The sequence below is a fragment of the Plecotus auritus genome, assembly GCF_963455305.1.
Source record: "Plecotus auritus genome assembly, chromosome: 8".
In the NCBI taxonomy this organism is placed as follows: domain Eukaryota; kingdom Metazoa; phylum Chordata; class Mammalia; order Chiroptera; family Vespertilionidae; genus Plecotus; species Plecotus auritus.
The window spans coordinates 90,852,104-90,988,554 of NC_137782.1; the positions used below are offsets into that span (position 1 = coordinate 90,852,104).

General features: G+C 46.7%; 1 protein-coding gene and 1 long non-coding RNA gene across 3 annotated transcripts; one reads left to right on the forward strand and one right to left on the reverse strand.

Annotated features, from left to right (window-relative positions):
* Positions 1-20,586: 20,586 nt before the first annotated feature.
* Positions 20,587-99,302, reverse strand: BCAS1 (brain enriched myelin associated protein 1). 2 transcript variants are annotated; one of them, XM_080686952.1, is made up of 14 exons: positions 99,155-99,302; positions 87,453-87,529; positions 84,930-85,008; positions 77,567-78,147; positions 58,151-58,306; positions 57,472-57,516; positions 54,439-54,573; positions 49,856-50,032; positions 43,942-43,983; positions 39,070-39,243; positions 32,020-32,085; positions 29,194-29,469; positions 26,357-26,427; positions 20,587-23,490 (listed from the first exon to the last, which is right to left on the reverse strand). In XM_080686952.1, exons 2-14 carry the CDS (start codon positions 87,522-87,524, stop codon positions 23,421-23,423), a joined length of 1,944 nt encoding a protein of 647 aa, XP_080543078.1. In that variant the 5' UTR covers positions 87,525-87,529; positions 99,155-99,302; the 3' UTR covers positions 20,587-23,420. The 2 variants fall into 2 exon arrangements, with proteins under 2 accessions (XP_080543078.1, XP_080543079.1); XM_080686953.1 differs by lacking the exons at positions 20,587-23,490; positions 54,439-54,573 and having other exon boundaries at positions 25,353-26,427.
* A 28,506-nt stretch (positions 99,303-127,808) lies between these two features.
* Positions 127,809-133,916, forward strand: LOC308257434. Its single transcript, XR_013961583.1, has 4 exons — positions 127,809-128,001; positions 129,240-129,691; positions 131,740-131,808; positions 132,812-133,916. It is a non-coding gene; the product is annotated as an uncharacterized lncRNA (long non-coding RNA).
* Positions 133,917-136,451: the final 2,535 nt, after the last annotated feature.

The window sequence follows — 136,451 nt, forward strand, 5'->3', positions numbered from 1 at the left end:
ATCTATCCATCTATCTATTATCTATCTATCTATCTATCTATCTATCTACCTACCTACCTACCTACCTACCTATCTCCTGTCCCTGACTTTGAACTTAGCAGGTCTGTGTTGTTTCCGTACAGTGACCTTATTTATCACCCAATCTAGGTGGCACCTTTAGCGCCGGCACTGCCCCAAGCACCCTGGGAGCGTGGGGTGGGGTGGCCAGGTATTTTTCTCCCTAAAGTTGTGCTGAGTGGTTTATCAACAGTCTCAGAAGAGGTGGTCAGCAAAGCTTGTTTGCTTTATTCAGAGAGAAGCTGAATCACAAAGCGATGACTTACCAAGTCCCAGAGAGGAAGTCACAGGTGAGGTGGGGCCAAACCTCTCCATCAAGCATTTGTGTGCAGAAGCTAAGCTCCAGGCCTGCTGAGAGGAGGTCATGGCAAAGAAATAATAAAATAGTAACACTCGGTGTTCACCGAACCCATACCACGTGCCTTCGCTATTTATTGCCTGGACTTATTTACTCCAGAGGAAGGTGCGATTATTACAGAAAAGAAAACATGGTTCAGCGGACAAATGTCCCACTCAGTCCAGCTGCCAGGGCCCAGGGGACCTGCTGCTCTCCTCCTGAAAGGTGCATGTTTGCAGTTTACAAGCCCCTCCAAAGTGTTCTGGCATCTTCCCAAGAGCAGCGAACATCCATGATGCCCTCAATGTGTGCCATGACGCCAAACAGGCAAACCAGGCAGCCCCGCTCAGAGCTGGCCTCGTGCCTCGCCCTTAGATTCATAGGACAGAGCACAAGTCCGCTCACTAGTCAATCAGCCACTCGGGGAGCTGGGCAGGAGTCCAGTCAGGGGGACTGCGCCCCTCCCTGGGGGAGGGGAAGGCTCCTCGGAGGACAGGCCTGGAGAAGGAGGCGGGGAGTGGAGAGAGAGAAAAGGAGGGAGTAGACAGAGAGAACAGAGACAGAGAGACAGATTGAGAAGGTGGGAGAAAGGATAAGAGAGAGAGAGAATTAGGGAGACACACACACAGAGAAGGAATGGGGAGAGGGGAGACAGGAAATAGAATGGAGCACTGAGGAGGGGTGAGAGAGAGAATCGGAAAGAGAAATGGAGGAGGGGGAGGGGAGAGCGATTGAGAAAGTCTGAGGGAGCAGGAGAGAACAGAGATTGAGAGAACGGAGAAAAAGAGAAAGCTTGAGAGAGAAAGAGTACATAGATAGATGGATGGACAAATAGATAGATGATAGTGAATGTGGACTGACATGGTGGGAGGCAGCCCAACAGGTTGAACAAAAGCCCCCTGAGGTCCCCGCCGCCACCCTGCAGGGCCACCACCATTTTGTTGCCTGGCCCGGGAGTGACATGCTGGGCTGTTCTGGGAGCCCCACAAGGGGGTGCCAGTCCCAGGGGGTGCAGCCCAGGGGCAGCGCCTCGCCCCCCAGGCCTCACCACTGGACTACATGGACATCTGTCCCAGTTTAGACCTCACTTCTCAGGTTCTGCAAAATGGTGTCTGCCAGGTCCCCCTGCAGGCTGTGTCCCTGAGCCCAGGTGTCCCCACCGAGCGTCTGCGGCCTCCACGGCTCTCATCTCCCAGGTTCGACCACAGGACCTTCAGTGACCTCTGTTATCTGGTACCTCAGATTGCTGCTCACAAAAAAGTGTCACTGAAGAAAAAAAAATCCCTAATGATCCTGTAAATATTCTTCACCCAGAATATTAGACTTGGATGCCCTCTGCTGGGCGAGATGGGCAGGGGCGGAGGCCAGGGCGGCGCTGGTGGCTGGGGGCCAGTGGCTGGGGACTGGGAGCCCCAGGTAAGGAGCCCCGGATGGAGGCTGTGCTGGGAGCTCAGAGGAAAAGCCACAGCGGGCCTGTCCCCCTCTTCCATGAACCGGGCAACTTTCAAAGCAAAAGGGCCCATCTGAGCTCTTTCCAGCAAGGGGAAATGATAAAACAAACCCGAAGCAGCTCACAGGTTAATCATGCATTTGGGAGAACTGAAAATGCCTTTACCTGCTTTTTTTTGCTTCTGTTCCTGACATTGTTAAATTTGGCCGGCGGGAAAGAAGCAGGAAAAAAGGACAGGGGCTCTGCTGACACTTTCAACGTTTTCATCAAGACAGAACTTTTGGGTCTCAGGGAAGTTGTGGCAAAGACGGGTGGCTCGTGGGGTTGCATAGAGACGGTGGTCAAGTTCATTTTCATTATTGTTCGGTTTCCCAACCAGGACGTGACGAGAGTGAAAGAGGGTGCCATTCATAATTATACCAGGTCAGTGTGATCTAGGATGTCCCAGGCCAGTCACACAGTCTAGTCAGATAGTCGCAAAAGAACTTTTCCACTATGATAAAAATATTCTAGATTTGTGCCATCTAATATGGCAACCGCTAGCAGTCATGTGACTACCGAGCATTTGAGATGTGGCTATGAAAACTGAGATGCATTGGTAGCTTCCTTTCATGTTTGTTCATCTAAGTTTAAATGGAAATACTTGCGTGTGTGTAGGGCTAGCGCATGAGTAGAACCCTCTCGCCACATTATTCCTGGGAGGAGATCACAACCCTGGATGGCGGCAGCGAAGCCCCAGACATAGGACTTGCTGAGAGAGGCCCTCAATGAGAATTTGTTGAACAAATAAAAAATCAATAATCAAAACTCACTGTGGTCTGTCTCCACAGTGGCAGGAGTTCAGACCACTTCTCAGAGACTTCCAGGAACTTCGAGAGGCCTTGTTTTGCCTGGGAGAGCCAGGAGCCCCACGACATTTCCCATCAAACATCTGAGCCTAACCCCAGGTCTGGAGGGTTACGACGCGGCCCTGGGACCAGCCGTTGGAAAGATTATTTGCCACTTCTTTCCAGCCCTTTCCTGCTAGTGTCCTGAAAGCCAGTGGAGTTTCTGTCTGGCCAGAAAAGACCTCTTTCTTTGACAAATTTTCTAAATTTCTCCTGGTGTCTCAGGTTTGGAAAGAGCATGTTTGTTTCTAATTAGATATTCCTGGGTGATGTCATTCAGCCCCAACACCCAGTGGGGCTATGCTGACGAGTGGGGAGACGATATGCTAACAAGCTATCTCAGGATGTCAGAAAGGAATGATGAGAAACAGTCCAGTTTGGGGAAATGTTTTCCAGCCTGCTTTCTGGTTTTAGCAACTGCCTTGGAGGAGATAAGATACACATGGCTTTTATGGAGGCAGCAGGATCTCCAGGGGACATGAGGCAGGAGAAAAGAATCAGGCTGAAACATGCAATCATCACAGATTCACTGAGAAGCAGATTACAGTACAGCAGAGGAAGCTCTCTAAGGAGGGGCTCCTGCAGGGACCGTGGGGGCAAAGATTCCGTGGGCTCTGGGACAACTTGACTTCAACTCAATGGTATTTGAATAATGTGCCAGAGAGAAAACAGATATAGCACACACTGTCACATTTAGCGTCGAAACTCTCGGTTTGATTATGAGTAATGTTCAGCTGTGCCCAGAGGTCAGGTCTACACTCACTCAGAAACAAGTGGGGAATTGAAGCAGTTATTCAAATAGCTGCAAACACAGCTACTGGCCAGGGTTGCAGCCCCAATTTAGCCCAGAAACAGTAATCCTATTATAAGCTGATTGCAATTTGTGGCGCTATCTTGAATTTCTTAAGGAGGGGAGATTACGGAAAAATCCAGAATGGCACTGGAAGTGTGTTCAGGTTGAGTCACACAATCAGAGTAAAGTGAGAAATTGGGAGCCTTTCAGCATTTAGCTTTCAGCCAAAATGGAATTAAAGATTTGGATTTAAATTTTTCAGATGGCTCAGGCCTCCGCATCACTGTTTATTACATGCACAGTTGATAAATTTAATGTTGGATTGCATTTGGGCCAAAAGGCAGAAGATGTTGAAATAGCACATGAGGAATTTTGAGATACTATGAATAAAGTAATAGTATTTACAGCTGTCCCTTAATTAGTCTTTCCCTGTGATTTATGGTGGGCAGCCAAAGGGGGACATGTCCTCCCAACCCCGTTGTTTAGAGTAGCTTGGAATAGAATACAACTTATCTGCATATAAGAGAAAACCAAATAGCAGCAGTTTAAATAAGTTATTTCCCCCTATTCAGTAAGAATCCAGAGATAGATGGTTGCTGGTGTTGGTGTGGTATGGACTTTAAGGCCAGATGTTTTGGCCTTTTTCTCATAGTCACATGGCCTTTCTGGTAGCAGAAAAGGAGAAGGGAAAAGGCGATCACCTGAGTGTTCACCTGCCCCCCACTGCCTCTAATGAGCTTTTTGGGAAGTCCACCCAATGACTTCTGACAGCTCATTGGTCAGACCCATTTAAATGGCTACGTATAGCTGCAAAGGATTCTGGGAAGTGTAGTTTTCAAAGCGGATAGTCTTAAAGCTACTGCACCCCCCATTAAAGTTGTGTTCTGTTGATAAACATCAAACAGACTTTACCACTTTAAAGAATCTTAAAACAAAATAAATTTAAAAAATTTTAATCTAGTTTTGCAAAAATAAGCCTAACTCAATAGTCTTCATGAACAACTAATCACCATGTAATAAAACAACGATCATTTATATTATTAAATTTGTAAAGAAAGAAAACCAGTTAGTTCAGAGGTATGTGTCTGTGTGTGTTCTCCATGAACGTGAGCTGCACTCTTACTGAAGGATCTTCAGTATATTTCTCCTGGGGGTTTCGATGAATTAGGGGTGACTTTGACCGTCGGCAGCGCAGTCTCCTTCTGTTAGAATCTGACATGAGAGGATACTCCTGAGAACTAAATAAAGAGCTCCAGTAGGAGTTTCTTCAACCTGAAACGCACTGTCTAGAGCAAGTTCGACTTCATTAGTGATTTGAAGAGAGATTTATTGAGCCAAAGGGAAGACCTCTCTGAACGGAGTGTGTCTGCCTTGATTTAAGTAACTAAAACAGTCATGGCATTTGAGTGGTTCAAGTCTGAAACAATTTCTTGGAGAGTCAGCCAGTGTTAGTGATGGAAAAAAGGAAGGGGTGAGGGGAAGGGCTGTGAGTTAAGGCTGGGGGTGGAAGTGTCAGGGCCATATCACACAGGGTCTTAAGTGCACATTAACAGAATGGATTTTAGCTCGTGGTTCAGAGGTTGCAACCCCCTTTAGGACCAGTAACATGGGTGCATGAGGCTGACTGAGGTAAGGAAATAGGAAAGGGAGCAAAGCGTCTGACTTCTCAAAGCCATGGTCACTCGTGGGCTCAGGCCAATTGAGTCCATATAACAGCTTTTGTTTACAACTAATTACCATGTAATAAAACAATGATCATGCATGTTGTCAAACATGCAGACCCAGGGCTGTCAGTCAGTCAGATCTTTCAGGAAATATCTGAATCCAGTATCTGAATATTTATGTGAAACCTGATTTGACAATGTTGGGTCAAATTTTATATTGCTGGGCCAAGTGCTGATCAAATGTGGCCGCCATTGGCAACTTTCTTTATGGGGGATATGGCGACAGGAAGGCTGTCTGAGCAGAGGAGGGACCTGGACACTTGCCCCGCCTTCTCCTCCTCCTTCTCTCTCTCCATCAGCCATGGAGGGTATGTTCTAGAATAGAGAGGAGGGTAGAGCATAGGAGGGAGGGGTGCAGGGTGGTATCAGCTGGTGGCAGGATGCTCTAGTCACAGCCAGGATTCGACTTGGTGAGCATTGGGATGAAGGTAACGGCAGTGAGGAGGGAAGGGTGGGCTGAATCCCGGAACAATTTTTGAGGTGGAATCAGGAGGTGAGTGACTGGTTGGGTAAGAGACAGAGCCAGTTTAGAAAAAGGGGAGTTTGAGGAAGGGAGTGGCTTTGTTTGAGGTAGAAGTTCCAATCTGACATCTTGGCAGCTGAATCAGCCTCATAGGTGTGTTTTATGGACCACATGGGATTAAAATTCCTTTCAACTCTTAAAAACTGTGAGCATTTACATACATATCTAGAATTCTAGCTCCTTTTGTAAAAAAAAATCTGAGAGTAGTAGGCACAAAAATGCAAGAACAGCTGGAGGTGGGGATGGCAGGGCTTGGTGGTGGGGGACCCGTGGAATTTTTTTACCCTCTGGGCTCCTATAAGCATTTGAGTCTGTGACCCCTGCAGGAGCTGTTGTGCCAACCACAGGAGTATATGTGGTCACCCAGTTAGAGCAAGACAGGAATTCCCAGCTCCAACCACAGTTCAGGACACTCAGGGAACATTGCAAAGGAGATTTACAGACTGTGGACGAAAAGGGGCCACGTGCTAACCTGACTAGCTCAGGGAGGCCTGCGTGGCAGCCTTGCAAACTCAGAGACCTAAAGTCACCACAAAGGATGGTCTGAAATGAAAACTTTGTAAACTAAAAAGCAGTTAATGGTGGGTAGTCAAATCCTAGGCCGGTATCTTCCCTGACAAAGGTCAATCTTTACCTTAACTAAGCCTGTGTATTGTCTTTTTGCATCTACGATAACATATCATTGGGATGTCAAGGTAGTTTTCCTTTTCAGGACCCTCAAAGCACAGGCACAAATCCCCTCATTGTTATTGAGTTAATTGTTGACTGTTAACTATCCTGCACCCACCAAAAATGTCTATCATTTTACTTTTTATCCAATCACTGATGTCCCCCCCTCTCCCACCACACCCCTTTTGCTTTCTCCCTCCTTTCTAATCTATCACCAACGGATTTCATGTAACCCACTTGCGTCTTCTCTTTTGATTGTAATGTATAAAATAAGGCGCGAATCTGCCATTTTCCAGAACATTATCTCAAACTGTCGACTTTCTGTGTCTGGGCAATTGTTGGCATTTTGGATCAAATCAACTCACAGAAATTCTTCACAGGTTTGAATGTTTCTCACGTTGACAAAACGATAGTCTGGGAGAATGAAAAAGCAACAGGAAGAAGTGGAGGAGGAAGCCTCAGTGGCCGCCTGCTGCCTGCTGCTCCTGGAGAGCTCAGGAGTTGAAGGGTGAGATGGGGTGTTCACGTCGATCCTGCAGCCCTCCTGGAGGCCTGGTTCATCAACGCCTATTAACCACAAGAGGAAAACGTGGTGCTTACTGTCCTGGAGGCCCAGCGCTCTGTAGCCGCCCTAGAGGAGTGAAATTCCCACGGACCACATGGAGAGACAGGTAGAGTGCTCCTTCTCTGTGTAGAGATGAATTAGAAAGGCTCTAAATGCCCATCAGTAGAGTCCCAGGTAAATAAACAACAGTCCATGCTACATCTGTGCTGTGGAGACCCAAGGATTAGTGAAAAAGATAAGATACACGGAAAAACTTCCAAACAATACATAGCAGTATAGCAGTATTCTTATATTCCTCTCTCTCTCTCTCTCTCTCTCTCCCTCCCCCCCCCTCTCTCTCTCCTTCTCTTAGACCTGAGGACCCGCCACCACACTTAGAATGCTAGATGTCCTTGTTGAAGGAGAAAGTGTCCAAGACCAGGAATAAGTGGTTAAAAGGGAATCTACCTTTATCTTAAAGTTGTTAATTATTTTACTGGGAAAATGCATTTCTGTATCACTTGTGCAGTAAAACATTAACTGAAAGCATAGAACACTGTACTTGGCAGTTTGCAAGGTCTGCCTCAGTGAAGTAGTGGGATGAAGAGGGTTGACAACATCCTGGGTAAATGGCAGGTAAGGAGTGGGAATCCAGGCTAAGGGAAAGAGGAACACAGGCTATAGGCTGAGTGGGGGGTGGGGAGACAGTCAGGGAAAGTTCTCTGTGGATTTTTTTTTTTTTTTTTATAGAGGAAGGGAGAGGGAGAGAGAGAGAGAGAGAAAAACATTGATAGGCTGTCTCTTGCACATCCCCAGTGGGGACTGAGCCCACAACCTGGGTATGTGCCTTGACTGGGTATGGAACCTGCAACCCTTGGGTGCACGGGTGGTGCCCAACCAATTGAACCACACCAACCAGGGCTGGTTTGCTTTCAACTGGGTAACAGAAAACTCAATGTAAGGGCATTTTGGCTTCTCCTACAGGGCATTGCTTTTACAGTAGAGCATGGGTTTGCTTCTGAGCCAAGATCGCATCTATAATTTTCATCTCAACTCTTCTGATGTAGAAAAATCTGGAAGGATTTTGATGGGAAATTAAAAGTGTTCAATTGGGCCCTAGCCGGTTATGGTCAGCGGTTAGAGTGTCGGACGGCAGACTGAAGGGTCCCGGGTTTGATTCCGGTCAAGGGCACATACCTTGGTTGCAAGCTTCATCCCTGGCCCTAGTCAGGCGCGTGTAGGAGGTAACCAATCGATGTGTCTCTCTCACATCAATGTTTCTTTCTGTCTCTCCTCCCTTCCACTCTTTCTAAAAATCAATGGAAAAATATCCTGGGGTGAGGATTAACAAGAACAACAAAAAAAGTGTTTGATTGGTGAGATAGGACCCCAATACCGGTGTAAAGGTGAAACATTCATATGGGGACAATGTGGCTTGAAATAGAATACAAAGGAATGTCCACCAATGGAAAAATGATTAGATATGTTTTAATAACCACTGGGGTAGACCATTAGGTAGTTATTTTAAAAATCACATTTTCCAAATCTTAAAGTTTAAAACATAGAGAAATGCTTATGTATGAGGTTTGATTAAAAATCGCATGCTAGGAGAGTTTTTATGCAGTCGAGTCCAATTGCACTTACAAAATTAAGTATCTATGCCTAAGGAAAATAGAAAGAAAAGCCCTCAATTATTAACAGTGCTTCTCTCTGGATGATGGGGAAACTGGTGATTTTTTTTTTGATGCATTTCTGTTGACACAACCATTTTCTAGCGAAAACATGATCGCTTTTATAATTCCCCAAAGGAACTGTTTTTAAAACTGCAGTTTGGGAATCATTTCCAAGGGAAGGTAGCCAAGGAAGGATTCCTGTTTGGCAAGGAATCGGGCAGGCAGGCCCCAGGCAGCCTTGTGGAGACTTTTCCCAAATGTCAATGCCGGGCTCCCATACAGCTAAGAGGATCTAGAACTGTTATCAACTCCCCAAACACTGGGCGACAGATGCTCACCCTCACCCCTCCCAAGCAGGGGCTGCTGTGTGTTCTTACACTTATAAGAGAAAATGCAGCTGTTGCAGAGGTGTGGCCCCGCTGCCCAGGCTGCCCCTGAAAGTGTCTGTGACTTGCAGAGAAGCGAAGGCCGGCCTTTTCCTCACGGGATGCCCTCCTTCCCACCAACATGGCAGGCAGCTCGTGATGAAGCCTACAAACTCTGGAATCAAACAAACCCTTGGAATCCTTGCCCTTTTACTTCACAAATCTGTGGCTTCCAGCGAATTCTGTAACTTCTTTGTACTTGAGTTTCTCATGTGTAGAAAGGGGGTGAAGATCCCTGCTTCATTGGGTCCCTTTGACGATGAATGAATGAAATAAAATACATAGAGTGGGCCTGTGGCAGTCATCGAATGGGTGGTATTACTCTCGGGTGGAATCTCATTTTATTTTCTGCTCACTCCACCTTATGGCTGAAATAAGCAAGGGCGGTTTGGAGAGAAAGACAGTCTTGTTAACCTGCAGGTTTTCCTGTGAAAAGCAAAGGCACCCAATTCCACCTCGGTACCCATTTGCTGAGCGCTGCGACTTTCCAGGCGGCATGCTTATGCTCCCTTCAGGTGCATGTGTGGGTTGCACACATAGACTACATTATTCAAACCAATCCTGAAAACAGGTGCTTCCCGCCACCTCTTAAGCACCCACACTAATCTAAGTTACCACCCTCTCTGAAGAAGTGATCACAATAGCCTTGTCCTGGGCTATTCTTCCTGGTGAAGTTTTGAATAAACCAAAATAAGAGAAGAACCGATCTGGACAGAGGAGCTTTATGTGTGGGAGCCCAGGAAGTTTGGCAAAGCCGCTCTTCACACCTATGGCTGACGGCCTCCAAGGCCCCACTCTGGATCAGCAGGCTTGCAGCCATCATGGTTGCTGTGAGAAGCGAGCATCGATGTGCAACGAGCTGTCTCACTCCTGTGCACTGGCTGTACTCAGCTTCCTCTTGCTTTCCCAGGACCAGGAGGGAGGAATTTATCCACCCAGCACATCCTAAGATTTTGGGGGTGCTGCTTCAAGAAACATAATACGTAGCTGAAAAATTTTATTTGCAGCTTTTTAAAGCCAGTCTTTGAATTAATCAGGTCTGATGAGATCCTACATATATACTCAGGGTGGATTTGTTGGTTTTGTTCATGAAAATATCAACATACTCATATCTTTTATTGATCTGTGTTGGGAATTTATGAATTCTACTACATTTTTCTTTTGAAAAAGTAAAAAGCAAAGCTTCAAATGTAAATAGGATCACCTCATAATCTCATCATCTTGTGGACTTTATGTTGTTACAACCCAGTCTTATGGAAGGAACTCCATTTTGGTTTCAACTTTTTTGGAATCCCTTCCATCTAACTTAAAGGGAAAAGAGAAGTGGCTTAGCCAAGGTTTGTAGAGTGACACAACACGATATCCTGGAGCTATAAGAATTATAATCACGTAGCTTATAAAAAAAATCAGAGGAATGTACATACTATAATTATAATATAATATAGTATTATATCATATACTAGATTTGTACACCAGTGAGGTGCCTTGGCCTGGCCTGCACCCTCTCACAATCTGTGATCTCTCGGGGGATGTTGGGCTGTTGGTTTCAGCCCGATCCCCAAAGGCCAAGCTGAGGGACCCCACTGGTGCACGAATCCATGCACCGGGCCTCTAGTATGCATATACGATCTTTGGTTAATCTCTTCCCACTCTTCCCCCTCCCCGCTTTCCTCTGAGATTCATCAGTCTATTCCATGTTTCCATGCCTGTGTGTTGAGCATCTGCCCCCTGGTGGTCAGTGCGTGTCATAGCTACTGGTCAAATGGTTGGATGGTTGGGCGGTCACTTAGGCTTTTATATATATATAATCCTATATAATAAAAGGCTAGTATGCAAATTGTCCTCTCTGGAGTTCGACCGACCGGGAGTTCGACTGCTCACTATGACATGCGCTGACCACCAGGGGGCGATGCACAATGAAGGAAGGCCTCGGCTAGCATCTGGCAGCCAGGGGAAAGAAGGCCCCAATCAGCCCTGATCGCTGGCCAGGCCTAGGGACCCTACCTGGGCACGAATTTCGTGCACTGGGCCTCTAGTATAATGATAATTAATGTACAAAGAACATAAAACAAAATAGTTCACATTGAATTGGACAATTAGGCAGTAAGTATGCATTTTATTGAGCACCTGTTATATGCCTGCTTTTATGAAAGGTCAATATAAAAAATATTTGAAAGGACTATTTAAAAATAAGATTGACTCAGGGAGATGGGATTATAATGGTCTGTTTTACCTTTATTCTCCCCTAAGATTAAAAAATATTATGTTGAGACAACATGGAGGGACCTACAGAGTATTTGCGAATTGAAACAAATCAGTCAGAGAAAGACAAGTATCACATTATTTCACTTATATGTGGAATCTATTGAACAAAATAAACTGATGAACAAAAGAGATCCAGAGACATAGAAGCATGGAACAGACTGTGGAATCTCAGAAGGAAGGCGGGGGAGGGTGGATGGATGGGAAGAGGTCAACCAAAAAATTTGCATGCATATATGCATAACTCAGGGACACAGACAATAGGGTGGTGAAGGCCTGGGGTGGGGGATGGGGCAGGCTAGAAGAGGTCAATGAGGGGAAAAGGGATATATGTAATACTTTCAACAATAAAGATAAAAAATATGGTGTTAGCCCAGCTAGTGTGGCTCTGTGGTTGAGTGTTGACTTATGAACCAGGGGGTCACAGTTCATTCTAATCACAGTCAGGGCACATGCCTGAGTTGCTGGCTCAATCCCCAGTAGGGGGCGTGCAGGAGGCAGCCCATCAGTGATTGTCATCATTGATGTTTTTTTCTTTCTCTCTTCCTCTCGCTTTCTCTCTGAAATCAATAAAAATACATTTTTTAAAATATTATGGTTTTATAATAAAAAAGGAAAGAAATATTAGAAACAGCACAATGATAAAAGTTGCACATGCTAATTCTGTGCTGACTTAATTCCAGGCACTGCTTTGAGTAGTCTGTGTATATTATCTGATTTACTTTATAATGATGATGGTCTCAGTTCCGTCAGCCCATTTTACAGTGAAGAAACTGAGATGTGCTATTTCTTATCAAGTCCAGTGTCTCAGAGCTAGTTCGTAGAACTGAGTTCCAGAATGTTCTTAGCTGCTACTGCAAACACATCACACAAGGGCACATAACCCAATGATGCATGTGAGATTTCCCCCATGTTTCCTTGTTATATGGCCTTTGGAATGGATGCTTCCTTAGCTATACTGGAGTATTCTCTGCTTTTCTTGCTTATCACTCTCCCAGACCCAGACTCACAGCTGATAGTCAGTCGATGAATCAACCAATCCCACTCTGATAAAAGAGGCCAGGAATTGGGTTGATACTTCATTTTTTGAGAAGTGCCTGTAACTTTGTGGGACATTCATAGAGTTCTTTGCTGTGTGCCCACCATTCCAAATTGGAACAGATGGTGCCAGCCCAGTTCACAAGACAAGCAAACACTTAGGCTGAGAAAACTGATTAAAACAGGAAATTATTTCACCCTGGGGATATTCCGGAAACCAAGTCTGAAAAATTGCTTCATGTTCAGTTGGACATAGGTTCATTCCCAGGTTGACTCACACATATAAATAGTCCTGACTACCTTATGACTGTCACACATGCACGCATGCATGCACACACACATACACACATACGTACACACACCTATCTTTTCAAAATGCTAACATGAATCCGTCACTCCTTTTTTTTTTACCATTAAAAAAAAAAAGATATTTTATTGATTTTCAGAGAGAGTGAGAGGAAGGGAGAGGGAGAGGGAGAAACATTGATGTGAGACCGAAACATCAATCAGCTGCCTCCTGCATGTCCCCTATTGGAAATCGAGCCTGCAACCCCAGGCATGTGCTCTGACAGGGAATTGAACTGGCAACCTTTTGGTGCACAGGATGACACCTAACCAACCGAGCCACACTGGCCAGGGCACAAGTCAGTCACTCGTGGCTTCATAGAACTGAATCCTTCGTCATGAACATTGACTTTTTTCTTTCATACTCATATCCAATCCAATAGCAAACCCTGTCCACACCCTTTCCTAAATTTGAGATGTATTCTATAGGTTAACACATGTTGATTTTTGGGAAATGTCCCTTATGCCCTTGAAGAAGAAGATACACTCTGCAGTTTTTGGTTGCTTTGTTCTATAAATGTCAATTAGGTTAAATGTATTGGTCAAAATTTTTCTATTCCTACTGATGTATTTTTATTGGTTAGTTTATTAATTACTGATAAAGGAATGTTAAAGACTGTCACTATGATTGTAGGGTTTCTTTACTTATTTTAGATCTGGTAGTTTCTGTTTTACTAGTACATATATGGAGGCTACATTAGCAGGTATTTGTAGATTTAGAAGTTTTCTATCTTTCTGTTGGGTCTCCCTTGTATTGTATTGCTTCTAACCTTAAAATCTACTTTAATAACTAATCAGCTTGCTTTTGGTTGGTGTGTGTAGACAATACCTTTTTACATCCCGTTTATTTTCATCCTTTCTGTGTAGGGAGCAGTTATAGGGTTAAGCCTAGGACTGACCTGCTGGCAAAGCCACCGCAAACAAGTCCCAGCTTGGAGGGCACAGCCCGCTCAGCATAATTAAGCTTGATCTTATGACTGCTCCCTAGATCTTTCCTGGGTAGCTAATGGGCTGTGGGAGGTACAGCAAATGCTGCCAAAATAAGTGAAACTTAAAAGAACATTGTAAATTACCTTGTTTACCTCTGACTATAAAATAAAGGCTCAGCTTGCAGTCTGGATCTGTTCTGTGGTCTCAGCCAGGCACAGAAGATCCACCTAGATCAGTGGTCGGCAAACTGTGGCTCACGAGCCACATGTGGCTCTTTGGCCCCTTGAGTGTGGCTCTTTGGCCCCTTGAGTGTGGCTCTTCCACATGCAGGTGTGCACGTACAGTGCAATTGAAACTTCGTGGCCCATGCACAGAAGTCGGTTTTCGGCTCTCAAAAGAAATTTCAATTGTTGTACTATTGATATTTGGCTCTGTTGACTAATGAGTTTGCCGACCACTGACGTAGACCCAGTTTATTCTCTTTGTCTTTTCTTCATCCTTCGCCGGCCCTCCCTCAGGCTCGCCAAACCCTTGGCTGTGCTGGCACAGCACATTTCTGTATATTTAAGGTTTGTCTCTTGTAAGCAGAATATAGTTTGTTTTTTTTTTAATTTAGTATGACAATGTCTTTTAATTGGAGTATTTAGTTCATTTACATTTAATGCAATTGTTAATATATTATTAACACAATACTAATATATTATTAGCTATTTTCAATTAGTTCCATCTGTTATGTGTTTATTTTTTTCTCTTTTATGACCCTTTTCATTGCCCTAGCTAGTGTGGCTCTACATTAATGAGGTCTTATTTTTTTAGATCATTCTATTTTTCCTCTCTATTAGCTTGTTATTTTCATATTTTCTTTTCTTTTTATTATTACCCTACAGAGCACAAGTGTGATCCTTGTTTTAATAGAGTCTAATAAAATTAGTGCTTTTACTACTTCTCAGGCAATGCAAGGAATTTAGGACATGTTTAATTCCCTGTTCTTTCTTGCCTACCTTTTATTGCTGTAATATATTTTAAGTCTACATATATTTAAAACCCCATGAGACATTATCATTATGTTTTAATACAGTCAATATTTATTTAGACTTATTAATACATGTATCTTTCTGTTGCTCTTTATTCTTTCCTAAATTTTTATTCTTGTATCTGAGATAATGATCTTTCTCCCTAAAAAAACTTTATTTAGTCTTTGTTAAGAGTCTGTTGGTAATGTATTCACTCAGTTTTTGTTCGTCTGAAAATGTATTTATTTCATCTTAAATTTTGATGTATTTTTTTTAGCTGGGTGTAGAATTATAGATGGGCAGTTATTTTCTTCCAGCCCTTAATTTTTTTCCTAAAGAATTCTAGAAGAGTCGGGCCAGTCTCCTTGTCCTCTCCAGGGAGGTGGGCATTGTGTCTCTGTGCTCGGTGCCTTCACAACAATTATTTTTTTGTTGTTTAGCTTTTCTAATTGTGCTCAGTAGGTGAGATAGTCTGCAACTAGTTATCTGGCCAATTTTCCAGGGAGACCTTTTATATATTAAACTAGAGGCCTGGTGCACGAAATTTGTGCACGGGGGTGTGTGTCCCTCAGCCCAGCCTGCACCCTCCTCAATCTGGGACCCCTCAAGGGATGTCCGACTGCCCGTTTAGGCCTGATCCCAACAGCCCTTCCCTGCAGGCCCGGTAGCCCCCAACTTCCCTTCTCTGCCAGCCTGGTCACCCCTAACTGCCCTCCCCTGCAGGCTTGATCACCCCCAACTGCCCCCCCTTGCAGGCCTGGTCCCTCCCAACTGCCCTCCCCTGCTGGCCATCTTGTGGTGGCCATCTTGTGCCCACATGGGGGCATCCATCTTTGACCACATGGGGACAGCCATCTTGTGTGTTGGAGTGACAGTCAATTTGCATATTACTCTTTTATTAGATAGGATAGAGTCCTGGTGCACGGGTGGTGGCCAGCTGGTTTGCCCTGAAGTGTGTCCCGGATCAGGGTGGGGGTTCCCTTGGGTCATGGGGCTGCCTGGGCGAGGGGCCTGTGGTGGTTTGCAGGCCAGCCATGCCCCCCGGCGACCCAAGCGGAGGCCAGGGCTGGCTGGAAGCAGGTATCTGGGATTTATTTATCTTCTATAATTGAAACTTTGTAGCCTTGAGCGGAGGCCAGGGCAGGCCAGGGTGGGCGGGAAGCTTGGCTTCCTCCATTGCTGGGGGCAACCCAAGCTTCCTGCTTGCTCCAGCTCTGTGGCTGCCGCCATCTTAGTTGGGTTAATTTGCATACTCGCTCTGATTGGTTGGTGGGCGTAGCGGAGGTACGGTCAATTTGCATGTTTCTCTTTTATTAGATAGGATGGCTTGGGTTTCCCTCAAAAGATTAGCAGTAGTCTGGAGGCAAAGGAAAGATATAGGGGACAGAATGGCACTTTCTGAAAATAGATGGCCCCAGAACCTCAGAGATGGTGATATCCAATATCACATCTTATAGTTGTCTTTATTGTGTTACTAGAGGCCTGGTGCACAAATTCGTGTATGGCCGGCCAGCCCCACCCCCATTGGGCCTGTTGGCCTGCCACATTGCTTGTCATAGCAACTGGTCATTCTGGTTGTTCCGGTCACTTGGCTTTTATATATACAGATACTTCCCTGAAGTAACTGAGATCCAGGGGGGTAAGTGAACTTGCCCAATCTCACACAGTTAGTACACCTACTGAGATTCAAACCCATGCCAGTAGACTCCAGAGCCCACACTTTTAACCACTAAACTATACTAAAGGCCAGAGACTTTTAAACTTTTCTGATTAGAAACCATAGTAAGAAATAGATATTGGATCTATATATACATATTCATAATTAAAAATATCTGACCCTTCACTAATCACTATTACCTAGCCTATCTAATAAAAGAGTAATATGCAAATTAACCATAACTCCGCTACACCCACAAGCCATGCCCACCAGCCAATCAGGAGCGAATATGCAAATAAACCCAACCAAGATGGCTATGGCCACAGAGAGGAGGAGGGAGGCTTGGGTTTCCCCAGCAATGGAGGAAGCCAAGCTTTCCGCCTGCCCTTGCCGGCCTAGGCCTCTACTCAAGGCTACAAAGTTTCAGTGATAGAAGATACATAAACCTAAACAGAAATGGTGGCAGCCACGGAGCTGGAAAGAGCAGGAGGCTAGGGTTGCCCCTGGCGATGGAGGAAGCCAAGCTTTCCACACACCCTGGCCAGCCCAGGCCTCCGCTTAAGGCTACAAAGTTTCAATTATAGAAGATAAATAAACCCCAGATACCAGGGCCTCTGCTTGGGTCGCCGGGGGGCGTGGCCGGCCTGCAAGCCACCACAGGCCTCTCGCCCAGGCCACCCCATGCCCCAAGGGAACCCCCATCCTGATCCGGGACACCCTTCAGGGCAAACCAGCTGGCCCCCACCCATGCACCAGACCTCTATCCTATCTAATAAAAGAGTAATATGCAGATTGACCATCACTCCCACACACAAGATGGCTTCCCCCATGTGGTCAAAGATCCTGCCCCCATGTGGGCACAAGATGGCCACCACAAGATGGCCAGCAGGGGAGGGCAGTTGGGAGGGACCAGGCCTGCAAGGGAGGGCAGTTGGGGGTGATCAAGCCTGCAGGGGAGGGCAGTTAGGGGTGACCCAGCCGGCAGAGGAGGAAGTTGGGAATGACTGGGTCTGCAGGGGAGGGCAGTTAGGGGTGACCAGGCCTGCAGGGGAAGGCAGTTAGGGGCAAACAGGCTGGCAGGGGAGCAGTTAGGCATCAATCAGGCTGGCAGGGGAGTGGTTAGGGGGTGATCAAGCTGGCAGGCAGAAGCAGTTAGGAGCAATCAGGAAGGCAGGAAGGTGAGCAGTTGGGAGCCAGCAGTCCTGGATTGCGAGAGGGATGTCCGATTGCCCGTTTAGGCCCAATCCTTCCTGGATCGGGCCTAAACAGGCAGTTGGACATCCCTCGAGGGGTCCCATATTGGAGAGGGTGCAGGCTGGGCTGAGGGACACACACCCCCGTGCATGAATTTCGTGCATCGGGCCTCTAGTATTACCTATAATTAGACATGAAATGTTCTATCCCATCCCATCCCATCCCATCCCATCCCATATGCTGGCTCAACATTAATGGGTTGGTCCCCAGTTGCAGATAAAAATCACAGGTAAAACAGTGCCTTCCCTTATGGATTAATAAAGCACATAGCTCTGATTTGCCAGGGAAAGCTCAGAAAGGAAAAGTGATTGTCTTCCAGGGATTTTAATGACACAACAGCTTTGGATCACCCACTGCAGGTTCTGGTAGTAGGCAGTCTCCTGGAGGCCCTTGAACTTTCACCTGGCATGAGGGGGTGGGGGGGAAGTTACTCTGCCTGTTGGACAATCCCCGCCCCCTCCATAGTCCTCTCTGCACAGCACTGGGGACAGTGAGCACTCAACAAACGTTTGCTGCCTGAGTCAACTAAAGGGTCGGATGAATCTTCGCTGCTCCAATACTCTCTATGAAGCCCCTGAATGAAGAAGGCCACATATTTCCCTCTGGGTGAGCATCAACAGCAAAAGAATATGCTAGAATGGTCATTTTGCCCAGAGCTGCTGTCTTAGGCTGCTGTGGCTCTCACTGAGGGATTAAAGAAAAATGCTCCCCTCATTCCAGAATTTCCTGTCCTGTCTTGTGGTTGACGTAAAGCATTTTCAGCTCCCGCCTCCCTCTTTCTCACGTCTCTTTTCCATTCCAGAGTCAAAGAGGTTGTACATTTGCAAAGGAAGTGATTAAGCAGACCAGGAGATCTTGGCGAGGGGACCTGGTTTTTCAAGGCCCTAGGTTCTGAGAGCTGGAGCAATCTGCCTGATGAAGGGTTTGCATACAATCTTGCCCTAGTCAGGGCTGTGCATAATTTCCTGTTTTGTATCCTCAAAACTGCTAAGCTACTTGTGAACAACTGGCCGGGAGAGGGCGGGGGGTGGGGCGGTGGCCAGGGGACTCAGCCAAGGAGGGAGGAGAAGGCTGTTTCTCCCTCAGTTCTGGCAGAACTTCTGTGAGAGAGGGAAATATTTTTTTAAAAAGGCAATGAAGTAGAGACGAGAGGCAGGTTCTAGACATTGACATTGGGGGTTTGGGTGGCAAAGAGCAGAAACAAGGTTGAGCAGGAATTCTAATGGGCTGCCAGATATCCAGAGAGCAGCTAAGTCTCCAGATGTTCTGATAAGCATAAGCACTTATTAGGCACTCACTGTGTGCCGGGCACAGTGCTAACTGTTTCCCCTGGAGAATATCATTCAATCCCCATGGCAATGCCACAGTGGATTCTGCTTTCACCTCTTTCCATGGCTGTGAAAGTGAGGCTTGAAGACGGTGAGTGATTTGGGATTCCAACCAGGGCCTTTGGACCAGGAGCTTGCTGGCTAACCATTACCAGGATCTGAATATAAAGGAAGTGGCAGGGCCGTCCCTGCAGCCATAATCTCCATGGTCACTCTCCTCTCCAGACTAGGGAGTGGGGCCCTAGCCAAGGTGGTGCCCTGGTTTCCGTCTTCCCTCAAAGCAAGGCTTCCGAGTGTGCCTGGCATTTGCCTATTCGCTCTTAGCCCCTCTTGCCATGTTGCCCTTCAAACTGCTCTGCGCAGGTTCCACTGCCAACTGGCACCCTCTCATCATCATCAGGCCAGGCTTCTGGAGAGCCCTCTAGCCCCGGCTACCCTCCCCCACTCCCACATGGTGCTCCGTTTCTCTTCCGGCCCAGGTTCCCTGGCTCCGGGCACATCACTTCTTTTTGGCTGCCTGGTCTAATGTAGTTGCCGCTCCCTTCTCCGTCTAATGTCTCCTTGTCACAGGCTTGCCTGCTCCATTCTCCCAGCACCTTTCCAACTGGTGCTCATGTGGGTTTCCCTCCATGGAACCCCCCTTGGCACCAGCTAGGTTTTCCAGACAGGACCCTACGTGAGACACTGACATGTGTGCCTTAGACACAGGCCCTGAGACAAGAACATGGATGCAGGCAGTTTATTTGGGAAGTGATCCCAGGACGTACATATGGAGGTGGGGTGTTCATGAGTATGTTACTGGTGGGGGCAGCTAGGGTTCTGTCTTGCTGGGGACCCTTTTGGGAACATGGGTAAGAGACCTCCAAATTGTCCCACTGAGAGATGGGGAGCTGAGATATTTGTCTGCTATCTTCCATGCCGCATTGGTTGAGGGATGCCCCGGGGCATGAAACCTCAGGCATTCCCACAATGCCCTGCAACATGGGCTGAACAAATCCCCAGCACCCTTGGACAAAGCCACTCAGAAGGACAGCAAATAAGGGAGGGCTCTTTGAGGTGGGAGGCTGTCCTTGCTGCAGGTGGACTCAGAGGTGGGCTGGAGAGATGCTGCCATGGCAACCTGGCTAATATTATAGATACATGCAACCCAGGAAAGCCAAGGGCAGTCCCCTTCCCCCAAATGGGACTTTACTTTAGAACAAGTTGGACACCAAGGAAAATCAACATTTTTTTCCCTTCTCTCCTCCCTTTCTCTTGCTTTGGATAAGCCAGCCAGCCAACTCTTACCTGGGTGGGGAGAGACTGGGACACACTTTAAGGGTGTCCCAAAGATTCGGTGGTCTCTCAGCCTGAGCCAGAGAACACATACATTCTACGGTGGGCAGATGTCGTCAGTAATGCTGGGTGAGCACTTACACTCACCAGCAATGTGGATGCTTGCTCTAAATGCATCGTCTCCTTCCTCTTCCTGCTAACTCTCTGGGGTAAGGACCATTGTTACTCCCATTCTACGAGGGACAAAACTCAGGCTCTCAGAAGTGAAGTCACTTGATCAAGATCTCACAGCCTCGGGTCATAGGTGGGGAACATCTGAGTGGTTGGGGCCAAATTCCAGATTCACACCTATGACCCTGGGAAATAAGCATTTAAGCATCCACTTAAGGACCAAAGCCATTTAGAGGTTTTATGTAAGTGGGAATTTATTATTATTATTATTTTAATCCTCACCCAAGGACATACTTAGAGAGAAGGGAGGGAGAGAGAAAGAGAGAGAAACATCGATGTGAAAGAGAAACATTGATCAGTTGCTTTCTGTATGCTCCCTGACTGGGGATCAAACCCACACCCCAGGTATGTGCCCTGATAGGGAATTGAACCAGCAACCTTCCAGTGCACAGGATGACACTCAACTAACTGAGTCACTCCGGCGGGGCAAAGTGGAAATTCCTTATACTCTTTAGAAAGGCTTAAAAAGAAAACAATTACGCATTATTTCTAGTATACAGTTCCGGTCACTCAATGAATATTAGTTCTGTTGACTTGGCATTGGATCCTACCTGCAACCAAAACACAAATCTGAGTAAGTCGGATCTCTCCACGGCTCTCTATTGCCCTTGGGAGAGAGTTTAAACTTACTATGGGCTCCTTTCCACATGTCCTGGTGATCAGGTCTGAGCCTCCTCTCCAGCCCCAGCATCTTAACCCGCAGCCTCATTCCAGTCACGCTGAGCTACTTGCTTTTGCATTCCTCTTCAGCTGAGAACCCCTGTGGCTCTTATCTGTGCCTTCCTGAGTCCCACAGCACCTGCATCTCTCTCTCTTACATTACATTATTACCGTCTTTTGCTCGCCCGTCTCTCCCACAAACATGAAAACATGCCTTTAAGGGCTTAGGTTAAGTTTCCACCTGGCATAGACTCAGACCCAATGTTAGCTGCTATCTTTGCATCTTCAGGGCTGTTTTTCTAAAGTTGATGTTCAGTGAAGTGGTAGTTCTACCCTGATCAGTGATTTTCAAATTTTCTTGTGCATCAGAACCACCTGGGTCCCATCCCCAGAGGTTTTGATCTAGCAGGCCTGGAGTGGAGTCCAGTAATTTGCATCTTTACCTAGTTCTTAGGGGATGCTGCTCATTTTGGGACCACACTTTGAGAACCACTGGGCTGGCCACCTGGGGAGGGTGGATGTCTGGTTAGAGTGACCAAACACTTGGAGCTAAAATCAACTCATACTAGAGGCAACTCAATTTCCAGTGGATGTGGCCATAGGATACTGATCTACCGATTTATCCATTCAGCCGATATTTATGGAGAACCTACTATGTCTAGGTCTCCTGTGATTCCCAGCCCAAAGATAAAGTTGGTTGGTTTGTTTTTCCATCCCCATCAGCTCAGTCTTGGAAGAAATGAAAGGAAGGGCAGTGTGATTGCAAACATTGAAGTCATCCTCATCAGCCTTACCTCCCACACTCAGCTGGAGGGCGAGACACCTACCCTCTAGTTCCCTTCCTGAGCAACGGGGTACCAGTGGTGCCTACTTGGCGGAGCTGAGCACGAAGGGAGATGGAGCATGCCCAGTTTGGCCCCTCGTTTTAATTCTCTTCATTCAACTTGACTGCTCTCTAGAAGTCAATCAACAAACACATTCTTAAGAGCTGCTTCGCCCCAACCTCCATTTAGGTGATCAGGGAAAAGAGTCTGGCTAGAGATTCCAGACCCCCGGTCCTGGAACTCCCCCGTGTGGTCAGATTTAAAGAAAACGTCCTTCTGGAGAGTACTAAATTACGTAAGCAAGGTGCTCCTTCCATGGCCACCATTGTCAGCAATGCAGCTGGGGGCCATTTTGTCAAGAAGTGATCCTTTGGTGGGGAGGAGGCAGTGGGGAAGGGGAGCGTGAGCCATACAGGTGCACGGCAGTCCCCTCATAATGAAATGTAACAAAGGAACAATTGAGTTCAATGAGGGGCGTGCAGCTTTAAATTAGAGAATGCATCCAAAATCCATTCTACAAACTGTGAAATGTGGTAACCTAAGGTATTACTATGACTTCCCTTATTTCGGTGAAATTGCTTTGGCTGCTATGGCTAGTTAAAGGGTAGGGGGATGGAGAGGCTCCAAGAGTAGCTTTCTGGAGAAGGGAAACAGAAGCGAAAGGGTTAAACTCCCCAGAAAACCAATTATGCAAAGGGCTGGATGCTGACCGGCCTCCAGGCCAGTGCTAAAGATCTGAATTACAAATGTACCGACTTTGCTGCTCAGTCAGGAATTTCTGCTCTTCCTAATGGAGCCCGTCCTTTCTGTTGTCCCCACTGAGAGCGTGAACGAGATCTAGACCACAGAGGAGCCTGATTCTACTCACCTGGGAACTGCCTGTGACAAAGCCTTAAAAGGCACGTTGGGGGGATGGTTAGAACCAACCCTTCCCATCTCCGTTTCTGCGACCATGCTCTGCGCTTGCTCTGTGGGTGAATCAGTGCAATCGCTTTCCTGCTCTTTAAGGAAGGTGGGCTAGCCGACTGCTTTTTTTTTTAAAGCTGAAGATCAATTTGGGAGGCTGACATAAGAAATGACGTTTGTCAGGTTCTGTGGGTGGGAATCTGCTCTCTCTCTGAGAAGGAGCCAGCTGGGCTTGTAACAGAGGCTGCGGCCTCCGGCCTCCTGGAATCTAATAGGAATCTGGGCTGTTTGCAAACAAACTAGGACAATCAGCTACCGTGTCTGTGTGTTTAAATCCCTGATAATTTGTTTAAAGAGGGGAGGGGTGTGGAAGGGGGTGACAACAAAAACAAAAGAACTTCACTTTCTTTCCCCTTTTCCTCCCTGTGGGTATTTTTGGGGTATGTGTTCCCTTCCCCTAAAGGATAGCGTCATGAGGGCACGAAGGCCGCTGAGAACAGCTGTGCTGTGAATGGGTTAACATGTGGGCATCAGTCAAGTCACCGGCAGCTGGGCCCGGGAGCCTGCCCGGGAGCGGAGTTTTCCTGTGTTTTGTTTTCCCCAGCGGCAGCCATTTCAGCTCAATAGCTCAGTTCTTGGGAAAGGCCACTTCTTGACTTTGGAGAAGACACACTTCCCTGTGCACCTAAAATAAATAAGCAAACAAGTAAATGAGAGCACAGACTGTAACAAGGCCCCGCGCCCCGCCCCAGGCCATGTCTCTCACTTTCGGGTGTTGGAAGGCTTTGCTGAGGCAGTTTGCTGCCTGAGTGGCTTAGTTTGAGGAACATCAGCCCCTCTTCGTGTTTATTGTAAATGCTCAGGAATAGGCTCTCAACTAAAACACACACACACAACCAAAACCAAAACCAAAACCAAAACAACCCTCCTCCCCATAAAACAAAATCCACACAACACTCAGACGTGGAGTTGAACTTGCTTCCTAGCACTATATTAACAATTCAATATAGCGCTCCCTACATAAGTCAGCTGGCTTCAATGTTCATGCCTTAGAAAGCAAGCCATTTCATTAAAAGATTCCTTTCCTTCTTGGCCAGGAGGATGGGAAACCAGTTATAGAAACTGTTGGCATGATCTGCAGGGGGATTCTCAGCAAAGGACCTCTTTAAAGATTTTACATTTTGCGGGGGGAGGCGGGGAGATGGCAGATGGGAGGGCTCCTTCTGCATATGACTCAGTTCCTCCTGGGTATTCTCATCAGGCCCAAAGCCCCAGCATCCAGTGAGGCGAAACGTGCAAATGAAACTGTCGCCTTTCCTAGTGGACTGGTGTGGCCCGCAAACCCCCCGCTGGTGTGCTGACACAAAGGAATCCCCAGCTGCCTGGCTCCCTGCCCTCTTCCCATGCTCTATGATCCTGGGCTGGGGAGCGTCACCCCCAGCAAGGGCTTCCCCAGAGGGTTTTCCCCTGATTTGTGCCAAGTGAAGCTTTGGGTCATGAGGTGCCATGAGGTCATTTTCAAAGTAATCCCCAGGCTCGGGCAGGCAGTCTGAGGAAGTCACTCAGCCGCATGGGAGACACCTGGGTCTTTATTTGAAACCGAGCACCCAGCAGGCCCAGCAGCAAAGGGCCCCTTAATCTGTTTTCTTAGAGATACCGTTTTTCTTCTCCTCCCAAACACACTTTCTAAACACCTTGTTGCCCAATCCATGGTTTTATTTGGCTAAAGTGCAGTCTTAGAATATATTCAATTGATTTCCAATCAATGTGTGATGGGTCACATATGTGATGGATTTGTATGGGCAAGTGTGTGTGTGTATCTGTGTTAGTTACATGCACCTATTTGTATGTGTGTTGAATATGAATGTATTTATCGATTCCTGTATGCACTTATGTTCATATGTATAAACATGTGCATGCATTTATTTCTGTATGCAGTGTATGTATGTATGTATAAACACATGCATTTATGCTCAGAGGTGTGAATGTGAATCCCCGTGCGTGTATCTGTGAGCGGACACTGCCCATGCAGATGTCCTCTAGCTGCTCAGGGAGCCCCGCTTCTCAGCGCAATGGAAGCAGCTTGCCCTTCCTGCCTAGAAGGGTGGCCCTTGGCTCCAGGAAGCACCTGCTGTGAGGTGCACTTCATGCCGCAGCGCCCCCTGGGCATCGTGCAGCCCAGCTCCAGCTGAGTCCAGGCTTTGCTCAGCTCCTTCCCAGCCCTGCTCTCTTGCCCCCTTTCTGAAGGGAGTCCTCCCTCAGTATTTCACATGCATCGGGATGAGTCCCGTCTCAGGCTCAGCTCTAGGCAGCCTGGCCCAACGCAGCACTTTTATATACAGTAGGTGCATGTGCATATGCAAACGTACATGCGCACATGGTGGTCTTCCTGTGTGCCCCCACACAGGAAACCTGGGAGGGGCTGGGAGAGAGGCAAGCTGGCGGAAGAGCACTAATTTTATTTAGTTTTCACTAGGGAAGGTAAAGGCGTCTCAGACATAGGGTGTGAGAGACCTGCTTTAAAAGTGGAAAATTAAAAGATGCTTTAGATGTCAATGTATTTTTTTTATTAAATCAGAGAAAGAAAGATACAGTACATGATATCAGCCAATCATATGCGACTTTTGAATTACATTTTAATAGACTCATGGTCCTATTTACTCCTCTGTACAAGTATTAAAAAAAACTCATATGTGAATAATCTTCTGTAACTTTTTATTAAGGGGGGTTACGGGGAGGGTTTTATCAGAGCACGTCCGAGAACATTAGGAAATTACAGACAGACTGGAGACAAGTGCCAGACAGAGCAGATGAAGCAAGCCCCTCAGCTAGCTGAGAAACATGAATAACACAGGGACACAGGATGCAGGATTCACACGGAGCCCTGGGCGCCCCCTTGTGTTGCAAAATAAACTAGCAACTTCATTTGTTTTTTTGTGATTTGTTTTTTAAGTTGTAATCCTCGCCCTTGTCACTGAGCTTCAAAAAAGCAATTGTTTACTCAAACCGTTTCAAGCCCTCTCCAGTCAATCTGGCCCCTCTCATCAATAACGTTCAAGGACCCTGTGTAAAAAACAACTCTTATTCATTCCTTTTTTCACTCCCCACACATGCCACTCCAGGAAATTGGCAACCTCCCAATACAGAGCCCATGTCCTCCCTCCTTGAAACGTGAACTTAAACAAACAGATTTTCCTCTCTTCTTGGGTGAGCCCATTTACGACAAACCATTTCTTTCCTGCAACTTGTCGCTGCCATACTTCATAGTTTAACCAGAAGGATTCCTCCACCCCACCCCACCATCCACTCTTCTGACCTGACGAGTTAACCTGCTAAGTCATCCTTACGATTATTTACCAGCAAAGTTCGGACCAGAGATGTAAATAATGCACCTCAATATACAAAGCTCAGGCTTGGTGTGTAGGCAGCATTTCATTTGATGGCCATCAGAAGAAAAAATATATACATGGAGTGGGTTGGGGAGGAGATGGATAGGGAGGAGGCATCTTGGTGGCAGGAGGACGTGGTGGGAACTGTGGCGATTTGTTTACTTGGATTTGCCAACTGGTCCAATGGATACGGGGTCTGTTTGCACTTGAGCATCCAACATCCGCTTTGGTCCCTGGAGAAAAATATCAGAAAGTATGTCCTAATGAGGATCTGTAATATCAATAGCAACAACTGCCATTTATTTAGCACTTACTCCATGCCAAGTGCTGTGCTCAATAAATGCACCTTACTCGCCAGTGGTGGGTAATTGAATAGTCTCCCATCAGATGCCCAAATTCAATGCCCCGTTATATTACTTTCTAGCTCTGTGAAATCTTAGACAAATAACTGGTTGTGCTTCAGTCAGCTTCTTTCTTTTTCTTTTTCTTTTTTAGAGAGAGAGAGAAGCATTGATTTGTTGTTCCACTTATTTATGCCTTCATTGGTTGATTTTTGTTTGTGCCATGACTGGGGATCGAACCCGCAACCTTGGCATATCAGGACAATGCTCCAACCAACCGAGTTACCTGCCCAGGGCCAGTTTCTTCATGTTTAAAATGGGGTGACAGCCCTGGCTGGTGTGGCAAGGTTGGTTGAGTGTCATCCAGTGCACTGAAAGGCTGTGGGCTTGATCCCTGGTTTGGGCATGCAGGAGGCAGCTGATCGATGTTATGCTCTCACATTGATGTTTCTCTCTCTCTCCCTTTCTCTCTCTCTCAAAATCAATAAATTATTCTTTTAAAAAAATTAAATTGTGGGTGATACAAGTCATCGTAGAGAATTGTTCTAAGATAAAGTGAGTTTGTATTTGTAATGCACGTAGCGCCATGCCTGGGGCATAGAAAACCCTCCATGATTATAGCTCATGTCAGTCACCCTCTCTAACCACTTTCTAACCACACTTTCTCCACCTGCATGGAGCTCTGTGGACTGCTGGCTATATCCCGGTGCCCAGCACTTGACCGGCACACAGTAGGTATCACCTGAATGTGGCTGAATAAACTCTAGGAATCAAGTACTATTATTACTGTTGTTATTATTATTTAACCTTTTCTTTCAAGTATAATTTATATACAATAAAATTAATCCTTGTTTATATAGTTCTATGATCTTTGACCAATACAAATAGCCATATAACCACCACCAAAACCAAAATATGGCGTTCAATCGCTTACAAATCCCTAGGCCCCTTTGGAGTCAACCCCTTCCCCCAGCCCCAGACACTGGTAACCAGGGGCTGTTCTCTATGCCTAGACTTTTGTCTCTTTCAGGATGCCATAGCAATGGGATCACAGAGCATAGAGCTCTGAGTCTAGCTTCTTTCATGTAGCATAATGGGTTTGAGATTTATCCATCTTGCTGCATTATCAGGGGTACTATTATTACTGGCCCTGTTTTACAGTATGTAAATATATTGTAAGGTAGTATAGCATAATATGGGATAGCATATATAGTACAGTAAAGTATGTATACCCTAACCCTAACCCAAGTGCAGAGAATACATAGAGTGAAGCACATATAGTAAAATGCATATAGTATAGAGTAGTATAATAGATAGTATATATAGATAGTATTGTGTAGTATAATGTAGTATAGGATAGTACACTATAGGATAGTGTATATTGAATAATATATTATATATACATACATATAGAAACCTAGTATGGTTAATATAGCATAGTATATAGCATATATAGTACAGTGTAGTAAACCATTGTATATATAGTATAAATATATATAGGGTAGCACAGTATAGTATAGTATATACAGGGGTGGGCAAAAGTAGTTTTAATTATATTTTTTTGTATGGAAAATACAGTATTTAATAAATCCATGCATCCATCCATTTATCCATCCATCCATGCACCCATTTGCCCATCCACCCATCATCTATTCATACATCCCCTCATCCATCCATCCATTCACCCAATCATCAATCCATGAGGCATGCATCCATCCATTTATCCATCCATCCATGCATCCAGCCACCCCTCCATCCATCCATGCACCCATCTGCCCATCCACCCATCATCTATTCATACATCCCCTCATCTAGCCATCCTCCCACTCATGCATCCATGAGGCATGCATCCAGCCCAGCCGCCACACCGGGGAGGACAGGACATTTGCCATAACAGGTATAGTTCCAGCCCTCCCAAAGCCAATAGCCTGGGAGGAAACAACTGAATAGACAGAAATGAAGAACACAAAAAGGTTGATTAATTATTTAATGTCTGGCCTCCTCTCATGCCCACCAGGCTTCCTGGGATGGAAGGAGCTAAGTTTAGTCACCTGTGTACCCAGCCCGCAGGGTCAGGCTTAGAGCAATCTCCCTGGTTTAAATTCTTCAAGACTCCTTTTGGCCACAGACAGCCATCGATGCTTCTTGTCATCCCCTGTCCCTGCCAACATCTCCCATCCTTGCTTTCTCTCATCTAGCCAGACTGAATTCCAGTTCTCTGCACCTCTGCAGCACGCCTTGGCACCTGTCTTCCCTCTGCCTGGCACACATTCTGCCTTCAGACCTCCCCTTGTCCCTCTGTCCGCAGACTAGTTTGAGACTCCACTTCCTCTGAGAAGCACTCCCTGACTCCTCTAAAGGCCAAGGCCAGGCCACACCCTCACCCTCAGGCTCCCCTCACAGGCCTACCTTCTGCCTCCCAGCTGTTGCCAGACTCCACACCCCCACCCCATCCATCCAGCCAGGACTGTCACTCCAGACAGCAAGACCTGTGTCCACCTTCTCTCTCTGTGCCCAGCACAGCGCCTGGCACAGAGCAGGTCTCGATAAATACTGTTTAACAAATGTCCCACCAGCCCCTAGCCAATGGTCCCCTCAGGAGGCGGGAAGCTCACCACTGGCCAGAACCCAGAAAGAAACGCGGAAAGCTCCACCTACCAGGCCCTTGAAGAAGCCCCTGAGGGACTGGCGCCGCTTCTCGGGTCTCTTCTGGGGCCTGTCTGCGTCCTGCAGCGCGTTGGCCTGGGCCATGACCACGGCCGGCTCCGCACACGCGCATGGGGCTGGCTCTTTGGCTTCCTGCTTGTTGTTCCGCTGCTTGTTGCTCTCCGCCGCCGTCTTCTTGTCCTTGGCGGAGCCCTCCTTGCCCTTCTGGCTCGCTCCTGCCATCTCGGGCTCGGGCGGCGCGGTGGCCTTCTGCGGGGAGTGTGAGGTCTACAGCAAGTTCAAACAAATGCATCTCAGTGGCTGCAAGACAACTCTCAATAAATATGTCAAAACAGAGATATTCAAACGTTGGATGGGATCTAGGTTTTCATGAGTCCTGGGTGAAATGAAGAAAAAAAAATAAAAAGAAAACCAAGAAATGCACCAATACTTATTACGGTATAGTCACAGTAGGGGACATTTATTTATTCATCTAATAATTCGTTAATTTCATGCTTTCCCAGCAAGCATTCTTCTTCCTTTTTCTGGTACTAGAACCTGCGTTTTCCTTGGGGAACCACTCTTCCCTCTTGTCTATTCCTTAGGGTTTAGGCAAAGGAATGATACCCCTGGTCAGGAGCAGGTGACCCAACCTGGCCAATCAAACCATTGCATGTGATTGCGCTACTGTGATTGATTCAGGATGGCCAAACAGATGAAAACTGAGCTAATCTCAGAGCTTTGTTCAAACAACTGTGTGAGAGAGTCCTGCTCCTTTTCTGCTGTGTTTAAAGATAAAAGCCTGCAGCTTCCAGAGCCCTGAGCACTTCCAGGAAAAATAAGTTTGAAAAGTTAGCTAACACAAAGGAAAGCTGAGAGATGAAGAGAGAAAGAGCCCACATATTGATGGCATTGTGTGTGTGCCTGGATCTAGCTGTTCCTGAAGCCCTTCCTGCTAATGCTAGTTTTGAGATGTTTCTGCACATGCAACTGCATGCGACTCTTTTCTTGGAGATACCTTTTCTATTCTATGTCTACCATGAAATTGTAGAAATTGTCCCTTTGCTTCATAAAACAGTGATAAAGGAGATGATTGTTTTATTTTTAGTTTTGAACTTACATCCTTTCATGCTAAAGTGAAATGTTTATAATCCTATTTGGTTTCTACAATTTGGAGGGATGAGGCTGTAAAATCCAAAATTCTAGAAAATACTGGGTAAATTACAGACAGATTAAAAAAATGTACTAGGAAGTAAAAGCCTTTTCTCCACAATTTACTTGAATTGAAATGCTTACAGGGGCCAGACAGATAAAATAAAACATGACCGAGGCTACAGGTAAGAATAATTTCATGGAGACCTTATTCCCCCAGTTGTGAAACCAATGTAGGGACAAAGAACTATTTCCCTAGCTAAGAAAACACCAGTTCAAGCAATACTGTCTTTGATGTTAGGGAGACAATGTGGAGTAGGGGGACTGTGGTGAGCTGAATGTCACATGCCCTGTTTAAACAGCTGCTCAGATCCAGCCTAGAGATGCTATGTAGGATTACAGCCCAGTGTAATCGTCAGATCTGGCTTTTCAATGGAAACTTAAAATTTTTATTTTTTTAAATGTGACATATGTGCATTTTTAAGTATCGACTTCTCAAGTTTTAAAGCGTTGTTTACAGCAAGCCACAGCCCCAGTACCCTGTGAGCCACATTTGACCTACTGGGTATATGTTTACAATCTCTGATTTATAAAGTTATTACTCTCCCATGGTCCAGAGATTCTATGACAAGGTGGCAGGTTGATTGAGAAGGAGCAGCCAGAGTGCTATCGCTGACACTGTGGATTAAGCACATCCCTTGGAAGGAAGTGGGAAGACAGCGAAGTCCCCAGGCCCGAGGTCTCTGCAGGTTGCAGCCCCCGGAGGGCAGTCTCCCCTGCAGAAAGCAGCATCAGACACTCGGTGCACCTGAGAAACTGCTCTGCAACCGTGTGTCCTCAGTATTTCTGTCAGACCCCTGCTGCCTATGTTCTAGCAAATGCTAAGACACAGAAGTCCAAGTACAGTAGACAATGAGCCAGACTCCCACCAGAAAAGACCAGTAACCAGTGAGTCCATTCAAACAGCTCACCCACTGTTTTTGTTGCATGGAAGATTTTAAGATACAGTGAATAGCTAAGAGCTTGGTGTCTGAAGTCAAGGCGTTCTAGTGCTGTCACAACCTTGATGTATGGCCTGGAATAAACTGTTCGGTCTCTCAGCTTCCTCATCTGTAGGGGGGTAATTAAAGAAATCATACCCCGTGCCTCTGGGAGGACTACATGAGCTGGTAATGACACTGTGCTGGGCCCATGTGAATGGCCAAACATAAGGGGGCCAATCGTCTTGGTTTATTTGAGTATAGGGGGGTGGGGTTCAGGACATGGAACAGTTTTAAAACTGGGAAAGTCTTGGGAAAACTGCTCATCCGGTTTAACATCGCCAGAGGTGATCCCGAGAGACTGTGTGGATCTGAGTGCCGGTACAGAGGAGGCACTTAGGAAATACTCGTTGATTCGAGTCCCCCTGTGATGTTTAGGTGAAGACTTAAAGGACAGGGAGGAATTTTCCATGTGGAGAAGAGGGAAGAGCATGTGGGAAAGCTTTGCAATAAGAAATAGCCAGGGAACTCTGGCTTGTTCATGCTTGTATCTGCAGAGCCCATTAATGCTGATAGGTAGTAGGCGCTTAACCTGGAGACATTGAATGAGCTGGCATGGTTGAGGATTGCATTGGAAATGAGGCTGGAAAGAACCAGGAGCGTGACAGCTAAACCCACCACCGAACCGAGTTCACCAGTCACTTACTTGGTAGCTGGAGTCTTTCCCATTTATTTCTTCTGAGTGCGCAATCCCTCCATCCCCTTTCACTGACTAAAATAACAAACAGACAAGGGCCTTTCAGCTACCATACACACAGCAAAATAGAGTACACAAAGGCAGTTCTGATATGGGTGGCCGCAGTCATTCGTTGTTGAGAATCAGATCAAGACCAAATGGAAGACCAAGTGGAAATGGATTACTTATGAGATATACAATTTCCACATGGTCTGCACCCAGAGAGTCTAATTAATTAAGTTCAAGTGTCAGCATCCAAAAATGACAACAACAACACAAGTCTTCAACTGTAGGGGTAGGTAATCCTGGGATCAATAAGTGGTGATGAAAATACCAATGTTGGAACCAGGAGGTGACTGAAAACATTGATGAATGAATCAATGAACAAACAGGTGGCCCAAAGGTGCAAACATCCAGTTATAAGATAAATAAGTACTAGGGATGTAATGTACACGAGAGATGACAGTGACCTCTGCTGGATGATATAGAAAAGTTGTTAAGACACCAAGTCCTAAGAATTCTCATCACAGAAGAAACATTCCTCCCCCGCCCACCCCCGCCCCGCCCCGCCCCGCCATTTCTTTTCGTTGTACCTGTATGAGATCATGGATGCTAATTAAACTTTCAAACCTTTGTGCTGTACACCTGAAAGTCATACAGTGATATATGTCCATTATCCTATCTAATCAGGAGGGAATATGCTAATTGACTGCCAAGCTCTCAAAGATGGAGGCGCACACAGCTACAAGATGGTGGCGCCCAGTCCCTTCAGCCCTGTTGGGGCGGCAGGCGCATGGCATGTGCCTGCCTCCAGAGTCCCTCAGTCCCCTCAGCCCCCCAGCCCCCCAGCCGCCCAGGGCCGACCTCCAGAGTCCCTCAGTCCCCTCAGCCCCCCAGCTGCCCAGGGCCAGCCCGAGGCACAGGCAAGCCTTGGATGGTGGCTGCCCAGCAGCCCAGGGCTGTCTGAGGCTCAGGTAACCAGGGCCGGCCAAGGCTGCGTTGCCAGCAGTGGCAGCAGCAGAGGTGTGATGGGGGCATCTCCTTCCCCTGATCGCCGGGTCGCCTCCCACCCCTGAGGGCTCCCAGACTGTGTGAGGGGGCAGGCCGGGTTGAGGGACCCCCCTCTCCAGTACATGAATTTTCATGCACTAGGCCTCTAGTATCTTAATAAAACTGGAAACAATAAAAATAAAGTAGATAAACAATTAAACCATTGGTAGCCTTTCATTGGTGACATTTGGAGGTCCTTCATCGCTCCCTCCCTCTCCCCGTCTGTCCTTAATTCCTTCTCTCGTCCCTTGTTCATTCTCTCCTCTGGGCAGAATTCCTCTCCAGAGACGAATTGGAATAGTTCATGTTGGGCTCTGTATTAAAAGGACGATAACCACAGAAACTTATTTTTTTCCAGCTGTCAAAAATAGCAGAGCTCCTGTTTAAAGAGACTAAAATTCTTTCAGAGACAAACACGTTCAAGAACAGTCTGAAGACTCTGAAATAATTTCAGAAATTTTCCAATGTGATACAGAGCAACTTTCTTCATGGGGTTTATTTCTGCTCATGATTGTCAAGGCATGAAGACGGGACTTGGTTGTGTCATCCAAGCCTTGGGTATTCATAACGTTATTTTCGGTTTCCTTTGCCGGGTCCTACATTCCTATCACTTGATACTCCGAGGCACGTTTGAACCATTTCCAATACATATATCTCTTAGGTACTCAACATTCTCGTGGGGACGTGTGGTGTGTATTTTGATGGGGATGTTATCCAACCCAAAATGAGATTTACGAGAAAAATTGGGAAGCCATTTTAATTTAGTGTGAGCATATTAGCAACACTGTTTACTCTACCGGCCTCACTACAATACATCCAAGGAACAGGACCTGCTAGAAATTTTCAGGATAAACAAAGGCTATGAGTCCAAACTTGGTATTTTATCAAGATGCCCACTTGAAATGAAATTGGACAATTCAGACAAAATTACAGTGGCGGCCAACTTCATTTTAGTGGCAAAGTACATTCAGAAAACTATATCCAAGCTTTACACCTGCCATGTATTAGTTCCTCTCCTTTTGCCTTGTAATTTCAAGTGAGTGTAATTTTAGGGAATTTCAGGTAGGACCACGACATAGAAGTCATGTTTGCTCAGAAAGCATTACTAAGAGATCTCCAAAACGGAGCTATGGTTGTCCTATCTCCAGGTAGTCTCAGAGAAAACCAGCTTCCAGGAGAAGCCCAGGAAGCAGAAATAACACGAGTATAAGGGTGAAGCAACAAAAACTGAGTCTGAGCTCTGGCTTGGCAAGTTAGCAGCTCTGTGACCTTGGGCAGGTCGCTTCAGTCCCGAGTCTCTGTGCCTTCACAGCAGGGCAGGAGGAGTGCTTGTTTCACAGGGTTTTTATATTAATAAGTGAGTTGGTACATGCAATGTGCTTATTAGCACAGTGCCAGCCACACCATTTCCATGCAATAAATGGCAGCTATTATTATTATTACTATTAATAACTGAAAAGTGCAAAATTCCTCCCTTTTAAGAGTAGAGAGAAATGCAAATTGCTGGTGAAATAGAACTTGCCCAAACAAATGCTACTTCCAGAAACCCTTCCTTAACGAGCAGTTCAGAATTTATATTTCATATTCAGGAAAGAATTTGCGATCAAGAACTTTGGCTAGCCTGGCCGGCGTGGCTCAGTGATTGAGCATCAACCTATGAACCAGGAGGTCAGGGTTCGATTTCCGGTCAGGGCACATGCCTGGGTTGCGGGCTCGATCCCCAGAGTGGGGCGTGCAGGAGGCAGCTGATCAATGATTCTCTCTCATCATTGATATTTCTATCTCTCTTTCCCTCTCCCTTCCTCTCTGAAATCAATAAAAATATGTTAAACAACAATAACAACAACAACAACAAAAACCAGAACTTTGGCTAGAAAACTCTTGTGTTTTGTTTTGTTCTATAATTACCATTACAAACCACTGTCTTCCCCACCCACTTCCAGATAGTAAATTTCAACAGATTTTCTTAGACTCATTAGATTGAATGTACTTTACCCAATACTGAAGCTCATAGTCTTTCTTACCTAAGCCTGAAAATGTTACTCTAAGAGTTTCTTACAAAACTAATGGTCTAAGGAGACTGGAGGAGGATTCAGTGGAACAATGTATGTGACACTAATTTGGAGGAGGAACGTGCTGTACTTTTCAAGTGCAAGGTGTTATTAATATTGACAAATGATAGATCTGGATGTCTCTATTTCTCTCTGCCACCTTTATGGTTTCATCTGCCTACCTGGTTTGCAGGTACATGAATACAGTCCTCTACCCACTCACTTTATAAAAATATAATGCTTCAACTATTCAATTTCTTGACATACAGTTGACTTAATGCATAGAAGAATCATTTTTGATTGGGGCATGACAGATGTTTCAGCTGTTCCTTGCAATTATTTTGAAGATCTGTAGGAGCCCACAGGGTCTTTGTGAAGTGCTATATCTACCTGTAATGCAAGTACTTACATGAGTCTATATTTTCCCCCCTCCCTGAAATAAAGTTATTTGGAAAAAAATGATATTCTTTTAATTTTTACTTTTATAAGGTTAATTTCTGGAAGGAAAAAGCTCTCTTTAGAAATGAACTGGGCAATGCATTTATTAAAATAAAAACTCAACCAAGAGTTACTTTGTCATGGGATGGTGAATGCATTATCTGAAGGAAACTTAAGGGTGACAAAGACTAGAAGGTAGAAAATCAATGATCTGATGACTGGAGACATAGCTTACAAACAAGGGGATTCATTTGAAATTGAGTTTTCACTTCTACTAAATCAATTATTTTAAAAAACTACATTATGTAACAATATCTAAAATCAGTGGAAACATTTCCTTATTTTGTTCAAAAAATAAAACAAAACAAAACAAAACAACAACAACAGAAAAAACAAAGAGTGCCATAGGGATGGGCCAAGTGTCTCTATTTTCAAGCCCTTAGAGCAGTTTATTTTTCTCTTCCTGCATAAATACAAACACCTTTTAAATATAATCTAAATATTTGGAAGCCATTAAATATAATCTAAAAATATTTCCTCAAAATAATTGCCGAAGCTGACTTCCAGGAGGCTACACTAAGGGCATATTAACACAGATGCATAAAAGTAGGGGGGCAGGGGTGTTCATTCCAGTTAGCGAAGGAGGTGAGACCTTGAGTGTAAGACACATGGTTCCTGCTCACTGAATACGGCAGAGAGAGAAAAACAAATGCTTGTTTTCCTCATTAGCTTTCTTCTCCACGAGTACAAGAAACATGTCTACTGATGCTCACGGCTGTATACCTTGTGCCTGAGTAAAGTGGGTGCTCAATAATTATTTGTTCAATAAGTGAATGAATGAAATGCAGCAAGCTGGAAACAAACCAATTGTCCATCAATAGAGCAAGGGTGAATCAGAGTCTAATAAATCCAGACAATGAGACTTAATGAAGTTGTTATAAAGGATGATATGGCTCTGTATCAGGGGCTTCTAACTCAAATGCCCACAGAGATAGGGCCAGTGACATAAATGAGTGAGCTGGGCTGGATGTGACAATAGGAAGTAGTGGGGATTGTGGTAAACTAGAAAACCCAAGTCTTTTGTGGATTTGAATTAATCACGCTCTCTCTATATAAAAGCCTAAGTGACCATTACGACTGGTTGACCAAACTTATCAGTCAACCGGTCGCTATGACATGCACTGACCACCAGGGGGCAGATGCTCAAAGCAGGAGCTGCCCCCTGGTGGTCAGTGCGCTCCCACAGCCAACCTCCCATGGCCGGCCAACCTCCCATAGTCCCTCCCTCCAAACTAGGCAAGACAGCCCCGATTGGCCCCCCTCACCGGCCAGGCTGAGGGACCCCACCCGTGCACAAATACGTGCACTGGGCCTCTAGCCTATAATAATAAAAGTGTAATATGCTAATTAGACCGGACAGCCAAACAACCTTCCGGACGAAGCTGGGGCTGTGAGTGCTGAGCTCCTTGCATGAATTTTGTGCATTGGGCTTCTAGTAGTAATATAATGAAAACAAAACAGAATGTAAGACAAGGGTCATTAGGATATCTAGAATTTTAGGGGAAATCCTAACAGTCATGGAAGCTTTGGAGTTTACACATTGAAAGGAACAATGTTTAAGCTCCCAGGCACCACCCTTTTATTGGGCAACAGATATTAAAAACAATGGACATTGTGAGACCTGACACTGTGAATCCCCTGAAGTTTGCTTCAGAAAATAAAAGTCTTCTACCTCTATCCCTATCCTATGGAAAATCAATTCCGAAGGACTTTTGTTTCCAATTTTGTTCCCCTAACAGTTCAGATTACCCAGTTTCTACTGCTAGAAAATATCACCAAGCAATGGATAGCTCTGGAGGATGAATTTAAGTAAGGTGGGACTCATTAGAATTTAATGATTTGTTTTGAATGGGTAGTTTATACATCTTTCATGCTTCATTTGGGGTCTCTTGTGTTTTCCTCTCTTTTAAGTAAAGAAGTTTAGCATGTTGGTTATTTGGAAGAGAAAGTCATTTTGTTTGACATACATGTTATCTCTCAATTCCATTCAGACATGGGCAAGCTGGATCACACTCAAGGTTCTGACGAGCTATTTGGGGACCCCATTTGTAATGCAGATGGGTTTCCAGAAACAGGCCAAATGTTCTTTTCTTTCCTGACATTGTGTACAAATTGGTTTAAACATCTCCAATCTTGATCCCCATTTTCAGTGCCAAATTGCAGAGTAAATCCAGGAATATGGATGGGGTTCCCGCCACATAGGCTGCCCACGCCTACCCCTACACAGCTTCTCCATGAGAAATCAGCAACGAAAGAGAACAGTTCCTGCCAACAATTTCTAAGAGTTATTTCTCATATGCCTCAACTCCCACTGGCAAGGGTGTTGTGTTGTTTTGTTTTGAGGACTAGAAAGAATTCCTTAACAGGTTGGGCCTGTGAAATTAGAGTTGCTTTCTTAAAGGATTACATTCCCAAATACTCATGAACATGAAGGCACACGATAATGAAATTCTTGTTTTTCATTAAAAGAGAATTAAGCCAATGACCTTTTATGTGCGTTTTTGTCTTTTGTCTTCTTACTGATTTGGGTGTTAGTTCATTATATTATTTAAGTTCTTGGATCTTTAGATATTTAATGTGGATGATGCTTTATAGACACCAAAGGCTTGTATGCCCGAATTCTTTCCATTCTATATAACTAAGAGCATGGCGAATTTACCAACTAAGTTATACATATTCATTCTTAGAAAATTATGTTCTCATTTCTTATTTGAATATCTACAAGTCAGCTTTATTCAAGTTTGTGTCACCTTCAGAATTTTTCCAACATCAGTATGTAACTTCGACTATTCATTACTTAATCATTTAAAAATGCCTATGTTCTTTATGTCATAAATGTGTTTTCAAAGGAAACCGCATATAATTCCCGTAATAAGAAAAGCAGTGTCTTTTGCCATAAACAGGTAAAACCTTCACAAATAAATAAAAGTAAACAATAATATTAACTTCTAGGTGGATACTGTTGACTGCTAAAACTCAGGACCCAAGGCCAACTCTTTCTTTGTTAAGAAAGGAGTTAGTAGAGCCCTGGCTGGTGTGGCTCAGTTGGTTGAGCATCATCCTGTGTACCGAGAGGGCACCGGTTGGGGCACAACCCCTGGTGGGGGGCGTGCAGGAGGCAACCGATGGATGTTCTTGCATCGATGTTTCTCTCTCCCTCTCCCTTCCTCTCTGAAATCAATAAAAAACATATTTTTTAAAAAGGGGTTAGTAGAGGTTAACAAAAGGTTATGAAATATTAGCAATAAACAGACTTCCTCTATGATTGAATCTGAAGCATAAAAGGGAATTTTCTCACTGCACAATTCACATGACCTCCACCCCGCCTGCAATTCTATCTCATGCACGTGTACATGTGTCTTTAGCCTCGGAAACTGTGCAAGGTGTTCGGGTTTGCTTGCACCAGAAGCGAGTGCCTTACCATTTGTCTGAGGAATGCCATCAGGGAGTTTGCCGGTGGCTTGCGTTCTTCTCTTTTGAGTTTTCCTTCTGGGGGTGCAGGTGTGGCCTCCGCCTCATCGTTGAGATCCACTGTTTGTAAGGCAGAGTCTACTTCCTGGGACCTTCTAACCTCTACCGGTGATTCACACACCACCTGGATTATTTTGCCAGGTAATAAGACAGTAAAGAAAACATTGCCCCCAACCATATTTGATAAAGCGGGGTCCTGGTTGCCCTTCATCCGCCCAGTGGCTACAGGTTAGAGTCTATGACCGTTTCTATGCAGGCCCATCTTCAAGAGGGAACACTCATGTCTTACAAGGTGCGCTCACAACAGCTGCCAAACAGATGGCTTGGGGGGCAAAACCCAGCCCCAGGAAGGTACAGGCTTAGACAGGAAGTGCCATTTGGGGATTGCCCCTCATAGCATGCTCCAAATCCCTTCCCTTCTAGAAGGCCCACCTCTGGTGTGCCATAAAGTAAAGTGCACCTGCCTGTGTAAATATCAGGGGGATCATTCCCCCAAGAGTTCAGCTTCAGAGACTGTGACCTCAACAACTTCCAGTCCACATCCTAGCTCCCTGCACCTGGGGAGAAGCTGTCCTCTATGTGGAAAGGATCATGTGAAAGCCCCTCCATTAAGAGACTCCACGTCCTCGTTAACTCATTTCCTTCTCCACCCCAGACTGTCATTTGCCATTGTTGCTTAGCTCAGTTCATACTTTCAGAAGAGAAATGAACTTGGCCAAGTTGCTTATGGCCCCCAGCAAGGTGCCTGGTGAGCTCAGTGTCCCCTGATCGTCTGTGGGGACGGCTGGTCAGCCCTGGTGCACAGCTGGGAGTCCGAGTCACCTGTCTGTGGGGACGGCTGGCCAGCCCTGGTGCACAGCTGGGAGGTCCAGGTCACCTGCCTCTGATCCCACACGTGTCCTTGTGCATGGCCTCCCTGCCTTTGTGCGGGGCCCTGGTCACACCTGGGGCAGTTTCTGCATTGGTTTTGGCCCCTGCAACAGGACCCAAGTTAACTGAGGGCGTTTATAACTTTTGTTTGCTTGTTGGTTCCCTCAGGCAGGATTGGCAAACTATTACCAGATCCACCCGAGTCCGTTGAGGTATGGCCTCCAAACTAAGGATGGGCTCACATTTTCAAAGGTTGTAAACATTTTTTTAAATGATAGAAAGTGTCCATCAGAGACTGTGTGTGGCCTGTGAAGTCCAAAATCTTGACTCTCTGGCGCCTGACATGCAGTTGCTGTTCCTGCCTTGGAGGTAAGCAGTGTTGGTTTCCTGGTGCCAGACCCCAGCTTCCTGTCTTGTTCTCACTGTCAGGGAGGAGGGGTAGAAACTTACTTCCAAAAGCGGAGCATGTGCATGGGGAACCCTCTCCTGTCCTTCAGGATTTGCAAATGACCCAAATGGTGAAACTCAGTATTGTCCACGGAAGCAGGAAGTTGCCTACCCAACAACAAATCAGCATGAAGGAACACCCCGAAATGAGGCAGTTAAATCTCAGCTCTTTCCCCCCACCTTTTCTTTCTTAAAATATCGGCACGACTTCCAGCATCTTCGCTGTGTAAACAAAGATCTTGGTTGGAGAGTTACAAACTCAAAAGTTCCAGGAGCCAAGACGCTGGCTTTCAGCAGGTGATCTCAGCTCGGACTGACCAGACAGAAGACAAAAAGGAGTGGTGGGAACTACCATGAACAAAAGACAGGTTGCCCCATCTACAGGGATTCGAAGCATAAAGCACGGGACCAGCCAAAGAAAACACGTGTGCGAGGAGGCTTCGCTGCGGGGCCTGGGACCCGGTTCTGGCTTTAGGAAGCCAGCTCAGACTGGAGCCAAAGGAGAGACTGGACTGGCATTCAGGGGTGGGCGTGGACTCCCACATGTAGGCCCAATGTATTCAATTGCATTTCTGAAAAACAAGCTTCAGCCACAGGAGCTTTGGGGTCAGCCTGCAGTGCAGCCAGCAGACACGGTGATTATGAGCGCAGCCTCTGGCACCAGCCTGCCTGGCTCTAAGTCTGACGCTGCCCCTCACAGCGGCTTTCACATGCCAAGGTCCGCACTCAGCATCTCTGTGCCTGCATTTGCTCACCTTTCCATGGGAACAGCATATACATCAGAACGCTGTTTTCAGAATCAAACCAGGCAAAGCAGGTAAAGTGCCTAGAACAGCGCCTGGTGCGTGATAACGCTCAGTTCACACTCCTGCTGTTGCGTGTGCTGCTATGAGAGCTGTTTACCCCATGGGCATGGGTTCCCTGGAATCATCCCCCCACGCACATGCGCACCGTTTAGAGATGATGCTAATAACTACCTGTTACTGCGGCTGTCACTGTGCAAGGTGGTTTAATGCACAGCCTCGGTAAGAAGTTTCAGAGACAGCTCAGTGCACAGCATTATCTCTACCGACAGGGGAAGAAGCGGAAGGACTAAATGACTTGGCCAAAGTCACACCACAGGTCAGGAGCCATTTCGGGGAGGATGAAGTTGTCTACCAGTAACGGAATATCTAGTAGTGACTTAACCAATAATGCTATGGAACAAAACGTTTGAAAGTCAGAAGTTCTGGGATTGGTTTAATGGCTCCACAATTTCTCTAAGAACCTGAGCTCTTTCTACTCATTGGCTCTGACATCCTTGGCATGCTGGCTTTCCATCCTTTTATTTGCTACCTCGTGGATATAAAGTAGCTGCCACAGGTCCAGGCATCACATCCTCCACCCAGGGTCCTAAGAAGGAAGGAAGATCACAGCAAAAGACTTTGCTTCCATAAACGTCTGTACATTAACCCCCTACCTCGGGAGACATTTCATTGGCCAAAAGTAGGTAACATTTTTACTCCTACACTAATCACTGGGGAAGAATATGGAATTATTGGTTTAGACTAATCGTGATCAAATGCTTTGGGGGTGTAGTAATTGCCAACCTTGCCTAAGATCAAGGGAAGACAGGTGGAGAAAGAGAAATGGCCTTAGGTAAGTAATGAACAGTCTGATTCACTGCCTCTGGTTCAGATATTCTGGCTTTGAGGCAAGGCTGGAGGGAAATTTACTCACATAATAAAGCGATCAGGTTGCATAGCAATCCCTCTATAAATCAACTTCATCTGCTTGCCAATGGTTCTCTTGCTGGGCCTTTCTTAAGGTTGCCAGGTGTCAACTCATGAATCCTGGATCAGAGTCTATTCTAAAAAAAAAGGGACTCCCAAAAAGTTGGCTTTCAGCAGCCAAGGAAAGTCCAGTGTGGAAACCCGGAAGGATTTAAGCTACATTAGGAGCTTATTTGCATATATAGACATGAGAATTCACTTTTATTTGGGTAGTTTTTTTGATTTCCTTCCAGGCCAGGGCTTTGGAAAAAGTTGTTCCTTATTTAGAATGTATGATTGCATTTGCACATTTTAATGAACACAAAGTCAGATTTACACTATAATTTAGGATTAAATCCCCCTTGCTTGATGTTAGGAGGGGATATTAGATGTTGCATGAAGATACACATTTTGGCAAAATACAGTTTCACTTTTTGCCTCAAATATTATACCTACTTACTCTTAAAATTTGGTTTATACAGTTTTTTACTAGAGCTGTGAGTTTTGTAAACTGATTTATAGCCGATTTTTGTAATGCTTCTTTATTTTCTTGAGAAAATATTTTGCTTTCTTTCATTTATCTCTCAGCTTTTGTGTTTATCTTTGGTATCAGTAATTTAACTCATGTTTATATTTCTGTTTTAAATTCCTCACTAGAAAGTGAAATACTTCCTGTTTGCCCACCAGACATTAACACTGCATCGTGGCGTGTGAGCTGTGAGGGACCCGATGCTTCAGACAGGCCACCACCCACGAATGTCTAAAGGAAGTTTCTCTGCAAAAAAACTCAGGACTGCGAAGTTTTTGCAGAGAAAACAAACCATAAGGATGATAACATAGCCATTGTAATTTCTATTCCACATCGCCGACAACGTTTCTGGAATGTACTTGGATTTTCAGTATTTGTTTAGTTCCAGCAACTAAATGAAAAGGAAAACACACCCCTATCCGTGGCAAGTACACAGAGACACCCAGAAGAGCGGAGTATATTCTGCTCCGGCAAAACGATGGTGCTCGGTTTGTAAGTTGAGGAGCAGTGAACTCACTCATCCCCACCCATAAAAATTTCCAGGGACTGACACTTTCAGAGCACGAGGTCAATTCTTTCATTCCTGGGAAGATGTTTTGGAAAGATACAGTTTCGTGGTGTCTCGTGTGGAGCCAGCTCCTTCAGACATGAGTGCACAGTCTTGAAAACTTTGACCATTGCTCTGAAGATCAAGGCCAAAAAGACAGTGGGGCTCCACCTAAGTCTCTCAGGTATAGACTCATGGAGTTGGCTTTCCCACCCGAGACCAACAGTCTCAGCATCTATTGCAGTAAGAAGCTCTCATGCCTGGGGCAACTACCTGTCCTGGGTGCCACCCACCGTTAGTAGAGAATATGGGTTGTCATGCAGATGAACGTGAAAGAAGCAACCAGAGCAGAATGGAGCAGAGGGTGTGGCATCCTTGTCCCGGAAGGAAGTATAAAGATGTTCTTATAGTTAGTAGACTCTTTCAGCCCCTAAAGGATAACAAATGATAAACGTGTGTGCTCTGATTTTGCATTTAGTTGACACTGATTCAATGGGCATTACAAATGTTCACCCCAAGTTATCCCCCAGAGGTCCCTGATCCCGTGAAAGGGTGAAAGAGTCCACGGCAGGTGAACAACCCTGGGAGCATGCAGGAACACAACCGGGGAGCTGAGGGGCCCATGGTCCAACATGCAGATGAGAATGGAATAAGTCTGTCACGTCATGCGTCACTTACATACTCCTCTGCACCTGTGGGGACGGAATCCTCTTTAACTGACTGAAGGGAAGATAAAAACAAAAGCAAGAGTCAGAATGTTACAGACACTAGGGCTGACAGCCTCCGGGTGTAACTCCAGGACGATGCTGATGTGTGCCTTGTTCCAGAAAGAACTAGAAGGAGCTTACACAAATGTACACAGTATAGCAAGATCATATATGTTATGTATTTTTAAATGCAAAAGGAAAATGAATGGCCAGATGCAGCCAGGAGAGGGGTCGCTATAGAAAGCACCAGCCACAGTCTTGGCTGGAACATGTTTATCTTGATATTTCCTGGTAGCTGATAGAAAGGGGGAAATATGTTCGGTCGCGCAATACACGGGCACTTTAGGTAAAAACAAATGATGATCAGGAGAATTCTGGTAGCAGGACCAGAGAAAGTCCTCCCATGGTCCTCGGAAAGCAGCAGGCGCTAGGTAACAAGTAGGCCCTTGGCCTTGTCCTGACCATTGCACAGTGGCCAGAGCCAGAAGCTGCTTAGGTTAGCCCTCAACAGGGGCCACGTTCACCATGTCAAAGCCTAATTCTGATAAAACACTTCAATGGATGGTCAGAAGGCTGGGGTCCAACACATCCAAGTTCAAACACTGTTACTCCCCGTCCTGACCCAAACAGGAGAGGAGTTATCCCAACTTTATCCAAAGCCGATGCCACAATCACTCTATCGGTCTGCCAAGCGGCAGCTGTGGAGCTCACCTTTGCATCTTTCCTGCAGCTGTCCCTAAACTTTTTCAGGTGATGGTGTCTACAGACCACTTCAGTCCAGGTTCACTGGACAGATGTGGACTGTCTTCCCCGAAAAGTAAGCATGAAGAACATATTTTGCACATTGTTTCCGGCTGTTCATACACTCTCACATCTCTTCTCTTGGATTCAGGTTAAGAACTCTTCCCCATATCTACTTAGTTCCAAGTCCTGCCTTTATTTTTACCTTTAAAACATCCAGTGGAAGGGAAGACGGGAACTGACATTACAAATCCATCTTTTGCACTTGGCGCTTTGTATACGTTCTCTCACTTACTGTGGCCCCGAGCAGTAAGAATGGGGATCCTCATTTACTCAGCAGGAAATGGAGGCTCAGAGAGGGCAGTCACTTGTCCCAGGTGGAACAGCTAAAAAATGGTGGAGATGGTTCTTGGGACCAAGTTTTCCACCTTCCACGATGACTTCCAGAATCAGAAACACTTTTTTTTTTTTTTTTTGGTGGTGGTGGTGGTGGGTGTCTGTGTGTCTTTCCCCATTACCAGACTTCTTTCTCTCTAGACTTCAGTGTGGATCATTTATTTGTATTTATCTCCTTCTCATACTGACATTTACCTGGGCACAAACATGCCCCTAAAAAGGTTGTGGGTTTTCTGATTGTCAAGAAACCATAGGCCATTCAGAAGTGTAGCTTTCTTGGAATTATACCCTTTCTCCTTGAGACCAGTTGCATGCTACTTAATATTATGAACAGGTGAGGAATTAAACAATATTTTGAAAGCCAGACTGCCTCAAACTTGACCTGCCAAAGTTTCAAGAGGCAATATACTGCCTACTTTGGGCGGAGACGGTCCTCCCACCATTTCCGAATAGCAGCTTTCAGTTCTTCAAACCTCCTTCCCGGCCCGGCTGGCTGGGACAAGCTTAGTTTGTGTCTGGTTTCCATGTCTGGGAAGTCCTGGCCATCGTCACTCATGGTGTTTGAGATGGGACTGGGAACCTGGTGGAGACGATGGTGAGGAGCAGGAGCTGCTTTGGGACGCGATGCTCCTGTGATCGTTGTCATTGTTTCAGACTTCCAGATCTTTCTGACGTTTCACAATGCGCATTAAGTTCTGATTACTTAAAGTCCTATTGGAAGGGAGGTGGGCATGCGTGGCACAGAGAGAGGTGCCTGCCAATAGCAAGGGGAGACTTTCCTCTCAGTGTCACCGAGGAGCGGGGGTGGGAAGAGGAGGTAACTCCAGGCCATGTGACTGGTTACCCTCTAGGGCAGCGTCCCAGAGCCCGCAACCCCCTTTTGCACATTTCTGTACCTTTGCACACTGGCGTGTGTGTCGCCTTTATGTCAGCGGGGCTGAAATAGCCAGTTGGGATAATTGGGTAAATGAGCGGCTGAGCTCCTGCCCCTTCTGTGTTGGTCACACGTCAAAGACACCTGCTCAGAGCCCATGTCTGGAGCAGCTTGCACGGCGGGTTTGTGGCTGGAAACACTAGAATTTTCTAGCGCTTCTCAGCATTTTACAAAATTTTTATAAGAACAATTTTATAACTAAAACATTTTAATTAATTAATTAATTATTAATTAATTTTTTATCTTTATTGTTTAAAGTATTACATACATACAACCCCTTTTCCCCAACTGACTCCTTCTAGCCTGCCCCCACCCTCTTACCCCAGGCCTTCACCACCCTATTGTCTGTGTCCATGGGTTTTGCATATATGCATACAGGTTCATTGGTTAATCTCTCCTTACCCACCCACTACCCCCACCTTCCTTCTGATATTTGACAGTCTGTTCCATGCTTCTATGTCTCTGAGTCTATTTTGTTCATCAGTTTGTTTTGTTAATTAGATTCCACATATGAATGAGATCATGCGATACGTGTCTTTCTCTGACTGGCTTATTTCTCTCAGAGTACTATGCAGCAGTAAAAAAGAAGGATCTCTTACCCTTGAGACAGAATGGAGGGACCTGGAGAGTATTACTCTAAACTTATTTTAACTTAAAGAAAACAAAGGTCTCAATTTTATTTCCAATTAGAACAGAAGCTCCCATGAGACTGTAAACTGCAAGAGGTCAGCAATCTCCCCACTGCTGCCTTTTCTTATTGATGGATCGACTGATTGAATTTATTGGGGTGACACTGGTTAATAAAATTAAGTTTCAGGGGTACAATTCTACAACACGTTATCAGTATACTGTGTTGTGTGTTCACTACCAATGCCCATCACCACCTATTCTCCCTTTACCCTCTTTTGCCTCCCCCACCCCCTTTTCCCGCTGGTAATCCCATAAGGTTGTCTGACTATGAGGCTTTTGTTTTATTTTTTCTTAATCCCGTCACCTTTTTCACCCAGCCCCCTCCCCCTCCCCTCTGACAGCTGCAGGTCTGTTCTCTGTATTTATGAGTCTGTTTCTATTTTGTTTTTTAGAGAAAGACAAGACCCATATGATTTCACTTATACGTAGAATCTAATGAACAAAATAAACTCACTGCTGTCTTTTTAATGCTGATTACTTGACGCAAAGTATTTAGCACAAAAAAAGCCAGCACTGATGGAAAGAAACTGATTAAAAATACGCTCCCCATTTTACCTCCAGAGGGCGCTGTTCTTTCTGACCCGGTGAAAGAAGGAAAGACAACATTTACCATACAGGGGATTCAGCTTTTAGTAATTTTTATAATCGACTAAAGAAGTAACGCCAGATAATGCTGGGAAAAAAAGAGGGAAACAGAAATAAATGCAATTCTGTTATTAGGGAGATAAATGTCAAGTACCCCCTTTTTATCTCCATGGGAAAAGCTAGAATTTCAAAGAAAAACCAGCACACCTCTGATACATCCCTAAGGGAAGAAAAGATGAAGCACTGAGGCTTGTTGGCTTAGAGGTGTCCCCAAACCGGGCAGCCCAGAAGGATGAGAAGTGGATGTGGGTAGTGCCCAACCCTCCTGAGCGGAGGCCAGGAAATCACTTCTGTGCTGGGCACATGTTAGGGTTTTACCAGAATGATTTCACACAACCCTGGCTTCCTTTCCATGATGTAGGTGCTCTTGTTATTTGCATTTTACAACACTCATCCAAGCAGACTGGGACTCAAAGTCAGATCTGTCTGACACCAGACTTTTAACCCTTACGTAAGGGATCCTCAAACGTCTGATACTTGCTGGCCTCCTATGTGGTTTTTGCCTTGTTGTATGTGCCATAGGGTGGCAGCCACGGGGGTGTGGCATTCAGATTTCCCCACCTCCGACTGTCACGCCTTCAGCATCCTCGATACCCAGGCTGCTTCCAGCCCATGACTGAGCACTGGGGGTGCTGGGCCATTTCTGCCCAATGTGTGGCCCCAGAATGCCCAGTGTCTGTGCTGGGAATCTCCTCTGGCTTAGCCCACCCTCAGGTTGAGGGACCTTCTCCCCCTCCATCCCCTCCCTCAGCCACAGGTCACAGGTGTCCGGCTCTCATAGGTGGGCAGGCTCCCTGCCTCCTCCTGTCACTCCCCCGTTATCTTTCATACTCATTCTCCTCTGGCACATCGATTCTGTCTCGGGGTCTGCTTCTTGGAGGACCCAATGTACCTTTATTTACTTACTGTCAGTACCATGATTTATGCTGCACTTTCCTTGCAATTGGGCTGCTTTTGAAACCTATCTCTTACCTTGAACAAAATATATATTAAACCAAGTTCAATGTGCCAGTTCTGTTTTTCCTAATACACTTTAAATGTATATATCTACCTAATAAAAGAGTAACATGCTAATTGACTGCACCTTCACAACACCCACCAGCCAATCAGGAGTGAGTATGAAAATTAACCCAACAAAGATGGCGGGTTAATTTGCATGGTGACGACGCAGGCGTTCTGCACAACCCCAGCCACTCTGGGCAGCATGGGAAGGCAGAAAGGCGGCTCCGGGCCAGAGTGGAAAGGCAGCTCTGGGCCAGAGCAGAAAGGCTGCTTCGGCCAGAGCAAAGGCGGTGCAGGCAGCCAGGGGAAGGAAGGCCCATTCTTGCATGAATCTTTGTGCATAGGGCCTCTAGTATTCAAATAAAAATAGAACTGTTTGAATATGGGCCACCAAACTCATGTGCCCTGCCGCCCCTATGTGATGTCACTCACTAGAAATTGTCCCCTACATTATATTGCTGATAAAAAAATTTTAAAAATAAGCGATCGGTGGTTGGTGAGGGAAGAGGGTTTGAACTGAACACCAAATGACATCACCCAACGTTTTCACTTAGTGTTGGAATTTGTTTCTGGGCAGGACCTGGAAGGAAGAATTCCTCAGGACAGGAAAACACACAGGGAGGACATTCAGAAATTCAGCTAGAAACCCAAGATTCTAGACGAGAGAACAAACTCACTCCCCAGCGGCGCCTGTATCTTCATCACCTGCCTGGCCGTGGGTGCCAGGTGGCATGAGTTTTGAGGAAATTACTAAATTAGATTTCCCCAGCTCTACGGATCACACCCACCACCCACCTCACCCACCATGTCTTGCTCATCGTTTGGCCACATTGAAAACAGGCGAGACTTGGGAACATGCGTGGCCGCTGGGGTGTACTCGAAGTGACGACCAAGCAATAGCTCTCAGAATGACTCAGCCCCACCCAACCATCTCCTCGTACGGCTCCTCAGTTCTAGAGAGGAAAGAATCAGACCCTGGTTTACATTTTCCCATCACAGAGCATGTTGTGTGCTTGCCCTGGTGGGAAGCCGGCAGACACCTTGGCTTTTCCTAAGGACCGTGAAACCTGGTGCTTCTAGTGACTGATTATATCTGGCGGGGCAAACAGAGCCCAGCGGGGCCTCATCTTGCCAGGGAGAGAGTGTGCAGAGGAAGCCAGGGGGATAATGAGTGATTTTCAAAAGACAATGAAATCATGAAATACCACAACCCTCAGTCATGAACTGGAGTAATTCCAAGAATGAAATATTCTACTTGTTCATTTCCCTTCCTTTCCCACGAAACACATGTTTATACTATGCTAGGCATGCCATTCTGAGTCAATGAGTAAGTCTTCCACTCAATGGCTACTTGAGTCATTTTGGAGAAGAGAAAGAAACACCACATGTTGCTGAGTTCATTGATTGGCCCAATGGAAATAATTTCTCAAGTCATCCTGGCCCTATGCACTCTCCACATCTTGAGACCAGCACTTACCTTTTTCCAGAACAATTTGCTCAGAGGCAGAGAGGAGGGCCCTCCCTTCTGCTTGGCACCCTCCTTTGCCGTTTCTGTGGGTGTAGGATTCTTGGCTGCCCCTTGGGTCTCCTGGGGTACAAAGGTGGCTTTGTCTGACTTCAGGTCTGCTGACGGAGCAGGTGACTTTTCAGCACCCTATAGAGTTTAGAAAAAAATTCAAAATGATTTCCAGATCTCGAAAGTGAAAGATCTCTCTTTTATAAACATGGGCTGGGGTTGTGCATGTAAATTTTCTTAATACTTTTCCAAATATGCTACTATGAATGTGAGTTTGTGTTAAAATCTTGGGAAAATTCAAGAGACTTTCCTTTTGGACAAAAATACCTATGGAACCGTTATTGATCATGTTTATGTAAGTAGCTCATTAGGAATCCAGCTGATTGTAAGAGGCACTTTGCTGTTAGAAGGTTAATGCGTACCCAGGCCATTGGTCTTCAGGAGATGTTGATTATGTTCCTATCAGTAAAAACATTTTGAACATGCACCTCCAACACGCATGTCTGTTTATCGTATAGAGATGCATTGTTTTACTAACCCCAGTTCAAAATTAAAGAAGGGTTAAATAAATATAATTTAAAGTGTAAGTTCTCAATTTTCCTCCCATACTCCACTGTGGAGATCCCTGACCCAGGCTATGAGTGAGTAGGAGACAACTAGACTGGGTGAAAGGATCTTGAGTGGGGAGAGCCCCCCAAACCTCATTTCTTCACCTTTAGATGGAGCCTCTATATCTAAATTAGAAATAATTGAATAGATTGTAATTGACTCAAAATTTCAAGTGTTATTAATTTGACCCCTATTTTCTCTCTCTCTCCTTCCTTCCTTCCTTCCTTCCTTCCTTCCTTCCTTCCTTCCTTCCTTCCTTCCTTCTTCTCCTTCCTTCCTTTCCCCTTCCTTCCTTCCTTCATTCCTTCCTTCCTTCCTTCCTTCCTTCCTTCCTTCCTTCCTTCCTTCTTTCCTTCCTTCCTTGCTTCCTTCTTTCCTTCCTTCTTTTCCTCTCTTCCACTCTCCCCTCCTCTCTCCCTCTCTTCCTGTCCTCCTTCCCCATTCTCTCTCTCTCTCTCTTCCTGTCCCCACTCTGGGTGGCCACGCTGAGGTCCAATTCCAGGATGTCTGACTTCCTCAGGGACAGGGCCATGACCTCCCATGCTCTGTCTCCTCCTGAGTCTTGGGGTAAAGGGAGAGTTAGGAGGAAGACAATCTCAATTGATCTTGACATGAGTGAACACCAGCATTAGCAATTTTTTTTCTCTTAAAAAATATTTTTACTGATTTTAGAGAGGAAGGGAGAGGGAGAGAGAGATAGAAACATCAATGATGAGAGAGCATCATTGATCGGCTGCCTCCTCCATGCCCTCCACTGGGGATTGAGTGCGAAACCCAGGCATGTGTTCTGACCAGGAATTGAACCATGACCTCCTGGTTCATAGGTTGACACTCAGCCATGGAGCCACATGGGTCTGGCCAGAATAACCAATTTTAACACTGGGTCCATCTGACCTAACCTCTTTTAAGCATCTTCATTTTATGATTTGTGCTCCAGGAGTTCGTGGCACAAGCCCTTTCAATTCCAGGGATGTCAGATCTCTGACTAAAGGAAAAAAAAAATCCGGCAGTAAAACTGGGGTGTGGAAATTCAGGAAGTTTCATGGTACTTTTGATGTTGGACAGAGTCTTAGAGACCCTCTGAGCCAATGCCCGCATTTTCATGGATGGGGAAACTGAGGCTCACGATCTGCCTGGCATTAATTAGGGGCCACAGCCTGGCCTCAGCTTTGAACTTTGGCTTTCTTTCCACACAGCACATCGCCTCTTCATAGGGTGTTTGCAAAGAACATCAATTTGACTATTTGAAGCCACACGCTATGTTTCCTGTGCTTCTTTGAAGAGGGAGAAATTCTAGAACATGAGCATCTAGGGGGGCTTCATTTGTGAGTGTGGAACCCTCATGCGGTTTTGGCTGAATGGGCTGAGCACAATGACGGGGCAGCCACGAGCTGGACAGATACCACAGCAACTCAGGGCAAGTAGCAAGCACCAGGTTTACCATCCAAACAGCGTGGGTGGGGTCGTTAAGCAACTGTGATGGCGCTAGCAGGATTGATGATTGCCCCTGGGAAAACCTGAGTGGGGGCAGGGGCATTTCTGGGCATGGCAAAAGCACTCTTAAAAAAGACGCCTACCTGTGAGCCTGTGGTCAAGCCCAGTGTTTGGGGATGTATGAGAAGGTTCCAATCTGAGGCATTGTGGATTCAGATTCAGCCAAGGAGAGCTGACACTTTTATGCTTTATAGCAAGAATATTATTCCATTTATTAATTCCAGGCTTCTCCACTTTTTTTAGACTAAAGAATTCTTTTTATAGGAAGAAAATTGAGACTTAGAGAAATGAACCTAGGCATTAACCAGAACTGGTAACCACTTAGAGCAAAACTAGAAGATAGTAGTTCATCCTTGAATTTCTTTTATTTTGTTTTGTTAATCCACACCCCAGGATATTTTTCCATTGGTTTGTAGAGAGAGTGGAAGTGAGGGGAACAGACAGAGAGAGAGAAAATTTATGTGAGAGAGACACATCAATTGGTTGCCTCCTGCACGCACCCTGACCAGGCCAGGGATGGAGCGTGCAACAGAAGTACGTGCCCTTGACCAGAATCACACCCAAACCCGAGACCTTTCCATTCTCAGGACGATGCTCTGTCCACTGAGTCAAACCAGCTAGGGCTTGGATTTCTTCTTCTCTGTTCTAGGTTACAATAAAATCAAGAAGAATGATTTTAATCACACCTCCTGTAATCATGCCACAAGGTTTATTGGTAGAATCTGGCTGGTCAGTTTCAATGGCCCTATTTTCCTATCTTTTTGCACAACAGGATAATCAAGTAAAGAAAATAAACTGTCCTAGGTCTGGAGATAAGAGCCTGGGAGAGCTACCAAACTGCTGCATATGAGAATTAAGAACATTTGGGAATCCCCTTACTCCACTTTTACATGAAAATAGACTGAGTGTAACTCAAGGCAAAACCCCAAAGTCCTTGCATGTGAATGACAGCATCTCAGAAAGGGACTGCCTCTGCATCTTGCATCTACCCAATATGCACCTCAGGGGCAGGAGAGGAGGCCAGTGATTTGGGGAAGTCCTAGGAAGATTGAACTTGGGTGGTCCAGGGAAGGGGGAGGGGATTCTGGGTGTGAAATGAATGTCATCGTGAAATGCAGGTCTGAGGCTGGGTACTCATCTCACACTTCCAAGGCCCCTACTCACCAAGGCTCCAGAGGAGCTCAGCTGGATTCCCTGTATGAGGCCTATGACGTTTCACTAGCTCTTAACAATTGGGATCCCACACACAGTACCACTGCTTTTTAACGTTCCCTCTTCCATCGCAATTTCTATCACCCCTTTCTCTCTTTACAGAACAAAAAAAAGCCTGTGGCTTCCTAACACGTTTATGCAAAAATAGATTCATCCATGACAATTTCTATGGAGCTTTTATTTGCATACACAACCCTGGGACTATCACATCCAGCTGGGGACATTTTTTAATAAGATCATTCAACTTAGTGCAGAATGGTTGATATTTTAGACAAATTTCCAAGTCTGCTGGCCCAATTCAAGGGTGCTTTTAATTGATGGTTTCAGACCAACACTGGCATCTTCTTAGACATTAGAAGAGTGAAATCTCCCAAAGGACTCCTAAGGACATGGAGATAGAACTTGTTCTGCCCATTCATTGTTTTGTTCTGCCTGGGTTTTCATGTGGGTTCAGTATAAGCTCAGTTAATACAGGCAATGGATGGAACAGGCCACAGAAAGATAAAATTGTTATCTTTAAGTTAGAGGAGTGTTTCCCAAAGTGTAAAAAGCATACCACTGATGGTATCAGAGATGATTTTACGTTGCACAGAGATATGACATGAAATGACACTCAAATAGTGAAAATACTTTTCCTTTTTCAACTCTCATTGAATTATTCCAAGAAGATTTGGGGGAAATTCTTGATCTGCTGGTGGCTAATTGCCTTTTGGTAAAGCTCCAAAGGGCATTAGATTTGGACTTAACACAAACAAGGTAACTAGAATGTAAGCTCTTTTTTTTTTTATTAGCCATATTAATAGTTATCTTCCCCTTATGAGGATTCTGATTTCCTATGTAAAATGTAATATAAAGTTTCTTTTAAAGATGTCTTTCCATTGGAAATGGGTTGACTTCAATATAAAAATATCAAATAAATAATAGTGTATATGACAAAAGTGATGATGGTGGCATGCATACTTTCAACATTTGGGAAACACTGGGTTAGAAGAATAGTTTCAGAACCCTGGTCCACGCTAGGAAGAAACCAGTGTGAGATGTTTATAAATATGGAGACTAAAAAAATTTACTGAAATTTGATTCACAGAATCTTGAATCCCCTTTTAAAGTCCCAACCACCCAAGGCTCTCTCTTCCCTGAAGCGGAGCTGGGTGGATACGGAATGGCATGTGCGTTGTGTGGTGAAGACCAGGGTTCCTTTTCCCCCTCCTAGTTCAACAAATACAGACCTTCTGCCTAAAGAACCGTCTAAAGGTGAGTCCTAGCCTGGGGTTATTCAGGTGCTTTTTCTTGGTGCCTTTCGCCTGGATCTCGGATGTCTTCTGCCCAGCTTGCCCATCACAGACACTTTCTGCTTTGCACGCCTTTTGGGCAACAGCAGTCACAGCTTAGAACTTTCTTTTTAAATAAAATCCATTCCCTCCATTGTTTTTAAGCACATTCAAACACTTTGACAATTCGCTGCTGGTATAGCAACTGCAATCCCCCAACCACAAGACATCATGTGATTGTTTCTCTCTTTAAAACTCTCAAAGGTGATTTGCTAAAGAGCACAGTCCATGGCAGGCACACATGGGTTTTCAATAGGGCAACCTGGTTCAATGACCCAGATCAGTGGTCAGCAAACTGCGGCTCGCGAGCCACATGTGGCTCACGAGCCGTGGTTTGCCGCTCTGTTGACTAATGAGTTTGCCGACCACTGACCTAGACTCTTGATTCCAATAATTACAGGCTGTTGTTGTTCCTTGTGATTAAGCCCCTATCACAGTGGTCGGCAAACTCATTAGTCAACAGAGCGGCAAACCGCGGCTCGCAAGCCTCAGTTTGCTGACCACTGACCCAGATGAACACTTTATTTGCTAAAGACAATGACAGAACATTTCAACTCTGTCTATAGGACATAAAATACCCAGATGAAAAATCTACAAAGTTAAAAAGGTAACACAGTCCCTACTTGATAGATTTTTGCGTCCTAGAATCAAGTGACTTTCATTCCCAAATGAACCTCCTTTAATTCAGTGTTAGGGACTTCAGGGATGCAGTATTGCCCACAAAAATGTCAGCTGACTTCTAAATAGGCAGATCTCCTGGGCCAAAGAAGTTTCTAGTATGAGCCAGTCCACTGAGCCAAAGTGGGGAGTGATTGGAACTGAAGTAGCCCAGCCACAACCAGTCAGAATTGTTGACTCAAGTTACAAATGGGGGGTGATTTTGTGTGGGGTGTACAGTGTGCTAAAAATTTCTCAAATGGAAGGATGGACAAATGGTATAGACATTTCAAAAGTATGATTCCAAGAACTGCAGTAGAAAACATGTCAAAAAGACCAGGTATGATAACCAGGGCTGTAGAAAGAAGTCTGTGTGTGTCAAGGACAACCTACATTCACAAAACCCTTCTTTGAAACTGGGCTCCACTAACAGGCACCCCACAGCTGTCTGGGCCATATAGTGAGATTTTATCAGCCAGGACCATTCAGTTGGGACCACATTCTGGGTGGAGGACTAGTATCTGAGCAGCTGAAGGAAGTGAGAGCATCATGTCACTTAAGCCACAAAACACACCTACATACCTCACTATTTATAGTCTGTTGTGCTATGTGTCCTCAAACAATACAAAACACAGACCCAAAAGAGAAACTTTGGACCCAAACATTCATTGAACTTGACACTGGCTGCCTTATAGCAAATGAATAATTCCATAGGAAAACACATGTACATGACTCAGATATCTACTTTTTCTTTAATTTTTTAAAAAAAGTATGTTTTTATTGATTTCAGAGAGGAAGGGAGAGGGAGAAACATCAATGATGAGAGAAAAATCATTGGTCGCTGCCTCCTGCACGCCCCTTACTGGGGATCGAGCCTGCAACCTGGGCATGTGCCCTGACTGGGAATTGAACCATGACCTCCTGGTTCACAGGTCGACACTCAACCACTGAGCCACACTGGCCACACTCTAGTCCTATGTAATAAAAGGCTAATATGCAAATTGTCCCCTCAATCAGGAGTTTGACTGGGATTTCGACCAGGGGGCAGGGCCGGCTTGCCAACCGCCCCCCCAGCCCACCCCCGGCTGGCTGGACCCCACCTGTGCACGAATTCATGCACTGGGCCTCTAGTTTTTCAATAAAAGAATAAAGTTTTAGAGAAATCAGCCAATACCAGACAAATGTAATCATGGTGCTGTCTGCCTTACAGTGGTTATGGAAATAAGGATTACCGACATTTGAAGAGAGATCCATGGTTTACCAGGCATTGTCCAACTTTCACTCAATCCTGGGCCAGAGAGATAACATTTTTACTGTCCCCATTTTACAAATGTGGAGATTTGGGTTCAGACAGGTTAGGATTACATAGCAATTGGGTTGTAGGACCAGAGCTCAAACACAGGTCTTCTGTGACAAATTCTAGGATCCTTTTCATAACTTAGCCCCTTCAAATATGGGCAGCAGATGTATCAGGCTGGCCAAACCATTTATTTGGTCCTTGTGTCTTTCAAAACACTCTCAGTTATTAAAAGGAGGATGCAAGACACTTAGCTGTCACCAAGCTAAACTTTCCTTAGGAGCCCGTGGACTTTAAGCCACGTGATCCACTAGAGATAATCAGTTCTGTTAAGTGTGAAAGGAAAACATCTCTAGAAAGTAGTTACTCCAAGCAAAGTTTATTTTGAGGGGAATTGGCTGAATTTCAGGATGATAGTGAAAAAATCCTGGCTCTCTAGGGCATCCTAACTCCTTGGGCGTGTACACTGGTGACTACCTCATTTCATCAAATAATTGCTTTTGCAGTGAGATTTATTTTTTTCCCAAATGACATGAAAAACAAGGAATATATTTTTTAAAGACCAAAAATATAGCAGCCTTTGCTTTCACTATAAATTGAGTCTCACCTCATCCTCCTTTCCATGAGCTAATTTTGACTATATTCCCTGGGTTTCTCTACATACAGATAAAGAGACCAAGATGATAGATAATTATTTAGTATTCTACTCTTCTTCTATATAAGAAATGGGTTATTGTGGCATTATTTAGTCAGAATTGGCATGTATTTCAAGCTTCCCACTAACATTTTTATTAAAATGCCATTAACATAAATGAAACATTTAAAAGACAATCTAACAGTGCTATTAAATTGCTAAAAATGTACATATGTGCATATGCATATCCACACACAAGAATTCAAGAAACAAAGAAGCAGATACCAATTCAAATCCAATTCTATACACGAACCCAAACACAAACACACTTCAAACTACCTACCGTGTCTTCCAGATCTTTTTTTGTTTCAGCTTTGTTAGGTGACACCTTAAAAGTTTGAGAAATCAAATGTTAAAATTTATAGCTCTTTAGAGTGATTTTATTTCATAGACACATAGTTTTTAGGTCATTCTAATTCACTCTACAGGTAAAGAATGTAACCAAAAATCCTTTTAATAGAGTAGAAACCCACAGACTTCTGGTATACCTAGTATACAAAAGTTAACAAAAGAGAATGTTTTATAAGGAAATGCATCAGATCTCATACATTCACCAAGAGTTTGACCACATTAAAAAATTGACTGATGGAATGCCACAGACTTTCCATTAATTCTGCCACTAATCCAACAAATGCATAACCCTTTGGTGTTTTTTTGCTTTGACGGGTTAATAACTTGAAGACGTATTCTCCAGTTATTTTCATGATCAATGACCATCCAATTGCAATAGAGCTCCACTGCAATACAGCCCAACGTTACGGGGTTTGGGCATCCATGGTTTCCATTTCCGAAGTCTCCCTTACCGAAGGCCAGCTATAACAGTTTCCTTGTAAAACACATCTTGTCGCTGTTCTCCAGCGTCCCAGCTGCATCATTCAGAACAATGACATGCAAATGTGCATTATTCTTAGAATAACAAAAAGTTTGAGCAATAGAATTGAGGGGAAAAGGAAGTGACTTACCAGTGTTTTAAAGAAGCTCATGATGGAATTATTATCCTCAGTGATAGCTGTTGTCTGGGGGTCCTCCTTGGCAATATCCAATTCTTCGGGGTCCCGGGGGAGAGAGCAACTCACAGGTGTGACTTCCTGTCCCTTGTCTTTGCCTTCAACTATGTCCTAGGAGCAAAACAACGTTTTCACAGTTGCAACTTGTTGAATGCGGACTCTCAAAGTAATATTTTTGCTTCACACCCCTCTCTCCCTTGCCCCCTAATTCCAGCCATATTTCATCTGCCCACGGGTGTGTAGAACAATCAGGAGCTTATGAGAATCACTCTTCCTCCCCCTTCCGCTCCTTCTAACATATTCAGCATTTGCAGCTAGTTGGAGGGGCATTGTTTAGAGGGTAACAAACACAGCCGTGCACGTTGCATTCCAAACAAAAACCCTTTTCTCTCAATTCTGCAAAGAGGTTGTGTATGATGCCAATGGTCTCCATCTCTGTGGTCTCCTAGTCCAGTGATCCCAGAGACATGTCTGAGTTCTCACAATCCACACAATGGTGAATCATAGCAACTAAAAAAAGAACTGGTATTTTAAAATAATAATTGTGTTGTCTGGATCCGGTTATTTATTGGTGCCAGGAAGGTGATATAGGGACTGAGTTTCTCTCTAACTCAGCCAGGGGGTAGGATGCATTCTGACTCTGTCCTGTCTCATCTCCACTTCTATGACCCTGGGTCAAGCCCTGGCCATCTCTCCACCCCATGACTGCAATGACCACCTCCTGCCCCCGTCTGCTTGGACTCCTCCAATCCATTACTGACTCAGTAAACCCCAGCCTCCCACTCCTTCCTACCCTCCAAAGGCTTCCTATGGCCCATGGAGTCAGGGGCTCCCATGTCTTACATGGTCTGGTCTATGTCCTCATCTCCAGCCTCTGGGTGGCACTCTCTTCTTCACTCCACTCTCTCAGGCCACCTTTCTTAGAGTTTCTCAAACATACCAGAGGCTAATTCCAACCTCAAGGCTTTCTATCTAGAACATTCTTCTTCTCTGTCTGCCCGTGCATGATTTTCATTCATCTTTCAAGTCTTAAGTCATCTTCACCCCCCACCCCCACTGTCCTAAGAGTGTCCCTTGCCCTTTTCTGTCTTAGCTATGACAACATTTTCCTTTATTTACTCGGTATCTGTCCCTTTCTTCCTATTCCCACGAGACTGGAAGCTTGACAAAGACAGGGGTTTCATCGGCTTTGCTCACTGTTGTTTCTTTAATATCTAGGGCAGGGAGGCCCACAGCAGGCATTCAATACATATCAACCATTTGACTACTTAATAGGTGAATGGATGTAAATAAATTTTATATAAATGGGATGGTGCTACCTGTATCAACTCATTTTTTCCCCCATGTAGTAAAATAGCACAAACACCTTTCCATAGCAATACATTTAGATCTGTATCATTCTTCATGTCTCAGCTGCTATTCTATTGTCCGGTTGTGACATTATTTACTGTCTCATATCCTTATTGATGGGTACTTACTGTTTTACATCTAAGATGTTATAAACAGTGGTTTTAATCAATTGTGTGTCTCTACATTTCCTTTGAGTAAATTCCCAGAAGTGAAATTTCTGGGTCAAGAAGTGTGCACATTTTATAACTTTATAAATATTCTCACACAAAAAAGGAAGATTTCACCAGGTATGACTTTGGGTTTGAAAAGCTGTTTGGTTCATTGGCAGGGGTGGCAGGTGATACATGGAACACATCCAGGACAGGCAGGGCAGTGCCTGGGAACTGTGAACTCAGAGTGGGGAGCTTGGCCTGGAGGTGGGTAAAATGAGGGAAGCTGATTCCTTGACTCCCCCACCCCCCTACTCCCCCCACTCCCCACAAAACAAATAAACCAGTAAATGTGACATATGACTCAGGCAGTGAGGACTGCAAGGGAGAAACTAAAGATGAGGAACAGGCTTCTTTAAGAGGCTGTGTGTGGGGATGTGGTGGAAGCATCTATTCTGGATGGTCCCTGACCCCTAGGCTGGGCCAGCTGCTCTGAGCCACTCTGGTCTCACAGAACCATGGGCTGGGCCCCAGTGCTCACAGGGAATGGAAGAATCTGGGTCTCGGTCATCCTGCTCCCAGGACTAAACACAAGGGAACATTTATCGAACTACTTGGAAATAACATGAAGTACAGCAAAATCAACTGAAAAGGAAATGAATTGGTAGAATGTCAGGTGATCTGCATGGACCAGGTTGGGTCTGCACGGACCAGGTTGGGTCACATAGACCAGGTTGGGTCACATGGACCAGGTTGGGTCACATGGACCAGGTTGGATCCGCATGCACCAGGTTGGGTCACATGGACCAGGTTGGGTCTACACAGACCAGGACAAGGTTACTATCAGGGAAAACTTGCCATGATGGGTCTCCTTTGAGCAAGGGAGAGGGGACCCTTAGTACTTCTTCACCGAGGAAAGCGACTCTGACAGGGGAATGCAGCTCTACAGAACTCAGGAAGAGAGGAGCCCTCCAGCCTTCCTGTCTGCCCTGGGAGATTCATCTGAAGGTGTTCCCCTGGGAGTCCTTTCCCCCCTGACCCCAGGTGCAGCAATGTCTCAGGGCTTGGTTAGCAACTGAGGGATGACCAGGCGCTCAGTGCAAGGAGGTGGTTTGCTTACAGGGGCCTCTTTCTGAGAAAGAGTTCTATTATTTTTCAAGTTGAAACTAAGCTTGAACTTGAGCCCTTTTCTTGAAATACTGTTTTTCTTCTCAGACTGCCTTTTAACAAAGAACATAGAATTCTTCTTCCAGGAAGGTTGAGAATACATACTTTCCCTCATTCTTCTATTCACCACAAGGGAAAATTCTCAACATTAGATAGAAAAGAAACACAAAGGCTCCTGAAAGGTGGAGAGGAGAAGCAGACCAGCTGGGACCCGAGGAACAACATGGCGGTGAATCCCCAGGTTTCCCTTTTGCCTCATACGGTGGTGCTGGATGGGTGAGGGATTTATTGGGGGTGATTCCTTATTAAGTTAGGTAATAAGTAATTAAGTCTGGTCACTGAGGTGTACACTGAAGCTAATATAATAATGTAGGTTCACTGTAAGTGAAAATAAAAAAATGATTAAAATGATTAAACAAATAAATAAATACCAAAAAAAGCATTATATGGTAGTGCTAGAAGAGTAAGGCTGAAGACCCATGAAAAAGTCTGGAATAGGTAAATAAAGCAGCACGTGATATTAACACTTAAGATGTACATATCACGTGCTGCTTTATTTACCTATTCCTTAAACCCATATGGAACTTCTGGGGCCTTCTTTCATCCATAACTTGTCAACTGGATTTCAGAGAGTTAATACTATGACCACACAATGGAATATTTTGAAGCCATGAATTTTTCAGGAATGTATAATGAGAAGGACAAATGTCTATGATAATAAGAAAAATGACCAAACTTAATGGGTCAGACTCAATGCTAAGCTAGTTAAAAAGATCAAAATTTAATTCTTAGAATGATCCCATGAAGTACGTAGTATTTGTAATTTCATGTTTACTGATTAATAAATTGATGCAAACTTGCCTATGGTCATAGAATGGAGCTGGGGTTTGACCCAACACCCAAGTGATTTCAGAGGCATAAAGCTCTTTTATTTACATGGAGAGAGAGAGAGAGAGAGAGAGAGAGAGAGAGAGAGAGAGAGAGAGAGAGAGAGAGATTGCTTTGTTGTTGCACTTATTTATGCATTCATTGGTTGATTCCTGTATGTGCCCTGACTGGGGGATTAAACCTGTAACCTTGGCATATTGGGATGACACTCTAACCAACTGAGATATCTGGCCAGGACCAAAAAGCTTGTTTAAAGTACCACACTGCATTGCCTCAATCATCTCCCTTCCTTCAGGTGTTTACTTAAATATCGTTTTCTCACCAAGGATTTTCCTATTTTACTTTCCTGTATTGCTATTCATTTTCCCTGCTATATATACTAGTATTTTCCCTATTTTTGTCATCATCCATATACAATACATTTTATCCAAAGACATATGGGAATTTAGTGTATAATAAGGCTGACATCTCAAATCTATCAAAGTGAAGAAGGACTTTTTAATAAATGATATAGGGACAACAGGGTGGCCACTTGAAAAAAAAATTAACTTGTCATTACTCAACCCTATAATAGGGTAAAATCCAAAGGAATAAAAATACTAGAAGAAAACATGTAAAAACATTTTATAATTTTGGATTGAAAAGGCTTTTGTAACTTTGACTCAAAATCCATCAGTTATGGAAAGAAAGATTGAAAGTGAAAACAAACAAATGTTTGGAAACATTCAGTTGGGAGGCTCAGGTGAGACATAGGCACTCATTCAGACAATGCTGAGTGGAGTGTAAATTAATTCAGTCCTGATAACATTTGGACATTATCAACCAGAATTTAAGAAAATAATATGTTCTTTTAACCAGCAATTTCACTTCTAAGAGTTAATACTAAACCCCAATTCACACATGTATGAAATAACAAGATATGAGATTTGCAGTGAGGCAATAACGAATGTTTGGAAACCAACCAAATGTCATTAATAAAGTCCTAGTTAAATATAGTTTGGTACATCTATTCAACAGAAAACTACGTAAGTGTTGTAAATGAGCAAGTGGTACAGGTATAGAAAGCAGTGTTCTTTCTATATAGATATGGAAAGCAGCTCTAACTGAAAAAGGGCACAGAATAGAACAGTGTATATTATATTACCTTTTGTGCAAATAAAAAGGAGAAAGAACTTATACTTGTATGTACTTGTGGATGCTCAAAGAAACCCTAGAAGGATACATTTAAAAATACAAAGATTGATTGTCTATTGGGGTGATATTGGTAGACAAGGATATCATTCTATAATTTTTAAATTTTCATTAAAAATTACAATGAACACAAAATGTGGGCCACTAATTCCAAATTTTAAAAACTCTCCTGCAGGCCAGGCTTCACATGGTTGGGAAGATGACCCAACTGAAGGCCACCAGTGTGTGGCCTGTGCCTTAACTATTGGGTGTTTGTAGGATCTTGGTCCTCAACTACAAATATGGTTTTGCTCTTCTCATCAGGCCTCCAGATCATTCTCAGCAAACAGAAATCTTAGGCAGAGGCACACACGTTCTCCAGGCAACGTCTGGAAGCTTCTTTGAAGCCAACAGGTGTTCCTGGTGTCAGCTTGTGCTGCATCGTGTGGATGAAGCCTGCATTTCCCCCCTTTCTGCTGGCTTCAAAGAGCAATCAGACAGGAACACTGGTTAAGTGATCACAATTTGTCATGTTGAAAAATAATGCCTCTGTATCATAATTTGATTTTCTGTAATAAAACCCATATGGAACTTCTGGGGCCTTCTTTAATCCATAAATTGTCAACTGGATTTCAGGCTCCTTTAAGCTAAGTCGACAGTGTCAAAGTGAAAGTATAAGTGAAGGCAAGATGGTCAAGGCTAAAAAAACGCTTCGTCTGGAACATTTTGTGATAAACGTCTACAGTTCCCCATTGATTGTACCTCACCGGTTTCATGTTGTACCTCTGTACCAAGAGTCAGGGCCTAACGTATCGTTTAACACAGGGAAATTTGTCTGAGAAATGTTGAATGGTACAAAAACCCACTACTCCGCTCCTCTCCATCTGTTAGAAATTTGAGCCACATGCTGCCTAAAATAAAAGGAAAAGCCCAGTTTCCTCTCCTACTTGGATGCGCCAAGAGCACAAAGGGCAAGATTTGCTAGGCAACAGTGGTCTCCAGGCAATCACTAAGTCTTTACTTTCTTCCTTCTGAGAGCACCGTCACCTGCATAGAGCCTTTGTCAGATTTAGGGAGAAAAATGGCATTGGGTTCATTCTTGAAGGTGGAATTTACTTCTTCCAATTTGCCTTGAAAAGAAAGCAAATTAATAAACAAGCAGGAACTCACTCCAATCCCAAAGTCTACTAAAAATGTTTTGTGGAACAGCACAATTCCCTAAGCAGACTGGTATTAATTAAGTAATTCATATTATTATTTTACTTTGTCTTACTACAAATCTGAAACTCACCCAAGGAGGGTCTATCACTGTAGCTAATTTTGTATTTTTGTTTCCCCCATTATTCCTGCCCCATTTTCATCAAAGGATAAAAATGTATCCCCATCTTTCAACCCTGTGGTAAAAAAGGGGAATGAACAAAAATAGCACCACCATAAGAAATGCCAGTTATGAGAGGGTTCCCCAAACTTCCCATCAACTACAAAATCTCTCCTTCCCGTCTTCTACTGGGGGTGACTGCACACGAGCTCTAAGTGTATCTTTAAAAGTCAGCATGCTCAATTAATATTTAACAAAGGAGGCATGAACATACAATGGAATCAAGACAGTCTCTTCAATAAGTGGTGTTGGGAAAATTGGACGGATACATGCAAAAAAATGAAACTAGACCACCAACTTACACCATACACAAAAATTAACTCAAAAGGAATATAGGACTTAAACATAAGATGGGAAACCATAAAAATACTAGAGGAATCCACAGGCAGAGAAATCTCAGACATATGCCGAAGCAATTTCTTCACTGATACCGCTCTTAGGGCAATGGAATCTAAAGAGAAAATAAACAAATGGGACTACATCAAAATAAAATGTTTTTGCACAGCAAGATAAACCATCAACAAAACAACAAGAAAGGACTGTATGGGAGAACATATTTGCAAATGTTATCACTGATAAAGGTTTAATCTCCAACATCTACAGGGAACTTATACAACTTAATAAAAGGGAGATAAATGATCCAATAAAAAAAATGGGCAACGGACCTAAATAGAATCTTTTCGAAAGAAGACAGAAGGAAGGCCAAAAGACATATGAAAACATGCTCAAAGTCACTAATCATCCAAGAGATGAAAATCAAAACGACAATGCAGTACCATTTCACACCTGTCAGAATGGCAACCATCAACAAATCAACAAACGAGAAGTGCTGGTGAGGATGCGGAGAAAAAGGAACCCTCGTGCACTGCTGGTGGGAATGCAGACTGGTGCAGCCACTGTGGAGAACAGTATGGGGTTTCCTCAAAAAACTAAAAATGGAACTCCCATTTGACCCAGTAATCCCACTTCTAGGAATATATCCCAAGAAATTAGAAACACCAATCAGAAAGGATATATGCTCCCCTATGTTCATAGCAGCACAATTCACCATAGCTAAGATTTGGAAACAGCCTAAGTGCCCATCAGCAGATGGCTGGATCAGAAAACTATGGTACATCTACACAATGCAATACTATGCTGCTATAAAAAAGGAATTCTTACCATTTGCAGCAGCATGGATGGACCTGGAGAGCATTATGTTAAGTGAAATAAGCCAGGCAATGAAATAAAAATACCACATGATCTCACTCATTTATGGAAAATAAAGAACATTATAACCTGATGAATAAAAAGATAGATATAGAGGCAGTAAAGCACCGAACAGACTGTCAAATTACAGCGGGAAGGCTGGGGAGAGTTGGCGAGGGAGGGAATTAGATCAACCAAAGGACTTGTATGCATGCGTATAAGCACACCAATGGACACAAGACACTGGGGGGTGGGATGAGGGCACGCGACAGGGGGAAAGGGAGGCTGGGGGAAGGTCAATGGGGAAAAAAAAAAGGAGATATGTGTACTAATATATGTAATACTTTAAACAATAAACAAAAATTAAAAAAAATAAAAAATAAAAGTCAGCATGATTTCTGAACAAGGACTTGCCATGCAGGCTCAGGGCCGCACAGCGTGGGAATGATTGTAAGCAAAAAGTAACCTTGCAGCAGACAGGGGTGGGCAAACTTTTTGACTCGAGGGCCACAATGGGTTCTTAAACTGGACCAGAGGGCCGGAACAAAAGCATGGATGGAGTGTTTGTGTGAACTAATATAAATTCAAAGTAAAGGAGAGGAGGGGAGAGCAAGAGAACCGGATAGAACAGCCAGATCCTGACCGCGGGGCTGTAGTTTGCCCAAGGCTGCGTGTTTCTACTGAACTCAGGATGCCTCAAGCCTCACAGCGCAGCCTAGTGGAGAAATCAGGAAGTTATCTAGATTGTAGTGTTTTGTTTTTAATTAGCTAGGCACTATGCAGTGCTTTCTCCTTTTCTAAAAAAGAGAAAAATATAGACGCACTAAGAGGAAAAATATAAAATTCTCCCTTTATCCCCCTACTGAAAGAAACAACTACTAACAATTTACAAGTTTTTACTCTCCACTCCTTTGGGTGGAAGGATGAAACGTAGGCCAGCGGGCAGGCAGGCATCACTTTCCTCAAAGGGTCCTTCTGTATATGCTATTGTGGAACCTGCTCTTCTTGATTAACATTATATTATGACTGTCCTCACACGCCCATGATTCTATTTCTATATCATCCTTGTTTCTGATGTCCAGTGGAAGGGTGGTACCATAATCATTATAAAAGCCGTCCTATTGGAACTTTTCTATCTTTTCAGCTTTTCTCTTGTAATGCTGGAACTAAAAAAAAAAAGTCGTGTGCATGAAAATTTGCTCCTTTTATCAATAAATCCCTCGATGTCAAATTGCTCATTGAGAAAGCATGCATGTTTTAGGACTTTAAAACTGGGTACTGCCCAAATGCCATGGTTCAAACAAGCCTCCCAGCAGTCCAGGTAGATGATTAAGGGTTACTGAAGATTTCTGCTCTGGCCAGTGTGATTAAGTGGTTAAAGCATTGGCTCGAGCATCAGGGTCAAAGTTCGATTCCCGGTCAAGGGCACGTACCTGAGTTGCAGGTTCGATCCCCAACTCTGATCAGGGTGCGTGCAGAAGGCAACCAATTATATTATGTATCTCTCTCACATCTATGTTTTTCTCTCTCTCTCTTTCTTTCTCTCCCCCTCTCTTCCTCCTTTTACTGTCTCTAAGAAGAAATGGGAAAAATATCCTCAGGTGAGGATTAACAACAACAACAAAAAGTTATTGGAGATTTTAGAGGCAATAAAAAGAACATAAAATATTGAAACGTGAAAGGTAGATTTCTGTTGCCTTCTGAAATGTTTTCCATGAGGGGGCTCTAAGCTGCAATGACGCTGATCTAAATCTGCTCCTTTCCCATTGCTCCTTCCTCTTTGGGAGAAGAGAAACAATGGTGTTCATTTTTTCTGCTTACATTAACTGAATCAATCTGGCCGGACCAGTTACCCAGTAAGATGCTTTTTATTGCACATCATCAGATCAACACCTGTTATAATGCTCTGTAGACATACCCTCAGGATACTACACACTCGGATCTTGGCAGAAGTCTAGCACCCAGCACGTTCATGGAGGGGCCTCATTCATCTGCGGCACAGATTGGGGCAGGGATGCTATCCTGAGATTAAATAAACCGGTTGCTCATCGTAGTCATAGATGGAGAGTGGGAAAAATCAATCAAAGAAAGCAATTCATGCTTGCTCCCTATAAACAAGGGTTTCCCACTTTCCCAGCAACTCCTCCACTGGAGGAGGAAATGAATTTGTCAACTTGATTTCCAATGGCAAGTGAAATATGGGCAGAGAACTATGCATTAAGATATTATTTTCTTGTTTCTTTTCTTTTTTGAAGCAGTCATTACTTTGGGGACATTCCTAAGGACACGTGAGTTGGCACACTCTTAAACAAAGTTCACTGTGCGTGAGATGGAACAGAAACATACATTTGCTGTGGGCATAGAGTGGGTGGACAGTGATCCCCAGGTAAGTAAGTCATGTTAGGCAAAGAGATTCGTGGAAGCTTCTTCTGTTCTACGATTATCCAACAGGTTCTGACTATGGCATTTCACATTTATTAGAGGAAAAATATCCGTTAAAAAATGACTTCAAAATGCAAATGCTAATAACCCAAAGCCTAGAACCTGTTTGCCATCTGTTTAACAGACACTTTCCCGTAGTGGGAGAACTGGTGAATGTTGGCAGAATTAGGTGGCAGACTTTCTAAGAATGTCTTGGCATTGTGCAGAAAAGGGAAAAAAAATCACATACTTTCCCCTGAATTTCCTGATTAGACCACCTTCCTCCCTGACCCAATTTTACTGATCAGCCTCCTACTTTCTTGTGCGGAAGCATGGGACTTGGTTGGAAGGTCTGTAAGGAGGATTCTTCGAAAGGTCGGGGGCCTCTGAGGGGACCTTGCTGAAGGCAGCAGCCCCTGCCTTGACTTTTCCAAACAAGTCCGATTCCCCGGGGTGTTTTGTTAGAATCTCTATGTTTAGTCTTTTAGACCTGGCCTTATAGAAGCATGTGCTCTCTCAAGGATACCTATCCTGCTGATAGTATCTACAGCTTAATTTTAGTTCAAGCTGTTGTGACAATAAAAACCTAAGGAGGCAGGTGAACAGGGCTACTTGGCAGCGATAGCCAAGTAGCGCCTAAGCCTCTCTTTCACAGAAACGTGTGTGAGAGCAATCTGTTCATCTGCCGCTCGGGGTCTGCCAGTCAGCTCCAGCACTTTCTATCTCAGAACTCTATTATTTCATTTATAGTCCTTTTCATACCCAGGAACGATTTGTTTGCTAATTTTCTTATTTATTGTTTATAGGATGAAAGCTCCCCTGAGGTATGTGGTTCTATCATCCCAGAACCTAACACCATTCCTGGCTCAGAGAAAGCACTCAGATGTTTGTTCAATGAATAAATAAAAGTATTCATGTCTCTTATTCATTGTTTGACACCTGTCAACGGATGGACTCTGGACTGGATTTACAGTTTATTAACCAGATGGTCACCTTAAGTGGCTTCAAATTGTGATAAGTGCTGTGAAGGAAGTAAATATTTTAATTTACTCTCAACTCTACCACAGACAATGACAAGGCAGTGTTACAGTAAGGGACACCGACCCTGGCTGGCCCGCTGGGAATCCATGGAGGGGTGGGGACTCGGGTGACAGGAGAGCGAATGCCCCATCTCAAGGGAGAGTCACAACTCACGTCCCACAAAATTTCCCATTTTCCAGAAATGTCTGAAATGTGGAATCATATTGAGATCTCCTAATTTAAAAATATTGTCAATTAAAATATTATCAATTAATTAAAATATTGTTTAACACACTAGGTCAAATAATACCATTTCCCAACGTTGGTCTACATGGCTAACAGCATTTCTTAGAGCTGTTCCTTGGAAGACATGCCCAGCTGACTGGACAACTACGGTAATAGTTATACGGACATTTAAGTTTGAGAAACACTCAGCTAAACAAAGTGAAGTGGGTGGCTTGCTGCAGGACTTCTCAGAGCTTTTAGTAGACTGGTGTCCATTGTGAGCCAATAGTATAAAGCAAGTAGTATTTTCCAAAATTATTTGATGGTGGAGTGCTAGTTCTAGGTCGATTTTATTGGACTGATGTTTCCAGAAATTTTATACATACAGTAGATGTCTCAAAAGGTTCAAAGTGTTCCGTCTTGTTGAACTTCCAGGCACAGAGGCTAAGCATGTAGGCTTTCTAGCTGCGTGATTCTATGCAACTGACTTCATCTCTCTGTGAGTTAGTAACCGCTCAATACCTCAGGGCTTTGTTCTAACCCTGGAGGGAATGAATCAAACTGGATATCATGAAAGGGACAGTTAATTCACAATTTATTTTGCAAACTCTGCATCATACCCTTCACTTGATATTTCAACCATGATGAACACCACAGCAGGTTAAAGTCTGAGTTAAAAATACCAAATAAATGGTACACGTATATGATTTTACCTAGTTTACCTAAGTGAACGCATTTATGTCAGACATATATTTTGAAACCATGTTCTATTTAAAGGAGCGTTAGGCAGAGCAGACAATGAGATTGCGATAATATATTCAAGCATCCACTGGAAAGTGGTAACAGAGTGTCATCCTCAGCCTAGTCAGGCAGTTGGGAAACATGATTCCTGCTATGAGTGCTGGGCATGGGAGCACCCAGGTGCATGAGAAACAGTCAGGCAGCAAGACCACTGTCTCCATGTCTGAAAAGAAAGTGATTACGGTGGAATAGAGTTTTGCAAACTTTAGATTGTGACTCTTAGCGGATTAGAAACTAATTTAGTGGTTCAAAACTGACATCGGATGAAGTGAAAAAGAAAAAGAAAATAGCAGCCTGTGTTAGCGCTGTACGAATAACATCATTTTGTGTTATGATGTATGTACATGTTTGTTTCATGTATGCACATGTATCTATGGTCAAGATGTGAAATCTATTCTTACTGTGGGTCATAGTCAAGGTAAAAGTTAGTGCAATAGTGTATTAAATAAATGATGCTGCAGCAGCTCTATAGTTCCACACACTTCATGACTTCCTGATAGAAAGTTGGGTAGGAAAAAATGTATCTTCTTCTATCTGTGGTACATCATCTTTACCAGCAGAGCCTGCTTTCTTTTCTTTTCTTTGGTTAATCCTCACCTGAGGATATTATTCCACTGATTTTTAGAGAGAGTGGAAGGGAGGGGGAGAGACAGAGAGAAACAGCGATGTGAGAGAGACACATCGATTGGTTGCTTCCCGCATGTACCCTGACCAGGGCCGGGGATCAAACCACAACTGATATGTGCCCTTGACTGGAATCAAACCCGGGACCCTTCAGTCTGCAGGCTAACCGGCTAGGGCAGAGCCTGCTTTCCGCTGAAGAAATTTCCCAAGCCTCCTTTCTAAACATAGACATGTGACTCAATGTTGCCCCTGGGTAAGTCTTAGGAAACCCCTTTCATTTGATAGGACATTGTGACGATGACAACTTGCAACCAAGGCAGCCATCTGAAACCACAGGGCTGACCCTGTGAGCCTAGCCAGTCCACGAAGGACACTGGAGAAGAGGGACTGGGCCCGGGGCTGTGACAACCCTGAGCCACTCCAGCACCCTGCCTCTGGGGCTCTTACGGCCTCACTAACTAAGCCGCGATGGCCTGGCCTTGGGGCCCTGAGGTAAACAAACCAAACCAAACCAAAACAAAACGAAACACACAGATTATAATTCATTTGGCCTTCTAATGTTGGACTCAAGTGATTCTTTTTTTAATTATTATTTTTAATTTGAGATTAACTTGGTATTTATGATTTCCTATTTACTAACATTTTTGAATAGCACTCCCTCAAAGTAATAGTATTCCATTTTGCCTATTTGCAATCTTATTGCCCATGTTTCAAATACTAGTAATTGGTAAAAACATAATGTTGAACATGGTAAGTATGGGGTTGGCCAATTCTCCTTTAGCTGTGAAACTTGGAATAAGTGAGTTGGTTTCTCTCAGGCTTTGATTTCTTCATCTCCATAAATGCTAAAAACACAGACATCCCCCGGGGAGTTGTGGTGTTTTAATGAGATGATTCCTTCGAAATGATTTTATCACAGAATTTAACTTAAGATATAGCATGTGAAACATGCCAGAGGGATTCATGCTGCCAGAAGCCCCTCAGGAGGGGGGACATCTAGTCAGTTTCAGAACTTGGGTTGAAGGTGAAGTAAATTTTTGATAAACAGAGAGAAAAAGAAATACTGGCAGAGAAAACTGGGAAGCAGTGGACATCTGCCAAGGTCAAGGCTGGCCATACTAATGGGAGAAGTTTAAGGGAATAGTGGAAAATACACTTGGAAATATAGAGTGAAGGGTGTAGAGACCCTTAAACATCAGACTAAGAAACCAGATATAATGGGTATGGGCATTTAAATTCTATTGTTTCTAAAAATAATTTCACAACTCCTGCACTTTTAAAAACCTACATTTGGACTTATGTCTTTGGTTATGTAGCTTTCAAATTAGATTCAACTGTGCTACCTCTGAAGTTCTGGTTGAGGACTATAGAAAGGAGGAATAAAAAGACTAAAATGTGGAGTGACAGACAGGGACAAAAACCAATCATACCTAATAATAGACAAACATATAAATTGACGGTAACTCCACTACGCCCACAGCCAATCAGAGTGAGTATGCAAATTAACCCAACAAAGATGGAGGTTAATTTGCATACGTAGGTGCCCAGCAGCCTGGGTCCTGGGAACTTTCTTAGCACCCAGGTCACTCCGAGGTAGGCCCCCCTGAGTCCTGAGCAACCTGTGAAGGGCCTGAGCTAAGGGGTTCCTGGGCAGGGGCCGAGCCGGGCAATCAGAGGGAGCTGGGGGTCCCCTGCCCAGGCCCCAAGCCCCGGCCAGAGGCTTGGGGCCTGGGCAGGGGCAGAGCCGGAGATCAGAGGGAGCTGGGGCTCCCATGTCCAGGCCCCAAGCCCTGGCCCGAGGGTTGGGGCCTGGGCAGGGTCGGAGCTGGGCAATCAGGCGATCGGAGGGAGCTGGGAATCCCCTGTCCAGGCCCCAAGCCCCGGCCAGAGGCTTTAGGCCTTGGCAGGGGCGGAGACAGAGATCAGAGGCGATCGGTGTGAACTACAGAGGAAATACCTTTTCTGACTGCTCATTGGCTAAGCTCCCTGTTTGCCACTGGTAATATTCTTAGTAACCTGGGTATAAGAATCCAAAAAGGTGATCTAGGGTTTTTCCACCACACTCCTGGAGAAAAAAAGGAAGGTCCGCTGCTGGAGGGCTAAGAAATGTCATATCCTGCCCTAGCCGGTTTGGCTCAGTGGATAGAGCCTTGGCCTGCCAACCTCAGGGTCCAGGTTCGATTCTGGTCAAGGGCATGTACCTAGGTTGCAGGCTCCTCCCTGGCCGGGGCCCAGGTCAGGGCTCATGCAGGAGGCAACCAATCAAAGTGTTCCTCTCACTTTGATGTTTCTCCCTGTCTTTCCCTTTCTCTTCCACATTCTCTAAAAATCAATGGAAACAGATCCTCAGGTGAGGATAAAAAAAAAAAAAAGAAAGAAATGTCATATCCTATGAAAGACACACCTTGAAAATACCTAAAGAAAGTTGTCATTTTTTTCATGGTGAAGGGACTGGAGTTTGTGTTGATGAAAACACCTTGGTGGCTGTGGTGACTGGCAATGGCTGCAGCAGCGGGGTGATGGGGCTGGTCATCCCCTGAGGGCTTCCAGTATGTGAGAGGGGGCAGGCTGGGCTGAGGAACCCCCCACCCCCAGTGCACGAATTTCGTGCACTGGGCCCCTAGTATCCTAATAATAGCTACATTTTCTTTCTTTTTTTTTTTTGTTTCAAAATGCAATATCTCTATGTTCAGTATTTTACATGACATTTAATTTCCACAAGTGTGAATCATGTGAGCACATGCTGGGTAGTATTATTATCCCCATTTTACAGATGAGGAAACTGAGGCTCAGAGAGGTTAAGTAACTTGCACAAGGTCACACAGCCAGTAGGCGACAGAGGCAGAGTTGAAACCTAGGCTCCTTGACTGCAATGCTTCTACTTGCATTGACTACTTTACTAAAGGTATTGACTCTATAATTCCAATCCTAAATGACAGCGGCAGGACGGAGTCACCGTTCACTGAGATGAGGAAGCCTGTGCATTGAGCATGTAGGCACTTTGTGGTTGTGGACATATGGAGGCTGAGATGCTCGGTGAGCGTTCAGATGGAGATGCAGTGAGCATTCAACTCGAAGAGGCAGCTGGATAGTGCATCCTGGATTTCAGGGGTAGATCTAGGCTGGAGATAGAAATTTAAGACTCGTCAGCAGATACTGATATTTAAATCCTTGGGACCAGGGGGCAATTTGTAAGGAAGTGAGGGTAGTGAGAGAAGATAGCTAAGAGCTGAACTCTGGGGGACACCAAGGTGAGAGGGCAGGATCCAGCCGAGGAGATAAAGGATAGCAGCCAGGCAGGGGGGCCCGGGAAGCAGGTGCGGATGCTGCTTCAGGAGGGGCCTATTGTGTCAGGTGTGAGAGGCAGGTCCAGAAGGGCAAGGACGAGACACTCCTGAGCTGGCAGCTGCCCTGAGGGTGGGAGGTGCCACATGGCGGCAGCTTTGACAAGAGCACTTTCTGGGAGGACAAAACCTGAAAGGAGTGGTTTAAGACAGAAAAGCGGAGGAGGAAGCCAGACCACTGAGGATCTTTCTTCATATCTGTAGTCAGAACGAACTTGCGGATCAATGTAAGTATCATAATTCTCCTTTAAAAAATGGTGCCTCTTACGGAACTGTATGCTTACTGAAGGGCTAGGATGGTGATTCATCTCCTAAATGCCTTGCACAAGCTTGGTGTTTAAATAACAAGTGCCGAATTTAATTAAATGTTGAAAAGAAAAGGAATAGTCCTGTTTCCATCTCACGAATTTGTGCTTGACAACACTTTTGAGGGACCTCCTCCTGCCCCCAACACTAAGACACTTCTGGAAGCCTGGCTGACAACAGAAATTGTGTGTGTGTGTGTGTTTGTGTGCATGCGCGTAAAGGTCAAATTGTCATTTTGTGTGTGTGATGAATCTGCAATGCGTAGCGCTGGTTCAGTGGTTGAGAGGAGAGGAAAATTAAAAAAGAAAGTCTTATCCTTGCCCACACGCTGACTCGTGGGAATCCCAGCGCAGCAAAACCTTCCAGACTTAGAATTTATCTTTTCTTGGCCTACGTAGTAAATGCTGCATTTGTTCATGAATCCTGGCCTTGTTTGAATCCTGCTTTGCCCTGAATGTAGTTTTATGAGGCACAAAAATCAGACTGTCGAACTGGAAACAGAAGATTTGTGTTCCCCCACAGAATGAAATGGTGGCATCTTTCTCCCAATTCACAGCTCGGTGGGTTTGTGGCTGGAATTCCAATCCGGCTAGGGGCGAGGGGCCGGACACACCTCTTGGCTTGCGTGCGGGAGGGGAGGGAGAGCCACATGGCTGAGCCTGAGGCATCATTCACTCCGCGGGCTCTGAATCAATACACTGGCGGCCATTTATGCATAAGTGCTACTCCCCCCAGAAGGCCATTGATCGAGGAGTTTTCTTCCTGCTACTCTCTCAGGGCTGGGTTCTCTCATGACACTTCTAGAACAATTGGTGTGTGTGTGTGTGTGTGTGTGTGTGTGTGTGTGTGTGTGGCTCCGGAGACACACTGTGCCGCCAGCAACCAGATGAGACCCCTGAGCAATCAGAAGGCTGCTTTTTTGTGTGAAAGATCTTTGCAGGCCTATGTACTTACATATCCCCAAGTTTACAGACTGAAGGAGAACAGTGAATGGCTAGTTCATGACATGTCTGTGTTTTAATATGCAGAGTACAGAGTGGCATCCAATTCCAAGGTACCACCAGCAAAGACTGGAGGTTGGTAGTGTCACAAAAACAGATGCACATTTTGTTCGTGGACCTAAGGACGTGGACTCACTCAGAGAGGAAGACAAGTTACAATGCAGGGGGGGGGGGGAGGGGTCTTCTGAGAGGTCACTGTACCTTCAGAGCATCTCTCGGGTCTTGACTATATCAGATACCAGCCATGCTCCCTACACACACCGCTCTTCTGACTCCAAAATCATTTTGAAAGTCATTCCACTCAAATTGAGGTGCTCCCCCTCAGAGTCTTCAATGAAAAGGAAAACAGAGCTGAGAAAGCACAGCTTGGAGACTTCTGCACTGTTCTTGAAACAGGAATGGGTTGGGTGTGCTGGGTTTTCTGGGGACGTGCATGTGTGTGCATGCGTGCGTGCGTGCGTGTGAAGTGTGGCGATCAGATGCTGACCTGGTTTACTTCCTTAAGATGGGGATTAGGAGGAGGCACTCGACACCTGTCCCAAGGTGGGTCTCCCACCAGTAGCTCAGTCTTTCCCTAAGTCAGGCAATGGTTGGCTTCAGATGCCCCTGTGAACAAAACAGTGACTATGCAGTGGGTCACACGCTCAGGATGGGCTTCAGAGCTCATGACCTATAGCGTGAGCTCCATCAGTGTCCGCACTCAGAGTGAAGTAGCACACAGCTTCTCAGATAGCCATGAATTCTGATGACCTACTTAGAGCCCCGAGCCAAGCACCGTTCTGCGAGAGGTTATATAGCGAGGGACTGTTCCCTGGGCTAGCGAGGCTAGTTCTGCCCTCTCGGGGTTCCCTCTCCAACACCTGACCCGCCCCCCAGCAGACACCTGACACCTCGTATAACACCTGTGGGGCTTTTATCCTCTTCCCTGCTGGACTGCACACTCTCTGAGGACAGGAACGCTCTGTCCTGTCCACCATGTGGCCGGGCCTCACCGTGCCTCGCTGTGGCACACTCAGCAAAGATTTGGTGCCTGGATGCATGGAAAGACCTACTTTGAATTAGACAGAAAACAAGTCAATGGGCTCCCGAATTGGTGCATTTGGGAAAGAGGGCATTTGAAGGGAAATTGTTCTAAACTTTTGAAGGAAAATTTGAATATCGTATTTCTTAGACTCAACTTTTACAGGAACAGCAAGAATACTGATAGTAAGAAACTAACAACTGATAGCCCAGTGATCATTTCCCAGTTTTACCGTTCAGAATTTTCAGCTGCTGTTTAATATTTACAATGTAACTCTTCGCACTACCCTAGGTGTGTGAAACTGCAGAGCAATGAGACACCCTCCGTGTACCGTGTCTAGAACAGAGCCTGGCACGCTGTAGGTGCTCAACAAGTGGAGCCAGTGCCAGCATCCGCAGCGTGGCCGTGCAGTTAGCTGTTATTAAGACAAATATATTGGTCATCTTGACACATGAGCATATAATCAATAACTCAGCCCAGCTAATTCTTTCCTGGTTCTAACCTCAACTAGAGGCACTTGATTTAACCCTAAAGTCTGAAAAAATACTGTCATTTAAAAGTCCATTAACTAAGGAAACAAATCCCTTGAAAGACAATGTATTCATTTTTATTTCCTTCTTCATTCAAGGATCTCTTTTCTCTGCCCTGAACACAAACAAATATTTTCATGGTTTAAAGTTCATGCTCTTCTTAAGATCAAAAGAACCTGTGCCGTACAGGCCAAAAAAGTGTCAAGAAAAAAAAAAAAAGAATTCTGGATACCTCCTTTAAAAAATAATCTAGTTTTTACAAAGGTATTACTCCAGGTTGTTGAAAAATATTTAGTACATAAAAGAGTCAGCCCTTATCGGTAAAAGCTCTTTACATAAACCCACCCTTTACTGCAAAGACAGTGAAAGACCAATCGGGCTATGAAAAGTGGGAAACGAAATGTGTTCCATGGGAAGCCCCTAAGCCGCCGAGTTGGGAGGGTAGTTAAGTCTTTAGGAACCTTTTTATTCTGCTAACGCCTTGATCCCAGATGCAACCTGTCTTGCTTCCTCTTTGATAAATGGAAGGAGGGATTCATTTGTATGTAACTCACCTCTGCTGGCTTTTACATAAAACAGATTCCACAGCTGGGACTGTCTGCAAACAGATGTTTCTGCTCCGATGCACAGGAGGCACCGCTACCATGTGCTGTTTGTTCCAGGGGGCCAGGGCCTGACACCTGCCAGGGCCCCGGGTGCCTGCAGAGGCATCTGTGTGCCATCGTCCTGCCCAGTGGCCCCAGAGGAGTTCGCACCCAGAGGAGACGGACTGTCCTCTCAGCACTTACCCTCTCTGTGGGGACATCGTGGGCCGGCCCGGGGAAGCCAGGGATGTCGAAGGCCTGGTCCTCGTGCGCCGCACACTCGGTCTCCTGGTGGCTGACAGCGGGTGCCTTTTCCTGTCCCTTGTCCAGTTTGAAGAGTTTGTTAAAAAAGCCAGCGTCCTTAGGCTTAGAGGGGGCCGCTCCCCCTGACTCAGGTGGCAGAGGCGCAGGTCCCCGAGTGGCAGCGAGGCCGTGGTGGTCGGCGGGGGTCTGGCCGGGGGTTTTATCGGGGCCGGGCCCCCGCGCAGCTGCCGGCCGCAGGGCCATGCTGTCACTCGCGCCTTTGTCCCCTAGGGCGCCCGCGAAGCTGACATCGGGCTGCCCTGGCGCACGGGGTGGCTCCGATGAATCCTCGCCTCGGTCTCCGGTACGCCCTGGTACAGGCCGAGAGAGAGGCAAGAAAAAATGCGATTTAGCAGCTGGTGCTTGGGGTTTGGCCTCCTTCCCGAGATTCTTTCCGCTGGCAGCCGCGACGGCGCTGGTGTCCACTGTCTTGGGGGAAGAAGCGGCCACACTGTCTTCCTGGACACTTATCCCCAAATCCACTGCAAACACAAACACAAACAGCCGTTATTCAGCCCAGCCCCGCGAGGAAATGCAAGTGTGGGCAACGGACGACACCGCTTCACACACAAACGCCACCGCGCACACGGCAGGCCGTCGCCTGCAGAGCAGAGGCTGGCTGTCAACTGTCCCCAGACGCTACTCCTCTCAGGAGAGAGGGACAGAAGGTCCCGAGGAGGAAGCCGTTGTTGGGAAGTCCACACCAGGTGCTGCATCCCCCAGGCTCAGGTTGAGGACTTCCTGCATCTCCGCAGGGACCCCTGAAATGCACACTCTCACGCTTTCCCCTGGGAGGCAGGAGCAGGTAGGAGCTTGGGCTCTGAATCTGGAAGAGGTTGCTCAGCCCTGGGACTCCTGGCATCCGGGTTGGATCATTTGTTAGGGGCCCATCTCCAGCATTAGGGTGTTTAGCAGCATCCTTGGCCTCAACCCACCAGATGCCAGTAGCATCCCCAAGTTGTCACAACCAAAAATGTCTCCAGACACTGCCAACTGCCCCCTGGTGGCGGAAGGGTGTGTGAGGGGTGCTACTCGCATTTGAGAACCACTGAGCTCTTATGCCTATTTGAATCCAGGTTACTCACCTGTCTTGTGCCTTGGTGGTCTGGTACAAGGAGGCGTTTTGTTATGAAGATAGTGTGCGTTAGCATTCTTAGAGCACGTAGAACTGTGCCCGAACACTAGCTGTTGTCAGGACGCATGAGTAAGGAAACAGCCAGGGAGGTTATGGGTAGAAATCTGCTGAGAATACTAAAGGATCTCAGAAACGAAGACTCAGTAAGTTTCTACTTTAAGGCTAGAAGAGCAGATGTCCACACGAGAAGGCAACTCAGGCCTCAGGCTGGCGTGGCATCAGGCACGTGGGGTCAGACACATCGGGTGAGCTGCCCGGGACCGCACCTTCTCCAAGGAGGACTCTGCTGCCGGCATCTCTTTTGCTTTGACCTCTGCATTGACCTTCAACTGCCTTCTTCTCTAGGTCCCTGTTATAAAGCAACTAGAGGCCTGGTTCGTGCACAGGTAGGGTGCCTAGGCCTGGCCGGCGATCAGGGCCAATCTGTGGGGCGACCAGCGGGGCGATCAGGGGGACCCCCGCTGGCACCTGCCTTGGCCGACTTGGGGCCTGCAGGCTGGGGCAGCTCCTGTGTTGAGCGTCTGCCCCCTGGTGGTCAGTGCACGTCATAGCGACCAGGTCGTTCCACCGTTTGGTTGAATTGCATATTAGGCTTTTATTATATAGGATACGATATACCACACATTTTGGAACCACAGTTGAAGATCAAGATTTTCTACTGCTAAGTTGTATGACCTTGGACGAGTCACTAAAATTTTGGAATGTCCTCGTATGTACAATGGGAATAATAGTAGCTCCCTTGCAGGGCTGTTGAGACATTTGAAGGAGGAAACTCTTGCCTAGGACCTGGCACATCGCCTTCGCCATAGTGGGTCTTGTTAGTTGACAGATACTGTGATTATTTTTAAGGTTTCTGCCACGCCTTTGCCAACATTGCTTTCTGCTTTATAATTTGTTGACAGCTACTTCTTTAAAAACTATATTGATTTTAGAGAAAGAGAGGAAGGGAGAGGGAGAGAGAGAGAGAGAAACATCGATCGGCTGCCTCCTGCACGCCCCCTACTGGGAATTGAGCCTGCAACCTGGGCATGTGCCCTGACCGGGAATCAAACCAGCGACCTCCTGGTGCATGGGTTGACGCTCAACCACTGAGCCACACCAGCTGGGCGACAGCTACTTCTTAATATCTGATTGTAGGAAGACAGAGAGAAAGAGAAGGGGGGACTGAGGATCTTTTGGACTGCTCATAGTGGGCGTTAACATGGAGTGAGGCATACATACACACATCCATCCATTAGCAATTGTTGCCAAATTCTAGTATCTCCCAGTGTCTAGAATGAGGAGCAAACAAACATGAAGGGGGAGGGGGAGGAGAGAGAGAGAGAGAGAGAGAGCACACTGGGTTCTTGTGCAGAAGGGCAGCCTCTCCATTAAGCTCTGAGGAGCACAGAGGAAACCCACCGGGAGACCCATGGCAAGCACCAGGGTTTCCTCACAAACTCAGACCTCAAGGAAATCACCTGCAGGAACATTGACCATAACTTCTAGCTCTTCTTAGCCTTTCCCTGTGGTCCCGGAATTCATCATCACGGTCAATGTTATTCTCAGGGGCGACAGGAGGGAGGGGGAGCGCGGGAGTAGGAAAGTGATAGAGGCGTATGTCTGGTGCCAGGAAGCCAGGAAGCGGCTGAAGTGTCAGAGTGAATATAAACGAATTGCGGGGATGGTCCATGCCAGGAGAAAAGGAAACAGCTGACAAAAAGGGAGAGACTACAATTCAAAACAAGGAAGGGCTTTTCAAAATGCCAAGAGCATCAACTGATCTCTCTTGGTCCTTTTCCTCTCTTCCTCACTCCCTGGCTGAAAACCAAAGGAGCAGTGGTGAGTGCCACAGTCGCGGAAAACGGCTCTGAAAAGAATTTCCTGTGGACAGATTTTTAAAAAGTGCCAATAAATTGCTTTGATCAAGGATGCATTTCCTACATCCCGGGATCTAGATGAGACTTCAATGCATTTAGAGATTATAAGAGATGCAAACCATAGCTCTTGATATCACGGAATGGGTGAAGTGCTTCTTGATAACTTGTGAGATCTAGGACTTCGTACATGAGACATTCCATGACATCGAAGCTCGGCCCCCTAAATTGGGTGAATGCATACCCATGTCCATCACCTGGCACTTCTATTTCCTTTGCTAAAATGCTTACCTCCCAGGTGGGCACATGACCTGAGCAAAACTAATTAAAGAAATCCTGGGAGTTTTGCTGAACCTTTTAGAACAGAGTTTTGCCCTTTGTGCTTGGGTTGGCAAACAAGTAGGGGGTACATCAGAGTGGGTGGCCTTGGCCATCCCTTTTGGGAATGCTTGCCCACAGATGACACTAACATAGATGAACACAGAGCCAGAAGATCCAGGGAGCAGAGGCCCAAGGATAGCATTTGGACACCTGGATCCAGCTGTGCCTGAAGCTGGACTTAACCATTACAGGGTTAACAATCTCCCCACTGCCCTGACTCACTTATGCCAGTTTAAATTATGTACATACTCAGTGACTTGGAGAGAATTTCAGGGGCTTGGTCAGTACCTATTTCACTAGCCAATTAGTGGCAACCAATTCTCTCCTTGAAATGGAGTCTCCAGGTTCTTCAAGTCTGCCCAGGAGGCAGTTAGTATGGGAGGAAAGAAGGTGAAGACAATGAAATGGGAGGAAGTGAGTTTTAAGAGCTGGATAGAAGTGAAGAACACTTTGTCTTCTCAGTTAAGAGGAAAAAAATCCACTTGGGGAAATGAGATTACAGTCATTTGAGACCTTAGATAAACATTAAAAACAAATATGTTTTAAAACATTAACTTACACGTACACATACTCACACACACAAATCCAATCTGTGTGAGTGAGCAGAAGGAGATCCACTGGAGCCCTGGCCGGGTAGCTCAGTTGGTTAGAGCGTTGTCCCGATATGCCAAGGTTGCGGGTTTGAACCCTGGTCAGGGCACATATAAGAATCAACCAATGAATGCATAAGTAAGTGGAATGACACACTGATGTGTCTCTCTGTCTCCTTTCCCCTCTCTCTAAAATCAATAAAAAATTAAAATAAAAACCCATCGGAGTGACAGGCTTTATACTCTTGCAAAGATGGGATAGTTTACATGCCTTCCCGATGTGATTCTGGAAAGAATAAAATGCTCCTTCCGGATGAGCCGAACTGAGCCTTCATTTCCTAGGAGGAAGCTTGGGAGAAGCCAGCCCATCTTGAATCTGGTTTCAATAAAAAGTTTTCTCGCAGAGCAGACAAACAGACAACATACCAAAGAGTTTCACTTTCCATGAAAAAAACGTGCAAGAGTTTAAGGAAGATGAAAAGGCATCAGGTAAACGCCACGGGCAGCCCGCCGTCAGGAGGGATGGGCATGGATCTCTTCAGGGCAGGAAAGGCACTTTGTGTCTGGCGCCCGGTTTTCTTTCCTAAGAAAGTCATGCTGTCCAGCGGGGGACTGAGCACTTGCTTCCGGGGGCAGCTCAGGGCCATTGTTAAAGAATTTACCTTGTGGATCGGAAGGGTCTGGGTTCAACGCTGAACCCGTCATTTATTAAACACCTGACCTGGTCAGGTTACTTCTTCTCTTTGTGCCTCAATATGATTATAAAGCGAGCAAGGAAATCACAGTGCCTTCTTCAAAGGGTGGCTGTAAGGATTAAATGACATATTCCCTAGAAGACACTGAACACGGCAGCTGGCAGCTGGTGGATATTCAGTAAACATCAGTTGTTTCATAACATTTATATATTATCACTACAACTACCAGTTGACATTCCTAAATATCAATCATAAAACAAGGAGTTACTTCAAGGGGTTAGCCTACAAACTTGAGGGCTCTGGAAAGACTTTAAAAATAGAAATGAAATGAATTAATTTATCCTCAGAAATCTGAGCATCAGGTATGGGTCTCATTTAGGCTCCGAGTATTCTTAGTCAAAGCAAGCTGCTTCATCAGAGTTCTAATGAGATATTTTAACAAAATATACAGTTTGTATTACAATACTGACAACTTCGGAGGAAGGATTATCTGCTCAGAGGTCATTTTAAAAAGACTCATGGCTGTGGCTGGTTGCTCAAAGGTTAGAGTGTCGGCCTACAGACCGAAGGGTCAAGGGCTTGATTCCTGGTCAAGGGCACTGACTGACCTTGGTTGCAGGTTCCCCAGCCCTGGGGAGGGGCGTAGGGGTGTGTGTAAGAAGGAGCCAATTGATATGTCTCTCACACGTCGATGTTTCTCTCTCTCTCCCTCCGCCCCCCTCATCCTCTCTCCCTTCCACTCTCTCTAGAAATCAATGGGAAAATATCCTCAGGTGAGGATTTAAACTGAAAATAAAATAAAAAGAACTCATGATTTAACCCCCTGGACAGTTTATTGGTTTAAGAAGAGAAAATAGAGCTGAAAGGGGGCCGGCCACTGGTCACCTCCCACCCAGGTGGTCCCTCCCTGTGGGCACACACACAGGAACACCTTATTGTGGGCAGGATGCCTGGTGAGCCCAGAGCCAAACAAACACACGTGGAGTTGGCTACAGGGTTTAAATGTTTAATGCTTCACGCTGGGATAACGTGGTGGTGGTGATTAAAAAAAGGTGACCTTTGTTAAGATATGTGAAGTAGGAAAAACTACAATAGCAGAGGTTGGCATTTATGATGTGGTCAGCTTGGGGTTTGGCCCTTAGTGTTTAGATTTTTTTGAATTGGAAAACTTCATTTGAAACTCCTAAAATCAGGCTTTCATTGCAATATCTTCTTATCTGCTGAGGGATTCCCCCAGGGCAGCGGTCCAGAGCTGAGTGGCTCCTTCTAGACCAGGGGTGGGCAAATTTTTTGACTCGAGGGCCACAATGGGTTCTTAAACTGGACCGGAGGGCCGGAACAAAAGCATGGATGGAGTGTTTGTGTGAACTACTATAAATTCAAAGTAAAGGAGCGGAGGGGAGAGCAAGAGAACCGGATAGAACAGCCAGATCCGGCCGCGGGCCGTAGTTTGCCCAAGGCTGTTCTAGACGAAGCCATTCCAGTCCTCTCTATGCCTCCCAGAGGCGCCTGCAGGGTCTCAGAAGCAGGGGTCTGAGGGAGAGTGTGAATCTCTGGAGGACATTCGAGAAAACAGGGGGTGGGGGAGTGGTCACCACCCCCAGCATTTCTGATCCAGGAGGTCTGGCTGGGGCCCCGGAATCTGCAGGTCTAACGGTTCCCGTGGTGGCAGGGATGCTCTGGCCCAGGACCACTCTGTGCAGTGACAGATGGCGCCAGGCTCAGCTGAAGTGGAAGGTCAGAGCACGGGTTTTTTGTTTTGTTTTTTTAAAAAAAATATTTTATTGATTTTTTTACAGAGAGGAAGGGAGAGGGATAGAGAGTTAGAAACATCGATCAGCTGCCTCCTGCACACCTCCCACTGGGGATGTGCCCGCAACCAAGGTATGCAACCAAGGTACGTGCCCTTGACCGGAATCGAACCTGGGATCTTTCAGTCCGCAGGCTGACGCTCTATCCACTGAGCCAAACCGGTTTCGGCCAGAGCACGGGTTTTAACTAGGAGGTCTGTCTGCCTCCACAGGCCACTCTCAGTGATTTTACTCCCTTGCTTTCATCTCATCGGCCGTAAATCTCGGCCTCCTCAGCTGTCACGCACCAGGAGGGCTGAGAGTTGTTCGAGTTGAATTGTGTGCCCACAGAGGATGGAGCCCTCACCCCCAGTGCCCATGACCTCCTTTGCAGATGACTAGGTAAAGATGAGGTCCCCGAGGAGGAAAACCCAGTGTGACTGCGTCTTATTAACAGGGGGAGTTTGGACACAGACGCACGGAAGGACAATGCTGTGGGGACACAGAACACCACGTGGAAGCCGAGGAACGCCTGAGGCCCCAGGAGCTCACCCAGAGGCAGGGAACAGCACCCCCCTTCCCGCCTCCCCCCCACCCCCCAGCCTTCAGAAGGCACCAATCCTGTGACACCTCGAGCTGGGACTTCTGGCCTCCGCACTGTGAGACAACCCATTTCAGTGGCGTAAACCACCCGCTTGGGACATCCCCAGGCGACAGACACAGTATTTAAGGTGAGCCTGTGGCTCCGATCCTCCATCTCATTTCTCCGTAACCAGGATCAGCAGTCCTGGCCCGGAGAGGGCCCCGTGGCACTGACCTTCGTCGTAGAGTTGAACCGTGTGGGTTGACACCATCACCGGCGTCCCATTGTGAACACAGTCCCTCTTAGACGCCACCTGCGCAGACACGTGCCAGTATCAGTAAAGTCTCCCCCAGGGAAGTAAGGCCTCGAGGCCACGGGGTGCCTCCCAAGATGAAACTTAATTTAAAGGCCGTGTTTCTGGGAATTCCCAGCATTCCATCAGAGAAACGCAATCCCTCCCTAAAGATGGATTCCCGGGACCCTGAGAACACCACTTGTCTGCGTCTCAGCTCAGGAGCCTGCGGGCAGCAGGAGGGACCCTCGGGGCGATGGAACACCCACATGACTCCGAAGCCTGTGAGGTTAGCCTCGCCCCACCGTCCTGCACACACAGCCGGGCCCTTAGTCAACACACCTGCACACACAGGGAGCTCGTTGCAGCCTTTGCCTGCTCCACACCCCCCTCATCTCATGCTGCAGCCTTTTCCCACTTTTAGGGCCCTGACCTGATATTTTTATTTTCTGTTATTTATTGTAGACTAGAGGCCCAATGCATGAAAATTCATGCAAGAGTAGGCCTTCCTTCCCCTGGCTGCCTGCACTGGCTTCCCTCTGGCATCTGGGCTGCTTCTCTCCTCTGGCCGTCCCACAGCCACCCGGGACCCAGGCTGGCTTCCCTCCAGCCTCAGCTTTGTCAGGCAGGATGTCCAGAATAACATCTGGAAGACGTCTGGTCTAATTAGCATATTACCCTTTTATTATTATAGATATTAAAGAAGGTTTTATGTGTGTGTGTGTGTGTGTATACACATACAGACATATACACACATGGAAAGCAAAAAGTCACAATAGAGAAAATAATGGTATGTAATGTCATTTAAGGAATAAAATCATTTAAATTATACCACTAATAGTTGACATTAATTGAAGATTGATGTTATGCTAAGTGCTTTGCACACTGTGTCTTATTTTGTGGTTCTGTAGTGTAAGCCGTTAGTAAGTGCAGAGATAAATAAAAACAAAAAGACTAAATAGCAGCAACCAGCTAAAAGGTGGGGCCTTCCTGGGGGCCACAGAAGACTTTTCCTTTCTTCAGGTTTTGGAAATGGTTTTCATTGTTTAAAGTAAGCCTGTGTTCTCGAGTTTATTGTGAACTCTACCAAGGATTCACGGAAGTGAAACACCAAGCCCATGTGACCATGTGGCCCCGAGGTGACAGCCGGCTCTCCTGGGCCAATACTTGGGGTGCAAAGTGGATTTATTTGGCTCACAGAATTTTAAAAATCATTTTGGGATCAGTTGCCAATATTTAAACATCAGGAGATTTCATCAACACAGTTTTCCAACTCCTGATGGAAGTAAGAGTCGGGAACCTCTTGGTAGTGTACATAGGGCAGAGCCCGCACCTTCAAATGGGCCCAGCACACGCTCGGCTCCCTGTGACTGCCTTGCCCTGCAGGCCAGAGGCTCCCGGGCCAGACATGGACGCATTGGGCAGCTTAGAACCTGCTACTGCCAGGCCCCACCGGAGGGTTTCAGCTGGCCATGGGGCCAGCCATAGGGTTTTAAGAGTCCTAGGTAATGAAAGTGTGCAGTCAGGTTGAACACCCGCTATGAGTTTTCATCCCGTTTCTTCAAATCCAGCCTTCCATTCCGAGCAGGAATCCCCCTGTGATCTGATCAATACTGGCTTACAGGCATTCTCTTCCTCTGGAGGAGTTCCAGGTCTCACACTCACTCCATCTCTGAACCCCTGATGGTGGAAGTGTAGGCTCTCTGCTCCCTGGTCACGGAGACCTGAGGAGATGCACTCGAGTGTCCCTGGCCTCAGCCTTTCAGAGAAGTCTTTCAAAGACGAATTCCTAAACAAGCAGCCCCTCCCCACTTGGCTGCACAAGCAACAGGTGAGGGGCTCTGGGCATTTGGAAGCCTGGCCTCCCTCCCACACACGTTCTAATGCAATTGGTCCTGGGTGGCCTCTGGTTCCCGGCTGATTCTGATGTGCAGCGAGGCTGCGAACACAACGGATCGTCCACGGGGCTCTCATCCTTGCACGGTGACATTTGACCCCTGTTTTGTGCACGGAAGGATGTTCAGCGGCATCCCTGGCCTCTGCCCACTAGGCCAGTAGCACTACCTGAGTTGTGTGGACCACACATGTCTCCAGACATTGCCAAGTGCCCCCTGGTGGGGATGGGCAAAATCACCCCCAGTTGAGACCCACTGGTCCAAACCCACCTGGGAGCAGGTATCAAATTGGCTGCAGAGGGATCACCTTGGAGGTCCTTAAAGACACAGGATCTCGAGGCTCCCAGCCCTGCTGCTTCTGATTCAGGGAGTCTCAGTGGGGCCCTAGAGCCTACATTTTTGCCAAGCTCCATGATGGATTCCGGAGGTTTGAATGCAACAGGACAAGCCATGGGGAGAGCAGGCCCATGAGATGAGCACTGGGCAGGCCGTGTATTCGTCCCCCCTACCCCCTTACCCCCGCCGCTCTGCCTGGTGGTAGCTCATGCTCAGTGACCGCAGCTACTCTACCTCGTGAGCGTCTGTTTCTGAATCATTCTCTTGCTCTTCAGCTCTTTGGGGAACACTCATGTGGTTACCCATGGTTCCTGCAAGAGAGAGAAATTAAAATTCAAGACAAACAAAAGTAGAGACCTGGCAAGTTACTGTGGCATGTCATCACAATGGCCTACATTTATTTGGGGGAAAGAGACATTTTAGACCGTTAATCCACAAAGTTCAAGTCAAACGCAGCCCCAATTTTCAATTGCATTTCATTTCTGGGGTAAATATTTATCATGATGAACCATGTATTCAGTGTGGGTAGCATTTCTTTCCTCTTGGTCACAGCTTATATACCAAGGAGATTTTAGTGTGAAGATAATTAAAGGAATACTTACAAGTTTTAGTATTATCTGATCCTCAAACTAAATTAGGTCTTCTGTTAAAACCCATCCTAGCACTGGATTTTTTTTTTTTTCATAGCACTACTTGTAATTATATATTTATTTGGCTATATTTTCATCATTCACTGATTAAACAAATATATACTGAGCACCAACTCTGCATGTTACGCTGCCCCAGGCACTAGGGTTACAACTATGAATTACAGAGATGAGGCCCCTGACCTCACAGAGCTGCAACATCGGGGGCGGGGGGGGGGGGGTTAGTGGTGGTGGGTGGACAAACAAAATAAACAAATAAACAATAAACCCACAAACCAGGCCATTTCTGATGACAAGGCAGCGTGGTAGGTGGTTATGAGCACAAAGCCAGAGCAAGACAACCTGAGCTTCAACCCTCTCTCTGCCTGTCATCGCTGTGTGTCCTCAGGTGAGTTAATTAGCCTCTCTGTGCCTCACAGGAATCATACGTACTAAATCAATTAAGTCTTGCTAAGTGGTTAGAATAATGTCTAGCTCATAATAAACAATATAGAAGTGTTTGTTAAACAAAAGACATAGGGTATGATGCTATGAATAAAATAAATTGCTAACATAGCAAGAGGGGGCCACAGTAGAGGATAAGAAGCATAAGTAACCACTGGCCCAGACTTGGAGGGCAACACTGAATATGTAACTTCTGTTCCCCTCCCTCAATAAATTGTAAGAAACACGAGGGCAGGACTATCTGTCTTACCCACCATTGCCTCTCCTGTTCTCTGCACTGCATTTACACTTATCATGTGCTAACCATTACTTATTGGTTGGAGGGAGGGACGCATCATTGGTAACTACCCTCACCTGGCATGTTGGGCCAAACAAACCCACACCATCGCTAAGCCTCTGAGAGCATCTGTTAAAATCACAACTAGAGGCCCAGTGCATGAAATTCGTGCACTAGGGTGGGGTGGGGGGTGGGGGGTCCCTCAGCCCAGCCTGCAAAGACGCCAGCATCCTGTGCCCTGGCCTCTGGCCAGAGGCCCCTCCCTCCCTCCACGCGGCCGGGGCATGGGACGCTGGGCTTGCGTCGCTGGGGCAATGTTGCCAGTGTCCCGCCCTGGCCACTATGGGCACTGCCATCTTTGTGATGGAGTGATGGTTAATTTGCATATTACCATTTTGTTAGATAGGATGATAACAGCCAGCAATTACTTAGCATGCTGTCCTCCATGCTCTATTTTCCAGGTGCATTTCCTGTATCTTTTCATATGGCCCCACAGCACCTGTGAGACAGGTATCATCATCTCGCTCTAGATACAAGGAAGCCGAGTCCCAGGAGGATCCATTACTTCCCAAAGGTCACCCAGGTGTATGGCAGAGGCAAGATGCAAACACAGGCTGCTGTGCTCCTGACCGCTGGGATGCTCCACGTTTTATCACCTCTCTCGAGAGGAGGGAGTTGAGTCTCCCAAACCCACCTGGGGCACATGGCCAACCGCGGATTTGACCCAGAGTCCATACAGTCCCAGAAGTGGGCTCTTCCAGCTGCTCTAGACCTGCTGCCTTGCTACCTAAACACTACTTCACACACCGCAAGCGATTCCAGCGTAGCCCCACCTCCAACACCTGGCCGCTGGCCCACCCGCTCCGGTGGCTTTCAGAATACAACCAGGCCTGATTTCTGTCTGAAAGCAGCCAGTGCACCTGCAAGGGTCTCATGGGCCTCTCGCCCCCTGTGTGTTTTTGTGCCCTGGAAATTGACACGTCAAGTGAGTAGAAATTACCGAGGCCGAAAAGGGCCATAGTTCTCACCTCCCGTTCTCTTGGGGGGATCTGGTAGATTACAGGACCTGGGGATTTGACATGTTCTTTAATTGTACCATGCAATAAAGCTGAGCAGCACTAAAACATACAGGACACTAGGTATTTCGCAGTATTTCTATTTGTAAAATCCACGGTGTGCGTAATCACAATAGGTCATCACTTGATCTACAAATGGGGCATCCTATATAATAAAGAGTAATATGCAAATTGACCATCACTCCAACACACAAGATGACTGCCCCCAGGTGGACACAAGATGGCTGGCAGGCGAGGGCAGTTGTGGGCGATCAGGCTGGTAGGGGAGGGCAGTTAGGGGTAACCAGGCCTGCAGGAGATGGCAGCTGGGGGGACCAAGCCTGCAGGAGAAGGCAGTTGGGGGGGACCAGGCCTTCAGGGGAGGGCAGTTGGGGGTGACCAGGCCTGCAGGGGAGGGCAGTTGGGGGTGACCAGGCCTGCAAGGGAGGGCAGTTAGGGGCAATCGGGCCGGCAGGGGAACAGTTAGGCATCGATCAGACTGGCAGGGGAGTGGTTAGGGGTGATCAGGCTGGCAGGCAGAAGTGGTTAGGGGCAATCAGGCAGGCAGGCAGGCAGGCGAGTGGTTGGGAGCCAGCAGTCCTGGATTGTGAGAGGGATGTCTGACTGCCCTTGAGGGGTCCCAGATTGGAGAGGGTGCAGGCTGGGCTGACAGACACCCCCCCCCCCCCCCGCCCCGTGCATGAATTTTGTGCACCAGGCCTCTAGTTATGAATATAATACTGAATCCTCAAAACCAGGGTTGGCAAATGGCAGCTGAGGGACAAAGCCCCGCCCGCAGGCTGTTTGGTACAGCCAGTGAGCTAAGCATGTGTTTTACATTCATAAGTGGTTGGAAAAAGCAGAAGAATCATGGATTGTGACTCATCATAATTATGTGAAATTCAAATGTTGGTTTTATTGGAAGATAGCCAAGGGGGCAACTCACCTCTCGAGTCTGCCCACACTCCCTTATCTGAGCGTATACTTTTGTTTTAATTAATCTCTGTGCTTTACTAGGAAAAAAAAAAAAAAAGAAAAAAGGAAGACAGCCATGCTCATTTAAAATTTTTTTTTTTTTTTTTTTTTTTTTATCATGGATGTACGGCTTTCAGGAAAGCTTATCAATCCCTGATCAAGATCATTCTGGGTAATATACACTCATTTTGCAAACAAGTGGATCGAGGCGGCTGAGAAATTATATGTTGCCCATAGTAAGACTGACCAGGATTTGAACCCATGGTGTATAAAAATAATGACAATAACAGCTCTAACAACCATATTAATGAAATAGTAACAACAACCAATTTGGTGAGTGCTTTCTATGTGTTGAGAAACTGTTCTAAGAGGGTTGCTAGCAGTAAACTAATTTACTCCTTTACAGACAATCAGCAAGACAATTTTACAGATGGGAAAACTGAGTCTCCTAGGTTAAAGGTTGTGACCAAGCCACATGCACAAACACACACACACTGAACTATGTCTCCCTAAATGCAGCTTTTTACACAACCTTTGAAACTCCTACTATTCAAGTTAAATTCAGTCCAAGTTGGGGTTTGAGGTTATGAAAATGTTTGAGGTTATGCAAAGTCTTCGGCTGGGAGACGTGTGTGGGCAGGAGAGAAACTTTGTCACCCGCAGAGCTGGGGTTACAGCGTCCTGTCATTGCACATTTTCAGAGCCTCTCTAGATTTCAGGGCAGGTGGCCGGAAAGAAGGAAAAGCCATTGGAATGTATGTGGGAGTGACAACCTGGATTCAAGTAATAATTGCTTTCCGCAGTGATAACATGTCTTGTGAAATCCCTCCTGCCCTTCCTTCAAATTTTGTGAGGAGCAGGATTTACATGGGACAAAAACAAAGGGGTGCTGCCACCTATTGGCCAATGTCAGTATTAGCAGAAATGAATATATTCAGCCTACAAGGTGAGGTCAAAATGTCTGGGAAGGGCAAAGAAGATGTTTCACAATTAAACCTTCACAATTAAAACGTCAGTTAAAAGTTTAGCAATTAAAAGTTGGCAATGGAATGGCAGGTCTTTTAATGCCCAAAAGATAGTACAAAAAATAGAATGGTTACAATAATCACATCAGACGTGCAGGATGGGCCTGCCATGTGCCAGCCAGGGCTGGGCGCTCTGGGTAGAGAGCAGCATAGCATTTAGGCAGGTATGTGGGCTCTGGAGATGAACCCTGAGTTTGGAAGCCCTACCAGGCTGCATACTGAGCACGTGACCCTGGGCAAGTTACTGAGCCTTGCTGGGCCTCAGTTTCCTAATCTGTATAATGGGGATAACCACAGCCCCCATTTTAAGAGGTTGTTGTGAGAATTAAATTAATCTATGCAAGGTGCCCTGGGCAGGGCCTGGCACACGATGATGTCCATGCAAGTGTTGCCATTGTTAGGATTATTGCCATCATTATTATTGGTACTAGAGGCCTGGTACATGAAATTCATGCATGGGTAGGGTCCCTAGGCCTGGCCAGCGATCAGGGCCAATCTGTGGAGTGACTGGGGGGGCAATCAGGCCCGCTGCTCTCATTTGCCTTGGCCTGGTGCCGCCCGTTAACCTGCTTCACCATCCCGCCATGATCCCGCTCTCATTGGGGCCCATCGGGGCTGGCAGCGCCTCTACTACCGCCCACTGCTAGCACTGCGTCGCCAACACCTGCCATGTTCCATGCCGCCCCCTGGTTGTCAGTGCATGTCTAACTCCCAGTCAGTTGAACTCCCACCCTTGGGGACAATTTGCATTTTAGCCTTTTATTATATACTAGAGGCCAGGTGCATGAAATTGGTGCACAGTGGGTGTGTCTCTCAGCCCAGCCTGCACCCTCTCCAATCTGGGACCCCTTGAAGGATGTCCGACTGCCCATAGGATCAGGTAGGATCGGGCCTAAACGGGCAGTCGGACATCCTTCTCACAATCCAGGACTGCTGGCTCCCAACCACTCGACTGCCTGCCTGCCTGATTGCCCCAACCGCATCTGCCTGCCAGCCTGATCACCCCCTAACCACTCCCCTGCCAGCCTGATCAATGCCTAACTGCTCCCCTGCCAGCCTGTTTGCCCCTAACTGCCCTCCCCTGACGGCCTCGTTGCCCCCAACTGCCCTCCCCTGCTGGCCTGGTCCCCCTCAACTGCCCTCCTCTGCTGGCCTGGTCATCCCTAACTGTTCTCCCTTGCAGGCCTGATCACCCCCAACTGCCCTCCCCTGCAGGCCTGATCACCCCCAAATGCCCTCCCCTGCAGGTCTGGTCCCCCCCAAATGCCCTCCCCTGCAGGCCTGGTCACCCCCAAATGCCCTCCACTGTCAGCCCGGTCAACCCTAACTGCCCATCCCTGCAGGCCTGGTCACCCCCAACTGCCCTCCCCTGCAGGCCTGATCACCCCCAACTGCCATCCTTTACAGGCCTGGTCCCTCCCAACTTCCCCCCCCTGCTGGCCTGATTGCCCACAACTGCTCTCCCCTGCTGGCCATCTTGTGGTGGCCATCTTTGACCACATGGGGGCAGCCAACTTGTGTGTTGAAGTGACAGTCAATTTGCATATTAGGCTTTTATTATATAGGACTAGAGGCCTGGTGCACAAAATTTGTGCATAGGGGGGTGTCCCTCAGCCCAGCCTGCACCCTCTCCAATCTGGGGGAAGTCTGACTGCTGACATCCCTTTCGCAATCTGGGACTGCTGGCTCCTAACTGTTTGCCTGCCTGCCTGCCTGATAACCCCTAACCACCTCTGCCGGACTGATGCCCCTAACTGCTCTCCTGCTGGCCTGATCACCTGTAACCGCATCTGCCTGCTGACCTGATTGCCCCTAACCAACTCTGCCTGCTGGCCTGATTGCCCCCTAACTGCTCCCCTGCCGGCCTGATCACCCCCTAACTGCTCCCCCTTGCTGGCCTGATCGCCTCTAACTGCTCTCTCCTGCTGGCCTGATCGCTCCTAACCACTTCTGCCTCGACCCTCGCCACCGTGGCTTTGTCTGGAAGGACATCTGGAAGATGTCCAGTCTAATTAGCATATTACCCTTTTATTAGTATAGACTAGGGGCCCAGTGCATAAATTTGAGCACCTTGAAAGGAACTGTGGGTTGCAAGGCTGCGGTAGGCACAGGAGCGGGTCTCAGCCCATCCTCCACAGCCTGGCCCCTGCTGCCGTGACCCCCCCAGTCCCCTGTCTGCCGGCAGCCCCGCTCCTGCCACTGCCACTCCCACATGCTGACGGTGCTGGCCCCGCTCACACCCGCTGACAGCGCGGAGCAATTGGGGCCGGTGCCATCAGTGAGTGTGAGTGGCAGCTGCTGCTGCCCTGATTGCCCCTCAGGAGCAGGGGGAGGTGGAGAAGCCCTCAGGGGTGATCAGGGCTGGCAGCTGCCACTCACACCTGCTGATGGTGCTGAGTGATTGGGACCGGCGCAGGCACCGGCAGTGGGTATGAGCGGCGGCTCTGGCACCGGTTGTGGGTGCGAGCAGGGCCAGCACTGGCAGTGGGTGCAAGCAGAGGCTCTGGCGCTGGCGGTGGGTGTGAGTGGGGTCGGCGCCAGCAGCAGGTGTGAGCGCTGAGTGGGACCGCGGCATGCGGGAGCAAAGAATTTTCAGTAACCACCAGAGGCTCGCCCCAATGACAGTGACCAGCACCCTGCCTTGGTCTGGTGCCCCCACTCACCTGCTCCACCATCCCGCCGCGGCCGACGCCCGCCATGTTCTACGCATGCCCCCTGGTGGTCAGCGCATGTCAAAACGACCGGTTGTTTGGTTGTTCTGCTGTTCGGTCTATTTGCATATTAGCCTTTTATTATATAGATTATTATATAGAAGGATTTTCTGTCAGTTCCCCCCTAAAATTTCCCTGATGGTAAGATTCAACTGAGGAACCTACCAGCACTTCAGATTCTATGATTGGGCATGTGTGGGAAATACAGTGATGGTGACATCTGTCCCAGGGACGAGGGTGTTCTGGGAGGCAGGACTTTCCTGTGACAACTAGGATGGGCTGACCACCTTATTAGCTCTCCAAGACTTTGTGAGGTAAGGACTCTTTTTATCCCCATTTAACAGATGGCAAAACTGAGGCTCAGAGCCGTTCAGACAATGATTCCTGTATTCAAGTCTTCAACAAATGAGACAAATAAATCAGATAGAGGTTTTCATCCAGAAAAAGTCTTCATTTGGAAGAGCTAGCTTTTATTTGGAGAAGGGCAGCGTTTGAAGGTGGTGTCACCTCGCCCTTTCTTTCAGGAGCCGATGGTGTTAGTTGTTTTGCTTGGTGACCGTAGCTGACATTAAACATGAGCTGCCCTATGGTAGGGCGCTTTGTTTTTGAAATTGGACTCGTGTTTGAGCGCCTAGCATTTTGAGAATGTGGGGTAAATCTTTCTCTGGGTGGAGGTCATTCAGATGAGGAAGTCCCTTTATTTCTCCACTTCCCGGCTGTGTCCTTGAGGCCAGTCCTCAAATTGGGCCACACTTTAGAATCACCGGTGACATTCCAATCACCATGCTCAGGCCCCAGCCAGACTGATCCCATCAGCCTCTCCAGGGCTGGCGCCCGGCATCCCTATAGTTTCAAGATCTCGAGATGGTTTCCATGACAGCCAACGCTGGGAGCCACTGTTTTGGGTATTTCGGGGTGAACGAGTGTCCCTGGCTGGGAACCTCTTGGGTGCAGCCTTTCCTGACTCAGAGAACCAGGCTGGGGAGTCCCAGACACAGGCAGGGCCCCGGGGACCAATCACTGCCAGCCGGGGCACCTGAGCATGTCCCCAACCCTTCCCGGGCACGCCTTGGTGGCTGGTTTGGTTAGCCTGCAAACAGAGACGCACCTGGTCTGCAACGTTCTTTTCCTGAGGATGTGTGCAGGGCATGCTCGCTCCTGGGCAGCCTGCCTTCCCGCTTGGCTGTGAGAAGGGAGGAGGGTGTGGGTGCCCCAGGGGAGGACGGCGGAAGGGCTGCCTGAGTGGGGAGCACTCACCCTCCTCCTCCAAGAGAAAGCTAAGGCCTGAGCCAGCCTCCGTCAGTTTCACCATGATGAGGCCTCCAGCAAGGCATGCGCTCTCCGAAAGCATTTGTCTTGTGGAAAAGGCCAGTGTTCACCATGATGACTACATTAAACACCTCGGTGTTTGCCGTTATGTGTGCACTGACTTCCCTGGCCTGGGCAACCACCCTCTGGGTTAGATGCTATTATTTACTCAATTTTCTGGTGAGAAACTGAGGCACAGAGAGGTCGTGGCACCAGCCCAACAGGCCTTGTATATCACAGTGTTTCAGGGAAGGTTAAATGAGGCGGGCACCCAATTGGTCCTGGGACAGGTGTATAGATATACTGAAGATCTCTCTCTCTATTATCTTATTAAAATGTTCTCCTTAGAAATGTGCTGCTCTCCGTTCTCTCAGTAACTCACAGGCAGTGTTTCTCCAACTGGGGGCAGTTTTGCCCCCCTCCCCCATGTAGACATGTCTGCAGACAGGTTTGAGTGTCAGGACTCAGAGTGAGCACCCCCAGTGCACAGGACGCTGGTGGCAGAGGACGATCTGCCCCAAATGTCGCCAGTGTCGCGGTGGAGGGACCTGCTCCAGGGCTGGATCTAGCGATTTTCTCTTCCCGGTGGCCCAGTGCCTCCCAGGACCTGTTTTTCTGAGAGCTGGTTAGGGAGCCGTCCCTGGTGATGAAACAGCAAACCCTCCGCTTGGGGTCAAGCCCTCCACTGGGATTAGGCCCTCTGCTGGGGTCAAGCCCTCCGCCTGGGGTCAGATCCTGCTCGCACCAGCTGCGGGCAGATGCCTCTGCTCCTGTCCGTGAGGTGAGGGTGGGATAGGGGACATTGCAGACCCAACCTCATCGGGCTCCTGTTGAGGTGACAGTGGCCTTTACACCCATGATTGGTGTTCATTGGGTATACATGCAGGTTAACAGTGAGCCCACCTCCTGGGAACCCATCAAACAGCAAATCTGGGCCCAGAGGCTGGAGAAAGAGCAATCAGTCTGCAGCCGGGGCAGTGAAGTGACTGTTAAGCTAAGGGCAGCAGGTAACACTGACCGAAGGCTTATTGACGATGAGCCAGGCAGGCCCAGGATCAGGCAGGTCCTCAGAGGGTGGATGGTGACAGAATTAGTCATCGAGCAAACAGAAATGCCTCGATCGATGCAATGGCCTGTAGGCAAACTGTGAGCCCTCCTCACCCCCAGTGCCAACATGGCCAGGCTGGCACACACAGCAGAACAAGCCCTGTGCCCCCGTCTCCAAAGGCAAGGTCAAGGTGAGTGAAGAGAACAGACCTGCTTTCCCATGTCCTGTGGTCCTGCATCTCCCGGAATTCCCCAGCACCTTACCGCCAGGTGCAGTGGTACCACCTGCCTCCTCCACAAGGGGGCGCACGAGGACTGACCGCCCTGTGTCCTGCTATGGGACCGCCTGGGTTCAGGGGAGGGGGTGCCTTCATCAAAACGGAGCTGCGTGTTTTCGGGATACTTGCTAATTGATATCTTAGTCGATTATATTTATATAAATTGTTGATGCTCCCAGAGTCTTAGAACTACTACCTTATTCTCAGCGTTGCCCAAACATCGCTAAGCTAAGGGCAGCTGGTAACACTGACGGAAGGCTTATTGACAATGAGCCAGGCTGGCCCAGGATCAGGGAGAGGCCCCGGTGCAAATGCAAACAGGCGCCCTCTCAGGGTTGGGCAGGCGTGGCCAGGGAGTGTCTCCCAGCTTTGCCCCAGGGGCCTTGTTGGCCTCACCCTAGTCCCAGCCCTGGGGCAGGCATTTTCTTTTCATCAGCTGCATTTTCCTACAGCAGCCAGTCACTCCCCATTACACAGATAAAGACACCCAGACCGCGATGGGATGCCCTCAGCCCCAGCAGGCAAACTGCGTGAGGGCAGGCACCTCGCTTGTCCTGCTTGCTCATGGTGAGCCCCAGTTCATATTGGGTGATTCAGTGGAGAAACGGTCCCTAGGCCAGAAGCTGTGAAGAGGCAGTTGGGGTTGGACCTGTTTCCATGTGACTCAGGCACTCGAATCCTTAACCACTTCCTGCCCAGCTCTGGGCAGAGGCCAGAGGTGCTGCTGACACTGAGTCAACAGCTTCACACTGGAGAGGACGGTGAGCTTGCACGGACTGGGCCCGAGCCTCCCCAGGCCTTCCCACGCCTCCCCGCACACCTCCTGCCAGCAGACCCCAGCCTTCGTGGGCTCTTCCGGGCCAGCACTCCCCAAGTGCCTGCCTTCTCCCTGAAAAGCCCTCCCTCCCAGCGCTCAGCACTCTTGGGGAAAGGATCTCCCAGGACTTGGGGCACGGGCTGGTCGGCCCACGCTCCTTAAACTGAAAAGTACCTAGTGTGCCCCTCTCCCCTTTTATTTACGGAGGGAGCAGGACTACACACCCCAGGGCTGACCGTGCGATCACAGCTTGGATGAGGGTGGGGGGAGTGAGCCACTAGTGCGAAATTTAAGGAGGACCCAGAAAACAGTCCTCAAGATGAACAATATATTTTCACAAAACCTTAAACGAACCAAAATAAGTGCTGTTACTGATCCCATCTGTACCTAACATGTTATTTTGTTCCCCATCGATCTCTTGGCATTAGTTTAAAAAATTTAAAATATTGCCTTAAAGTATAATTTATTCTGGTGACGGAGTTTTCTGGTGTTGCTTAAAAGCTGCTCCTGAGGCAAGTGCCTCGCCCACCGCACTCAAGTCCCGGCCTTGAGGTGACCTCCTTTCTGGGAGACCCAGAGGCGTCCTCCCCCTGCCCAGCCTCAGCTTCCTAATTGGAAATGACGACAGGATGGCAGCGACAAAAATCACAGCTACCATCCGTCCTGCGCACAGGTGTTCCAGCCCTGGTCCTCTCTGCCCTCATGACCTTGGCTTTGATCTGGGCACTGTTATTATCCCATTTTACAGATCAGGAGCCTGAAGCTCCAGGGTACCTGCCCTCCAATCACCAGGACTCTTCAGGCAGAGAACAAGGCTGCAGAGGGTGATGCAAGTGCCTGGAGCCGTGCAGCTGGGATTGCAACCATGAGTGTTAAATAAGGTGAATTGCGCAAAGAGCCAGGCTCACAAATGACACTCCAGGGTTTCTTCTCCCTTCTCCCCATCTCAGACAGTGCTCCTAGGTGCCCTCAAAGTCAGCTTTACTGTGGCATCCTTGTCCTGACAGTGGTCCCCAAATCGCATACCTCACTCCTCCACTGCTGATTACCCCCACCCGCACCCCAAATTTTACACTGAAAACGACCTTCAGTGGTTCTCTGCAAATAGGAGCTACCTCTGTTGCACTGCACCTGACACTGCCACATAGTCATTGCATCCTATGCAGACCTTTTAGGGAAGGCTGTCTTGGGGTCCATCCTACAAATGGTGAGACGGAGGCTCACAGACACCCAAGGCCACGCAGGCAGAACTGGGGTCAAACAACCCTCGCTGACCCCCTGCTTCTGCAAGTCACTGCCTGCCACACACTATAAACCCTCACGCCGTGCCCAAAGGACCCAGGAGAGGTCACCTGTTGAGTCCCTGGAGGGAGTGTCTTCAGTCCCCCGGTGTCACTTGGAGCTGCTCTGATGCAGGGAGCCTTGTCTGCAGCTGGTTCGGCCCAGGACCAGCTGTCAACTGAGCCGGCTCCCTGCCCTTTGCTTCCTCATCCGGAGCCTACTGGCTGAGTACACAGGCAGGGCAAACACGGTCTGGGTGGGGCCACCTGTGCCCTGACTGCCCTATGGCAGCAGCATCTCTTCAATAAAAACCAGCCAACTGATTTCTCTCGCTCTAGTGCCTCCCTGGCACTCCAAGCATCCTGTCCAGGGCCTCTCACCCACTGCGGCTGCTCAGGTTGATCTGGGTAGCTGATTCCTTCCTCAGTTACGGTGAGTCATGGTCAGAGCAGGGAAAACATGTTCTGTAAGGTTTTGCAGTTTTATCTGCCTTTCACCTCCATTTATTCCAGAACACCACCTCCACCACCACTAACCAAACCATTAAACTGGGAGGAAATAGCATCTCCTCCCCTGAACTGCCCCTACTCATGTAAACATCACTCCCCAAGGGCTCTGGGCGCCGAAAAGCAGGTAACCTAAGGGTGGCTCATTGCTCTGGGGTCAGAGTGTGGCATTGGAAGGTCAGGACAGGCTGTTTAATTTATTTCATTCCAGGAGGGGTATTTATTAAAATGTCCCACAAGGACTATGAACATACAGTCTGAGAGCATAAATCAAAAATAGCTAAAGGAGACAGAAAAACAAAAGTGGGTGCAGCAATGGGACGAGGGTCATTAAAAATGTGCATGTTGGTTTACAAAGTTGGTATGAAGATATTGAGCTTCCTAACAGCCAGGACAAAAAGGGAAACATGGTAAATTATACTATTCAGTGTTCTTGAAAAAAAAAAAACATTTAGGAGCAATGCAAACTAGTAATTACTGTGGCTTTATTCATCAATATGCTCATGCAAGCATCCTTCATAAATACCTGTTGGGTACCGGGCTATAAATAGACTCCGGTTTAGAGAGGCGAGGAGAGAGGCCCTGCCCCATGTTCCTGGGCTTCTTGTGACTGAACACAGAGCCCTACAAATAAACAGACCCACAGAGTGTGATCCCCACCGTGACGCAAAAGCCAAGGCTGCCGGGAGAGAAACAGGCAGAGCCAGAGAAGACCTCTTTCAGAATGCAACATGTAAGGGACAAAAATGGTATTTAAATAAACACTGAATTCACAATCGGATGCCCCATAATTAGGGCTGTGAACTTGACACCAGCTCAGTGCTGTACCTTTAAGTCTGGAATGTAATCAACCCATTTATTAAGCAGCTGTCATGCACACACACTGTGCCAAGGAGCACAGAGGCAGTGCGGCTGCAGGTGCAAGGGCTCGGCTCTGGCCCTGACTCAGACTGTCTCGAACCAACAGCTGCTCTCCCCCTCTAAGTCTCCGTCGGCTGCCCTTGGCCTTAAGCACCTTTGTGCTTATTCTTGTATCTCTGACCCCCAGCACCCTGCAAACCATGACGGCTGTCTTCTCACCACAAAGCAGGTGCTGGGACTACCGTTCCTGACTGGGCTGGTGCACTCTGAGTTGTCTGGGACAACAACCGCCACGTGGATGGCATTTGACTCTTTGCAAAGCCTTTGGCATCCCTCCCTCTCAGCTGTGTCCCCACTATGATTGGGATTTTTGCACCCATTTTACAGAAGAAGAATATGGGGCTTAGGGATCGAGTGACTCTGGCCATGAGGGCGGGAGGGCACCGAGCAGCGTGTCTATTGTAGATTCTCATCAAGTGTTAACTTAGTGGTAGTGGCAGAGGCAGGGCCGGGGACAGAATTTGCAGGACCAGGTACAAAAAAATAAAAAAGCAAAGTCCCTTATAGGAGAGGAAGAAGCATTGCTGAAGGCACTAGGATGTGCACACAGCTTTTCCTTCTTCCACGACATCTCTCTCTCTCTACTTGGCGTACTTTTCATCTGCTATACAAAGTCATTCTAAGAGAGGAAAAGTTAAAATTTCAAGTTAGTAGCATGAATTTTTTTAATCCTCATCCGAGGATATGTTTTTATTGATTTTAGAGAGAAAGAGGAAGGGGGAGGGGGGAAGGAGAGAGAGAGAGAGAAATCTGTTGCCTCCTATACGCACCCCAACTGAGGATCAAACCTATAACCTAGGTATGCGCCTGTTGACCGGAAATCAAACCTGCAACCTTTTGGCACACAGACGACACTCCAACCAACCCAGCCCCCGGCCAGGGCACCGGCATGAAGGTTACCATTCCCGTGTGCTGTGCTCTGCCGCCTTCAAAAGCCCTAACTCACGGCTGACGGCCCGCACTCACACGGCTCATAGTTCGTCCTTACCAACACAGAGCGAGTGCCACCCACGCTGACCCAGTGGCTGCTATGTCCCCTCTAGACACTCACACTTCCTTCCGCTCATGATGAGGGCTGAAGGGCGGGAAGCCAGGGATCACGGCTTTCCCTTCTGTGCCACGTCTCCAGCAGAGGGGCTGTCACAGGCGGGAACCGAGTCGGAAGGGATCTATCTGATACTGTTCTTCGGTCGCTCATGTTTCTTAGAAAGACCTTCTTTCTGTATCTGAGACAATTTCTGATTTGGATGGAAGGTATGGCTTCTCAGGGCTGTCAGGGCCTCTACAACCCAGCTGCCCACGTGACACGCAGTCCTTATACTCCCTGTGGGGCTAGCTGAGAGGGAGGCCACCGGGCCCTCTGCCTGTGGGCATCAGGAATGCCACCTGTGAACGAGGCAGCAACAGACAGGGCGTGTATATTGTACATATCACCCCTGCCCACAGCATGGCTCACTGTCCGTAGATTTGACCCCCCTTTACCCAATTCGCCTTCTCTCCAGTCCCCTCCCCCTCCAGTAACAACCTATTAATTAAAAAATATATATATGTTTTTATTGATTTCAGAGAGAGGGAGAGAGAGAGAGAAACATCAATGATGAGAGAGACTCATTGATCAGCTGCCTCCCACATGCCCCTTACTGGTGTTGAGCCCGCAGCCTGGGCATGTGCCCTGACCAGGAATTGACTATGACCTCCTTTATGGGTTGATGCTCAACCACTGAGCAACCCTAGCTGGGCACCCCCATTCATCTTTTAAATGTCTCCATAGGATTGCCATTTCCAGAAGGTCCAATAGTTGTGATCGCACAGCCTTTTCAGGTTGGCTTCTTTCACTTAGTCATATGCAATCAAGGTTCCTCCACGTTTTTCATGGCTGAAAGGCTCATTTATGTTTGCAGTTATGAACAAAGCTGCTGTAAACATCCGTGTGCAGGTGTTTCTGTGGATGTAGGTTTTCAACTCCTTTGGGCAACCACCAAGGTGTATGGATGCTGGTCACATGTCAGAGCATGTTCAGTTTTATAGGAAACCTCCAGGATCTCCCACAGTGGCCGTACCTTCTGCATGCCCACCAGCAGCGGGCGAGACTTCCCGTGCTCCTCCCCCCCGCCCCCCCGTCAGCTTTGGGGCTGTCAGTGTTCTGCTTCGGGGCCTTCTACCAGGTTGCCCCATGAGCTTTACTCCCACAACACAAGTTCAAAGATAAAACTCTTCAAAACTCTAAAGGTGGTGACCTCGGAGCATTAAACGCGCGCAGAGCCCTGGCTGCAGGCATCAGGGAGTCCCTGGGCCCGAACCTCAGGGTGGGGAACCGCCTCCCAGAGCCCACCCAGCGGCTCCCTGGGATAGGCTTTCCCCACCGGACATGCTTTAGGTGGTGCTCACCATCACACCTGCCTTGCTTGGCCTTGTAATCTCCCGGCTCGACGGCCTCCACCCCTCTTCAAATATTGACGGACTCATGGAGTTGTCAGCTCTGTTATCAACGTGCACCCTGGGATCCGGGCTGGAGCTGGTTGCTGTGCTCAAAAGAGGCCCTGCAAACCTCAGACCCTGTTCCAGGCCTCCCTCACGGGCAGCCCCGCAGACACACCTCCTCCTGCACGCAGGCCTCCACTCATTGCTCTTGATCACTGAGCCGGAGGTGCTCGACCCAGACACTACAGGGTGGTCCTGCGAGCCCACCTGCTTGGCTGAGATGGGGAATCTGACGTGTTCCTTTGTGGTGATGTGTGCGCCATCACTTAGCATTTTCCGGAGGTGCTCGACCCAGACACTACAGGGTGGTCCTGCGAGCCCACCTGCTTGGCTGAGATGGGGAATCTGACGTGTTCCTTTGTGGTGATGTGTGTGCCATCACTTAGCATTTTCCAGACCGCTCTCCTGTACCTGATAACGTGCTCTTTATTAGACCTATGACGTAAGAAGTATGGGTAAGGACGAAACGTGGGCTCAGAGAGGACAGATATCTCACCCCAAACCGGACCATGGACTGATGCTGGGGTCAGTCTCTCAAGGCCTAACCCAGGGCCCAGCCCTGTTAGAACCAGGCTCTGGGGTCACGCAGCTGAGCAAGAATCTCGCTGCAGCAGCTGGTAGCTGCGTGACGGTGGGCAGGTGGCTTGCCCTTTCTGTGCTTCCGTGTTATCATCTGTAAAATGGGATGCTGGCAGTGCCCAAGGCATGGAGTTAAATGACATAATTCACAGGCACTTAACACGGTGCCTGGCTCATCGTATGATTAACAAAATGACAGCACATAGCCTCTGGCTTCAAGGTCTGCGCCTAATGAAATGTTCAGTACGCATATATGAAATAGGGTATGCTCCTTCCTGCACACAGAAACCCAAAGACACAAATACAGGTAGCTCAATGGACAGACACGTAGTATCAAAACCCACATGTAACCTAAAAGCCGCCTGCCGGCCTCATTGAATGCTGGTCACTTGACTATGCTCACGTACATCCCTGAATCTCTGAGGCACATTAAAAAAAAAAAAAAGTTTTTTTTAAAAATATTTTAATTGATTTCAGAGAGGAAGGGAGAGGAAGAGAGAGATAGAAACATCCATGATGAGAGAGAATCATTAATTGGCTGCCTCCTGCACGCCCCCTACTGGGGATCAAACCCGCAACCCGGGCATGTGCCCTTGACCAAAATCAAACCTGGGACCCTTGAGTCCACAGGCCAACACTCTATCCACTGAGCCAAATGAACCAGGGCTCTGAGGCACATTTTTAACGGAAGCACCGTTTTGGGAACTACACCAGGTGCAGCGAGACCATCTGACTCTCCGACTCTGAGCGAGAGAGTGCCTTGCAAAGCACAAGCCACGCCCACGCGACTCAGTTCAGAGCACAGCTTCTTGCTGGTCTCAGTCCATGTCCCTGGAGATTCGCTGCCAGCACCTGTGAAGGCCCACATGCCATCTCCCGGAATCCCAGACCACGTCTCCCACCATTTCATGCTATTTGTTGGCCTCTACGGGGCTGGCGATTAGCCGAGGGGCTGAGAGCAGGGCCCTGGCATGGGACCCCGGCATGGGACCCCATGTGGGATGGGTCCTCCTCAGCACTGGAACCTGGTGCTGCCTCAGAGTAGCCCTGGGAATGTGGGCAAGGTCCCTCAAGGCCCCAGGACTAAGTGTCTTCACGTCACATTGGGATCGATGCCTGATGTGTATAAAATATTTACCTAACATCGGGGGGTAGGTTCTGTTTTTATTACTACGGAAAGGGAGATGCCACCCACGTTGGGTGGGGTGGACTGGGGTTTTACAGTGTTGGCACTGTTGACATTTGGGGCCAGGTCGTTCTTCGAGGTGTGACTGTCCTGTGTACTGTGGCATGTTTAGCAGCATCTCTGGCCTCACTGGATGCCAGCAGCACCTCCTTCCCCCAGTTGTGACAACCTTGAAAGTCCCTGGACATTGTCAAATGATCCCTTGGGGCCAAAATTGCCCCAGTGGAGAAGCGCTGGGGTAGGGAGATGGGTGGCATCATACTCTGCCTCTACAAGCTTCCAGTTGAGGACACGTGGCTTGGAGCATGGAGGACAGAAATCCCAGAGCTGGGAGGAGGCAGGGAAGGGCACGGCGGGCTCTGGGGTTACCCTCGCCCAGCGGGGACACAGGACATGGTGACTCCAGTTACTATTGTCACAGTTCACACAGCCAATAAGGAGGAAATATGCTAATTGCTGCCACACCCTCAGAGATGGTGGCACCCACAGCCAAAAGATGGTGGCGTCCAGTCCCCTCAACCCCACTGGGGCGGCAGGCATGCGGCATGGCTGAGCCTGCCCCCAGGTGTGTCCGGCCACTCTGTGCGCCTGCCTCCAAAGTCCTGCAGTCCCCTCAGGCCCCCAGCCACCCAGGGCCGGCCCGAGGTGCAGGCAAGCCTCAGATGTTGGCTGCCCAGCTGCCTAGGGCTGCCCGAGGCTCAGGTAACCAGGGCCGGCTTAGGCTTGTGCTGCCGGCAGTGGCAGCAGCAGAGGTGTGATGGGGGCATTGCCTTCCCCTGATCGCCGGGTTGCCTCCTGCCCCTGAGGGCTCCCAGACTGCGAGAGGGGGCAGGCCAGGCTGAGGGACCCCCCTCCAGTGCATGAATTTTCATGCACTGGGCCTCTAGTGTGTGTATATATATATATATATATATATATATATATATATATATATACTGAGTGGCCAGATTATTATGATTTCTTAATGCATAATAATCTGGCCACTCAGTGTATATCTTATATAATAAAAAGCTAATATGCAAATTGTCCCCTCAACCAAGAGTTCGACCAGCAGGCAGGCCAGCCAACCGCCCATGTCCCCTCCCCCTGGCCAGGCTGGCCGGACCCCACCCATGCAGGAATTCATGCACCGGGTCTCTAATATATATATATACACACACTGAGTGGCCAGATTATTATGCTTTCAGAGATCATAATATTCTGGCCACTCAGAGAGAGAGAGAGAGAGAGAGAGAGAGAGAGAGAGAGAGAGAGAGTGTGTGTGTGTGTGTGTATATATATGTATATATATATATAATTTCAGAGAGGAAGGGAGAGGGAAAGAGATATAGAAACATCAATAATGAGAGAAAATCATTGATTGGCTGCCTCCTGCACATCCCACACTGGGGATCAAGCATGTGCCCTGATCGGGAATCAAACCCTGACCTCCTGGTTCATAGGTAGATGCTCAACCACTAAGCCATGCTGGCTGGACACTGCCTACACTATTGATGAATAGAACCTGCATGAGATGAAGCAGTGTTCAGAGGGTCCCTCCCAGAGGCAAACAGAGGAGTTTCTTTCTTTTTTAAAAATATATTTTTATTAATTTCAGAGAGGAAGGGAGAGGGAGAGAGAGATAGAAACATCAATGATGAGAATCATTGATTGGCTGCCACCTGCACGCTCTCCACTGGGGATCGAGCCCGCAACTCGGGCATGCGCCTTTGTCTGGAATAGAACCTGGGACCCTTTAGTCCTCAGGTTGACGCTCTATCCACTGAGCCAAACCGGTTTCTAATTCCAAGCCTGGTGTTGGCTAGCCCTGGCTGCAGTGGCGGCTGCGGTGCCCGGCCCAGATCACCCCTCCAGTCCCGAGGGCTCAGCGCCCAATTCTGGAAGGGAGGTTGTGGATGGTCTTCCTCTCTCCAGCACTGGCCATTCCCAGATCAGGCCCCTTCCCTGGGAAGCCGGTGCTCAGTGACTGGTGGGTGCAGACATAGGAGGACCTGGTCGCCCTGCCTCATGGGAACAGCTTGGGAGGGCGACCAGCTCTGAGCTCCCGGTCAGATGGACTGAGGCCTCAATGCGACTATGTACCAGGGTCCACCTTCTTCCTCCCACGGGTCCTGCTTCTGTCCCTCCCTCACAGGGGTGGGTTACACGATCACACCCGATAAACTCCCTACGGGCAAACCTCCACTTCTGTGGCTGCTTCTCATAGACCCAAACTGTGACAGTGGCCTTAGGAAAGTTGATTTTTAAAATTGAAATGCACATGGAAAAAAGTGCCATAAACAATTCAGAAGGTTATCCAAATACACACAAACCGAAAAAGTGGACCTATCACTCCAGCTCTTAGAGCTATGTACTTTTTTTTTCCTATGTATTGAGTTTATTGGGGTGACATTGGTCAATAAAGTTACATAGGTTTCAGGTGTACAATTCTGTAACATATCATCTGAATATTGTTTTGTGTGTTCACCATGCCAAGTCAAATCTCCTTCCATCACTATTTATGCCCCCTATACTCTCTCCTACCTCCCCCAACCCTTTAGCCATATACTTTCTTATGCATAATTTAATGCAGGGATTCTCAGTGTGGTCCAGGAATCCAGGAATGTCCCTGACCCTCTCAGGGAATTCAAGAGGTCACACGATGTTTACAATAATACTGACATGCTATTCCCTTTTTCTCTCTCATTCTCCAAGGGTTGTGTCAGGATTCAAGAAAAATAGCGCTGGGCAGTAATTGTTCAATCAATAACAGGTTGACACAGTAGCTGGTAGGTAGAAGTAACCCAAGTAGTCATACAGATATTTTCAACTCAGTTAGTTAATAAATGATTAATAGTTCAAAATAAGATACCTTATGTTCTGAGAAAGGGGAAGTGTGGCTTCGGCTTTCTTCCCCAGGGATGGATTTACATAATTTTATGGACCAATTATAGTGGGAGAAGACATGATTTTTTGAATTCCAGAAAAAGGAAACTTCTGTCACTCCTGTATCAGCTGCCTGCTAGAGGCATCTATCCATCCACTCAATCATCCATTCACCCAACCATCCATCCCAGTACCATTCCCGCACATATGAATGCATGGGTGGATGCACGGGTGGATGCATGGGTGTATGGGCTGAGCTCTAAAGGTTAATTGCTCTGAGTAACATTGTGGCACTTCATCCTGATGCCAAATGAACTAAGACAATATGTATCAAACCCATGCACCCACCCATGCACCCACCCATGCATCTGTCTATTTGTGCATCCATCCATGCAGCCCATGCACCCATCCATGCATGCATGCAAACATCCATCCATGCATGCAGCCATCTGACCATCTATTCATTCATTTGTTCACTCATCCTTTTTTCTTCCAACATTTATCAAGCACTTACATATCAGGCACTGTGTTAAGTGCTAAGATTACAAAAGGATGCAAATATAAAAAGAGTGTAGTTCCTGTCTGGGCCACAGACTAACAGGGAGAAAGGCATGTGTATAAACTGGGAAAAAATGTTCAAACAGCAGTCAACAAAGGAGGAATATGCAGCTTGAAGAGGTGTCCTAGCTCAGCCTAGGCTGGGGGAAAATCTTCCCCAAAGAAGTCCTTCTATGAGAGTTGACTAAAAAGTGGCATTCGTCTGGAGAAAGCCAGGGTCCAGCAGAGTGGAGAAAGCTGTTCCTAGCACAGAGTGCCATGTGTGTAAAGGCCCGCACAGGCAACGCTTCTAGCAGCACAATGCTGGCACACACGGCCCCAGATCTTAGGTTCTGAGGGGGCTGCCTGTCCCGCGGCTGATCTTCCTGACGTTCAGATTCCTGCTCGGACCTGGATTTCCGCTGCCTAAGGAATTGGATTTCCATGTGTGTTTGCATTCTGATGGTGGCTGATTCTTGGTCAATATTGTCTTAGTTCATTTGGCACCAGGACCAAGTGCCACAATGTAACTCGGAGCAATTAACCTTTACAGCTCAGCGCAGCATATCCACTGTCTCCCTGTCGAACAAGAGCCTGGGCTCTTCTCCAGCTCATGCCTCCCCGCCCAGGGCTGCTGGGTGGCTGACGTTCAATCCAGAATTATTTTGCCTACAGACAAGTGGGGTGAAGGTTCTCTTGGGTGTCTTAAATTACTTAACCAGCACAGGGCTTGCTTTCGCATCTTTTTGGCATTCCTGCTGAGGCCCGCGTCCACCCCCAGCTGTTTTATGGTGAGGCTGAGGGTTGAAAACCAATGTCTATTTTCTTTACCCTTTTGCAAAGGGTATGGTTTGATAGCATGGCCGTACAAATCAGTAAGTCTGTGGGCAACCCAAACCAGTCACTCCCAAAAACACTGGCGTTGGTTTCATCTGTAAACTTAAGCAAAAGTGGATTTGGAGTTGGAAAAGCTGTGTGATCTTAGGCAAGTTACCCAGCTTCTCTGGGCTTGAGTTTTCTCCGCCTGTAAAAATGAGGATAACAGCATCTAACTCATGACATTTTTATGAGGATTAAATAAGTTAATATTTGAAGTGTTTAGAACAGTTCCTGGCATAGAGTAAGCATAGAAATGTTCACTAAATGCAATCAAAAATAGGTATGTGATATAAGGCAGTGGTTAGGAACAATGGCACAGGAGCTAGGCAGATTTGGGCTCTAATGTGAGTTCTGCCACCTCCCAGCTGTGTAGCCTTGTGCAAGTGACTTAATCTCTCTGGTACTCAGTTCAGTCATTGCTAAAATGAAGATAATAATAGTCTCTCCCTTGTAGGCTTGTGTGGGGTGGAATGAGGTAGTGCACACAGCACTCTTGGCACAATGCTTGCATAAAATAAATGATGGTTGTTTTGTTCAATGTTATTCTTATTCCTCAGTGTAAACCCTGAGGTGGCCAAAATAAAGAGTTACAAAATCAGATGTGTAAAAGCAGAGACCCTCCATGCCCTTGGGGCCTGCGCATCCTCCAGCATCCACCAGGTGGCAGGCGTTTCTATAGGGACAGAGGGGACCCTGATTCATGTTGACAGCAGGCTGGGCCACAGGTAATATTAGTCTTGTTTTATAAATGTGGGTTCTGAGTCTTGGTGACCTGCCCAAGGTGAGCCAAACACTCGAGTGACAAAGACAGCCTGGAATCCAGCCTGCATTTTGCTCACCTGTTGCCATGCCCTTGGCAGGACAGGAATCAGACAGACCTGGGTTTGAACACTGTCCCTGCCACCTGCTGTGTGAGCGATGGTGAGTCTTTTCACTCCCCGCAGCCTGAGATCCCTCAGCTGTGAATGTGAAGAACAATAGAGGCCACTGTGAGGGCTTTGGTGAAGTTGAGGTGAGTCAGTGCTCACAATGATTAAGTGTGCAACTAGTAATTTTTGCTACTCACGACTCAGCATATTTCCAACGCTACCTGACATCCCCAAAGGAAGGGAGAAGAGGTGTTTGGCCAGCCAGGGCCCACCATTGTCTCGCCCCGTCGTGGCATCTGCGATGACTCACTGATTGCTGCTGATTTCCTGGGAATCGTTTTTTCTTGTCTAAGTGACAGTGTGTAAACTTCCATAGAGGATGCCACCTTGTCTGACAGCCAGGACAGCTGTGCAGAGAGTGGGCGCGCCAGGCGCCTCTCCAACAACCCCACGCCCTACCACCTCATTTATTTTCCCAAGAGCAGCTCGGGATTCTTGACAATGTTTACTAAGGGGAACACCGTATTTTAGGAACTGGATCGTCCCCCACCGGTGTTCTCCCCCAGCATCCCAGACAGCCATCCCATGGTGTACCAGTCGCGGTCAAAAGGAGACTGAAGGCGTACGCAAATGAGGACAATCGAAGGAAGACTGATCACCTGCAAGATTGATCAATGTGTTGGTGGAGACAGGACAGCATGAAACCCAAGGGCAGCTGCAGTGGGCCCAGAGTGGGATAAAGCCTGCTGCTGCTGTCAGGTGAACAGTGACTTTCTGTAGAAGTACACAACCAGCCTGTGGTCACCTCACTCTCCCCGCTTCCTCCAGTTTCCTGCCAGGCATCCTGATTGGCCACATCCAACCTGCAGCCTAAGGGCAGGCACATCATTGACGCAGTCCATCCAGACTGGCCTGGGGGGCAGAGCGCAGGTGGAAAGGGTTAGGCCAGCCGTGGGCAAACTACGGCCCGCAGGCCGGATCCGGCCGGCCCGTTCGGCTGTTCTATCCGGCCCTCGGAGCCAAAAGAGCGAGGGTTCTCTTGCTCTCCCCTCCGCTCCTTCACCAGCAGCAGTGTTAACATGGCAACGTCGGGAAACACGGCCACAGCTCCTTCTTCTGAGTGGGCGGATATAAATAGAAGAAACAACCTCTCAATCTTCCAGAGGCTCCTTGTAATGCCCGCGGACGCGTCCCCCGACATCACCCTGGGAATGCGTAGACGCGTTATCGTGGTGATGTAGGGAGACACGCCCCTGGAGAGCACAGTATCAGAGCATTAGCTAAAAAGGAGACCAACAACACTGTTCCCACTGAAGTTGATGTTTTAAAGACCAAAAACCTTTCAACCCAGTCTACATTGCCATCTACATCTACGTCCCGGGCATAATTTGGAAGTTGCACTAAAGAAAATGTTTAATTTACTGTTTACACATTTTGTTCTTTTCTATTTGTTTTAGTTTTAAATTATTTTATTATATTTAAGTTTAATTTGAAAGGCTTTTGTACCTTTCCTTTGTTAGGCAATTTTATTTTGCCTCTGCCATTTTCAATATAAGGTATGTTATTGTGCTATGATTCCTCCATTTTTTGAAGTTTCAAATTATAATAATTAGTGTTTACATTCTTCTTGTTAAAATGTTTGAAATGAATAAAACTATTGAAATAAAAAAAAAAGACCGTACCCTTTTATGTAATGATGTTTACTTTGAATTTATATTAGTTCACACAAACACTCCATCCATGCTTTTGTTCCGTCCCTCCGGTCCAGTTTAAGAACCCATTGTGGCCCTCGAGTCAAAAAGTTTGCCCACCCCTGGGTTAGGCAGTAGATGGGGGTGGGGAGCTGCCCCAGGTGAGGCAAGCTAATGAGCTGCCTGGATTGGAAGGCATTGGAGAAGCTGGTCCCGTGAGATCAATTATTGATCAATTGCTGAGCTAGCAAACTCAAGGTACCAATTAAACTGGGGCAAATCTTCAGCCAAGAACTCCTGTATCTTTCTCAGGGAAGTATATTGTGAAGCCCAGATAACAGAATGGTTGACTAAAGTAAACTAGATCTTGTTATTCACTTCTGGATGGACCTCGCCTCCCTCTCTCTGTGTACAGGTGAGTCTTTCATTTGCACACACCCAGCTGGAGCACACACTGAGGATGCCCCAGCAGCTGCGGCCTGTGGGGCTCGGTTATTCCTGGGTCTGGGCACCCTGTGTTTCCACCTGTTGAATTATATGCTTACCAGACTCAAGTTGTATTTGTTCTCACACCACTTATGCCAGTAGTACCTGTTAATAATAATGAAAACAAATATTAAATAATTTGGTAACCTATAAAGATCAAAATAAAGAGAGTTGTTGCTTTGGTGAAAATTTAAATTCCTTGGGGCGGGGGGAAACTCAGTAAAGGTCATCTTTAAAAACTAGCTGCTATCAGATTAGTTGTGAACAAGGTAATAGTGAGTGGTGGAGAAAAACGTAAGAATCCAGAAGGATCTATTTGTAATTCATAGCTGTTAGTCCTATATTTCCCCTTTGCCCCCAATTCAAGCTAATGGCCAAACTTTTAACATTCTTGTCTTGAGGGATTTTTCAAGAAGGGTAGAAACTTCTCTTCTGAGGTCACTTGCTAAAGCCTTGGTCACTTTCTAGAATCTTCAACATCCCTTTTCTTTCATCCAAAAACTTTCCTCATTCCCTTTCCCTCTTTTTTTTTTTTTAATCCTCACCTGAGGATGTTTTTATTGATTTTGTGGAGAAAGAGAGAGGAAGGGAGAGAGAGAAACATTGATGTGAGAGAGAAACATAGATCGGTTGCCTCCCATACTTTCCCCAACCGGGAACTGAACCTGCAACCTGGGTGTGTGTTCTGGCTGGGAATTGAACCCACAACCTTTTGGTGTATAGGACGACACTCCAGCCAACAGAGCCACCCAGCCAGGTGTCCCTTTCTCTCTTACACCTTGGAGATACCTGGAAAAAAATTTCTTCATTGGTCTTTTAACCTTACCAAGGATGAGACATGCCCCCGTTTCAGAGCATTTCTGCTCTATAACAAGAGGAATGGAGATGTTGTATAGTAAGAGCGCCCCCACCTTGGCTCACTCATCCTGTGAACGCTTGAGGTTTTTCTCTTTCCATCACCACCTTTCCACTTGACAGCGAGTTCCATGAAGGCTGGGGCCCCATCACAGGCATTTTGGTCCCCTCACGGCAGCATCCTCTGGAACCTTCTGAGGGGCAATAAATGCTTGTGGAATTATCTGGAAAGTTTTCGAAGAGTATGGTCAGGGACACTGAAGGGACCCAGAGACTTTGCATTTATAGGTAGTAACACATTACCCAAACTCTTTAACCCCCTGTGACATTTCGTGAATCTGAATGTGGTGGGGACATTTTCATCTATTACATTGGGGGAATTTACAGGGTTCAGGTCCCTCTGGAAATCACACTCTCTTAGGAGCAAAGACCTTCCAGCAGCACCGCTAAGGGCACCACAGCTGATGGCCCCACTCCCATAGCTGTCTCTGTCCTCCAACATTGAGCTACACAGCTGCGCTCTAGGTTGCCTGCCCGTCAGTCAGTCCGGCAGTCTGTCTGTCCATCGATGAATCTACCTAATCTGTCCAGTACTTCATAGGTGACACGCACCACAGCATTCTCTCATTTCATCCTCACACAATCTCCGTGGTGACAACAGTTGTTCAAACTTTTCTGATAGTCACTTACAAGTGAAGACAAACTTTTTCCATCGGGAGCCTGCTCACAGGAACGCACACAGGCGTGCACACACACGGACCCTGGAAAAAGTGCTTACACTTACTTAATGCGGGGCATCCTATTTTGAGTATATTCTACCCTATTCTATCTACTGTATTTGGTCCATGTAAAAATATCCCTTGTGAGCCACAATCTTGATTTTATGAGTCACTAGTGGGTGGCTCTTCCCCTCCATCCACAGAATCGCAGTCAGAGAGGCGCAGGCAGGTTACAGAAGAGTCTGAGGAAAGCCAGCCAACCAGAGTCATCTCGGACCCAGACCCGGACCCAGCAGGGACCCTGCTGGTACCTGAGCATTCGCCACAATCCCGTGCTGTCCTCACGGGGCACCTCCCGAGCACAGGAGAGCCTGGCTTGCTAGGTGATGGACAGCTGCCCAGTCCCGCCCACCTGCCCGCCTGCTCTGTGGTTCTCAGCCTGGAATGGGACGCACGTTGGTACCGCCCTCCGAGCCGCCCTCCCAGGGATAAATTTCTACAGGTGCCGGGCAGGCGGGCCTGGGCCAAGTCTAGTGCATGCTTTTAAGCTGCTCAGGTCATTTCGATGTGCACCCAGGGAGAGCATCCTGCGGCGGGGAGGCGTGTCAGGTGCATCCAGGGAGAGCATCCTGCAGTGGGGAGGCGTGTCAGGCTCACTTCTCTCTGTTTTGTTGGGGGCTGAGGTTCAGTCTTGCTAATGTGCTGGGGCATCGATAACCAGGGAGATCATTAAAGCAAGCGTGCGTGCAGAACACAGTCGTGCATCTTCCGATCCAGGGTACCGGTTCCTCTCCGCAGCTGGCTCCCCAAGGCGGACGGGCCTCGCAGGCAGCGTAGGTGCGAGGGGAGAGAACTCGGGAGTGTGCCCCTGAGTGCGTCTGCAGCAGCCTCTCCTCTGGGCCTTCCCGGGGAGGAACAATGCCCCATTGAACGAGCTCGGAGGCTGGAGTCTGAATCTGCTGTAATAGTTCCGGCTCTTCTGTTTGTGTGCAATTATTTAAACACGCTGAGTCATAGGTCCTCCTCTGAACGGGAAGGCTGCCTTCTGTTTATATCGCCGGCATAAGAAGCCCAAAGAATGCAAATTGAATTTCTTCTCCCAAATAGATTGGAGAATTTATGGATTCTACGTGGTTTCTCCATAGGAACGATTTATTTTCAGAGCAGGAGAACTGTCCTTCATGAATCTTGGGGAGACCATGGCCCAGCAGGCGGAGTCCACTTCCTTCTTAGGGAGCAGCATTAAGGATTCATGGTTTGCTTGTTTCCTGATATGGAAAAACTGCGCACTCTTTTAATAGCATAAACTCCCAACCCACAGATCTGATAATGCCCATAATCCTACTGAGTTGTGCAAAGACTTTAGGGAAATCATTATAATGATTTTTTAAAAAATTATTAAATTGATTGGGGTGACATTAGCTAATAAAATTAGATAGGTTTCAGGTGTACAATTCTACAACACATCATATGTGTGTTGCGTTGTGTGTTCACCATCCAAAGTCAAGTCTCCTTCCGTCACCATATATTTGACCCTCTTTATCCTTTTCTACATCTCCCCTCCCCCTTTCCCTCTGGTATCCACAATACCATAAAGAACACTGTTTTTACACACATGCTTGCTTCAATCATATGCTTTGTGTTTCTGCTTGTACATCTTATTTGTCTGTGTCTGTGAGTTTTTGGTTTTTGTCTTATTTGTTTTTTGCTTTTAGTTTTACTAGTATATCCCACATATGAGTGACAAGAACAATTCACTTTTTCCATCTGACTTATTTTGCTTAGCATGATACTCTCAAGATCCATCCATGTTGTAGCAAATGGCAGTATTTCACTATTTCTGATGGCTGCGTAGTATTCCATTGTATGTGTGTACCACATCTTCTTCAGCCAATCATCCATCAAAAGCACTTAGGTTATTTCCATATCTTGGCCATTGTGAATAATGCTGCAATGAACATAGGGGTGCATATGTCGTTGTCTATAAATGTTTTCGAGTTTTTCAGGTAGATATCCAGAAGAAGGGTTGCTGGATCATATGGTAACTCTATTTATAATGACACAAGAGGCCCAATGCATGAAATTCGTGTAAGGGGCTTAGCCCTCACAGCCCTGGCTGCCTTGGCTCTCGCAGTCCTGACTTTGTCCCAAAGGTTGTCTGGACGGTTGTCCGGAAGGGCATCCAGATGGTCGTTCTGCTGTTCAGTCTAATTAGCATATTAGTTCTTTATTATATAGGATATGCCTCTGTGTGTCCAGCTGTTAAATGGGTAACACAGTCCCTTCTTCCAAATAGAGATCTACATCCTCAAAGAAGACGGTGAAGTGCAACATTGATGACTAGCCTTGAAATTCACAGTTCATTTAAAAAAGATGCAATGTCATGCCCCATAAGAACAATTATTAATGCTCATTAGAATATTGGCATTGATTGGATACTTGCTATGTTTGGGGCATCTTGTCAAATTCTGATGTGGAGTAGTTATTGCCTTTAATCCCAATAATGACCATATCAGATAAGAAATGGCATTAACCTCACTTTTCAGATGACAAAATGGGATTCAGTGAGATTATAACCTAGCCCATATCACACGACCTACAGGTGTCTTTGCCAAGAGAGGAACGCAGGTCCCAGGCTAACTGTGGGCCCAGCCACTTTTCCCCAAAACATGGTGGGTTATTGCTGGTGGGGAGCAGGACACTTTTAGGCATTACACAAATGAATTCTGGGTATTTCAAATGAATAAATCAAACAATTAACTTTAGCAGGTGATGTTATGTATAATTCAACAGATATGATTATTTAGGACAAGGACGAATAAAAACAAAATGAATAGATTATAGGAAAAGTCTTGAATCAATAATAATCCAGCTAGTACATGTCAGAAATGTTAATAGCTTATCTGAGTGACTGGGAAATGTTTTTTAAATGGCAGAATAGAGAATGTGGTAGGCCCTTGAGTATATAGTATATACAGGGTATCCCCGAAAATATATTCTCACTTTGAATGATTATAAAGTTAATGTGTATTAGAATAGTTCATTTTCAAAATTTAAAAGAATCTACAGAAATAAATAATTTTTTTGCCAATGCCTGTTTTCAAACTGATGACCATTCTGGTCCAGGAACTGCTGATAACGAGAAGCAATGGAATCGCAAACACAAGAATCACTTCATTTGGTATTTGCACATGCTCAGTTCATTGACTGTTGCCAGTTTTGTACCATAAAGTTTGTCTTTTGTGTACCCTCATAAAAAAAAGTCTAGTGGCACTTTAGGATAAATTTTCTTTGTTCAAAGCTTAGTCTGGCTTCACCCATTATTTCAAATCAGTTAAACCTGAAAAGGGTTGAAAATTAAGTGAGATATCCACTTTTAAAGTGTGTATTCATTTTTTTGGAACACCTTGTATTTTTAATGAGTTGTTATTATTTCTAGGGCCTAGTCCCCAAATATAACTCAGTACTAGAGTTCTGGCATTTACCCACAGTAAACGCTGCTAAAAGTGTGTTGTGGCTGAAGGAGCCCAAGTGACTTGCTGATTTGTCGCCAAGCTGCTATGTGACCATAGGCAAGTCACTTCACCTCTCTGTGCCCAAGTGGTTTTCTTTTTATAAAATAAAGGGGATGGAAAATTTTGGATCTAAAGCATATTTCAGTGATAAATTTCTGGGAAGGGTGAGTTAATTAATCCAAAACATATGTATTGGGCACTTTTCTCTGGCTAGTTTTTGAGGTTGCCCAGCAGGCTACCTTGATTTCTGTCTTCACCACTTTTTTGTTGTTGTTATTGTTAATCCTCTCCTGAGGATATTTTTTCCATTGACATTTTTTTTTTTTAAATTAGCGAGAGTGGAAGGAAGAGGGGAAGAAGAGGGAGAGAGAGAGGACAAAAAAAAAAAAAGAAAAAAAAGAAAGAGAGGCACTAATTGGTTGCCTCCCACCTGGGTTCAGAGATGGAACCTGCAACACAATTATGTGCCCTTGACCAGGAGTTGAACCTGCAACCAACCTTTGGTGTGTAGGCCAAGGCTCCAATCATTGAGCCACACTGGCCAGGGCATCTTCACCACTCTGCTGTGTGACATTAAGCAAGTTCCTTGGAGTCTCTGTGCCTGAGTTTCCCATAGGAAGCCCGGGAGCAGAGTTCATCCACATTGCTGACCTGCAGGTGCCTGGCTCACTGCAAAGGGTGGCAAATATTCGCTATCACTTTCATTTCGAGGTGCCAGGTACCATGTAGGTGAGAATCCCGGGACTGATTCCTTACCTACACAAATCATATTTACTCTCTAAAGAAAGAAAGGTGAGGAGGATGGTGGTTAGTGTCTAGCACACATTGTGTTTGCCAATGTTAATTTGCCAGGAGCCATTTTCACACAGGACTGACACCCCTTGCACTTCCTGAGACAAGCAGCAGGTGGTGGAGTTGCATTATATTTTAGATGGTCAGGGCCTGGTGCTCCTGCCCTGGGTTTTGTCAGACAATAAATTGTTTTTTGTTGTTGTTGTTGTTTTTTTTTAATCAACACTAGGAATTATTAGCATCTGGAATAAATAAAGGCTATCTTAGTCACTTGAGCTATAAAAACAGAGAATGATACCAGTGGGACTTGTTAGAAATGTAAATTTTTAGCCCCACCCCAGCAGGGTTGAATGGGAGATTCTGGGGTGGGTACATGGGGCCCAGTGCTGGGATCATGAGCCTCCTGGTGATTCCTGTGCTGGGGTGGGGACACCTCTGTGCTGAGCAAGGCTAGCTCTCAGGTTTTCTTGTGTTTTTTTTTTGTTTGTTTTGTTTTGTTTTTTTGGTCTAATAAAACTTTATTTACAAAACCAGGATTTAGCCCAGGGGTTTACCAATCCCTGTTTTGTGGCACTAGATTCTGTGTGTCTGAAAAATCCATCTCCATCATGTTGATATTGGTGCTATCTGTTTATATGATATTCTACATTATTTTTTTTAAAAATTCATTACATATGAATCCTTTTTCCCCTATTGACCTCTCCCCACTCATTGCCCCCCACCACATGCCCTCACTCCCCCTATTGATTGTGTCCATGGGTTATGCTTATATGCATGCATACAAGTCCTTTGGTTGATCGTCCCCCTACCCCCCACTTCCCCCTGAGGTTGGATGGTCTGTTCAATGCTTCTCTGTCTCTGGATCTATTTTAGTTCATCAGTTTATGTTGTTCATTATATTCCACATATGAGTGAGATCATGTGATATTTATCTTTCTCTGACTGGCTTATTTCGCTTAGCATAATGCTCTCTAGTTGCATCCATGCTGTTGCAAATGGTAAGAGTTCCTTCTTTTTTACAGCAGTGTAGTATTCCATTGTGTACCGGTAGATGTACCAGTTTTCTAATCCACTCATCTGCCAATGGACACTTAGGCTGTTTCCAAATCTTAGCTATTGTAAATTGTGCTGCTATGAACATAGGGGTGCATATGTCCCTTCTGATTGGTGTTTCTGGTTTCTTGGTATATACCGTATTCCTAGAAGTGGGATTACTGAATTGAATGGGAGATCCATTTTTAATTTTTTGAGGAAACACCATACTGTTTCCCACAGTGGCTGCACCAGTCTGCATTCCCACCAGCAGTGCACGAGGGTTCCTTTTTCTCCACACCCTCACCAGCACTTGTTGTTTGTTGACTTGTTGATGATAGTCATTCTGACAGGTGTGAAATGGTACTTCATTGTCGTTTTGATTTGCATCTCTCGGATGATTAGTAACTTTGAGCATGTTTTCATATGTCTCTTGGCCTTCTGTATGTCCTCTTTAGTAAGGGGTCTACCATATTTAGATCCTTTGCCCATTATTTTGATTGGATTGTTTATCTTTCTGATACTCCACATTCTTGATCCAGGGCTTTCTCTCCCCTAGTAAAGCAGAGACAAAATTAACTCTGGGACTTCGCTTTTTGCAGGCCCCCATGGTTATGATTAAGGCTTTATCTAGATATGATAATTCCTCCAATTAGAGTCATTTTATTAGTTTAAGAGGCTGTCAGTCTTTTTAAGGTGACTGCAAATCTGTTTCAGTTCACTTAGAGTTGAATTCTCAGGGGACATTTCATTTCCCAACCCCACACTGGTCCCTGGTTGCTCTCACTTTCCATTCTAGGAGGTTTCTCATTATTGCTCCCACATTGATCCTGCGATGGTAGTTCATGGGGTGGATCCTTTTTGTTTCTTCTTTTTACAGCAGTCCCTTTAGCATTTCTTGCATTGCTGGTGTGGTAGTGATAAACTCCCTTAGTCTTTTTTTGTCTGTGAAGCTCCTGATTTCCCCTTCAATTTTGATTGATAATCTTGCTGGATAGAGTACTCTTGGATTGAGTCCCTTGCTTTGCATCACTTTGTATATCTTCTTCCATTCCCTTCTAGCTTGATGTGTTTCTGTTGAGAAATCATTTGATAATCTGATGGGGGATCCTTTGTAGGTAACGCTCTGTCTCTCTCTTTGCAGCCTTTAAGATTCTCTCTTTGTCAATAACATTTGCCATTGTAATTATGGCGTGTCTTGGTGTGGGTCTTTTGGGATTCATCTTGCTTGGGACTTTTTGTACTTGAGTAACTTTTTTCTTCCCCATATCAGGGAAGTTTTCTGTCATTATTTCTTCAAATAAATTTTCTAAACCTTGCTGCTTTTCTTGTCCTTCTGGCAGCCTTATTATACGTATATGTTATTTCGTTTTGCATTGTCGCAAAGCTCCCTTAGGCTCTCCTCCTGCTTTTTAATTTTTTTCTCTAGTTGCTGTTCAGATTGGGCTTGTTTTTGTACCTGATCTTCTAACTCGCTGATTCGGTCCTCTGCTTCTTCTAGTCTACTGTTGAAGCCTTCCATGGTGTTTTTGATTGTAGCTATATCATTTTTCATTTCTTCCTGATTTTTGCATAGGTTGTTGATTTATCGTCCAAACGGTGTATGAACTATATGACCATTACTCTAAACCAGGGGTCCTCAAACTTTTTAAACAGGGGGCCAGTTCACTGTCCCTCAGACTGTTGGAGGGCCGGAATATAGTTAAAAAAAAAAACTATGAACAAATTCCTATGCACACTGCGGGCCCGGGACGAGTCAGCTGCTAAGCAGGACAGGCAGCGGCACCTGGCGGGCCGGATAAATGTCCTTGGCGGGCCGCAGTTTGAGGACGCCTGCTCTAAATTCTCTTTCTGTCATGTTGCATGCTTCCGTTTCACTTATTTCCTTACTTGGCGATTCCTCCTTTTCTTTCCTCTGGGGATTGCTTCATTGTCTCCCCATTCTGACTATCACCAGAAGGTTCAGATGTCGAGTTGCAGGAGCCTGGACCGTGTGCAGTGGGAGTTTTGCACCCCCAAGTGTCACTGAAGAGCTCTGATACCAAGACGTGTGGTTGCTGTAGGATGGTGGGAACCACACTTGCCCTGGGTCAGAGTCACAGGCGCTTAGTGTGGCCTCGTGTGTGCACCTAGAATCAGGGACCCTGCCTGCACCATGTTGAAACAGAGAACCCACTGGCGTGTGCCAAAAATCAAAGTCCCCTATTGCGTGTCAGGAATCAGAGGCTCCCTGTGTCCATGCCGAGAATCGAGTATCAGAGTCTCTGTTTCTTGGTGCTACCTCACACTGAGAATCAGGTCCCTGTGTGCACATGTGCCAAGAATTGGAGTCATTGGCTCTTAGTGTGAATGTACTGGGAATCAGGGATCTCAGGCGCACGTAATGAGGAATGGAGTCTAGTCACTGGTGGTCAATGCTGCCTCTTGTGTGGAGATTCAGGGTCCCCGATCTGCCCAGGAGACCGGGTTGCTCAGTCGCACTGTGTTGGCAGGAGGTCCACTTCTGCCCTGCGGTAAACAGCCTCTGTGTGCACTTGCCCTGAATCAAAGTCAGGAGGCTCTGCCCCTTAGTGTGGGTGTGGGGTCTGGTCACGTGGGTGTGCACTGTGGAAAACAAACTCTCTGTGTCCATGTACCCAGGCTCAAATTCAGCACTGCCTTCCTGTGTGGGCATAGGGTCTGGTTGTGGGGAACAAATTCCCTGAGACCACACATCCAGGTTCAAATTCACCTTAGCATCTCTTCTAAGGTGCAGTGTCTGGTCATGGGAAACAAACTCCCTGGGTTTGCACCCCCAGGCTCAAATTCAGTGCTGTCTCCCTGCATGGGCGTAGGATCTGGTCTCAGAAGACAATCTCCCCAAGGTCGTGCACCTATGCTCAAATTCAGGACTGCCTTCCTGCCTGGGTGTGGAGACAAGTCACGGGAAACAAATTCCCCGAGTTCACAAGTCCGGGCTCAAGTTCAGCACTGTCTCCCCACTGCTGTGTCTACTCAGAAACGCGCCCTGGCCCCTCGGAGTGAAATGCCATTGGTGCCCTGGCCCCCCAGGGTGAAACGCCATTGGTCTAGATCAGGTTTCTTCCTAGACAATGACTGGTCTAATGTAGCAAAAGAGCCACATGGAGCACCTGATGGCAGAGTCAAAACACAGTGACTTAGAAGGAGTTTATGTAAAACTAGAGGCCCGATGCACGAAGATTCGTGCGAGAATAGGCCTTCCTTCCCCTGGCTGCCAGCATCACCTTCGCTCTGGCCCAGAGCAGCCTTCCGCCTCTCACCTTGTCACATCAATTTGCATATTCCCTCCTTATTGGCTGTGGGCGCCGCTATCTTTGTTGCGGAGTTACGTTCAATTTGCCTATTCCATCTTTATTAGATAGGATAGACCAGTGGTTGGCAAACTCATTAGTCAACAGAGCCAAATATCAACAGTACAATGATTGAAATTTCTTTTGAGAGCCAAATTTTTTAAACTTAAACTTCTTCTAATGCCACTTCTTTAAAATAGACTCGCCCAGGCCATGGTATTTTGTGGAAGAGCAACACTCAAGGGGCCAAAGAGCCGCATGTGGCTCGCGAGCCGCGGTTTGCCGACCACTGGGATAGACTGTCGGTAAAAGTGTGAATATGTGAGGCCCCAGAGATGGTGAGGTAACCGCAGACTAGCAGCAAGAAAGCTGTTACCGTCCCCAGGCCAAAGGGAGCAGAGGGTCATTGCAGAATCGAGGAGAGTCAAGCAGTGGGCACCCTGGCAGGTGGGCAATGGCCTTTGGTGAAGGTTCCCAGCCAGCTGGAGGTCATGCCCAGGAGGACGTCAGGGAAATGGTCCCCCTTCCTCTGATCGCTGTCTCTCCTGACCCTCTGTGGGATACCCCGTTGGCTGAAGCCAGTCAGGGACGATGGGACCCTGCCATCTCACAGGTAGGCAGTCCTTACTGGTCGTCCGCACTGCTCTCCACGGGGTGTTGAAGAGCAGAAGGTGGGTCTGGGGGGCAAATGGAAGACATCTCGGCTCACTAGTCTGTGGTGGCAGGTGGAGGGGAAAAGCAGGAAGACCTCCAGATGTTTCCAGATATTTCTCAGCTGCCTCCCTCTCTGTGGAGCTGCAGACCAGTGTGGCCAGTGAGGTGTATGGGAAAGCCTGCTGGGTGCTTGGGGGAAAGATCTTTCCCCAACGATTATAGAAAGAAGGCTCGTCCCCTCCACACCTGCTGGATGCCATCGAGAGGACAGGTTTCTGCAGCCACCTTGTGACTACAAGGGAAACGCAGAGAGAACTGCAGTGACTGTGCAGGTGAGGCCTGCAGGGTGGAGAAGGGGAGGCAGAGGAGGGGGAGGCGGAGGAGGTAGGCTCGTGCTCCAATGTCTCCTCCTTTGGTCCACATGGGATTCACCTCTCCATCCTCTCTGCTTGCTGGTTTCTGTCTGCTTCACACTGCAGCACTTATGATGCTGAGTCCAGCTTTACGTCGGTCTTACCCCCGGACTGTGCATGTCCTCATTGTGTGGAGAGTCTACGCAAAGCATCTCGAGTTATAATGAAATCATTTCGCTCTTGTGTTTCTCAGCAGATTGTGGCTCCTGGGCTACAGGTCGTGATTTAACAGGGTTACGTGGTATTGTTTCAACCATCAGCATCGGAATAGATTGTAAGGACCCAATTCATATTCAGTTTCCTATGATACAGACTGGGCCTCATGGTGAAAGAGCTTGGGCTCCTGTCTTGCAGGCCTGGGGCCAGGTCCAGGGAGCCTGCTGACTAGCTGTATCCTTAGGGGCTTTCCTTGACTTCTCTGAGCAAACTGGGACAATAATGCCCAACCCAATGGGTTAAAGTGGGGGTTAATGGTGTGTAATTCCACCTAACCCAAAACTCACCGATGTACCTCAAATAGTATTTTCCTTTTCCTCTACCCCCATTTTCCTTCTCATTAAAGATACAACAGAGCCCGAGACAAACCTGGGGGCTTCACAACTAATGGAATTAAAACACCCCAAGGTGAGCAAAGGCTCACCCACTCAGATGCAGAAGCGATGCAAGTGATCCTAGCTGCCCCATGCTTCAAGCTGAGTGAATCGAGAACATGCGAGCTCGTCACACCCTGTGGCATTCATCACGGGATAAGCATGAAACGATGAGAGTGAGCAGATTTTTTGAAGATTCCAGGCAGGCGACTCCCTAAGAAACAGGATGAGCACCTGACAACCTCTGAGCTTTCCCCGACCTTTGGACGGTAGTTGACAGTCTGCTGGGCTGCAAGGCCAGCTCCGATAGGGGCTGCCCTCCAGCCTGGAGAGTAGTGCATCCCCAGGTGGGGTCACCGGAGGTTTCTGAGTAACTATTTCTTCCAGGTCACTGTGCTCACGGAGGGTGGAGGTGCTGGGCCCTGCCTCCACCTGGTCTAGGTGGGTAGTGATGGAAAAGCATCTCCATTCTCAGTGTACTCAGAATAATAGTATCTAAATAGCAGGTTGGGTGCAGGGATTAAATGAGATACTACATATACTGAAAACCAAATTTCTGACACAGTCAGTACTCAATACATTTTAGCTGTTGCCTTTAAATCATTATTATTATCACTATGTTGACATATGTGTTGGTTATTATTCTATCTCAGAGGTAGGTGTCTTTTACTCAAAATGTAAATATAAGCCCTGGTTAGAGCATCAGCCAGTGCACCGAAGGGTCTCAGGTTTGATTCCTGGTGAAGGGCATGTACCTGGGTTGCAGGTTTGTCCTCCGGCCCTGGTCTGGGCATTTGTGGGAGACAACCAATCAATGTGTCTCTCTCAAATTGATGTTTCTCTCTCTCTCTCTCCCCCTTCCCTTCCACTCTCTGAAAATCAATGGAAAAAAATATCCTCGGGCGAGGATTAAAAAAAAAAGGAAATATACTAGTAATATGTGCCCATGAAATCTATACATATAAAGAGGTAATATACTAATTTGTCCCTTACGGTGTCCCAGGCACGACCAGTCTGTGGGTGGGGACAAAGGTGGGGACTTCTGCCCCCAGCGCTAACGTCATGCTGCCTGCGTGCGTCCCCACCCAGCCTTGAGGTGAAGCTGCCTGCCTGCATTCCTGGCTAGGGACGTGACACTGCCTGTGTGCGTCCCTGTTCAGCGCTGATGTGGCGCTGCAGGGGGAGAGGGGGCTGGGCTTGACGGGGGTACCTCAGGCTCCACCCCCCCGCCCAGCGGGTCTTGACGGGGGAACTCAGGCCACACTGCCCCCCCCCCTGCCCCCTCTGCAGGGCTTGACAGGGGACCTGAGGCTGCACCCCCCACCTGGAGGGTCTGGGTCTCACCCAATGGGGATGGGGCCGGCCGGGTCTGGGTCTCCTGCATTTTCGAAGTGTGTGCGGGTGGTGGGTGGGGACTTGACTCTAGGTCCCGTGGCACACCCCAGACTCTGACAAGAGGGAGATTTTATATCCATTTTAGTAATTTTCTTTCATCTCTGACACTTCTATTATAGAGAAAGGACAAATAACAATATTAAAATATTTCTTTTAATTAATTCCCTTTTAATGTGCACAAATTTCATGTACCGGGCCACTAGTAAGAAATAAGAGTTATGCTATTTTAAGTCATAAGTTTATACAGGTTTTTCTCCCCCCTTCCAGTGACTTAAAATGGTTAAACATTAAGAGTTTGATGTGGACTAAAACTTGGAATAAAATCTTATTGAAATGTACAGCAGTGGGAACTTTCATAGTACCTGTGGGAGCACACAATGTTGCAACCACTTTGGAAAGCACCCCGCAAGGCCTGATACGGGTGAGGAGGCCGCCTCTGCTACCTGGCGATCCCATGGTGCCCGGAGGAGCCTCACACTAGTGCACAGGGAGACACAGCGGAAACGAACGGAAGCTCCAGCAACAGGATGATGGGCAAGTAAACTGGGGTAAAGCTGTTTAAGGGAACATGATACTGAAGGTAAAATAAATGAATTGGAGCTCTGCGTATCAGCAAGGGAAGAGCTCAAAAGCATCATGTAGAATGGTTAGCAAATTGCAGAAAGATACAGGCCATGAGAAACCTACAAATAATAGCTATATTAATTATAAATATGTTCCCAGATAGCAACTGTAGAAGACATATTTGGAAATAGTGAATGACAGAATCAGGAATTCAGGATAGCTGTTCTTTCTGGGAAAGGAGGAATGGGACTAGATTTTTAAAAAAGAAACCAGGGTAATTCAATTTAACTATGTCTATACTAGAGACCAATGCACGAAATTCATGCAAGGGGCTTGGCCCTCACAGCCCCTCGCAGCCTCAGCCAGCCCTCACAGCCCCTCACAGACCCGGCTTTGTCTGGAAGGTTGTCCAGATGTCATTCTGCTGTTCGGTCTAATTAGCATATTAGCTCTTTATTATATAGGATTACTTTTTAAAAAATATGTTTTTATTGATTTTTAGAGAGACAGGGAGAGGGATAGAGAGAAACATAGATGAGAGAGGAACATCATTGATTGGCTGCCTCCTGCATGCCCCCTACTGGGAATCAAGCCTGCAACCTGGGCATGTGCTCAGACCAGGAATCAAATCTGCAAGCTCTTGTTTTCTGGGTCAACGCTCAACTGCTGAGCCACATCGGCCGGGCTTCTATATTACTTTATATCTTACAGACATATTGGGGCACCAATGGCCAATATTAAGATTCAGCAACCTGGCTGCTAGAAAAACAACAATGAGGTACCATCTCACCTGTCAGAATGGCTGTCATCAACGAATCAACAAATGAAAGTGCTGGCGAGGATGTGGAGAAAAAGGAACCCTCTTGCACTGCTGGTGGGAATGCAGACTGGTGCAGCCACTGTGGATAACAGTATGGCGTTTCCTCAAAAACTTAAAAATGGAACTTCCATTTGACCCAGTAATTCCACTTCTAGGAATATATCCCAAAAAACCAGAAACACCAGCCAGAAAGGACATATGCACCCCTAGTTCATAGCAGCACAATTCACCATAGCTAAGATTTGGAAACAGCCTAAGTGCCCATCAGCAGATGACTGGATTAGAAAACTATGGTACCTCTACACAATGGAATACTATGCTGTGGTAAAAAAGAAGGAATTCTTACCATTTGCAGCAGCATGGATGGAACTGAAGAGCATTATGCTAAGCGAAATAAGCCATTTGGAGAAAGATAAATATCACATGATCTCACTCATTTGTGGAATATAACGAACAACATAAAATGATGAACAAAAATAGAACCAGAGTCATAGAAGCATCGAACAGACTGTCCAACCTCTGAGGGAAGGCGGGGGGTGAGGGAGTAAGAGATCAACCAAAGGACTTGTATGCATGAATATGAGCATAACCAATGGACACAGACAATGGGGGGAGGGGTGGTGGTGAGGGCATGTGCTGGGGGTGGGGGAGGTCAATGGGGGAAAAAGGAGACTTATGTAATACTTTAAACAATAAAGAATTTAAATTAAAAAAAATCTGGATGCTAGATACTTTTCTGTCTGCTCAAGTGTTTCACAATTTAAAAAATCATGTGTTACATGTTTTATCTGTTCTCCTTGGACTTTTTCTCTTGGTCTGCTTTGTCATTTTAATGCCCTTAGTGCCTCCTGCTGAGATGTGCATTTTGGGGGACAGCATTTTCTTCCTGCCATGACCCCTCTGTGAAAGGTCGGGGGGGTTGCAGATTTCAGTTCCGAGTGTTACAACTTGTTTTTTGCTGGGCTCAGACGCAAGGTCAGAAAGTGCAGGTTGGAGTCAGGGCTGAGTTAATGATTTAATGTGCTCCCACGCGGTCTGTGTCTCATCTGAACTGTCGTGACAGCGGACTCCTTCACACACATGGCCACGAAGGAGAGGGGCTGGGAGGTGACACGGTGGCAAGAACAGAAGGCTCGGTCTACAGCATCCTCCCAGTCACCTCTCAGTGTCCCCACGGAAGAGATAAGGCTTCCGGAGGGAATCAGGCGCCCGCGGAGTTATGACTGACCTACGAGGGAAGGTTCAGAGAGGCCAGGAGGTGCGTGACTTCCGTGTTAAAGTGTGACTGCACCCAGGAAAGGCGAGGTGGACCCCGGGGGCAGACAAGGCACTGAGTTCATGGATGAGACCAGAGCCAACAGGGGCAGATCCGATGGGCAGCTCTGCATGTGTCTGCGTGTGTGTGTGTGTGTATGTGTGTGTGTGTGCATGTATACATGAGGCAGGACATGAAAACATACACATTAAATCTAAAGTCACAGGCTCTGTGTATAATGCCTTGTAAGTTCCCAGCTCAGCCGCTGGGAAACCTGACGTATCTAACCACAAATGGACATGCAGGGAAATGACTCACCCTGCAGGGCGGGCTTTGGGGAGCCAGGTGCAAACACAAACGCTTTCTTCCCCATGAATGGATCTGGGAAGGTCGGTTTAAAAAACGTTTGAAAATGTCATTATGGTTGAGTCCACATGCAGTGTTGTTGTCTCCAGTTTGTTGGAACTTGAAGTTGCATAACGGAACCTTCATACCTGTGCATGAACAGCCGGCTCCCCCTCCCCAGCACCTGGCCACCACCTGCCAGTCTCTGCTTCTGTGTGTGTGACTATCCTGGGTCCCTCATAGAGTGGATCAGGCAGTACTATCCTTCTGCCACTGGCTTATTTCACGGAGCATAATGTCCTCAAGGGTCACCCATGTGGTTGAATGTGACGGGATTTCCTTCCTTTTTAAGGTGGAATAATAGTCTGTTGTGCGTAGACACTGCATTTTCTGCATCCATTGAGTTACTTTAAGAAATTTTCCCCAAATTTTTATTTTGAAAACCTCAAGCTACAAAAACATTGAAAGAATAGCATCATCAAATACCTTTATACCATTCATCCAGATTCTTCAGATTGTTCACATTTTACCACCTTTGCTCTCTCTCTCTCTTTCTTTGTAATATACACTTTGTATTATGTAACATGTATAATATATAGTAAAATATGTACATATATTATTTTTCTGCTAAATCACTGGTGAGTAGATTGCAAATACCATGTCCTTTGACTCCTAAAGACTCAGCAAGTACCCCCTGAGAGCAAGGGCATTCCCTCATACAAGCACATGCAATTATCAAATTCCGAAATTTTAATGTGATACTAATTTTAGTTCTGTTCTTATTCAAATCTCCCCAATTGCCCCACCTGCAACCTGAGTGCATTTAAAGCGATTCATTTCTGGTGCAGGATCCAGAGTCATGTATTGTCCTGTCTGTTTCATTCCCTTTGTTCTAGAACCGAGCCTCCTCCTCCCTTTCCTGACATCGATGGACAGTCCTGAAGATGCTCAGTTTTGGTTTTTCTGCTTCCTCCTGACTAATGGGGGCTGAGCATTCCCCTTAAGGAAAACCCTGTGGGTGCCGTGGTGTTCACTTCAGCGGGTCACGTCAGCGGCAGACGATATCAGCTCGTTTCGTTCCTGGCGATGTGAATTTTGATCTCTTGGTGAGGTGGAACTTTGAAATTTCTAGGATGCAGTTCACTGGAGTGTGTTTATGGCCACGATGGCTTCCTCCAACTTAAAGGCTGCTTGAAAGTCGGTGTCTCCGGGATGGGAAGGCACCTCCTTATTGCTCCAGAGGAGAGCCGAGGGCCGAGGGTCGGCCAGCTCTGCCTTAGACCCAGAAGGCCGCCTCCTGCCACCCCTCCCCAGCTCGCCTTCTGTGGGAGGAGTGGGCAGCAAACCAGTAAGTACTATGAATAATACGCTGATTCGGATTGTGGCAAGTGCTGTGAAGGATATAAACCAAGAAAATGGGGCAGCGAGAGGCAGGGACAAAGTCGTTCCAGATAAAATGAAGTCCCTGCCCTCCCGCGGTGTCCTTTGCAGTGTGGGCAAGACCCAGGATAAGCTCAGGACAAGTCTACAGGGTCGGGGGGATGCATGTCATGAAGAGAAATGAAGCAGATGAATGAGACTGTCCTCGAGGGCTCCATGTAGGAGGACAGAAAGGACCCGATTCAGGAGGTGTCGTTGGTGGAGAGGAGATTGAAATGAAGTGAGGCAAGGGGTGGGGGGTCCAGGCAGACAGAGGGGCCAGTGAGCGCACAGACCTGGAGGCAGGGACCTGCCCAGTGCCATGGAGGAACGGCACGAAGGCCGATGCGGTGTGGGCTGGAGTGCCGGGCACCAGCGGGAGTGGGAGGGACTGAGAATGGAGAGGTGGCCAGGGCCAGACCATGTGCGGTTTCTAGGCTGTGGTAAGAACCTTGGATTTTATCCTGAGTCGACCGGGAAGCCAACGGGAGGTTGAGAGCGTCCATGTTTTCAAAGCATCCCTGACAATTCTGCAGAGGACTCAATGAGCAGGAGGTTTGTGCCTGAGGGAAGCAGGAGGCCAGTAGTATCCGGATGGAGAAGTTGGCTCCCACAGAACCAGCACCTCGCTTTCTTCACCTGTCTCCCCCATGCCTCATAAGGGAAGCTGGGTAGTTGCTAAATGAGCTAAGGAATGCATGGGTGAAACAATACACTAGCTTCTATAGTTACTAATGTTCAAGTAGAGACATTCGTCGATGGGTGGTGGATTTGCACTGTGTCCATGTAGCTAAGATGGGGATTGGCTTTCCTCTGTTTTCAGGTTGGGGTTGCCTGCAGGAGAAACTGGCATGAGGTTTAGAAGAGGGAAGGGAAGGGCAGCCACTGTTAAGGGCTCCGAGGTCAGTATAGAGGTGACACTGTCAAAGCTCACACAGACTGTCACTGGTCTGCGGGACCAGTTCCTTGGCCTGGGGCAGCGACTCCTTGGGCCTTTCCCGATCAACTCCCCCTGGTCTTTGCATCCTGGTTCAGGCAGATGCGCAAATTCATGGTCACCTGCTCCCATGGGACACACATTGTCAAGAGCAGAGACAATGGACAGGTTGTGCTTGTCTCCCTACTTCATGCCCTTCGTCCCAGCAGCCAGTTGTGCTGACTTCAGGCCCAGACCCAGAACCAGAAGCAACAGAACGTGAGATTCCTGACACAGCCACTCGATCGTCAGAGTTCTCATCCCGTAATAAACTCCTTTTCTATACCCTTCATCCAGCTTCTACTTTCCTGCCAAACCCCCCGGGGACAGACGGAATCTGAGCATTTATCCACCTTGGCGCTTCTAACTCTTCTAAGTTTCAGGGGCAAAACGATTAAAGTTTCTGGTAAATTTACAAATATAACTGATCAACCTCTTAGAGATTCTGGTAACCATAATGCTCATCCTAACACACAAAGGTGCTTTCAGATGCAGGAGCGTGGTTCTTTCTGAGTTTCATAGATATTTGGTGAGAGAGCAGATTTTGAGTTGTTTGCCTACCTAAGAGGAATATGAGGAAAGGTCTCTGATAGGATTTTGCAACAAGTGAACTGGATGACTCCCCAGGGAGTTGTAGGGGTGATAAGTTCAGCTGTCAATCATTGGCAGACCCCCGTCTCTCTGTTTGGGACCTCAGACCTCTAAATGAGTGCTTGAGATTAAGGTTTAGTCCCAGTTAGGGCCAGATTGAAAAGATCTTAATTTTTTGGATTTATGGGAAAAAGAGGCATGGATGAGGGAAAGAAGGAGCCACTTGAGATCTGGGCCATTGGGACATGGGGAGGAGGCCACTGGGTTTTGTGACAGTTAAGGGCTGGAGCTCTGTGGTCAGCTGGAACCAGATTTAAGCCTGTGATACTGTGTAACCCAAAGGAATTTATGGTGTGTATTTGAAACTCAGTGTTCTAGTTTATAACGCGGGGTTATCATTTCTTACTCAGCATGCTGGCAAAGGTCAAACGGGACCGTGTACAGAGGACTCTGTGTAGTGCCTGGCACCAGTGCAGCAGGTGAGAACTCCCCGACCTGGGAGACCTGGGACAAATGAATGAACGTCTACCTGCCTCAGTTTCTTCACCTGTCAAATGGGGCTATTAATAGCACCCACTTCATAACGTTTTCATGACCATGGAATCAGTACATACCAGCGTGGTGAAGATGGCAAACATTAGATTCAAATCCTGGCTCCAACACGTAATTATTGTTGGACCTTGGGAAAATTACTTAACATCTCTGAGTCTGATTCTGGTCCTCATAATCACAGTACCCATTGCATAGGCTGTTTGGAGGTTAAGTATCATCATGTATGTAAAGCAGTTCACAGAGCCTGACAGGTAGTAAGTGCTTAGTAGATAATGGTTATTGTTATTGCTGCCCTGATCATGATGATTAGCCATATGCAGAGGCCTGAGCTAAGTGCATTGCATGCCCATAGCCATCCTGCTGGGTAAGTATTACCTTGTTCCTGTTTGATAGACAAGCCACTGGAAGGTTGAGGGCAGGGCACAAGGCTGTCTATTTGTTCATCTCTCCCACTGGGAAGCTGAGGTCCAAACCACTCTACTATTCCGCCTCCAGTTATTTTTGAAGAATATATCTGGGGTAGTCACCGAGCTGTGCAGCCTGGTCTGAGCGTTTCTCTTGCTGAGTGTTTGATAAATGCTGGGCAGCTGGTCTGAGTGCCTGCAGCGGGCAGAGCAACTGTTATCTCTAAGTTGGAAAGCTGTGAGAGACAGGGAGGTCTGCATGTGTTGGGTGTGGGGGAAAGTGGGGGATACTGGCTGATTTTCTGGGTCCCCCTCTACACTGAGTCCCCCCTGTAACCTGACTCTTTTGTATTCATGAAGCAAGACCTTGATGAATACTGCTTTTTAACGGCGGCAAACATCACTACAAAGCATTGGGAAGCTTCTCCACACATGTTTCAGTAAAAATATATATCAGTGAGAATGCGCTGCTAATAGGTGAGAAATGAAGCAGCCTAGTAAGTGTGGTAATGTGTCTTCCCTTCAGACTCCTGGTAAGTGAAGAACAAAGGATGCTGGAGCACTGAGCTGTGTGACGGCTGAGGCCAGACGTTTCAGGACATGAAACGGTTTCACGCGTGGTTCTCGACAGGGCAGTTTTGCCCACTGGGAATGTGTGTCATCCCTGGAGACACTTTTGATCATCACACCTTGGGGTATAAGACGTGCTGCTGGCTTCCAGAGGCCAGAGGCCAGGGAGACTGCACACCTGCCCTGCACAGGACAAACCTACAACGAAAGACAAACATATCTGATCCAAACACCAACCGTGCCAAGGCTGAGGAGTCCTGAGTCAGGTGTGTGTCAGACAGTGGCCACCTAATGCTACTGAAATGAAATACCATGGACTGGGGGGTTTCAACAATAGGCACTTGTTTCTCACAGTTCCGGAAGTTCAGGTCCGAGACCAGGGTCCCTGCATAGTCGGGTTCTGGTGAGCGCCTTCTTCTTGCCTTGCAGATGGCCACCTGGTCCCTGTGTCCTCATGTGGCCAATAGTTAGTCCTCTAGTCTCTTTTAAAGGCACTAATCCCATCATGAAGGCTCCACCCTCATGACCTCCTCTAACCCTAATTATCTTCCAAAGCCCCATCTGCAGATACCATCACCTTGGGGATTAGGGCTTTAACATATGAATCGGGGGCACATTCAGGAAATATCATAAAAATAAGATTAAACATGTGGCAGTTACTGGTCCTAGAACTTTACATATACAGGAGCTTGTTTATGCCTCAGACAAGTCTAAAAGGAGGCAATGACCCTATGCCCATTTCTCAGATGAGGAGGTTAAGTACCTTGTCCAAGGTTCCAGTCTTGTAGATTGCAGAGCCTGGCTTCAAACCCAACTCTGGTTCCAAAGTCAGTGTTCTTAGCCTCCATGTGGAAGTGGTACACCCATGGGAACTCTGAAAAGCAGCTGCACCTCTGCTCAACCGGGGACTGCAAAACATACTTGCTTGGGGCAGGCATGAGAGTGCCACCCTGACAATCATTTGTCCTCAAGGGCCACTTCCTCCAATTTAAAAAAAAAAAAAGGAAATTCCATGTAATGACTGCATTGGCAGAAAGACAAATACATTCCATGTTGAACTCATCATTATAGTCATTATTATTATATATAATTTTCTCCCGATTTTAAAATAAATTAAAATTAAGATATTTTCATGGACCCCTAAAAGTATTGTGGGCCTGAGCCACTGTGCCTGAAGGAGACGTCAGTTCTGGTGGCAGAAGGTGGGCAGTAACAGGAAGGACTGAAGAAAGTCAGGTGTAAAAGGGATGCGACAGGAGCTATGGCAGCCCAGAGCAGGCACGTCCCTTCTGCAGGGGACAGCTAAGCTCATTGAGAAGTGGGGGGAAGGCAGAGAATGAGCACTCAATATTGACAAACAGGTGAATTTTCTAAGTTTAGAAAAGAAGCCAGGAATACAAATATTCTTTTGAATCAATTCACTGTTCTAAGAAGAAATAAAGGGAGGGAAGGAGGGAGGGAGGGAAGGAGGAAGGAAAGAAGAAAGGGAGGCAGGGAGGAAAGAAGGAAAAGGAAAAGGAAAAGAAAAATGGGAAAAAGAACAAAGCATCCCAATTTGATTCAGTAAATGTACTTGGGGGTCATGTGTATCTCGGCTGGCCCACTTGCTAGACACATTCCTTGAGGAATGGACTTCATTCTCTAAAACACATCTATCATCTATCACCTATAACATGGGGATAATACTAGAAGGCACTTTTGCTTCAGTGATGTGGGTCTTTAATAAGAATCCGGATTTCTATTGGGCCCTTAAAGTGTGATGGCATTTCAGATCCAAGCAGGGGCTTGCAGATCAGGCTCCATGCTTTCTGGAGCCAGGAAGGTGGTGCGGGGGCAGAAGAGGCAGGCTGGGTCTCTGGCGGGCATTGGAGCCCACCCCCACCTCGGGGCAGCCCTGCTCAGCCTGGCCGATTCTTGCCAAATGGAGATACGGGCCCACATCAGACACACCTGACTTCCAGAGGGGCTGGGAATCCAGATTTTATGTGAAAGGCCTCATTTATCTGTTTATGCTGGCAATGGATGGCGATGCTTAGAAATACAAAGTGACCAAATAGCACACGTCTGCAAGCTGGGCAAGGCCTGGTGTGACTGGCTTGGGATCTGCTCCGATTGGAAAGCAATTCTGTAGTCGGTGTCCACCTGTCTTATAGGTGCCCAGGGAGCACTCCTAGCGGCATCTGTAGTCCAGGCCTCTGTGCTGGCAGGGGCGAAGCTGGAGGATGAACTTGGGGTATAGCTCGTGTAAGCAGAACAGGAATGTTCAGGCCGTTGAGTCTGACATCACTGCTGGGAGGAAGGTCTGTGTGGGGATCTGAAGATGTCACCAGGAAGAAAGGACAGAGGTGTGTGAGCGACCAAGCAGGAACCAGGGGACAGATTTTCGATATTTAATTTTTTAGGGGAAAGAAAAAAAGCGGGTGAAATAAGAGAAAAAGAATCCAGACATGCAAATCATAGGACTCTAGAGAAATCCTGAAAACCAGGAGTCATCGGGAAAGTAACTTCCTACCTTTGCCAGTGAGATGTTTCAAAAGTATAAGGAGATACTCCTCTAATAGAATCTTAAAGCTGAAGACCACAAAAGAGAACTTCACATTTTCAATATTTTTTTCATTTCGGAGATAAATAAAATGGGGACTGGAGTTAAAAGAAGGACTTGCCCATGGCCCAGAGCACCTGCTAAACACCCAAATGTACAGAGGGTAAGGCAAGGGGTCCAAATGACTGAGCTAGACCAAGTGGGAGGTAACAGGGAATGGTGGAGACTGGGGCAAACCAGAGGGGCTTTTGTCAACTGTGCCAGCCAGGAAGCAGGCCCACTGTAGACAGATCTAATGTTGGAAGGGAAATGGAAATCTCAGTTTGAGAGTGAAACCTCCCGATTTTTAAAAGAGGTCAATGAATTTAAAAATTTAAAATGCACCATGCAAGTCAAACAAAGCATTTCTGAGGTCCACAGTGAGCTGGAAACCGGCCAGTTTGTGACTTGTGTTTGAGAACCTTCCAGCATCTTCACATGTTTCTGCCACAGCCTTCTCACCTCACTTCCTGTCCAGTGGTTCCCCTTCCCAGGGAGCCTGTTTGCTTTAAAGTCAGAAGCCCTCATGTGACGATCTCCTTCCCTCTTTATTCTGAATGAGGACCTTGAATAAAGACAGTATTAACTTTTGTTTCCTGCCTACCATTCACAGTCTGCTTGTCCAACCACAAACTCAGGAAGGCTGTTAAGAACTAAAGAACGGTTTAAACTCTCACCCCAGCCCTATTATTCATTAAAGAATCTTCTTTTTATAGTAAACTAGAGAGAGGATGTTCAGAGTCCGGGTTCATAAGGTGCAGGGTTTTTGCTCAGCCAAGCCCAAAAATAGAATTGCAAAAATACGACCTGGTGAATCTTTAATGGCCCAACACAACCCCTTCCCTCAGGGAGCAGCCAGCAAACCGTGTCCGCCTCTGCACTCGGAGCAAGACACTGACCGGGAGGCTCATGCCATTTTTCATGCACTGTTGCTTCTTTCTATGTCTCAATTACATTTGAGCATCTTTAAGGCAGGAAAAACAGGATGACAGCACACAGCTTGATTATAAGTCTT

What these genes read in the sequence shown, in the direction of transcription:
- BCAS1 (XM_080686952.1), bottom strand. Translation starts at nt 87,524, where the DNA reads ATGGGTAACCACATGAGTGTTCCCCAAAGAGCTGAAGAGCAAGAGAAT. An exon ending in CAGAAACAGACGCTCACGAG is followed by an intron (nt 85,009 to 87,452) that starts GTAGAGTAGCTG and finishes GTGTCTGCGCAG; the next exon opens with GTGGCGTCTAAGAGGGACTG. An exon ending in TGAGCTTCTTTAAAACACTG is followed by an intron (nt 57,517 to 58,150) that starts GTAAGTCACTTC and finishes CAAACTTTTAAG; the next exon opens with GTGTCACCTAACAAAGCTGA.